We start from the raw sequence: 124,831 nt of genomic DNA, 5'->3' as shown, positions 1-124,831 counted from the left end.
AATCAATCATACAGGCTCAAGCATATCTTCTAAAATTTGTATTACCCGTTCAGATTGACCATCGACCGTGGATGAAAAGTCGTACTAAAATGAAGTCGAAAATCGAAAGATTCATGTAATTGCTTCCAAAACCTTGACGTAAACCTTGGATCTCTGTCGAAATTATTGATTTTGGAATACCATGTAATCTAATGATTTCCGAACATAAACCTCAAGAAGTTTCTTTAACGACCAATCGGTTCTTCTGACTAAGAAATGAGTGACTTCGTAAGTCGATCAACTATTACCCAAATAGCATTCTTTTTACTTGTAGACATCGGTAATCCCGTCACAAAGTCCATCGTTATTCGGTCCCATTTCCATTCAGGAATATTGATGGGTTGAAGTAATCCCGATGGAACTTGATGTTCTGCCTTCACTCGTTGACAAGTCAAACACTTTGCCACATATTCAGTTATATCCTTCTTCATTCCCGACCACCAATACAATTCACGCAAATCACGATACATTTTCATACCTCCAGGATGAAATGCAAATGGACTATTATGAGCTTCTCGAAGAATTAACTCTTTCAACTCAGAATTATTCGAAATGCAAAGTCGATTCGAAATCTTAGACGACCATTTCCATCAATGCTAAAATTTTCATTGTACCATTCGAATCATCTCTTTTCTTTAACAACTTATCATCTTCTAACTGTCTTGATCCGATTCGATCAAACATTACGGCTTTATTCTTAATTCGGTCAAAAGGCTTCCATCTTGATGATACTAAGTTGTGCAAACATTGCTCGTAATTCAATCGCGGCTTTTCTACTCAAAGGTCGGCTACTACATTAGCCTTCCACGGATGATAGTCTATGACACAATCATAGTCTTTTAGAAGCTCTATCCAACGACTTTGTCTCGATTCAATTCTTTTTGCGAAAGCGATACTTCAAACTTTTATGATCCGTATAAACATAGCACTTTTCACCATAAAGATAGTGCCTCCAAATCTTCAAGGCAAAATTACAATTGCTAATTCTAAATCATGAGTTGGATAGTTGCGTTCATGCGGTTTCGATTGCCGTGAAGCATAAGCAATGACTTTCCGTTCGCATCAAGACACATCCCGATCCACTCAATGAAGCATCACTTTGTACACTACAAAATCTCTTTCGATTCGGTAAAGTTAACACGGTGCCTCTGTTAACATTCGTTTTAATGCTTTAAAACTTTTTCGACATTGCTCATTCCAAACAAATGGAATATTCTTCGTAGTAGCTTGGTCATCGGTAAGGCTATCTTTGAAAATCCGTTGTGAATCTTCGATAGTAACCACCAATCCGAGAAAACTTCGTACCTCGATACATTCTTAGGAACTTTCCTTTGAATAATCGCTTCAATCTTCTTTGGATCCACTCTAATTCCATCCACGATACGACATGACCAAGAAACACAACTTCGATAACCGAATTCACACTTGCTCAATTTTCCGTACAATTGCTTTTCTCGTAGTATTTGCAAAACAATCGGAGATATTGCTCATGATCTGCTTTCGACTTGGAATACACCAAAATATCATCGATAAAAACTACTACGAACTGATCCAAGTATGGCTGAAAAATCCGATTCATAAGATCCATAAAAGCAGCAGAGGCATTTGTCAGTCCAAATGGCATCACTAAAAATTCATAATGCCCATACCTCGTACGGAATGCCGTCTTCAATATGTCGCACTCTTTTACTTTCAACCGATAGTATCCCGACCTTAGATCAATTTTTGAAAATACTAAGCTCCTTTCGTTGATCAAACAAATCATCTATTCGGGAAGTGGATACTTGTTCTTGACAGTCAATTTGTTGAGTTGTCGATAATCAATGCACAACCGCATCGACCCATCTTTCTTCTTAACAAATAACATTGGAGCTCCCCATGGTGATGTACTAGGTCGTATAAAACCTCTGTCCAATAAGTCTTGCAACCGTACTTTTAATTCCTTTAGCTCAAGAGGTGCCATACGATGCGGAGGTATCGATACGGATCAGACAGGTAGACTTCAATCACAAATTCTACCTCTCGATCGGGGGTAATCCGGTAATTCCTCGGGAATACATCGGAAAATTCACATCTGATCCAATTTTACTACACCGACTTTCAACCGAATCCGAATTAATCACATATGCTAAGAAAGCATTACAACCTCGATGAAGAAGCTTGCTAGCTTTAATGGTCAAACAATACGAATTGATCCACTAGTCCGAATACCATTTACTTCAATTCTATCTTCACTTTCATTCTGAACAATAAACTTCTTCTTATAACAGTCTAAAATCACTTCATGTTCTGATAACCAGTCCATTCCCAAAATAACATCAAAGTCGCCAAATAGCATAATCAACAGATCAACAGGGAATATTCTATCTTGAATCATTAACGAACATCTTCGACATATATGATTCACTAAAGTAGTTTGTCCCAGTGGACTAGACACTTCTATTATAACTTTAGACAATTCAAACTCTAATTTTTTGTCTCAACTACTTTCAGTATTAACATATGAATGTGATGACCGTGGTCTATTAAAGCATAAACGGGTGTTGAATTCAATAAGAATATACTGTCACCACATCGTGAGCATCTTTCTCTTCTCGAGTCCTCACAACATACGCCATTTGGAGCTCTAGCTTCAGATTGTTGTGTAGCACTCTCACTAGTTCTTCTAGTACCACCTCTAGCAAGCGAACTACTTGGCCGATCCCCGCCTCACGGAAGCAAATTCAGATCTTTGCACTACTATCGGTGTTGTTCCAGATATCTTTGGGCAATCTTTAATAAAGTGATCGGTAGCTCCACAACGGAAACAACCTCCAGTCAACTTTCTACACTCCTCTTTGTGTCGGTTTCCACAATGCTCACATATTGGAATTTCAGTATTCTGAACTGGACTTCGGATACTGCCAGTAGACACAGTAGTCTGTCTTTTCCGACCTCGATCACTCCTTTCCGATCGAGAACTAAATCTCCAATTACCTCGTGATTCCTTTAACCGCTTAGGCTGCGGACTTGAACTAACCATTCCGGGACGTTTTTCAGTCGAACGAGCAACTTCAGACTTTTTATCCCTTCCGAGAATTTGTTCAATCATCTTAGCTCTTTCCATTAAATCCGCAAACTCAGTGATTCTAAGAGGCATCAACTGTAGTCTAAATTCATCACGTAATCCTCTTAAAAATCTTTTACATCGGTCAGCTTCAGTCGGTACAAACTCAGTGGCATATCTGCTCAATCTCAGAAATTCTCGTTCATAATCCACTATGAGCATCTCACCTTGTTTCAGTGTTAAGAACTCTTGTTTTTTTTGTCCTCTATGTACATTTCTCCCAAATACTTATTTTGAAACTCTTTTTGAAAGAAGTCCCAACTTATCTGTTCCTCAAGTACATTCTGAATCACTGATTCCCACCATACTAAAGCTTCCTCTTGCAGTAATGAGACAACACACACTAAGCTTTCTTGTGGTGTACATTCAAGTTGCTTCAGAACTCTCTTTGTAGTCTTTAACCAATTTTCAGCAGTAGTCGAATCAATTCCCTTTGCACCCAAAAATTCTGTAGCTCCATATTTTCTCAATTCTTTAATTGGAGCTCTTCGGGTAGTAGGGATAGAGGACGTAGCAAGCATAGTTCCTACCGCTTTTTGAAGGGCATCGGCGATTATTCTAAAGACTTCAGTATTATCACTTCCAACATTCGGTTGATTTCCTACTGGATTCACACTTGGAGTTGCAGACTCCGATTCATTCACATTATCTTCACTATACATCTCTTGATCAGTATCCTCAATGCTTTTATCAGACATTTTTTAATGCTATAAAACAAAAATATTCAACAAACATATCAGCATCCAATCCCAACTCAAATTTGACTCAGTAATGGCATGTACCTCTAGATTCACATTGACATTCGATTTAGTCCTAGAACCGACTAAACCTAATTAGCTCTAATACCAATCAATATTGTAATGTCCCCCTACCCGAGACCGTTGCCGGAGTCAAGCAGGAGACATTACAAAACTTATCTTAGCACTTAAACAGTTTTCGTAGTAAACTATCCATCTGCGTCATGGTTGCTAAAAAAATCATATCTCAAGTTACGAAACTCGAAATCCAATTCCGTAAATTTTCCCTGAAACTAGACTCATATATCTACTTACTAATTTTTTTCTAGAATTTTTGGTCAGGCCAATTAGTACAGTTTATTAGAAGAAGTCTCCCTGTTTCAGGGTTCGCTACTCTGACCCTTGTGCACTACGAATCAAATTTCTTCCTTTACAGAAATCCAATGACTATGCCATTTGTTTCAATTAAAATAGACTCAATAAGGAATCCATAAAAATAAAGTTTGAGTCCTAATTCTTAATACACAATTTATGGTGAATTTCTAAATTCAGAACAGGGAATCCAGAAATTGTTCTAACCCTGTTTCACCAAAACGTAAATATCTCATAAAATACAACTCTTTTACCTATTTTGTTTCTTCCATATAAAAATAGATTCATTAAGCTTCAATTACATATTTTATTCATCATCTAATTCACTTTATAATATTTTTGGTATATTTTCAAATTTGGACTACTGTTACTGTCCAAATCTGTTTTAGTATAAAATGTTGATAACTAAGTTTATAACATCATCATTTCTTCTCTCTACAACATTTACCAACAATTTCTCTTATTACTCTTCACTAACATATCAAAACATACCATACTTAAGGTTTTGGTAACATTTACAAAATATACCAAAATATCACTTAACAACTTAGATACTTTCAAAATGACCAAAAGACATCCTAGGTAAAATGCCATTTTCTAAAAAGATAGAAACTTCACCAATTTGAGTTTGGGGATCGGCTTGTATCTTTGAGTCCTTATACTTTCATACCTAGCCTACAAGAAACAAACAAACCGTTGAGAATACTCTCGGTGGTATTTCTATAAACAATAGCTTAATCAACTTTAAGACATGGTAATTCAAACACATTATTGCTATTATTCAATATCAATCAAGACCTTAATAACCTTTACTTTATTTACCCTTATTAACATAACTCGGATACTAACGGATACGGATCCAACCCACACTCCGGGATAAGCACATAGTGCTTCATCGAACAAATCCGAACTTTAACATTATAGTACACAAAGTACTTCATCGGAACAAATCCGAACTTTAACGATGAGTCGACACATAGTGTCTCATCGACTCAATGTCGAAATATCCCAATACTTCCAATTCCTATGACATGTCAACTATATCCACTAGCCCGACATTGTTAATAGGGTATTCAAAATCACATTCATTTCAATATGGTAAAAATACTTACCTCATTCACATTTTCATACAATATAAATATCAAATATAGCAATAACGATTAAGCTCGGTTTATAGAAATACAAACCACTATTTATCGAATTTAAGCGATATCTTCGTTCACTTTCTCTTTTCCTTCTTTGATGACGTATCCGTGCTACGTTTGCTACTAACAATCATACAATTAAAATCATCAATATACTAATTCATAAAACACATTTTCACTTTCTATCAAACTTTTACAAAATTCGATTTCATCCTTTTTCCATTACTAATCTTTTTTCTTTAACTTAAGCTTCATATTCTCTTTTAATCAACTCATTAACAATTTCTAACTCATAAAATTCATTATAAAACATAAATTTTGAGCTCTATTCAACTTAATCCCTATTTAAACCTAACTTAGAATTCTTTTAATAAATCACTCAATTTTCACTTCTAACTTCAATTCCTATCAATTTAACCCATAAAACCTCAATTTATTCAACTAAATCAATATCTAAAAATTTTCTATTTTTCTTCATTTTAACCTCATACATGTAGAACTTTGAATTAGGCATCCATAAACATAAAAATCATAAGAAAATGAGCTAAAACAACTTACCAATTAATCTTTAGGGCCTTAATCCTCAAATTTTCCTTTTCTTTTCTTTCTTTCTTTCCTTCTTTCTTTCTCACGTTTGCTCTCTGTAACTCTTTCTATGTTTCTTTACTCATTATTGTTAACCTATAAAAATATAAATTAACATGTGTAATAGCTATAACATAAAATATCTTATAGCTATTACACATATATACCAACTATTACACATGTTATATCATACATTCACACACATGGCACTTAGGGTCTAATTGCTAGATTAGTCCCTTTTACTAATCTTTAATCTATAATTAAACTTTTATACCGTATGCAATTTAGTCATTATTCTAAATCCAAGCTACTTAACTTAATCAAACATTAAATAACCATTCAACTATAATTCATAAATATTTCTAATAAATATTCATGAATAAATTTCACGGAAACAGTACTCAAGCCTCAATTTCTGATGCCGTAACTTTCGGTTCATTACAATTCTCTCCCCCTTAATAAATTTCGTCCTCGAAATTTACCTGAAAAGAGATGGGGGTATTGAGATCTCATCGTTTCTTCCGGTTCCCACGTAGCTTCTTCAACACTGTGACTTCGCCATAGCACTTTTACTAAAGGAATACGTTTATTACGTAATTCTTTTACCTCTCGTGCTAGAATCTCAACTGGTTCTTCTTCATACGATAAGTCAAGTCGAATCTCTACATTCTCGGTAGTAATAACATGTGAAGGATCTGATCGATATCTTCTTAGCATAGAAACATGGAAGACATCGTGCATTTTCTGTAGTTCAGGAGGTAAGGCCAATCGATACGCTCTTGGTCCAATTCTCTCAATAACCCGTAAGGCCCAATAAAACGAGGACTTAATTTTCCTTTTGACCAAATCTTAGAATTTTCTTCCAAGGTGAAACTTTTAAAATACTTTATCCCCGATCGAGTATTCAATATCCGTCGTTTCAAATCTGCATACGATTTACGTCTATCAAAAGCGTTTTCAATCTTTCCGAATTTTCTTAATCGTACTTTCATTTCTTGAACCAATTCAGATCCAATCATCTTCTTCTCATTCATTCATCCAATATACGGGTGATCGGCATCTTCGCCCATACAAAGCCTCATACGGTGCCATCAGTATACTTGATCGAAACTATTATTATACACAAATTCGCTAATGACAAATAATATTCCCGATTAGGCTCAAAATCAATCATACAGCTCAAGCATATCTTCTAAAATTTGTATTACCCGCTCAGATTGACCATCGATGCGTGGATGAAAAGTCGTACTAAAATGAAGTCGAAAATCGAAAGATTCATGTAATTGCTTCCAAAACCTTGACGTAAACCTTGGATCTCGCCGAAATTATTGATTTTGGAATACCATGTAATCTAATGATTTCCGAACATAAACCTCAACAAGTTTCTTTAACGACCAATCGGTTCTCACGGCTAAGAAATGAGTGACTTCGTAAGTCGATCAACTATTACCCAAATAGCATTCTTTTTACTTGTAGACATCGGTAATCCCGTCACAAAGTCCATCGTTATTCGGTCCCATTTCCATTCAGGAATATTGATGGGTTGAAGTAATCCGATGGAACTTGATGTTCGCCTTCACTCGTTGACAAGTCAAACACTTTGCCACATATTCGATTATATCCTTCTTCATTCCGACCACCAATACAATTCACGCAAATCACGATACATTTTCATACCTCCGGGATGAAATGCAAATGGACTATTATGAGCTTCTCGAAGAATTAACTCTTTCAACTCGAATTATTCGAATGCAAAGTCGATTCGAAATCTTAGACGACCATTTCCATCAATGCTAAAATTTTCATTGTACCATTCGAATCATCTCTTTTCTTTAACAACTTATCATCTTCTAACGTGCTAATCTGATTCGATCAAACATTCTTGGCTTTATTCTTAATTGGTCAAAAGGCTTCCATCTTCAAGTGATACTAAGTTGTGCAAACATTGCTCGTAATTCAATCGCGGCTTTTCTACTCGGTCGTCGGCTACTATATTAGCCTTCCACGGATGATAGTCTATGACACAATCATAGTCTTTTAGAAGCTCTATCCAACGCCTTTGTCTCGATTCAATTCTTTTTAAAGCGATACTTCAAACTTTTATGATCCGTATAAACATAGCACTTTTCACCATAAAGATAGTGCCTCCAAATCTTCAAGGCAAAAATTACATTGCTAATTCTAAATCATGAGTTGGATAGTTGCGTTCATGCGGTTTCGATTGCCGTGAAGCATAAGCAATGACTTTCCCGCTCGCATCAAGACACATCCCAGTCCACTCAATGAAGCATCACTGTACACTACAAAATCTCTTTCTGATTCTGGTAAAGTTAACACCGGTGCCTCTGTTAACATTCGTTTTAATGCTTTAAAACTTTTCTGACATTGCTCATTCCAAACAAATAGAATATTCTTCTGTAGTAGCTTGGTCATCGGTAAGGCTATCTTTGAAAATCCGTTGACGAATCTTCGATAGTAACCAGCCAATCCGAGAAAACTTCGTACCTCTGATACATTCTTAGGAACTTTTCACTGAATAACTGCTTCAATCTTCTTTAGATCCACTCTAATTCCATCCGCTGATACGACATGACCAAGAAACACAACTTCTGATAACCAGAATTCACACTTGCTCAATTTTCCGTACAATTGCTTTTCTAGAATTTGTAAATTTTCCCTGAAACTACACTCATATATCTACTTACTAATTTTTTTCTAGAATTTTTGGTCAGGCCAATTAGTACAGTTTATTAGAAGAAGTCTCCCCTGTTTCAGGGTTCGGCTACTCTGACCCTTGTGCACTACGAATCAAATTTCTTCCTTTACAGAAATCCAATGACTATGCCATTTGTTTTAATTAAAAATATACTCAATAAGGAATCCATACAAATAAAGTTTGAGTCCTAATTCTTAATACACAATTTATGGTGAATTTCTAAAGTCAGAACAGGGAATCCAGAAATTGTTCTAACCCTGTTTCACCAAAACGTAAATATCTCATAAAATACAACTCTTTTACCTATTTTGTTTCTTCCATATAAAAATAGATTCATTAAGCTTCAATTACATATTTTATTCATCATCTAATTCACTTTATACTATTTTTGGTATATTTTTAAAGTTGGACTACTGTTACTGTCCAAATCTGTTTTAGTATAAAATGTTGATAACTAAGTTTATAACATCATCATTTCTTCTCTCTACAACATTTACCAACAATTTCTCTTATTACTCTTCACTAACATATCAAAACATACCATACTTAAGGTTTTGGTAACATTTACAAAATATACCAAAATATCACTTAACAACTTAGATACTTTCAAAATGACCAAAAGACATCCTAGGTAAAATGCCATTTTCTAAAAAGATAGAAACTTCACCAATTTGAGTTTGGGGATCGGCTTGTATGCTGAGTCCTTATACTTTCGTACCTAGCCTGCGCATGAGAAACAAACCGACACTTGAGAATACTCTCGGTGGTATTTCTATAAACAATAGCTTAATCAACTTTAAGACATGGTAATTCAAACACATTATTGCTATTATTCAATATCAATCAAGACCTTAATAACCTTTACTTTATTTACCCTTATTAACATAACTCGGATACTAACGGATACACGGATCCAACCCACACTCGGGATAAGCACATAGTGCTTCATCGAACAAATCCGAACTTTAACATTATAGTACACAAAGTACTTCATCGGAACAAATCCGAACTTTAACGAAGAGTCGACACATAGTGTCTCATCGACTCAATGTCGAAATATCCCAATACTTCCAATTCCTATGACATGTCAACTATATCCGACTAGCCCGACACATTAATAGGGTATTCAAAATCACATTCATTTCAATATGGTAAAAATACTTACCTCATTCACATTTTCATACAATATAAATATCAAATATAGCAATAACGATTAAGCTCGGTTTATAGAAATACAAACCACTATTTATCGAATTTAAGCGATATCTTCGTTCACTTTCTCTTTTCCTTCTTTGATGACGATCCGTGCTACGTTTGCTACTAACAATCATACAATTAAAATCATCAATATACTAATTCATAAAACACATTTTCACTTTCTATCAAACTTTTACAAAATTCCAATTTCATCCTTTTTCCATTACTAATCTTTTTTCTTTAACTTAAGCTTTATATTCTCTTTTAATCAACTCATTAACAATTTCTAACTCATAAAATTCATTATAAAACATAAATTTTGAGCTCTATTCAACTTAATCCCTATTTAAACCTAACTTAGAATTCTTTTAATAAATCACTCAATTTTCACTTCTAACTTCAATTCCTATCAATTTAACCCATAAAACCTCAATTTATTCAACTAAATCAATATCTAAAAATTTTCTATTTTTCTTCATTTTAACCTCATACATGTAGAACTTTGAATTAGGCATCCATAAACATAAAAATCATAAGAAAATGAGCTAAAACAACTTACCAATTAATCTTTAGGGCCTTAATCCTCAAATTTTCCTTTTCTTTTCTTTCTTTCTTTCCTTCTTTCTTTCTCACGTTTGCTCTCTGTAACTCTTTCTATGTTTCTTTACTCATTATTATTAACCTATAAAAAATATAAATTAACATGTGTAATAGCTATAACATAAAATATCTTATAGCTATTACACATATATACCAACTATTACACATGTTATATCATACATTCACACACATGGCACTTAGGGTCTAATTGCTAGATTAGTCCTTTTACTAATCTTTAATCTATAATTAAACTTTTATACCGTATGCAATTTAGTCATTATTCTAAATCCAAGCTACTTAACTTAATCAAACATTAAATAACCATTCAACTATAATTCATAAATATTTCTAATAAATATTCATGAATAAATTTCACCGAAACAATGCATAAATGCTAGAAATATGGAATCTTTATGGAGAAAGCAATTTTGCAGATACTTATGCAGCTATAAGGAGTAAAGACAACTTTCAAATTGGATAATAGCATTGAAGGCCAACTAGGCTAACAAAAATATAAAATTAAATAAATAATTGTAATTGTATTTATTAGGGTGTTTAAATTTTGGTTAAAATTGAATTAATCGACTGAATCGATTTAATTTGATTAATCGGCCGGTGGTCGAATTTAATTTTGTCAGAGATCAAGTAATGATTTTTTGAAATTTCAATTATCGATTAATTCAGCTTGAAATCTTAATCGAACTTAATAATTAATATTATGTGTTAATTTCAAGACTTATATAATGTTTCAAGACATAAAATTCTAGTTAATTTAGTTAATTTCCAAAACAAAAACATATATTTCAATTAATTTTAATGTATTTTTTATATGTTTATATTTATTTTATAACTAAAAGACAAAAATAAATAAATTTTGATCAATTCAATTAATCGATCAAATTAACCAAAATGTTTCAATTCGATTAAATTTTTTTGAAAAATTTTAATTCAATTAATAATTAAAAGATTATACAATTCAATTAATTCAATTTAATTAATAACCAAACCAACCACTTAAACACCATTATGTATTTGAATGGAATAAAATATATATATATTAAAATTTTAGTTGAGAAGCCAAATCCATCATCCCATCAAACGAGTTATAATAATTGGACCATATTAATTTTAAACTGTCAAAATCTATAATTAAAAAAAAACATTTCATACAAAACATAACACTTACAAGTTAAAAATCTATTTAATCATCAATAAAATTAATTTTTTATATTTTTAATAATTTATTATGTAATCAAATCAATTAAATTGATGACTTCATCAATTAAATTGATGACTTCATCAATTAAATTGATGACTTCATCAATTCAATTACCAATCTAATTCTAAAATCCTTACAAATTACCTAACATTACAGTCAAAGAAACCTAATTTCAAATCTTAAAAATAATATTAGTAGAAAACACAAGTATAAACTTCCAAAAATAGTAAACTATAAAAAAAATACCTTAACTATACCAAAATTGGCCAAGCTTTTTAAATTATTTACTTGGCCATCAAACCTTTCACTTAAAATTAACTAAACACATCTATATCACCTACTGTCACATTTATATAATTTAATCTCAAGAAATGCTTGCATGGTGAATATATGAAAGAAAATGAATGTCCATGCCATGCAGTAGGGTGCAACTAAACAAAAGAGCAAAGGCTGAAATGCAAATATTAGAACTTCACAGCCAGAAGGTGATAAAAGCATCTAAGGAAAACCACAGTTAAAAAGTATCCAACAAAACATCATCATCATCCCTACCCTAAACAAAGATCATAAGTTCAAAGACAAGAACCTAGAATGTTACTACAACTTATATAATGACCAGATGTACTAGACAGATAAAACAAAGCCTACAAATAACACACTGACATAACAGATAAAAAGTACACAACAGTCAATATCTAGTTTAAAATCAGACATTGCTACTACTCCTTGGTAGTTTTGTTGATTAGAGACTTGTGAATGTGAGGGATGACACCACCTCCAGCAATGGTACCCTTGATGAGGGTATCAAGCTCTTCATCCCCCCTAATAGCCAGCTGCAGATGCCTTGGGGTGATTCTTTTCACTTTCAGATCCTTGCTTGCGTTTCCAGCCAACTCAAGAACCTCAGCTGTCAGGTATTCGAGAATAGAGGCCAAGTAAACGGCGGCTGTGGCCCCAACTCTCCCATTTGCAGATGCCCTAGACTTGAGATGACGGTGGATACGACCCACTGGGAACTAATATCAACACAAATGAAGTGTATAAAGGGTTGGTGCTGTTGAGAGAAAAAAGCATACGGCTACAACCAAGACTTACATTGCAATTAACCAAGTACACATGAACATATTAGTCAAAGATAGTCAGCTACAAATATAAATACTTAGCTGACAGATTCATCACCAATGCACTAAAACACTTTAGAGACAAGAGAAATGAAACAAAGGACATAGGGCAAAACAAAAGATTAAAGACTCGCTCAAACTCAACCTAGCTTCTAAATTTTCTACAAACTAGACTTATATTTTTCTATACGACAAACAAGAACAACAAATCATTGAAAACCCATAAACGAAAATAAAACTAGATTATTCTTTGTTTTTGCATTTCAAACATTCTCATAAATAAAAAAAACACAAGTTTAATATAAACCTAGTAAATATGTACAAAATGTGAAAAAGTACCGTTGTAACACTGCTCTAATCTCAATAAGGACAAGTCTAGCATCTTCAAAGAAATTATTAAGATCTAAAATTTGGCCCTTTTAACAAAAAAAATGAGCAACTTGAAAATGTCTCGATCATCAACCACAAGTACTTTAAACTTTAAATGTTGTTTGTTTAGCCTTTAAGCTTATATAATACCTAAATATGGAGAGAAATTATCTCATAATATATTTCACGAAATAATAAAAAGATGTACAATTATCCAACCTACAAAAATAAAAATAAAAGCGTATATTTCCGATTTACTCCTTTTATTTTGATCTACAATTCATGAACCCAAAGGGACCAGACACGTATGATTTAAAACATACAATGGAAAGATATAGAAAAACGATGCTATATTTCTTAGCGTAAAACCAAGTAAATGATGATAAATTTTGAGAATCACCTGAATTCCGGCACGAGATGAACGAGAAACCGGACGCTTCTTGTCCTTATCCTTGTCCTTGTCCTTGTTAGCTGCGGTTGTTTTCGCCGCCAAAAGCCCCTTTCCACCTTTTCCTGCCATCTCCGTTCACCTATAAAAAAACAAACATTTAAATTTAAATTCGTACAAAACATCACTAAAACCCAGATCTGCTAAATACTAATCAGATCTAGTCAAAGAAATTCTCAAAAACGTTTATAAAATTGAATTGATAATGTATTAAAGGGAAATAAGAGATGGAGGAAAGCGAGACCTGAGAGACTTGGGCCAGTGAGTGAAGAAACTGAAAACAAGAAAGAATAGGATAAGAGTTTTTGAGGGATTTTTAATTAGCTTGAGATTTGGTCGTCATTTTAAATGCGGGAAAATGAAATGGCGGTTAATTTTAGGTGGGAAACTTCATCGATTTCGACATTTCAAAATTTTTCGATGGGATTTTCAACTTTAATAACCAAAATACCCTTCTCTTTTTCCAAAATCCCGACTTGGTCCAAACAAATGACCCATTAGATTGAACGGGCTGACCCACATAATGGAATGAACGGGCTTGGTCTTCTTTTCTTCTTCTTTTTTTTCCGTAGCCTATTAAAATAGTTATTTTTGTTTACCTCATGTTACATTTTAATTACTTATATTTAAAATATTACATTTTAATCATTTACGTTAACATGTTATAACATTTTAGTCATTGAGTCATTAGTTGCCGTTAATGGTGTAACGGTAAGTTGACGTGGCATGTTAAATCATCATTTCAAACAAAAATTTTAGGTTAAATTATACAATTGGCCCCCATATTTTTTCATTTTGAGCAATTTAATTTTTTCTTTTATGTTCTTTTAATTCTCTTTCTTTTCTTTATTTTTTATTGTCTTCTGCTTCTCCCTTTATCTTTCTCCCTTTTTCATCTCTTTTAACGTAATTTTTCTATGCTTTCCATTTGTTAAAACTAATCCCTATACTCTTATTTTTTTAACAATTTATAAACTAAAATTTTTGTTTGAAATGATGGTTTAACTTGCCACATTAACTTACTGTTACACTGTTAATAACAATTAACGACTCAGTGACTCAAAAGTTACAACATATTAACGTAAGTGACTAAAACGTAACATTTGAAACATAAATGACTAAAATATAACCTAATTTAAATAGAAGTGATTATTTTAATAGGACATTTTTTTTTCTTCTAAAGATTAAACTAGAGCGGGTCACGCGTCAAACAACAACTCAGAATCTTTGGTATAAATTTGCATTCAGTCCCTCTACTCTTAAGAATTTTAAATTTGTCTCATTTAGAATTAAATTAATAACACTATTAACTCATTGTTATTCCTTGCAACTAAAAGTTGAAAGTTACAAGCAGACTGTAAGTGGCAAATCGATGCATGTGTGGCGGCAATATAATTTTATTTTTCTATTGCCTATGTAAAACTCAATTTGTTGAAAATTTTGACTGCTTGTTTCACTTGATGTTCAAACAATAAATAGAACAATAATTATGGTGCAATCAAAGTTATGTAGTTGACATGTTTGACTATTACATGAGGCTTGATTGCATTTTATTAAATCGATGAATTTCGCGCTAGTGTCACGAGTCTAGAACTTTAGTCTGGTGAATCTTGTGGCTTTAGGTGATTTTTTAGGTTCAAATTCTCCTAAGTCAACCATACTCTCAAAAAATGAGAATTCTCGCATAAATTCTCTAAGGCACCGAAAACAATGCGGAAACAAAATCGAAAAGACTAAGGAACTTGAATTCGAACAAAAAAGTCATAAGGAAAAAAAATAGCATACTAAGTGTTTGAGTAAATGCTCTCAAAAGTATTATTTTAATTCAAAGAGTGGAATAATTACAAATGAGAGGGAAAGTCTCTATTTATAGTTGAATTCCCTCAGATCCAATAGTATAAATCGAATTACATCAACGATTGAGATTAGTGTCTATTTACAATATGAGAGTCGTAAAGGATTTAAACTTTATATAATCTTATCGCTTAGGATTTACAATAATTACCTTGGTAACTCTACTTTTATTGGAGTGTTTCACTAGGCCACTAAGGCTTCAAGTAGATGGGTTTCTCCATGTGTTTCACGAATCAGGTCAGTTCAAGTGGGTCAAATGAGCCTCATTTAATCAATTGCCCTCTATGGGACACTTTGTGTACATTCATCACAGGCTTTGATCTGCAGCCCATGACCCTAGAATATGGATTAATCATCCTCATCCATTCGACTAACTTGAATGAGAATAGAAGAGTTTGAGCTATTGAAGTTTCTTATTCTTATCATTATCCTTATCCTGATTAGAGTATTTGAAGCTATTCAGAGACTTGTTTACGAAGGATTTTGTGAGATAATTACTCAAGATAATTCAAAAGATAAATCCAACTTTCAAATGAGAGTTCAAAGTCTATCATAACATTGCTAAAGGGTGTAACGACCCAATTTTAGACAGTGTTAAAAAATGCAGTTTTGGAACCCTATTTTCATAAATAGAGTCTGTAAGGATAAAATATGAATATTTGAGGAGTTAGTATGAAAATATATTAAATACCGATTTAGCAATTTAACCAAGAAAAATCATTAATTAAAGTGTAGGGACTTAATTGTAAAAGTCCAATCACTATTGAATTTTACCTTAAAAAATGCTCGAGGACATAGTTAGCAATTATCCAAAGGTTTGATAATTAATTTGGAACATTAGGGACTAAATTAAATAAATTGAAAATTATCATAAAATTATGCTATGAATTAAAAGTACAAAGTCCCTAATGAAAGGATATGAAATCAGATTTTGATTTGATGCTAAATAACGAAAAATATGAGTATTTCATATATAAGGACTAAAATGAATAAAATGAAAAATATGTTTGATTATATATTTTCATGTGAATGATTGGAATTTAATATCATTTTTATGATTGAATTATTGAACGTAGTAAAGACAACGTCGAGTTGTCTCGAGAGAAAGGAAATGCAAGAGTCGTAGACGAGTATGAATACAATTTGTACTTTAATGATTTGAGTTCAATACATACATACATACACACATACATACATACACGATTTGTTACAAACTAGTTTATTTGAGGTAAGGATTCTACTTGTCTCATGATTTGGTTTATGTGAAATGTTATGAAATGTTGTGGATTGGATAGCAACGAGCATAGTAAAAATGAGTATTATATAAAATTATAATATTCGATCATGAATATATATATGTGTGTGTCTGTTAGAATCAATGGTTACCTTCTTAGTTGTCTCAGACAAAATCAAATATAGTTGGCATGCCATAAGATTAGTCTACCAAATTATACTTCGGTTTATATCGGCGAGGCACGGAGTGCAATTTTTCTTCAAGCATTCCAAAGAGACACTAAGTGCCGATATATTGGTGCAATGGTTGGATGATCTATCAAAATAATTAACATATAGTTTATTAGTTAAAAACATATTAAAATGTAATTATTAAAATATCAAATGAAAAAAATGATATTACAAGAATGGTATGAGAAGAATTAAAGTAATTTGAAAATTTATTAAAACAAAATTTTAAAATATAATTAAAAAGTGATAATAGAAATATAGTTTGAATTATTGTTTTCCTAGTGTTTCTTATTTTGTATGTGTAAGGTTAGAATTTATAGGTAGAAAAGACTATAAATATGAGATTATTACATCTAAGAGCCCATTAATTGCATCCATATTAACACAAATTACTATCCATTTCCTTGTTTCCTTTTTAATTGAAGGATTTGTTTTAAATCTTTGCTCTCTATTTTTCATGAACAGAAAATTATGTATTTTTCCTTTTTTAAATTATATTAAGTAATTAAATATTTAAATGTGACTTAAGTAATATGGAAAGTAAGTAATACACGTGTTAACTTATTAAAGTGTTAAATGGCAGTATATAAACTATGACACATTAAATTGTTTCCTAAATTATAACTTCATATTGCTAGAGTGTATATAATATTGCTAGAGTATATATATATATATCTTTGGGTTGATTCTCTTGATATTAACCCATAACATTACATTATGTCCAAATTACATATTTTTAACTAGAACTTTAGTTTTACAGACTTGCGGCCTTAGGCAATGTTTTAGTTTCAAATCCGCTTAAATTAATTTTACTTTTCAAAGTGAGAATTCTTAATGAAAATTCTCCAAGGCATTGAATGCAAAGCAGAAGCAAACTTAAAGCGAAGAAGCAACGAAATATTTAAAGAAGTCACAAGAAAGTAGCACACATAAGGTGTTTGAGTAAATGGTCTCAAATATATTTAATTACTATGAATAAAATATAATGGATGATTACAAAATGAAGGGAGAGGGTTCTATTTATAGTTAAGCTCCCTCAGATTCAATGGTATAGATGAAATCACAATAACAGTTGAGATTAGTGCCTATCTACAAAGCTAGAGTCCTAAGGGATTTAAAGTCTATATAATTTTATTCCTTAATATTTACATTAATCATGGTAACTATAGTTTTCAAGTAGATGAACTTTTACATATGTTTCACGAATCGGGCTAATTTAAATGAATTGCATGAACTACATTTAATCAGTTGACCACCATGAAACACTCTGTTTATATTCGTCATGAACTTTGATATACGACTTGTGACACTCGATTATTGAATTTCTTAAACCTAGTTTGTTTCTTTACTCCCAGCCATATAATTTGGCCCATGGATCATTCTCTTAACTATTAGTTCATAACATTACATCATGTACAAACTATATGTATTTGTTAACTAAAAGAATCAAATTTCAAATTTCAAAAGAGTCGAGCCTATGTGGGGGACCAAATAAAGTGATTTGATTAGCATTTTCTTTTTATTTCTCCTTTTCATTTTGTACTCGTGAAATGATGAATTTAATTAACTTCAATCAAAGAATTTAATCTCTCACAAGCAGACAAATTATCACAAACACATTTATACTCATATTTAGTATTCTTATTGAATTGGTGTCATCTATCAACCATGTATTAATTCAGTAAAGAATTTATGGAAAGAATCTTAATTTTACAAAATAATAAATATTATTTTAAGGATAATTTTATTTTTATATAATCTTTTAAAAATCATATAATAAAATTTGAAACCAAAATATTATAATTTTAATAGTTGAATTTATTAATCTAATATAGGATGATGGTGATTTGGTTTCGACACCATGGGGCTATCGACATCTTTACAAACAATAATAAAAAAAGGTTTAAAAGTCCTTAACTCGATTGGTACGAGCATTGTTGTTCATATAAGAGGCTGTGAGTTTGAGTGCTCTGAAACGGTTATACTCCTATTTACGGGTTGAAAAAAGAATATAAATAAATTTAGATATTTTATCAAAAACACAAATATAATTAGAATATATAATGAGATTACCGTAAAACTTGCAATGCCTATAAACTTTAACATATATGTGCTCATAAAAGGCAAAGAATTCTACATCTGTTCCATTAAAAGCAGACAAAGTTATGCTGAAATTTGAAAACAATTAAAAAGAAAAAGTAAAAGCCTAAGTAAAAGAGGAGTGCATTTATACCTTCACCTATGTGTGGGGTCTCACTTTTTTGACAATAAAATTATTAAAATATAATATTATAATTTCGACTAAATTTTAATTTGGTTGGCATCAAAATTATTATTAATATAAGATAATATAGATTCAAGTATGTTAATATACATTTTTTCTCTATTTAAAAATTAAAGAAGAGTTATAAATAATTTTAATTATTATATAAAAAAAACATTACAACTTTTGATATGCTAAAAATTCTTATTGCCGAAAAGGCTACATCGATGTGTTTGCTTGACTAATCACTTTTCTAAGAATATGATCATAAATTTAAAATTGCCCTTATCAAATAAAATATAATTTTGATTAATTTTAACATATTTCTAGTGATATTTATTATTAACAAAAGTTAAAACAAGAATCTGTTTATTTTAATAATATTTATTTATTTTAAATAAAATAAATTAATATATTTATCTCAATTGAAAATAAATTTAAAATATTTTATATGTATTAAATTATACTAAAATTTAAATTTAGTTCAATAATATTTAAATAAATTTAAAATTATATAATTATGATTTTGTGGTGATTTTTTTGCATAAAAATAAATGAGAAAAAAAGTATAAATTTGTCTCAAAGATATCATAGATAAAATTTAATTTTATATGGGAAAGTTACTTTCTCACAAATATTTAAAGGAATCAGTTCCCATAGTTGAAGGAATCACATTATTAGGAAAGTTGATAGTTTTAGCAGAGGAGAAATATCAAAAGTATATATGAACTTTGATCTAACATACAATCTTATATATGAATTTTGATTTTGTGTAATTTTATACATGAATATTTGATTTAATTCAGTTTTCAAAACCACTAACAACATTATCGAATTAGTACCATATTACGTTGTTATATAACATACACAAACAAATATATTAATAGAATATGAAAATAAATGTATGTATGTATGTATTCATTTATTTAAATTTGTACAATTGAATAAAATCAAAATTTCATGTATACATACGAACCGCAATTCAAGTTTAATGTATATAATCGTACAAAATTAAGGTTCATATATCAAATTGTACATTAGACCAAAATTCACGATAAATTTAATATTTATTACTTTTAATATATCAAACACGAGAATCACTCTTCTACCAATTAAATTCTCAATAAAAGGATCACTTTCCATAATAACAAATACCCTTACAAAGTTAATGAATAACATTTTTAGGAAAGTTAATGCATAAACTTACTATTGTATGTAGTTTGTAAAATTTGTGTGTATATATATTAAACTTTCTATTGTGGTAAAATAATATTTGAAGTATAGACATGTTTTTTAATATTAATTATTTATTTTATATAAATTTCAAGAAAATGTGTGTATTATTTTATAATTCTATTTTCAAGAATTTAATTCCTCTATTTTTCAAATTTAAAATTTTAAGTCCATTTGTTAATACCGTTATAATTTTTCAGTTAAATTTTCCGGTGTCATGTTTTGAAATTAAAAAAAATGCTCACTTGATATCCATGTAACAAAAAATTACATTGTAATGTATCTGAATTTAATAAATAATTTTAACGTTGTTAACTTTTTCGAAAAAGCTACATTAGCATTTTAGTTAGAATAAAATATTTAGACTAACTAATGACATTATAAGATTTGAGGTAGCAATTTATGCCAAAATTAAAGTATAAATATTAAATTTCTAATTTAAGCACAATACAAAGATCAAAACTGAAATTTAGCCATTCTTATATAATCTCGAAAGAATAGAGGGATTAAAACTGAAATTTATACATCATCTTTTTATATAAATTTAAAAGACAAAGGGTCGTGTAAGGTAAAACTTTTCCTTTACTAATTTTATTTACTGCTGAATTTTTACTTGGTGGGTAAAAATAGTAGCTGCCGAAGCATTTTTGCTGTTTTTCTTTGATGTAAAAGGCAAAAGGCAATATCACCACCTAGGGTTTTTATCATTTTTCGTTTATTACTTAATTTTTTTTTAAAAAATTTCTCAATATATCTACTTGAGCGAGCCTAATAATTGATTCTTCGTATTCGGTAAGTTCATTAATAAAGTAGGTATTGACCACGAGTTTTAAAATTACTTCATACTCAGGACAATGATCGAACTCTCGACTACTAATTAAAGTAAAAGATACCATTATCATCTTATCTAATTCCCGTAATTTTTACAAGACTTATTTGAAACTACTTATTTAAAGCCAGCTTTGAAAATAGGGGTTTATCACTCTTTACTGTCAATAGATAGAAAAAAAAACTATTGGTTTAAAAGGAAGTCGATATTATTTTTACGTTATCAGACGATATATTCTAATGAAAAATATAATTATTATGAAATAACTTATTTTTCTAAAAAATAATGGAACTATTGTTGGATTTGTTTTATAATCTTGTTATTCATCATTTTAATATAAAGTTTTATTCAAAGGTGGTCCACTAATATTAATACTTGGATGGTAACATGCACACAAAGGGACAGACATCTGGACTAATTTTAAAATTCAGAGTTATCAATAATTTTACTTAAAATCAGTTTAGTTAGAGAATAAATTATATTAAGATCATCTTAAAATGTACAGTTTTAGGTACCAATAAAATAGTGCCACGTTATTAAATTTGAAAGATAATAAAGTATTATTATACACTCATCTATATCTAATATCTTCTCTAACTTAATTTAACTTTAATTAAATTACTTAAAATAATTAATTTATTAAATTATAAACAAACATATTTTCTTCTTTTACAAATTTTAATCATTTTATTTTTTTCCATAAGTTAATATATATTTTATTTTATTTTTCTGCAACCAATTTAAAAAAAGAGTAATTTTGTGTAATTTTTTTTATGTCATTGATACATAATTTTGGTAATTATTTTATCCTAAACCCTAAACTTTAAACTTGAACCCTGAACCCTGAGGTTAAGGGTTTGGGTTCGAAATTTAAGATTCATGGTTCGAGTTTGAGGTTTAAGATTCGAGATTCATGGTTTTGAGTTACGAGTTACGAGTTCGGGGTTCAGTGTTTAAGTGTTTGAGGTTATGGGTTTAGGGTTTTAGATTTTGGTTGCAGGGTTCGAGATTTTAGATTCAAGGTTCAGGGTTTGGGGTTCAAAATAAAATAAATTACCAAAATTACGTGTTAATGACATGGAAAAAATTGTTGAAATGTCATTAAAATAATTAGAAATGAACCACGAATAATATAGCAAGAATGTTCCATAAAATAAATTCTCTGTGGATGAGTGTATAATAATAATTTCATGTGTTTAAAATTTGATAATGTTGCAAAATTTTATTGGTGCACAAATATCTTAATTTTAGGATCATCCTAATATAAATTATTCCTTTAAACTTAAACCGTAAAACACATGAAAAATATATAATTATATAAAAATACGGAAAATATTTAAACAAAATAACTAACAACAAATAGAAAACAAAACCCCCCTTTTCTAAATAAAAAATATATTACATAATCAATTTCATTGGTTGTGGCCAAAATTATATTTTATTGTCTACAATTAATTCTACTTAAAAAGAGATTGTAGTTCTCAACAACATCCCTAACATCAAGATAGGATAAAAGCAAAAGGTTTTGTATTACTACATGCCATTTCAAAGTTCCAGATCATATATTAAAAGAGTCTGAGGAACTTTGAGAGTTGATGTGATCTTTATGAAGAAATACTTCTCGTATCTTCAATCTACTTTTTTTCATTCACATGTTTAAACAAACGTGTTAAGCTATGTGAATAGCTTAGTAAGTACTCAATTGAATTTAATCTTACCATTTTATATATATATAATTTAATTAATTTTAATAACATTTATTCACATAATATACTTAAACTTTTAATTGTTTTCCAAAACATAAAATCGTTTAAATTAACTTTATAATTTATAGTTTTTACTTTAACATATATAGTCACTAAGCAACATTTACATTCACATATCAAGACCTTTTTTCTCATATCGCAAACATAACATAAACACTTAATTCACATACTTCATTTAACATTTAATTCACATGTCTTACTAAAACACATATCACTTTTACAGTCCTTAGTGAGTCTTAGAGGAGTTCAATAATTTCGATACATTGCAAATATTCAGGCCAAACATGAACCCCCAACCTATAACGAAACTTTGATAACGGAAACTCCAGAGAAATATATGAGAACTCAAGTAAACATATCACATAACTCAATACTTCCTCTCTTAATTCCCTTTGAACCGCCATATCACCAACCCAGTTCCTATCTGAACCCCCAACCCCACACAACTTCAAAATCATTTAATTATCATAAATCATATTCCCTTTGAGTTCATCAAGGCATTTATTCACATATCACTCTCATATAACATACTTGAAATATCACTTTGTATTATATTATTTTTCACTTTGAACTACATAAATGCATTCACGACATTTTTATTTCACTATTTAGCACGCTTAGTAATTTTAAAATATTTTATAGTTTAGTCCCTAAATTCACAAAAATTCAATATTTACTTTTGTAATACTTTAATATCACTATTCACTTATTGAAACCTTTAATTACAATATTTAATTCACTTATCAAGTTTTAAAATCTTTACAATTTAGTCATCTCTATAATAATTTCACTATTATACATCTATTCACTTATCAATCAATGACAAATAAATAACTTTGCACTCCTTATAATTTAATCCTTAGTTTTATAAAATTCACTAGTCCCTAATTATCACTTTATCATTTCTTACATTTTAACATACATTTAATTACATATTCACTACTAAATTCAATATACATATTCAAGAATTTTAATCATATCTTATTTATTTATTCATATTAAAATTTAAATACTCAAATATTCAAACTAAAATAAACTAACTTGAATTCAGTTATGTACTTACCTATTTCTTCACTTGAACTCAACCATTCTCTTTATTTTCCTACGCTTTCCTTCACTATCTTCTTCGACTAATTGATTTCTATGGTAAAAAAATGACCTCATAACACTCTAGGATATGAAATTAGGCTCTGGTTTTAAGGTAAAATATCAAGGAAAATTCATGGAAAATTTTATTTTTCTTTTCTTTCTTTCTTTCCTTCTTCTCTTTTATGTTTGTTGTCCAATTTGTTGCCATCCAGCTTTCCAATTGCATATAAAATTCTACACTCTTCTTTTTCTTTCAATTTCATCCTTTTATTTTCAATTTCCAATCAAATGTCAAACACTTTTCAACAATAATTTCCACCAATCTTTCCACCTTATTAGCTATGGGATTTTAATCTCATCATTATGTCCCTAAATACAAATTAAAAATGAAAAATAAATTTCATTTAGTTTCCTCACCCATAAAATGGAAAGATTCTACTTTAGCCCCTATAAATTTTCACTTTATTCAATTTAGCCCCTATCATGATTTTTCAACTCCCCATTTCAATACATATCCATATCACATTCATAAAAAATATTTTAGTCCTTTATCTTTCAAATTTTTGCAATTTAATACTTACTAAATTTCATTATTCATACTTTCTCTCCCAATACTTAATCCACCTTTTAAGTATTTATACTTTCTCAAAGACTAAAATTTTGGATATTACACAAGTCAAATTGAATCTTTAAAATGAGAATAAAGTTCTTACAACTTTTTTTATTCACAAAACTCAAACCTAAAATCTTACTCAATCATCTTAATATATATATATATATTACCATTCAAGCCTAGAGGCATTGATCTTATATTCTTATGTAGAGAGTAGGCTCTTAGGGTAAACTAGAAAAAAGGCTAGTCTCTTTCTTTCTTTTGGCTATAAAAATGACCATTCATCTAGTGTTTAGGTATAATGGATTGTCCTATGTATTTTTCCTTTTTACCTTTTACTAGGCAAGCATCCTAAGGTTTATTTTATATATGGTAGGGGATCATTATCATAACATAGTACAACCCAAAGGTTGTGGAGGGCATAATAATAGTTGGCACACAAATGTCAATTATAAATGATTACTTAACTTTTCTTGAGGGTAAATTACCTAAGTAGTCAATTTTTGTTGTGATCACTTAACTAAAAAAATTTACAATTTGGTCACTAAATTATTCAAAAATATTCGTTAAAGTTGCTGAACTATTCAAAAAATTTTATTTAAGTCACTAGACTATTAAGTTTTGTATTTTTAAAAAGTTCCGTCAATGAGCTCCAAGCGACGATTCGACGATCAGTACGGTGGATCAGTTACCTATTGACGAGTAAAAGAATATACATTAAATCCAAGTCGATTTGATGGTCAATGTTGGAGATCAGAGAAAAAACTATTTGAATTTCAGTTCGCAGATTTGTAATGTTAAAAGTTGTTTCATGAAAAAAAATTGAATTGTAAAAGAGAAGAAGAAAGAGAGTTCTCGATTGATATAGACTGTACGAATAGAGAAAACCATATAACATCGATTTTAACATCCCAATGATTTAAATGAAAACTACTAATTAAGTGACCAAAATAAAATTTTCCCAAACTTATTCACCATAAGATAAATATAGTATTGAAAATAAGTAACAAAAGGACCATTAATTGGTATCTATGATTAGAAAAATATAGATTAAATATACAAAAGTAAAATAATAATTAGTATTTCTTAGAAATGAGGACATGAATTGGGGAGACATCATTTGTGAAAAAGGCCCACCAGGAAAGATAAGGGTCCTTTGATATGGTGAGACACATGGTTGTCCTTTACCTCCATGGCCCAGCATACCTCCCAATATCATATCAAATATCAGATCAAGTAGGTTGGACCATTTTTTTCTTTCCTTTTCTCATGGGACCCTTAAAATAGTTAAATTCAATCAGTTTTGATATTTTTATTATAAAATTTTAAAATCATAATATAATCTATTGAAGCCTTAACTCGATTAGTATGAATATTATTACCAACATAAGAGGATGTAGATTTAAGTATGCTGAAACGTATTATTTTCATGTTTATGAGTTAAAAAGAGACTATGAATAATTCTAGATATTATGTCAAAAAACAAATATAATCCGATTGGATTAATCACATTAAGTGTAGGACCATCCCATAAATACAAGACTTGAAAGTTTTCAACTTTTTCTTTCTCTTTGTCACAAAAAGGGCAATCATAGCAAATTGAAAGCAAAGAGAGTGCAGCCCAGCCCAATCTTACCCCGAATAGTTTTATTTTATTTTATTTTTAAATGTCAGATGTCCTTGAAAAGGCAATCATAGGATGTTAAAACTATTGCTTTGGTGGAACTATAGTGTAAGTAAATTATTTTCATTTAACATATTTGGTATTTAAATGTAAGAAATAAGCTTTAATAGTTAAGATTTGTTTAGAGTAGCGACTAGAGTTTTCGTTTAACATTTGAATAATACGAGTTAAATGTTGCGATCCTATTCACATTAGATCTAATGTCTAACGACAGTTTTTAAAGAATACAAATAATTTCTATTTTTTTTTTAAATTTGTCGAGCATTTAAAATAATTAATGAATTACAATTCCATTATATTGGAATTAGTGTATTGACCTTTGCAACCTTAATGTATTTTACCGGTTGATTCTATTATCATAAAGCGATCCTAAATTTAATTTAATTCCAAGACGTAGAATCTATATTGAATTACCATCATTTTTATTCTTCCCTTAATATTATAATGATTTTAAAAAAATAAGTAATAATAAAACAAAGTTTGTTAGACCAACTAAACAATTGAAGAGGTGACTTAGACAAATTAGGCAATTGGGTAGTCTTTGGACAATCTCATGCACCACTATATATATATATATATATAAATACCCTCATAGGTATTCTTTAATGATATCATCTTGCCACTTTATACCCTTTGCTTCATTAATTTTGCAATTGTCTTTCATAAATTCCTTTATTGATCTTATTTGATAAATGTTCTATTTTCTAGAATTTTTTTTGAATTATAAGACTAGAATAAAACCTAAATAATAAATATAATTAACGTAATTTAAACCCATATTATACTTGAGATAATAAACATATTGATCATGATCATAAAATTCCTTCATTTAAAATCTTAAATATAAAAAAAAAAAAGCAAGCAAAGATCTTAACTTTTTTTAATAAAATGGAGAAATTATACTTTTAATCTTCCAATAATTAATATTTCAATTTAAATTAATTTAAATATTTCCATTTTAAACTCTCTTGAATTTCATTCTATTGGATTTGGCCATTGGTTTTGCTATCATAAAAAAGTTCCACTAATAAAAAAGTAATAATAAGATCATCAACTTTGCTTCAGATTTAAGAAACTCCTGCCAAAACAGATTTTGTTGCTGAAAAAATTAACCCAAAGTTTCATTCTAATTTTCTTTTAACAAATCATATATGCTTCCTTTCTCTTTCTCGTACAATACTTACATTCCAACACATTTAAACTCATATCATTTTATATTAACAACAATATCCATATTAATTGAATTAAAATAGATTTAAATAAATAACATATTTATCTATAATTAATATAAAAATAATAATAATAAAATTAAATATTATAACAATATAAAAATAAGTTAAACACGTATACCGTATCTTGCTGCCCATCAAAATCAGATTCAAACTACTCTTTTCAATAATTAACTTTAAAAGAAAAGAAAAGAAAAAAACATGACACGTGTGAGGAGTGAAGTCACAAGAAATTTGAATGGTTGGAATTTATGCAAAATTTATTTATAGAAATCATCACCATTTCACCGTCATTGCCAAACGACAACCTTGTTTCTTGGGACCTATGTTACTCGATTCAGGTGAGTCTTTGTTTCACATTTGCAATTTCTTTCCTTTTCATTTTGTTTTTCATAAATGTTATTTTTTAAAAATTTGAGTATATACATAAATAGATAATTATTTTAACTAATTAAATTAAATTAAAATTAATTTATTTTGTAAATGTATAATAATAAATTTAGTCTTTAATATTTACATATTTTATCAATATTTTTTAAGTTAAATTTCACCCTTAGTTTTGTAAAATACATTGAGTTGAATTTGACTATTAATATTTTGAAAACAACTTATTGTTTTCTATAGAATTATTGACTAAAATGTTAAATATTTAAACATCACAATCCACGTGTACTTAATGTGATTTTTAAATTTTTATAAACTTTTATAGTTTTTCTAATTTCTAATTTTTTGAATATTTTATAAAATTTTAAATTATTTGGTGACGTGGAATATAAGATAAATAGTATCATATTAGCATGAAATATACGTGGATTGTCACGCCGATATCGTTAAAAATTTAATGTTTTAGTTAACATTTTCATTAAAAATAATTTGAATTTTTAAAAGTTAATGGTTAAATTTATCTAAAAAATGCTAAATTGACAAAAATATATATAAACATTAATGGCTAAATTTGTTATTATACTTTTCTAAAATATATCAAAACTTTTTATTAAATCAAATGAGAAAATATTTTGACAAGCATAGCTTATTTTAGATTAAATTGTGGTTATGATTCTTCTACCATATTTAAATTTAGGATTTAATATTTCTACTTTAAATTGACATGATCTGGTTTTTATACTTCTATAGTATCATTACTTTATCGAAATAAATAATATCATTAATTAGTCTAATTAAAATGACGAGGTGAATTTTTCCTTAAAATATATATTCCAACTATTCAATCCAAAATATATTTTTTTACTAAAATTGTGTTTTTTAAAACAATTCTAGTCATCATTTTAAATAGAATAGCTAAGGATGTTAATTATTTTGACAAAATGATGTTATTGTATCGTATCGATGGACATATTGATTTTCTATTAGTATTGGTATGTATCGGTATCAGTTTGTTTCAGTGTACCATTTCAGGTTTATCATTATTTTAAAAAAAATACTTGATATATGTATATAAAAATATTTACAAATATCAAATAGTGAGATTAAATAAATATTAAAATATATAGATTGAGTCTTAACTCGATTTGCATTAACATTGTTACCAATGCAATAGGATATGAGTTTAAATGCGCTGAAGCGCATTATCTTTCTATTTATGGGTTGAGAAGGGGTTATGGATAGTTCTAAGCATTGTGTCAAAAAAGAGCAGATATAATTAGAACCTATGATGAGAATGGGCTATAGATAGTTATGAACATTATGTCCTGTGTTTTTATTTAATAAATTTATATATTTTTATTTTTTAAAGTAATTGTTTATTATTTAAAGTAATTTTAAAAATATAAAATAGTTAAAATATTTTAGTCTAATATGTAATTTTGTACATGAAATTTTGATTTGTTCTAATTCTCACAAATTATTAACAATAGCATCATTTAATGTTTATATATTGTATACACAAATAATTATATTTATCCAATATAAAAATAAATCGATGTATTTATTTCTTTAAATGTTTATAGCTGAATCAAAATGAAAGTATCAAAATTTCATGTGTATAATTACACCAAATCAAAATTAATGTATAATTTTGAGATTTATTCCTTTAAATTACAATAAAAATGTAATTTGAAAATAGCATAAATCATATATCAACATTTTTTTTCAGTATTTTATCTATTTAAAATATTAATTTACTTTTAATATAATAATTCAAAATAAATATAATAATATTAAAATACATTTAAAATTTTCAATCTTGATCTTCTTCACCAATCAATTCTCCTTATCATCATCTTGATCATTTCTTCAATCTATCATTCTCATCATCTTCGACCAAAATTGGTTCTTATTTATCGAACTTTTTAAATATTTTTGAATTTTATCGTAGCACCATTAAACACCATAACTTGTGTTGTAGTAATAGAATTATACAAGATGTTGAAGATGACTATAGTGGTGGTTTACACCATGTCGAAACCTATTTTTTAAAGGGTTGTTTTAAAAACGGGGATCGACTTTTGAAAAACGAAAACGGGAGTCGCCACTAATCTTTTTAGGTGTGATTGGATCACCTTATAAAATATTTTGTTTTAAAACATTAATTTTGGTCTACGAAATTATGAGAAAAATAGGTTCGGGAGTCGGTTACGTACGAGGAAGGATTAGCACCCTCGTAACGCCCAAAATTGGTACCAAATTGAATAATTTTTTGTGTTAATGTCAGAAAATTTGAAAAGATTTTAAAACTTGAACAATTTAAAGTTGAAACTTGAGATTCCTTTGTTCCGAAAGTATACAAACATCACATCCAGCATGTTAGGACACAATGTTTTAAATCCTCGTAACTAAAATTATCTCATGATTTTGAAAATTTATTAAAAGGATATTTGGTTATTTAGTCAAACGAAAAAAATCGCAACCCAGCATGTCAGGGCACTATTTTCCGAATTTCTAAACACCAAACATTGCCTTATTTAAGAAAAACTTTTCAATTAAATGAAATATATTTTTAAAATAATGAATAATATAGAATTTAAATAAAAATAATTTGATATAAATACTAAAGTTATTAAAAATAAAATATAAAAGAGAATTAAAAAAATTAAGGAGATAGGGATTAAATAAAAGGTTGAAAACGAAGATGAACAAAGAATAAATAAGAACAAACCGTAGAAAATAAGAACGTAAGAGAGAGAGAAATTTGAGTAAATGCTCTCAAGAATTCTTATTGCTTCCCAAAACTCAAGTGAAGTCAAGTTGTTTTACAATGAGGGGAGAGGCCTCTATTTATAGTTGAGCCTCCCCAAATCCAACGGTACAGATCAATTACATCAATGGTTAAGATTAAAGGATATCTACAAATTAAATCTCCAATATTACAAAATCATATCTTCTAAGATTGTATATCATATCTAAGATTGCAATCATATCTAAGATTGTATCATATCTAAGATTGCAATCATATCTAAGATTGTATCATATCTAAGATTGCATATCACATCTAAGATTGCATATCATTGAAGATTATATTTCCATATGAGTCAAACTTGTAGATGGACCTTAAATCTTTTCAAGTAATGGGCCATTCCGATCAGGCCAAATTATATTTGTAATTCTGGACTGAACTTGGACTTTTTTTTGGGGGGGTTTATTATTTTTGTTTTTGGACTTATTTCTGGGCCCGGGCAAAATTGAGTGTCTACAGCTGCCCCTCTTTGCTCATTGCTGTGTAACAGGAATAGAGCAAAGACTATAAAAAGACCAATTTTGCCCGGTCTTGCCGAGTCTTGAGTTCTTGATCTTCTTTAAATGGCCACTTGACATCTTCAATCTGCTTCTTGCAAACTCATGACTGTCATGTTGATATCTTCGATCTGCTCTCCATCGAACACAGAGACGCTAAATCTGCTTCTTCAATTTGTTCCCTGACAATACAGAGATGCCAAATCATCTTAGATTTGCTTCAGCGTAAACACGCGAAAGCCAAATCAGCTATGTCTTCGATTTGCTCCTTGTAAGCACAAGGATACCAAACCATATTGGATCTGCTTCAGTCTAATCATCTAAAGGTTAGATCTGTTATATCTCTGTCCTCCGTCGAATATGGAGACACCAAACTTCGATTTGTTCTCTGACAATACAGAGATGCCAAATCATCTTAGACTTGCTTCAACGTAAACACGTGAAAGCCAAATCAGCTATGTCTTCGATTTGTTCCTTGTAAGCACAATGATGCCAAACCATCTTGGATCTTGCTTCAGTATAAACATCTGAAGGCCAGATCTGCTATGTGTCTACCCTCCGTCGAATATGGAGACGCCAAACTTCGATTTGTTCTCTGACAATACAGAGATGTCAAATCATCTTAGACTTGCTTCAACGTAAACACGTGAAAGCCAAATCAGCTATGTCTTCGATTTGTTCCTTGTAAGCACAAGAATGCCAAACCATCTCGGATTTTACTTCAGTATAAACATCTGAAGGCCAGATCTGCTATGTGTCTGCCCTCCGTCGAATATGGAGACGCCAAACTTCAATTTGTTCTCTGACAATACAGAGATGCCAAATCATCTTAGATTTGCTTCATCATAAGCATGTGAAAGCCAAATCAGCTATGTCTTCGATCTGCTCTCCATCGAATATGGAGATGCCAAATCTGTTTCTTCGATTTGTTCTCTGACAATACAGATACGCCAAATCATCTTGGATCTGCTTCAGCGTGAACACCTGAAGGCTAGATCTGCTATACTTTAACCTGTTACCCTACTACTTAGGGGGTTAAGGCGCATCTTCGATCTGCTCCACTACTGCTTAGGGAGATAAGATCCACAATTTTGACCTGTTACCCTACTGCTTAGGGGATTAAGGCGAGTCGTCGTTGATCTATTCCGCTACTGCTTAGGGAGATAAGATCTGTAATTTTAGCCTGTTACCCTACTGCTTAGGGGGTTAAGGCGAGTCTTCGATCTGCTCCACTACTGCTTAGGGAGATAAGATCTGCAAATTTAACCTGTTACCTTACTGCTTAGGGGATTAAGGCGCCGAATTTTGTAATTTTCAATCAATATTGCTACATTGTCCATTGGGGAATCCACTTGTAGAATTGATTTCTTAAAATTTATGCTTATGCCAAATAATTAAGATGCCATGCTCCTAATTAGACATATTATGATGCAAAATGTTTATGAAAATAACTCCTATTTCGGACGTCATCACTTATTCATCTATCGAGCTTTCCACCTCGTTCTTCTCAACATATCAATCATACTCTGCTCGTATGCCTCGAATCTTCTCCATCAATTTGGTCTACCGTACCATTCCCCGAATGTTACGACCCACTGAAGATGATTATGAAATGATCCTTTCTTAATATCAATATTGCTTAAAACGTCCAACCACCTTTTGAACTGAAGAAGAAAATCTCTCGAGTATCTCCAACCCATACATATGAGAATTTCTTAAACAATTGTCTTGTTTCAGTTTCTTATATTATCTAGAAATTTCCAGAGTAATATGCAAAACTTCGTTTGTGAAGATATTTTAGTTCATTTATCATTATTTCAATGCAACATGCTTTATGAATAATGGGAGACAAATAAATGGATCCTGAGGATAATTAGATTTGGAAAAATTATTGGAAGGAATGCGAAAAGATTAACCTGAGAACATATCTTTGCGAAGAAAAATAATTCAAAGATAGTAAATAGGACAGAAATTAGATGCCCCAGATATCGCCACTTGAGCGTCTATACACCAACTCCATGAAGACTTTTTTTTTGAGTTCAACATTTGTTTAAAAGATCCAAAGTAATTCGTTGATGCCTCGATATGTAACATACTTCACTTCTCGTCGAATCCAGTATAGCAAGGTCACTGCATGACTTTCCAAATTTAAGCTGCCCTTTCGGGTTTTCAACTCAAAACCCATTTGGTCTCAAGGTGCCCTTTGCGGGTTTTCACCTTGGCCTCTCCATTTTTTTTTTTTCTTTTTTCTTTTTTTTTCTCTTTTTATTTTATTTTTTTCTTTTTTTTCTTCTTTTTTTTTTGAAATAGAAGTCCCAAAGTGCCCTTTGCGGGTTTTCACATTGGCTTTCCTTCTCCTTCAGACAAAGTACTCCTTGACCGAGTCTGAATTCACTGGATTAGATGGATTCTTATTATCCATTTCTTGTCAAAATCAGTGCACCTCTAGAGAAAGCCTTCTTTACAACGTATGGCCCTTCCCAATTCGGCATCCTTTTGCATGAGAAAGATCTCTTTCAGCACAATGTTTCCTTTATGAAATCTTTTTGGACGAACCTTCTTTGTCATAAGTCTGTGTCATCCATTCTTGGTACGTTTGCTTAGGATGAATACTTTCAAGTTAAGTTTACTAGAGGTATTCAATTCTTGACTCCATCAAAGCTTGAAAGAAAAATCTTGATTCATAAACCCATGAAAGGGATTGCCCCAGCAACAGTCCTGGCTGTTGTTTGTCAAACCCTACAAAAAGATGATTCAATGATTCTCAACAGACAAGAATGAAGTTGCTGACTTTATCCTTCAACCTGGAAAGCTGAGGTACAGAGATTACTCCCGGAGCATACATCCCACCATGACTCGATGATGTTTCTGAAGCATCCTTAATCTTCATAAATTGCCCCCAACTGTGAAGCTGCCAAATGAGTGTAGCAAATAGGAGCCACAAAAAATATGGCTGTGGTGTTTCTTTGATACATATAGGATAGAGAATGAACAAACTCTTGCAGATCATCAGCCTAAAACCCAGCTTGGTCTAAGAGAACATGATAGTAGGTCTGCCTCGTGATTCCAATCATTCCAGCATGGGTACCAAGGTAAAAATCATTGTTCTTTGGATGACATACTTTGTTGTCAATGACAGTACCATGTAGCACATTGTCAGGAGATCCCTGCTGAAAAAACTTGGTATGATGATTTTTCATACAATAATAATCACAATCTTTAGGGTTCCACTTCTCGTCAAGGAATTTGCAAGACTCAATAACTTGATCAAAACTTGATTGAATTGAGACTCGCTAACCCCATCCCTGAAAATAATGATTTGATTAGGTTTCCTCTTCCCTGAACTTATATAGAAGTCTAAGAGAGCTTCCTTCATGATACAGTCATCCACTTTGTCAGAAACTAATTTTGAAGAAAGAATCTATCATTTTAAGCTTCAGAGACTGTGTACAGCCTGATGCCCCATAGCTGGAAATCAATTGCCACCGCCTGGAGCTAACTATTGTAGCTATTGACGGCACATCAGACTGCTCAGGGAAGCCAAACAATACACCCATTCCAAGGATGATGGTTGGAACCTTTGAAACAACTGGAATTGAAGGTGTTTGCCCCAGCGTAAGCATAGAGAGTAGGCGGTAGTTTCTTATGCCAATTTTTGCCAGTCTCGGTCATCTTCTGTAATTTGTTTTTTTTCTTTTTCTTTTTTTTTGGCAACCTTTGTTGTACTGTGGTATGGCGCATTGTCTTTGAAAAGACTGCAAACTTTTGGCATTGTGCAGTTATATATAATTTTTTTTCTTTTTTTTTTAAGATGGATGACTTTTGACTTTGTAATATTGGCATATGAAGCTATCTCCCCTCCTAATGGAGCAGTTGACGTCCACAAAGATGAGTCATTGTCAGCTTGAAACTTTTGACGAGCTCGGGCCCATAACATACATGCCCCATAAGTCTTGACTCCCTTAAATTTCGCATTCATTGTACAACTAATGTGATCCCTTTTCATGGTGGACCAACAGTGCCCCAAACCTCATGTTTATTCTGGCAATTGCAAATCCTCCTGCATGCGTTTTCGGACCACATTTTTAAATTCCCATAATAGTCTCAACAAGGCCTTGTTTTGTCTCCTCAGCTAATTCCAATTTCACAATCTTTCCTTCATCTAAGGCTATATTTCCTATCACCACTTCATGGGGTAAAAACCATTTTCAACAAATTCAAAAACAAGTTACAATTTCTGTCACCTTCAAAGTACTGAGATTCCTCTAAACACATATCGCACTCAAAAGGAACTCTAAATCTGTAGTATCGTTGCTCGTGTCATTGATATCTAGGGATCTATGATAGGCACACAAAAGAATATACAAGGAATAAATAAATTAAAAAATGACTATTTACATGAAATGAAAATTTATAAAGAATGTCAAAGGTCAAAAGAATCAGAATGAAAGAATATTTACTCGGATGAATAATAAAAGTATGTTTTATTGAAAATAAAAATGTCTGAACATGAGCCTACTTCTCATAAGAAATCTCATTACTCCTAGGCTTTAGAGCAACAAGAGTGTTCTGAATATTACTCCGTAAAATTCCTAAAGATTACAGGAAGTTCTTCTGCAGTCCAATTGTTTAAAGAAATTCCCGGTTCGTAAGGGCGAATGCCCTCAAGGTTTCTTTGTTCAGTTCCTTCCTCATGTATGACATTGATGGGATGATTTTCATTTCCAAACACCCCCTTTTCCAGGTAAGCTATCCCTCTTGATACAAAAGTCTAGGATATGTAAAGGAGCGTCTTCTTTTCGCTCAGCCATGACCTTCTTTCTCTCTTTAACCTTAATTAGGGTCTTTTTATGGATTTAAATGCATGTAAAGTGATGCAATGCAAATGTATGAATGCAAAAGAAAATGAGATGTTGATCTTGAATTCAATTCCATTAGAATAACTTTTCTAGAAAACAGATTTCTTTACATGAAAATAGATTACATACGATCTTGCCCTTCATAGTCCAAGTAAACGCTGATCTTTTCTTCATGGTCGAATCCTGTAAATTCTCCAAAAGATGCATTTGCTAGCTCCTTGCTGCTTAATCTGAGCCTCGATCTCTTGCTCGCTTATCTTCATGATACTCATCAAAAAGTGCCGGCTCTTAGATAATCTTCGTTGACAATTAAATCAAGTCATGTATTCCTTCGTGGACTTCCGGCTTTCTCTCGTCATGCTCTTGGATAACCTTTGTTGGCTTGAATCTCTGGCAATTACATCATGTATTCCTCCTTGGACTACCAGCTTTCTCTCATCGTGTTTACTTGGACTATATTCAGACGACCGCACTATAATCTACTTTATCAAGAAATTCATTTCCTTATGACAAACTATTCTATTTAGGAATCTAATTTCGAATCAACACATTCTTTTCTTTGATGTAATGTAATGCAAAAGCATGACTGCAAAAAGGATATCGATTCTGATTTAGTTTCATTTTAGAAAACGTTATTTAAGGAACAAAAATCTTTTCATAAAACAGATTACAAATACGCTTTCGCTCGTAGGCCCAGAGTCTTAACCCTATCTAATAAGAAAGCTAACTTTTGACCACGATCTGACTGTAACTCATATTGGTGCTCAACGTGCTCGCCCTTTCTACCAGTATTTGTAAATGATCAGCTATCTTTTGAATTTGAATTACTGCTTCACCTATGAAGTAAGCTCTACAGCCAAAGACACCTCCTCCAATGTTTGTAAAGTTGCTCTGATTACCTTGAAAGAAATATTGGCGACCAAGTAGGCATTCCAGCTCCGCAGCATACTGCCTTAAAATGATATCAAACATCCTCAGTGCTTCTTGAGAGTTTTCAAATTTTTGCCCCCCACAGAACATTTTGAATTGCTTGCATGGGTATCTTCGCAGCATAGCTAATCTCCACTTTAAAAGTTTTTAAACAATACGATCTTCTTTAATCTCTTTCTTTCATGCTCATTTGGGCTGTCCCGGCTATTAGGTCTTGCATTTCTATTATTTCTAATAGGTACAACATCTTAAAGTACCAGAGTAAATTCTAGCTTGTTGTTTGGTAGCGGTCCTATAGTAAGTGAGCCTTTCTACCATCATAAGCAAAATTCTTTCCATCCAATTCAATTTGGTATGTCTTATACCCTTACCATCCACGAGGTAACTATCTTCATCTGTAATGGTAGAAGTGTCCCTCAGTACTCCCCACGCTCACCTTGAATTGTTCATTTATCTTCATGTCAAGCAAATACTGCAATTCCCCATAACTGTTGTAGAACAACTGCTTGGCTTCGTTACTCCATTAATCTAATATTTCCTTTAACTCTTGGAGGTTATTTTGTATCACACTAATGAGAGTGTAGTCCCATAATTCCGATGTGTATCCTTTGGTGACACTATTTCCTTTTTCTATGTGGGTTTTCTCTGACCAAGCACAAACGAAAGAGTTGTCCTCCACTTTATTAAGATATTCATTCCCCATTACAAAACTTTCTAACTCAGAAATCGAACCTTGAATCGACACCTTTTAATGATAAATGACATGCAATAATAGCAAAATAAGAAAAACAAGTTAGTGTCACATATATAAAAAAAAATATAATAAATAAGAACTTATAAAGGTAGGCACTAAAGGTCATCATCATACTACCTGGGGCAAGCACTTAAAGTTCACTATATGTAGTTCGGTTCTAAAGCAAGGGTACCTAAACCAACAGATTCCTCGATCCTCACCAATTATAGGCTCATATGGACCAAGTTCGGTTCAGGGGGACACATTTCCCTATGGCCATGCGGAGATGAAAATCTCACGAAGACATAGGTACGGATGTATCCCGGAAGTAATCCACTAGCCCATGCAGAGGTGAAAACCTCACGAAAGCATAACTTCTCACTCCCACTTAAGGGTGTGACCACAACGGTCATGCAAATGCAATGTGTGTGTAAACAATAACAAACATATGCAACTAACACATGTAAAAATGACATATTTTAAAAATTTTCCAAATTTCCGACATTAAGACAGAAAATAATCAATTTTCGGCTTGACTCTCTTATAAGTCCCCAGTGGAGTCGCCAAGCTGTCAAAACCTATTTTTTAAAGGGACGTTTTAAAAACGGGGATCGACTTTTGAAAAACGAAAACGGGAGTCGCCACCAATCTTTTTAGGTGTGATTGGATCACCTTATAAAATATTTTGTTTTAAAACATTAATTTTGGTCTACGAAATTATGAGAAAAATAGGTTCGGGAGTCCGTTACGTATGAGGAAGGATTAGCACCCTCGTAACGCCCAAAATTGGTACCAAATTGAATAATTTTTTGTGTTAATGTCAGAAAATTTGAAAAGATTTTAAAACTTGAACAATTTAAAGTTGAAACTTGAGATTCCTTTGTTCCGAAAGTATACAAACATCACATCCAGCATGTTAGGACATGATGTTTTAAATCCTTGTAACTAAAATTATCTCATGATTTTGAAAATTTATTAAAAGGATATTTGGTTATTTAGTCAAATGAAAAAAATCACAACCTAGCATGTTAGGGCACTATTTTTCGAATTTCTAAACACCAAATATTGCCTTATTTAAGAAAAAACTTTTTCAATTAAATGAAATATATTTTTAAAATAATGAATAATATAGAATTTAATTAAAAATAATTTGATATAAATACTAAAGTTATTAAAAATAAAATATAAAAGAGAATTAAAAAAAAAGGAGATAGAGATTAAATAAAAAGGTTGAAAACGAAGATGAACAAAGAATAAATAAGAACAAACTGTAGAAAATAAGAACGTAAGAGGGAGAGAAATTTGAATGAATGCTCTCAATAATTCTTATTGCTTCCCAAAACTCAAGTGAAGTCAAGTTGTTTTACAATGAGGGGAGAGGCCTCTATTTATAGTTGAGCCTCCCCAAATCCAACGGTACAGATCAATTACATCAACGGTTAAGATTAGAGGATATCTACAAATTAAATCTCCACGATTACAAAATCATATCTTCTAAGATTGTATATCATATCTAAGATTGCAATCATATCTAAGATTGTATCATATCTAAGATTGCAATCATATCTAAGATTGTATCATATCTAAGATTGCATATCACATCTAAGATTACATATCATTGAAGATTATATTTCCATATGAGTCAAACTTGTAGATGGACCTTAAATCTTTTCAAGTAATGGGCCATTCCGATCGTACCAAATTATATTTGTAATTCTGGACTGAACTTGGACTTTTTTTTTAGGGTTTATTATTTTTGTTTTTAGACTTATTTTTGGGCCCGAGCAAAATTGAGTGTCTATACACCATATGTCATATGTGTAAAGGGCCACAAAGAACAAGGATTTGGATGCCATTTTAGCAATATGATGGTTAATGGTTCTTGTCCGTTGTCCATTTTGGTTTTGGAATGAATGTTGTATTTATTGGAAAATGTAGGTCTGAAGTAGACTTGATCATGAGTAAGGTTATTCAAAAAATAGGAGGGTTTGGACAAAAATATAGGCCCGAAAAATGGGTTTAGACAAAAAGGAAGGCTCATCTTTTAAATTGACTCGGGCTCAACCCGAATTTGTAAAAAAAAAAAAGGCTGTTTTTAGTGTTTGGACATTGTTTTTCATTGTTTTACTATCATTTTACTATTATATTTCTACTATTTTTTTGTTATTGTTTTAATATTGTATAATTATTGTTTTCTTATTAATTCTATTACTATTTCAGATGTATTTGCTTGTTAAGTTTAATTTATTTTAGTGTTATTTAAGTATAATTTTTTCATTTGTTGGGAAACATTTATTTTAATGTTTTTAGTGTATTTGATGTATTATATTTTTAAAATTTATTTTATATAAAAATTTAATACTGAGCATGCCAAGTTGAACTTGGACAAAATTTTAGGCATATTTTTTAGGCCAGGCCAAGCCCATGTCTTGAAAACGAGTCTAAAATTTTGAGTTGACCCGACCAGACCTGACCCGACCCATGATCAACTTTAATTTGGAATTGGTCCCTCCTATTATCACTTCTCGCTTAGTATAGTCTAAAATTTAAAACCCAATCGGCATATATGTTTAATTCACTCGATAAGTAGCTCCTTATCTATTTATTATTTTCTAAAATTTTTATAGAAAAAAAATCGTTCCTTTGGTTTTTATGAATTATAAAAAATTTAAAAATTAAATCATTGAAAATATTAATTTTCCATTAACATAATTTTTTCAATCAGTTATCAAATAAGGCCTAATATAAAAGATTTTCATGAATAACAAAGGATAATTTTTATTAGTATTGTTGTCATTGTAGGAAAATGTGAGTTCGAATATCTTTGAAATACATTTATCCTCCTATTTATGAATCGAAAGATATGCATTGTGTATAAAAAAAGAATAGGATTTTTTTCGTATATTAACCCATAATAAATTTATGTATTTTAGTTTTGTACATTATATACGTTAAAGCTTTAAAAACTATTTTTTATTATAAAAATGATAATATATATATAACAATTATTTTGCATAATGCATACATTTATTCTTCTTTTCTTATTTAATAAATTTATTATTCTTTTCAAATTTGAAAATCATAAATATTATCTTTTGAAGTTTGATAATGTTACATATATTAAAAATGCGAAATTATTTTATGGATCATTCTTACCACATTAGTCATGGTTCTTTCTCAATTATATAATGATATTTCAACAATTTTTTTCATGTTATTGACACATAGTGTTTGTAACTTTTTTTACCTTGAACCTTAAACACTGAATCCTAAATCTTGAATTTTGAATCTTAAACCTCAAACTTCAAACATAGAACTCTAAACCCAAAACTCAAACCTTTAAACCACAAACCTTGAATACCCAACACTAAGGGTGAGATTGGGGCGGCAGTACGGTGTGTTTAGCTTACTTTTTGTCTCACGCTACAGTATCGCTACAGTATCTAATTTCACCGCCACCATTGTTTTTACACTAACCGCAGTAAATGCACTGCCCATCTAAACTCACCCTAAATCTAAATCTTCAACTCGAAACTTGAACCCAAACTGGGAATCTTGAGTCCAGAATAGGTTTGGGGTTCAAGATTCAAAATTTGGGATTCGAGGTAGATCTATCCATGAGTCGGGCTATTCAAAGAATGGGCTTGGACAAAAAAAAGACTCGTTTAGAAAACGAGTCGAGCCTCAAGCAAGACTTTTTTAGACTGAGCCCGGCCCGAATATGAAAACAAAAATTACTTTATTATTATTATTATTTTCTTGTTACTTTTTCACTATTTTACTACAATTTCACAATCATGTTACTACTATTATGTTGTTATTATTTGGATATTGTATAACTCTTATTTTATTATTAATTTTGTTACTATTTTCACATTTGCTTGTTAAAGTTATATTTATCTTAGTGTTATTTAAGTATACATATTATTTAAATTTATTTTCAATTTGTTGTGAAATATTTATTTTAATGTTTTTAATATATATATTTAAAAATATATTAAAAATTTAATACTGAGGAGGGCCGATCAAGGCTCGAGTTTTAATATTTTATTCAAATTGAGCCGGGCATAAATTTTTTTTGTTGAGCTCAACCTGAATCAGGCCCGGTCTATAGATACTTTTAGTTTAAGATTTATAGTTTAGGATAAAAATTATTAAAATTATATATTAATGATATAAAAAATATTAAAATTTTATTATATAATTGATAAAGGACTATAAATAATGTAATAGAAAGGTTTCATAAAATAATTTATCGTTAAAAAATAACAGGTTGCATATACATTGTATTAAAGATAATTGAAATTTCAGAATAAATGAAGAACTAGTGTACAAGTTTTCCGTAAGCGGAAGATTCGCCTCGTCCTTTTGGAAAATTAATCAATCCAACGGTTATTAGGAACCCATTAATGTGAGATGTGGCCACACCAGATCACATCAACCGTAGTGTGAGACGTAACATAACGTCCTTGTCGTTATACCGCCGCGTGCCTTAACTAAACGACATACATTAGCCGCTTTTAAGCTTCCACAGGTAAAAATTCCACCGCTTTCCCTATTTATCCCCCCACTGTGTCATCCTGTTTACCTTTACCGCATGTCCCCCGCGGTAAATTCACCATTTTGAATTAGATGAAACGGTCATTGATTTGTGGACCCCCTCTTTTCCTCATCCACTATGTCCTTTTTCGCCACTTTGCTACACTTTTTACTGAAATGACCATCCTACCCACACGCGTTTCTCATGATTCTAGACCCTTGTACAAGCAATTTTAATTCTAAAACCACAATTCATTCAAAGTTGAAAATTAAAATTATATTTTAGCCCTTCAAAATTTTAAAATTTAATTATGCCAACTCTAGTAATAAAAATTATAATTTAGTCACTTAGAAGTTTATAAAAGCTTATATTAATGTAAAAACGAAATTATATTTTAACTCTTTCAACAATTTATAATTTAAATTCACAATGAAAAATTAAATTATATCTTAGTATGCATTTATTTCACAAAAATGATTTATATAAAATATATTTTACATTTTCCTATGTTTGTTTAATGAGAAATAATTTGGCTCATGGAAAATAACTTATAAATTAATGAAAAATAAATAATTTTTTCGGTAAATTGAATTACCTTTTGAAAAGTATAAATTATCTTTCTGAAAAATAATTTCGTTTATGAGTAATTTTATTTTATATACAAACTAGCTTCAATAAAGCCTAATATTACATAATAAATTTATTATTTTAAATTTTAAAAATATTAAAATCAAATATTATAATGTTCGATATTATTAAATATACATATTTAATTACTTACATTTAATAATATGATAAATTATTAATATGTTTAATATAAATTATTATTTTAATAAAGTATTCAATATTAAAATTTTAATTTTAATATAAAATTTAACAATAATAATTTTAAATTCTAAATAATATTCTTAATGTGTTATTTAAAATTATATTAATATTTTAATAATACAAATACATTTGAATTTTTAAATATTTAATCATAAATGTTTTATAATATAAAATAAAAATATAAGTATTTACTTAAATCATGCTTAACTTTATTTATTCCTTCAAACTACATTGTGTCATTATCGATTACCATATATGAAATATGTTTAATTTAAATTAAGTTTTAATTGGGTGTTATTTATTATTAAATTTATGTATGATATTAATTATTAAGCATAATAACTTATTTAGGTCATTTTAGTCCTCTAATTAAAATTTCGTATCTTTTAGCTCTTGAATTTGTATCGTTTGTTAAATTAACCCAAGATTGATTGAAAAGTTAATGTTTACTAACTTTAATGACGTGACATATCGTGGACTATTAGTGGATGTTACGTCAATAATTAATTAAAATTTAAAATTTTAAAATAAAAATATTTTAAAATTAAAATTATTAAAAATATAAAAATAAGTGTTAAAAATAATTAATTACTAATGTGACATACAAGTGAATCGACATGATAAAAACTTAATAAATATTAGTTTTTTCACCCATTTTGAATTATATATATGGTGTAAGAAATTAAAATTGAGTTAAATGAAAATCAATAATTTAAATAAATTTATTCTATTATTATCATAAATCATTATCTACATATAAATTAATTCTTGATATTATTATCTTAAGATGGATTTTCACTGCGTCAGTCGAGTTGACTCGTTGCCTAATTGTAAAAGGGTAAACAAGTAATTTAGACTGGCATCTTATCTTCACGCTCTTTTGCGTGGCATCTTCTAACCCAGACTGAGAGCTGAACCGGGTCATTGTTTGACACGTACCCCCACTAATTCAACGGGTTAGATCTTCCGCCACCTAGGACATTAACGTGACCGCTCAAAATGGTTCAATTTTTAAATTTCATCCTTATACTTCATAAAAATTAACAAATTAACCCTTCTTGTTTAATTTCTCAAGTCCTTGCAGTTTACCAAAAGTGAGAATTTAGTTAAGTTGTTAGTCAATACATTAACTTGAATTCATGATTTTTTCTAATTTTTTAAACTACTGATTTTTAGCAATTACTTGCATATAAATTATTTAAATGTTTAGAAGGGCTGATTTTTTAATTATTATAAATTAGAGGGATTGTTTCAGAATTAGACCTCTAAAAATCGTCTGCAATCCTAACCGGCCTTTATAATGAATGACCCGAACCACTTAAGACTGCCAAACAAAAACAAAACTCTCATTTTCATTTTCACGCTTTCTCTGCCACTCTTTTAATTCATCGGTTTTCCTTGTTTTTTAAGTAGTACCGACTGCCGGCGATTGTTCGCCGGAGAACGAAAGAAGCTCGCAGGGGGAAAGAGAGATGAAGGCACTGGTGAGCGATGATGTTCGCGTGAATTCCCAAGGCAATCACGTTACGTCCTCGTGCCGTCGCGTATTTCGGGAACTTTAACCGTATCTGAAAAGAAATAAAAACCCTCAAGCAAAAGCGACTTAACTTAGAAGAGTTTTGAAGTTATTCTATACTTTGTCCGGCAAAACTGAGGCAGAATTAGTATATAATAATCAAAGCTTATGAGTCCCGAGTCTTGGTAAACCGCATTGAATTTTGGCCCTCCCCAGAAAAAATATTATGAATTTCTGTGTTGATGGCCTTTGGCTGACCTCATCGCTAAGCCATAATATTTCTTCCAGTTATCAAAGCGAAGAATCAGAAAGAGCTTGAAGAGCTGCCGTGAAAGCAAAAGGGGTTTTTGTTCTGTTTTGTTTTTATTTATTTATAATCAAAAGCTGTGAAAATTATCAATATGCCTTTCCCAATGAAGATCCAGCCTATCGATTTCAGCCCTTCGGAAGAGGTGGTGCCGCCTCGTTTGGAGACGGTGAAGCCGGTTGTGAAATCGCGGTTCAAGAGGCTGTTTGAGCGCCAGTTCCCTAGCATTCTGAGGAATTCCGCGGCGGAGAAGGTGGACGCTGATGAGCTGCCTTTTAGCAAAGAATGCACCACCACCGAGCTGGAACCGAGCTCATTTTGCTTGGCGAAGATGGTGCAAAATTTCATCGAAGATAACAACGAGAAACAACAATCTGGTGCCGTTAGGTGTAGCCGTAACCGCTCTAACTGCTTCAATAGTAACTGCAACGACAGCTCCGATGACGATATGGATGGTTTCGGTTTCAGCGACTCCAATCTCTCTTCTTCAGCTGAAGCATCTGAAATTCTAAAGGTATTACAAAAATTTCTGCCTCATTTTTGTTCGATTAAAACATTTTGTTGTTGTTGTAAGCCATAGCTTATAATTTTAATTTGTTCTTTCATGGTCTAGAGCTTGGTTCCTTGTGGGAGTGTGAATGAAAGGAATTTACTGGCGCATACAGCGAGAATCATGGAGAAGAACAAGATCTCTAAACGTAAAGATGATATCTGCAGGAAGATTGTTATTGATGGATTACTTGCCTTTGGATACGATGCTTCTATCTGCAAGTCTCGTTGGGAAAAATCTCCCTCTTATCCTGCCGGTAAATTCTCTCTCTCTCTCTCTCTCTCTCTCTCTCTCATCTTTTTCTAGAAATATCTCTATAATTCTGGAAAAGTTATGCTATCCATTTCCTCTGTTATGAGTTGATTTTTAATTTCCTTTTTAGTTACTGGAATGATAAATAGCTTGTTTTTGACAAGCAGGGGAATATGAATACATAGATGTGATAATCGACGGGGAGCGATTGCTGATCGACATCGATTTCAGATCAGAATTCGAAATCGCCCGATCAACGAAGACCTATAAATCAATCCTCCAAATGCTTCCCTTCATCTTCGTTGGTAAAGCCGATCGTCTCCAGAGGATAATTGCTATTGTTTCCGAGGCGGCAAAGCAGAGCCTGAAGAAGAAGGGAATGCATATTCCTCCATGGCGTAAAGCTGAGTATGTCAGCGCCAAATGGCTCTCTCCTTATAACCGAGCCACGCCGTCTCCTCCTCCACTTACTCCCACACCCACAACTGGTACACTTAGAGAATCTGAATTTGATTCCAAAGCTAAAGAGAAAGACCAGCAACCTTTTACTGAATTGAATTCCGAGGACAAATACTCGGTTGAAGATGTTGAGTTGGGTGAGTCCATATTTGCTTTGTCTGAGAGCTCTGAAGAAGAAGAGAAGGAAAAGGTGGAGAAAGAAGAGTGGAAGCCACCTGAAATAAAACCCAAGAGCTCACAGATTGGGATTACGTTCGTGACTGGTTTAGCTTCAGTAATCGAAGATGAACCAAGAAAATTTTGACTTTTGATATATATATATTTTTGGGTCTTCTCTTTCCCCATTTGGGTTATTAGAGAATCATAAAATTATAGTTAACTGTTTAAATCCCCTTCTGTTTTTTTCGTGTAAGGGTTGATCTCTGATTTTACTACTAATATGAAATCAGATTGTTATATTAAAATAGTTAAAGAAAAGATATAAAAATTTTGTTCTTAAAACTGATTCCCAATTATTGTTCTTCTTATTCTCACCCCCTTTTTTATTCTTGTTGGGGTTATTTTATTATCATCTTCTGCATTGAGGGATCTTTGAATTTTGGAATCAGGGCATAGAGGAAAAAGGTAGAGGAAAAAGGTAAAGAGTTACTGACCCATCTCTTGTGCTTTGCTCTTTTCTCTTTTTCAATCTTAATATTTTTTATTCAACTAGTTCATCAATTTCTGATATTCAAATGATGATGTTTTCATAGAGTTGAAGTGAATTATAATAGGATACGATGATGGGAAGGAGGTGGCTCGTGCGTTCTCGAGCGCTGTGTTTTTGAGGTTAGGATGCCTAAGCTATTCTTTAATTTGCTTCAATTGATACCCTGCTAATGCCCTATAATCATGTTACTTGTATTATCTATCGATGGCATTAAATAATTTTCTAATTATTTGGCCTGCTACAGGGTTTTGGGTTGATGGGTTAATTCCATTCCCAAATTACCTTTTGCTTAGCTACGGAGATGGGACCAAACCCACAAAGTTTAATTATAATTGTGGCTACATCAGTTAATGCCTTATGAGGTTTGAGAACTACTCTAAATGGTAGGTAGATTATTTTAATAGTAACATATTATTAGAACAAAAGCTTTTCTAATTCTAAATTTTAGTTGGTTCCTGTCAGTCCGAATACTGGGTTTGGTGAGGGGTTTTTTCTCCTTTTTGTATATGCAGTAGTTGGCTTTTCCATGTATTGTTTTGATATTATTCTGATTCTGATAATATTGCCTGATGAAATGTCAGTTTCTTCCTTGTGATGTATCTTCCAAATTGGAGAAAATGGAAGGTACATGCATGTGAAAACTGCACTCTTTTTACCAACACCCATTTTCTAAGTAAGATCTCGAGTTTGAATTGAGATCGGTGTCTTTTGGATATATATAAAAAAAAAAAAAACTCGAGGCATATTGTATTGAATGGTATAGGAAGGGGGAATTTAGCCTTGAGAGGGGAGGCACTGATGGTCCCCTCCTTTTGAGATTTTAGATTAGGACGGTATCCCCCATTTTATGGACATAATCTGTTTCACACTGGGTAGGTTGGTGGGTGGGGAAAATTGTCTTTTACTTGCTATAGGGGCAAAATTTACAAAAGGAGGAGCAATGGGTTGGAAATTTCCTGCACAAGCTTATGAAGGACTTTTTTTTTTTTTTTTAACTTGAATTGATGACAACATTGAAAGCTTGGAAAATACCTTTTTCTTTAATGGAATTATTAAGTTCTATTATTAGCCTATAATGTATCATATAATCTCTTCAAAATTCTATGCGTCTGTCAGCTCATTCGCCGAAACTTCAAAATTAAATGAACTCCCTTGTCCAGGTTTCAAACAAAGTTTTACCCCCTTCTTTTTTGTACCATGAACCTTTTATTCTTATCCTGCTTACATGTATTTACTGCTGCTACACTTGTCGTTTCTTTGCCTCATGCAGGGTTCTTTTGGATGTTTAGTTTTTTTTCTGTGTCTCGTACTGTTGTTTTTACACTTTTACACTACTCACAAATGCTGTCCATATAAATGCAATTTGATAATAATAATAATAAGCAATTCATCTTGATTATTTATATTGTTTTGCTTTGTGTTATAAAAAACTCCAAAATCAATCATTGTGGTTCTGAAAATTATTACTCTCTCTCATTTTAAGCCCCTCCAATTCTCTGTAATACTATGAAATTTCAGAATAAAGGTGTTTTTCCCTGAGATGAAAAAAATTGGGTCATTACTGGTTGCAATTTACTTTGTAAAAGCTTAAAAGACAAATCTGGGTTTTATTTTTTATAAAAAAATTCATTAGAAATGCACTTAGTGCTAAGAAAAAGGGTAGTTAAATAATTATATAATAATTAATGGTAAGAATTGAAGTTTTGGTATAAATTCATATACTAAATTTTTAAGTCGGAAGTCGATATATATGGTTTATTGTACTATCTCAAAATCTTTTGCCAAAATTGAAGTTTTGGTATGAATTTTTATACTTATAATATGTAGTAGGTTTCATTCATTAGCTTCAATAATAAGATATCATAGTTCTTTCTTTTGGGTTATATAAAAGAGCACATGTTTACAGCATGCTTCCATAAACTAAACACCCTATATTAAAAGATTAAAAAAAACAAGTTTTCCAATGTGTTAATTAACAAAAACAACATAAATATAAACACAAAAGTGATAAGCTACAATAGTCAACTTTATGGGGATAAAAAGAAAAACAGTAGAAGCATAGAATAAACGCTACTTTTAGTTATATTTATAAATTTTCTTTGTATTCCTCTGTGCCATTTTATGTAATATTTTTTAACCATAGTAATGATTAATTCTGTTACTGTGAAAATTCTTCACAAAGGTAAATGATAAATTACAAAAAGTACTTTATTTTTATGAGCGGGACTGAACTTCGATTTTTGGATTAAGTGATGAGGTGAGTGATGTTAGTAAAGAGACCTCTAGCAGATTCCTAAAGAAAAATCAGTAGTCGTCTGCTTGTATTACAGAGCACATACCCACATTTCCGTTATTCTCCACAATCCAATTGTCGCACCTGTCTCTAACACCAACTCCGATTGGGACTCTATCTTTATTATTCCTAGTAGCTTCGTACATATTGACTTTAACCCAACCACTATTCGCAGTCTGGTATTATTGTAAATACTGACAAATGTGTAATTGAGTGACAATAAAATATTGTTATTAGTATAAGATATCAAGTCACGTATTAGTGTGTGTATTGGTAGAACAGTGTGCTACGTTGATGTGTAGCTAGTTTAAAATTTGATGCAACATTCATGCTTGTTTAATGGAGAATTAATAATTAAGGTTAGATAGCAAGTATATTATGCTAAAACACGGGCCTTTTTCACTACCATTCAACAGGTACTGTCTTTTAGTTATAAAATCTTAATTCAAAACATCTTCTTGAATCAAAACAAGTTAGTATCGTGGATCTAAGTCTGAGTTCTGTTGTGCATGATTCAATAAATGGTAAGCACAAAGCATACTTTCAAGACTTAAGAATCATTCATGAAATTCATGATTCTTCTTATTATTGTTTAAACTCAGAAAAGAAAGGAAATAATTTAGAAAGCCATAGCATAAGAAAACACATTGAAAATTTTATCAGATGGAAACTCGGTGCTCTTACAAGATGAAATATATTGCCTCTTATAGGCAAAAGAGATACGAACAAACAAGCATAATTACATTACAAATTAGATAAGAACAGACAAACACAATTATAGTATAAACTAATAATACAATACATACTCATGACTTATAAAGGAAAAGTAATAAAGCAAAAGATTCTTTCTAGTTTTCTAGTGGCAAGATGCTTTAACTGTTAGCATTGGAATGAGGAAACTGTATACTGTTCATAGAGTTTTCACTGTTGCTGTTAATATCTTTACACATAACCTCATGTTTATCATCTTGAACTGAGCTGTTATGGAGTGTTATTCTTTCAATCTCAACTTGACTGCAGCACATATGATACTCTTGGAACCATCCGGTGAGATCTGGAATATCGTCTTTATATTCTTGAAGTGCTTGAAAAAGTTGTAGGGCCATTTGGCACAGTTTCCCATGGAGCATCAATATGTGGAGGAGGCCAAATTTCAAATGGGATAACTCTATTAAGCTGGCAAAGATATTACTGCAGGTTTTTGTATTCATTATCAAAGTGCATGGCTTCATCTGAATCCAAGTGGTTGGAAATGAACCTAGCTTTGTAGCTCGTCCACATTGCACGAAATATTGTGGTTTATAGAAAATGATTACAACTTCATGTCCAAGTGTTCTCATTTGTTCATTTGTAATCATGTTCAACCAATGGTCAAGAGGATGGAACCAGCTTAAGAATGTGAAAAAATTTTGATATTCAGGCTGGATATTTCCATAAACCACATTGCGCAGGAAATATTTGAAGTCTGAAACAGAGAATCGAATGGCTACATGGTAAAGATGAGTAAAATACCATAAAAACTATTTCAATTCTTCTGGAACTTCAGTGAAGTAAGTCCGCTGGATAGGATGAGTAAAAAGATAATCAAGGTGAACACTAAAGGGTTTGAGGACGAGTCTTCCAAAATTTCTGAAAACTTGGAGTTGATATTTAATCATCATGTCTCGAGTTTTTTGGTGAAAGGTTTTTTCTTCAACCAACCTCATAACTTCTGGAGGAAATTCTGGATATTCAAGCTCAATTTTCTCATACTATGGCTTTCTAAATTCTTTCCTTTCTTTTTTGGGTTTAAGCAAGGATAAGAAGAATCATGAATTTCAGGAATGATTCTTAAGTCTTGAAAGTATGCTTTGTGCTTGCCATTTATTGGATCCTGCACAACAGAACTCAGACTTTGATCCAAGATAGTAACTTGTTTTGATTTAAGAAGATGTTTTGAATTAAGGTTTTATAGCTAAAAGGTAGTGCTTGTTGAATGGCCGTGAAAAAGGCCCGTGTTTTGGCATAGCATACCTGCTATCTAACATTGATTCTTAATTCTCGTCTCGGGTCAATCTAAATTGCTTTCTATTTTCTAATTTTATTAGATAGAGTGTTTAATAAAAATTCACTAAAATGTATTTTATGAATTTTGAAAAAAAAAAAAATCTCATGTATTGTCTTGATAGCTAAGGTGTTTACTGTTTCAAGTATGACCTGAATTCGGATTGTGCTAGTTGCATAACTGTTAAGGCTTTGCCTTTTTCCGTCTCATTCTTTTATACAACTAAAATTTTTTTTGCTAGCATCAAGAGAATTTTTTGGATACTAATCAGCCGATACCTCATTAATGAGAGGAAATAATGATTTAATTACAAGCCTAGGAAAAGAAATGCTAACAGCTATACACCAACAGTTGGCCACCTAAACGGTACTTTCAAGAGAACTAATTAAAGCAAAATAAAATAAAACAGTAAAATAATCTCAGAACATAAAACGACAGAGAAACTAAAAAAATAGGCCTGAAATCCTTGACTCTGCTTTTGCATGAAGAACACCCATCGATACCAGTCGATGGAGAGACCAAGCTTCCCACAAAAATCAACCTTCAAAATCTCAGTCTCCGTTAAAATTAAGAGTTCTTCGGACCAACCCACTATCACCACGTTTGGACTCGACTTTGCCATTTCAACACCGTTAGCTTATTCTGCCTTTATCGTGGTCAATCAGTCCAACCATCGCGAGCGGAGCTTCCTCAATCCAGTATTGGGAGTTTTCGTGTTGTCTTCCTTCTAGCGCCATTCCATGAGCCATTTTGTTGGCCTCTCGAGGTACATACTCAAAACGTAACCTTCTGAACCTATTACCTCTCCCTTTGATTTCTTTAATCAGGCTACTAATGCTCGACTTATCATCCTCAGCAGAGTTTAGTTTGCGGATTATGGTCAACGCATCACCCTCTACAAGAATGTCCTGAAATCCCATTTCCTCCGCCATGGTAACTGCTTGCAAACACGCCATTGCCTCCGCCATCGTTGAATCTTGTTGTGCGGAAGCGTGTGAAAGAGTAAAATTATTGTACTGAAAAATCACATTAAGTTCAATTCCCAGGAAAGAGAGGTAGATCACGAAGATCACTTAAATACCAAGTCTTTCCTAGCCAGAATATCCCTCTATCGTAATTTAATAGCACAATAAATCACTACAATCACATTCACAAAATATGCAAAATAAATAATAAAGAACACCGAATTTTAACGAGGTTCAAACAAATTTTGCCTACGTCCCAAGCACTACCAAATATATTTCACTCCAAAAATTACAAGTGAAATTTACAAATAGAGAGAGAATAATGCCTTAAGTAGAGAATGACAATTATGGGATGAAGAAAGTAAGAAATGGTTAGGCCTATTTATAGTTGAGGTTCAAGGATCAACTTGCAATGTCCCTATACAATTAGGGACCAAAATTGCAATTATCCCATGCCAACTTTTAACCCAACTTGCCAACCAATATTACTTTCTACTTTCGGTGCCCACCCCATTTGACTTTTCAAAGAATGGTGGGTTCCAATAATCTCCACTGTGAAGATTTGATTAGGATAATCTTATCTTCACACAATTCTTTCTGCTTTTGACAACAATACTTGATAGTGCCTTCTTCAACTGTTAAACTTGCAGGATATTAATCAAGTTCAAACAATGTTTGAACTTGGTTGCTGTTACCACCTTGGTCATTATATCTGCGGGATTATCTGCAGTCTTGATCTTCTGAAGACAAATTTTCCCTTCTTCAATAATTTCCCGCACAAAATGGAATCGTGCGTCGATATGTTTTGTATGCGTGCATGATAGACTTGATTCTTTGCTAAATGAATAGCGGTTTGACTATCACAATACACGTTAATATGCTCTGAACCAACCCCAAGGTTTTAGCCATACCTTGTAACCAAATAGCCTCCTTTACTGACCTCTGTTACATGACCATGTACTAAACACGTGGTTGACAATGCAAGCTGTAGGTGTAGTGCAGACTTCCAACTTATTGGTCCTCCAGCAAGTGTAAACACATAACCGGTGGTTGATCTTCGCTTGTCCAAATCACCGGCATAGTCAGAATCAACGTACCCAATAACACCTTTACCAAGTGTATTATCCTGCTTGAACAGTAATCCAACATCCACGGTCTTCTGAATATACCGTAGAATCCATTTCATAGCTTGCCAATGTCCTTTTCCAGGATTATGCATATACCTGCTCACTATACTAACTGCCTGTGAAATGTCGGGTCTTGTACACACCATTGCATACATCAAGCTACCCACTGCATTAGAATATGGAACTTGCAACATGTATTCTCGTTCCGTATTCGTCGAAGGAGATAGTTGTGCAGAAAACTTGAAATGAGAAGCCAATGGGGTACTTACAGGTTTTGTCTGCTCGTTCATGCCAAACTGCTGTAGTACCTTTTTCAAATACTGCTTCTGAGACAAGCTAACTCTATTATGAGCTCTATCTCTCCATATTTCCATGCCGAGAATCTTTTTAGCTTCTCCTAGATCTTTCATCTCAAACTCGAGATTGAGTTGAGTCTTCAATCTTTCAATCTCAACTTTGCTCTTAGATGCTATTAGCATATCATCAACATATAAGAGCAAGTATATGAAAGTTTCTTCTTGTAGCTTCTGAAAATACACGCAATGATCAAATTTACTTCTTGTGTACCTTTGCCCTTTCATGAACTGATCAAATCGCTTGTACCTTTGCCTCGGAGATTGCTTCAATCCATAAAGCGACTTTGTCGGTTTGCAAACCCAATTTTCTTTTCCAAAGAACCTTGAATCCATCTGGTGAGTCATATATATTTCCTCTTCCAAATCACCGTAAAAACGCGGTCTTCACATCAAGTGAACTAGTTCAAGATCATATTAGCAACCAAGGCTAGCAAAATCCGAATAGACGAATGCTTCACAACTGGAGAAAACACTTCATTATAATCTATTCCTTCTTTCTGAGCGTAACCCTTTGCTACCAATCTAGCCTTGTATCGAATTTCAATTTTATCAGGAAATCCTTCCTTCTTTGCATATACCCATTTGCATCCAATTGCCTTCTTTCCATTGGGTAGTGTCACCAACTCCCAGGTCTTATTTTTATGAAGAGACTGCATTTCTTCATTCATTGCTTGCTTCCACTTTACACCATCAGGGTTACTTACTGCTTCTGTGTAAGTAGAAGGAACATCATCATCTGCAATTGGAAGTGCATAGGCCACTATATCATCAAAGCGAGCAGGCTTACGAATCTCTCTTCTTGGCCTTCTATATGCAATTGAATCTTGTTCTTTGTAGAGGTTCTTGGGTAGGAACCTCTTCATCATTTGTCCCTCCAATATTAGCGGATCATCGTTAACCTTTTCAAGCTCCACTGCCGCAAAGTACTCTTGGTTTTGTCATCCTTTTGTGAATCCTTGTACTTCAACATGGTTGATTCATCAAAAGTCACATCTCTCTGAAAACAATTTTCCTTGTATTAGGACACCGAGGCGGTATCCTTTTACTCCATCAGTTATACCCAAGAATAATGCTTTCTTTGCTCTTGGGTCTAACTTAGATTCTTTACATGATAATATGCGGTGGAACCAAATACATGTAAAGAATCATAATCGATAGTGATTTACCAGTCCACATCTCTATAGGAGTTTTTCCATTTATTGCGGTGATGGCAAGCGGTTAATTAGATGGCACGCATATGTAATCGCCTCATTAAAATTCTTTGTCCAATCCAACATTGGACAACATACATCGAACTTTCTCCGGATAGTTCGATTCATGCGTTCTGCCACCCCATTCTCATTGTGGTGTATCCCGAACAAGTGAAGTGTCGCACAATGCCCTCATCTTGGCATACTTGTAGAAATGGATCGTTTTGTACTCGGTACCATTATCGATCAAGTCGTTTGACCTTTCGACCGATCCGAGTCTCCACCATCTTCTTCCATTTCGAAATGCATCCAAAACTTCACTTTTTCTTTTCATTAGATACACCCATACTTTTCTTGAATAATCATCAACAAAAGTAACAAAATAGTTCATACCTCCTAAAGAAGCTTTGGTAGGTCCCCACATCCTTGTGAACGTAGTCCGAATTCCCTTCGTATTGTGAATTCTTTGGACCAAATTTTACCCTCTTCTGCTTGCCCAGAACACAATGTTCACAGAATTCCATTTTGCAAGAATTTGCACCTTTCAACAAGCCTTGCTTCGCCAATGTCTGCAAAGCTTTTTCACCAGCATGTCCCAATCGCATATGCCATAATCTGGTAGCCTCTGAATCTACATCTTTTGTAAAAACTGTTGATGTTGATCCAATAACTGTACTTCCATTTAAAAAGTACAAGTTATTTCTTCTTGCCTTTCATCACCGTCAATTGCCCAGTTACTACTTTTAGTAATCCATCTCTCAAAGTGATTGTGAGCCCTTTAGATTCTAGGGCCCCTAATGAGATGAGATTTTTCTTCAGGCTAGGTATGTAGCGAACATCTGTCAAGACTTGGATTGAGCCGTCGTGATTCTTCAATTGGACTGTACCTACTCCCATTGTCTTACAAGCACTATCATTGCCCATAAGAACAATTCCACCTGCTAGCTCTTTAAGACTAGAAAACCAGTCCTTATTAGGACACATATGGTAAGTACATCCTGAATCCAAAATCCACTCATCCGTTTGACATGCCATTGCCATGCCAACCAAGCTAAAGTCGACTCCTCATCATGCTCGCTACACATGCATTAGAAATAGCCTTGCCCTTTTGTAGCTTAGGACAATTCTTTTTCCAATGCCCTTTTCACGGAAAAGGCACATTCATCTTTAGCGGGTCTCCTTTGGACTTTCCCTTCTACCAGATTTCTTTCTTGTGTGAACGACCTCTTCTTGTTAAGACTTCGCAGTTGTATCTCTGTGATCTCTTTTATCTTTCTTTCGAGTCTCGAGATCTATACAACGACTACTGATCGCATCAAATATGATCGTGTCCTTCCCATGAAGCAATGTGGTCGTAAGATGATCATATTTATCGAAAGGAATTCAACAACAATAATGCCTTGTCTTCATCTTCAAATTTCTCATCCAAATTTAGCAAGTCTGCTAAAATTTTATTGAATGAGTTCACATGGTCATTCATCGACATACCGGTGCATACGTGAATCGATAAAGTTTCTTTTCATATAAAGCCTATTTTCAAGACTTTTCGTTAGAAACTTTTCTTTCAGTGTATCCCATAACTTCTTTCTGTGATGTCTCCCTCATGATGAGTACTTACGCTCTTTGGCCAAATATAGGCGGATTGTACCACACCTTTGTCTATTGATCTTGGCCCACTCCTTGTCATCCATCTTGTCGGGTTTTTCTTCAAGGGCTATATCTAGCTCTTGCGACATAAGACATCCAGATCTCACATTGCCACATACCAAAATTATTGGTACCGTCAAATTTCTCTACTTCAAATTTTGCATTTGTCACGGTGAGTCCTTGCGATGACGATGCTACGCCATTTTCTCCTCAATCCCAACTCATGATACGTGAGCAGATCTGAGTATCGTGAATAGTATCATATACGTGAATAGTGCCGTATACGTGAATAGTATCGTATACGTGAATAGTACTGTAAACGGTCGTATTCCCCAAGTACGAATCTGGCTCTGGTACCAATTGTTGCGCGGAAGCGTGTGAAAGAGTAAAATTATTGTACTGAAAAATCACATTAAGTTCAATTCCCAGGAAAGAGAGGTAGATCACGAAGATCACTTAAATACCAAGTCTTTCCTAGCCAGAATATCCCTTTTATCGTAATTTAATAGCACAATAAATCACTACAATCACATTCACAAAATATGCAAAATAAATAATAAAGAACACCAGAATTTTAACGAGGTTCAGCAAATTTTGCCTACGTCCTCGGGCACTACCAAATATATTTCACTCCAAAATTACAAGTGAAATTTACAAATAGAGAGAGAATAATGCCTTAAGTAGAGAATGGCAATTATGGGATGAAGAAAGTAAGAAATGGTTAGGCCTATTTATAGTTGAGGTTCAAGGATCAACTTGCAATGTCCCTATACAATTAGGGACCAAAATTGCAATTATCCCATGCCAACTTTTAACCCAACTTGCCAACCAATATTACTTTCTACTTTCGGTGCCCACCCCATTTGACTTTTCAAAGAATGGTGGGTTCCAATAAATCTGGAATGTTCTCCCAAGGAAAGGTACAAGCAGCCATTACAAGACCTTCTCTATTTCGTGCTAATACTCCGGAAATTGATTTTCCCGTGCCCTGGTTGAAAGATGCATCAAAATTAATTTTAATAATGTCACTCGTTGGAGGTTTCCAAAAAAATCCACCACATCATTTGCATTTCTTGATATTTGTGCCATAACATTAATTTCTGCATGATAGGCACCGATAAACGCTAATAACTTGTTCTCTGATTCCTTCATGATAAAGCTTGTTACGGTTATACCATATAGCCCAGTAACTGATCGATCTAATCGTATTACTTTCTGCATTCTGGCTTTCAACTGCTCTTGCTAACCACTGTTTTCAATTGGGTTCTCTATTGCATGTTGTGTCTGGCATTCCTAACCTTCGCAAAACCTGCTGTGTGAAAGAGCATCAAGAGAATTTTGAAACTATGTTTAAATGTCCTATTTCATTCAATTCGACTGAGTGAATATGGTAAAGGTTGAAATGAGAAAGTTATGGTTGCGACTTGTTTGTGCGTTGAATATACTCTATGAGACTCGATCTTGTCTATTCATATAGGAAAATTTTCGCACATAAATTCGTAGTGTGGGATTGAAAATCCAACAGAAGTGTCCATTGCTATCATGCTGAACAAGGTTAAAGCTCCTAGCTATTATTAGCACAATAATTCCCCAGACCAAGAAATGATACCAAACATAGTGCCCAACCCATCCATATTGGAGTTAACCATATCTAAAATATGAATCTTATCAACCCGAAAGCTGGAAAGAAAAGAACTTGATGGAAACAACTTTCTCCACGCCAACGAACCAACCGGACAGTCTCTTAGAACATGCAATGTACTTTCCCAACAACTACCACTTATTTGACACCATCCATCCTCTTACAGTCCATCAACATTTGTCAACAACTTCTCCCATAGAAACTGGCCAACATGCTAGGTAGAATTATCAAATTTTACAAAAGCAACAGGGACCAGACACTGAAATTTCAAATTTTTGAGTGATGTGAGGGAGCAGACCAAGTTGTAAGTTAGTTAATTTCCACTTATTCTATACTTTTAAGAAAAAGAAAATAAAAAAAAGATTCTTCCTCGTGACTTTCGTATTGAGAGTTTCAAAGGTTTTAATTTTGTTGGGCATAAGTTGATGTTGTGTAAGAGGAGACTGTGAGAAGAAGACAAAAACAAATGTATGGTTATGCCGGTGGGAAGGACACGAGAGTGATCATTCAATATTCCCTGTCTCATCATCCCAACACATGGATCCCTCTCTTCATCCATCCTTTACTCTTCTTATTATGTCACCCTTTATTTTATTTTTAATTTCATTGAAATATAGCAATGGATGGTATATCTTTACTGTTGTTTTTATTTGGCATGGGTTCTGACAGGATTTTTTAATGCTGGACTTAGAAATTATGATCACTTATCATGCAGACACTGCTAGAAATTCTAAACGTTTCACGTAATTTACAGTAACAATTTATGAACCCTGTTTGAAATTTGAAAAAAAAATTTGATATCTAAATTCCAAATATTCTTACAACATTAAATTCACAGGAGGTATCATTAGAGGGAAGTTTTGCTTGGTTCACTGCTCTCACAAACCTTTGTTCAACGATATCAACACTTTAAGACATCTGTTACAGAGTACCGAATGATCTAACGAAATATATGACTCTTTAGAGCGGACGAAGAAAAAGAGCCAAGGTCATATTAGACAACCATACGAAGAAGACATGGCGTGGCATGAGAAAGTTAAGGGGATGTTGTTTAACACTTCTCAAAGGGGTAGTGGGAATAAATGTTTATGCTTGGTTTTAATCTTAGGGTTTTGGGGTTCTAATTTTAAAAAGAGTTAAAAAGGGTTCATCTAGTTTATTGGAAGAGCCTAGGTCCATAACCCATGCCCTTAAACGATCTTAGTAGGTAGAACACTATCAAGGCCAAATGATATACTATTTCATTGGTGGATCTTAGGCGCTTTTGATAAACTCTATGAACTCCTTTTAAGCTTTCCTCGGAGTTGAGAGATAAAACCCTCATACTAAAATAGAACATAGACACTTTGGGTACAATACTTCCATTATTCAAGGTCCAAATCGACGCTAAAAAAATGATACTTCAAAGACTTCTCCCAATTAGAAAGTCGATTCGCTCTCAACAGGTCCAAGAAGATCCTTATTAACGGTTAAGATTGAAAACCATAGTGTAAAGCAAGGAAATACATGGGCTTTTTTTACATACATAATACAAAAAAATAAATATTTAAATGGTATGCTGGCAATAGTACCAAGGGTTGGAGGGAAAGAGATGGGCGGCACCTTTTTTTTTTTTTGACATGACCATTGATACATCATTACAAAAAGATGTGTTTTTTTAAAATATATATATATTTTTTAAGGGTGGAGGAAGAGAGATGGGCAACACCTATATTAAAAAAATATTTATTAAAAATAGAGGGAGAGAGATAGGTGTCACTAGTATTTTCTGGTGTAGAAATATTGTTTAATTGGTGGAGGGTCTGAGAGAGATGGCATTGGTGAGAGAAAGGCGGCATTGGTGGCAGTGGATGGTGAGACTTAATGTTTTTGAAGGAAGAGTAGAAGGGGAAAAAATTGGTTGTAGAGGAAGAGAAAACAACGAAGAATTTAAGGTTAGTATATATGATTTTTTTTTAGCATATATATTTTTGAAATAAAATATCTAAAAATTTAATTATTGTTACAAATTTATTATTTAGATAGATAATTAATTTTTCGTATGCGTTTATTTCGATGGAGTAACTCCCCTCACCTTTGGTACTGTTGCCAACATACCATTTTAGTAAATAATGATATCGACATACATTTAAGTATTAAAATTTTTTTTTTATATTATGTACATAAGGAAACCAAATATATGGAAAGGGAGGAGAGAGAGTTTTACTTGACATTACTCTAAAACTCGAATACATTAAGATATAGTCTATTAACACTTAAATCGAAAATAATCTTAAAAATAACTCACATATAACATTTGTGTATGATAAAATCGAAAATTTTAAAAATTCAACCATTACCCACACCCTCAAAACCTCAGCTATATTTATTTCCTTTAATGTTACCAGAGATGTTTAAGTTAGAAAAGATTGGGTGGGTCTGAAGGATTTGGGGTGATTTGGATGAAGCAAACCAAGTTTGAAGGAGTAAATGGGCTTTGTTCAGCCACTATTAAAACCCTTCTAGTTCCAATTCTTATGTTATAGTATCGTTATTTTTACATTAATTATAGATAAACACACCAACCATTCAAAAGGACATTTAGTGTGCTGCGAAATTGACAAGTGGAGGAAGCTCTACTAGTCATTAAACAAAGACAAAGTCAAAAAGTTAATGTCTTGTAATAGAAGATGTAAGCTAATATTATTGTGTTGACTCAAAGCAGTTAAAAGAGTATGATGATCATGTCTTGTACTTTATTAAATCAGTTGACATTTCTTTCTTTTAACATCGAAGGCCAGAAGCTGAATTTAGCTCAATTTCTAGGTTACATCTCTTGCTTATATATATATATATATATATATATCATGTTCAAACCAACTCAAATGTTTATTATTTGAGATAAACACATACTCCCAAGGAAAACATAAGGAAATTTCCTTTGTGATGAAGTGTTGATTATCCCTCGTTTTTGACTATTATTTATATAATTTGTTTTCATGTCCTTAGCAATTTAGTCAACTAGATACAATTTCCATAGAGATTGATGACTAAACCACGCAAATTATCTTCTCAATGGATTATAATATGCTATATATCTTTGTAGTTTTCGTAAATTTAAAGTTTAGTCCCTATATTTTTACTATTCATTTTATTAAATTTAGGTTTATTACTGTGTTGTCCTTTTAGTTACATGGTTTTAAGAATGGGTTTAGATGCCTGGTGTGGTGCGTTTAGCTTATTTTTTGTCTCATGCTATAGTATCCAATCTCAACGCTACCACTGTTTTTACACAAACCGCAGTTCAACTCACCCTATGTGAGTTATTTTTATTATTATATATATTTCAAAATTTCATATCAACTAGTTATGCCTCCAATCTTCTACTCCTTGTACTTTTGAAATTTAATCCTTCTACTACTCTTAATTATAGGAATTTAATCCTCTACTTATTTAATAATAATGATATCTAACTTCTATTTAATTAATTTCATTTAAATTTATAAATCAGACCTTTGAACATGTTTAGTTTAACAAAAATTATAAAAATTTTATCATTTGGACTTTAATTTTCACATCGAACAAGTAGAAGGGCTAAATTTTAAAATGTCTAAAAATATAGACTTGGAAACAAAATTAAACCAAAAGAAAAAAAAAAGTGTTCAATGGTTCATGGTTGACCAATAATTTCTAGTGGAAAATGCCGTAGGAAAAACTGCTAAAGGTCATAAGAAAACTTCCAACCAATTCCATGGTAGTTGCCAAATTATTTTCTAGATTGACTATCAATATTTCAGGTCTTCTTTATTAGGTTGATTTGTTTTAGCATAATTACTTATTTCATCCTTCAATTTTATAAAAAAATATTTTAATCCTTTATTTAATTTTTTTGCCTCTTTTAATTTTTAAACTTACATTTTTTTGTCGAATCACCCAAAATGAATGGAGAAGTTAAGGTTTTGATAACTTTGTTGGCGTGATATATACATGGAATGTCATGTGGATGATATATCAACATTTAATTAATTACGTAAATTTTAAAATTAAAAAATATAAGAACTATTTTTAAAATTAAGAATCATTAAAATTATTAAAAATGATAAAGAAAAATTTAATAATTTTATTTTAAAAAATAATTAAAAAGCAAATTTAAAGACTAAAAAAGACCAAAAATTAAATGGAATGGTAAAATAAGTTTTTTGAAAATTTAGAGGGCTAAAAACGTCATTATGCCATTGGTTTTATATATATATATATATATATATATTTAAGACCGCAATAAGCACTTCAATTCAAGCTCCTTTAATGGCACCACCATCCCCAAAGGAATTCATAGAAGCAGCTCTTGTTGCCACCACCACCCCTTATGCTTTATCCTACACAGACTCTAAACAGAAATGGGTTATATTAAGACACCTCCTTTCGTTGCTTCAAGAATTCCCTGGTTTCAAGCCCTCAACTGGTAGATTCATGCACAACGATGGCACCGAAGTTAACCTTCTACGAGCTACCGGCTGCGTCCATGTCGCCAATAGTACAACACCCACCATTCCTCTCGTCATTTGGCTCCATGAAAACTACCCTCAAAAGGCACCTTTGGTCTTTGTTTCACTCCGCCCCATGACCCCAATTCATCGCCATCATCCTTTTGTGGATAACACCACCGGTGCCACTTCCCCACCTTATATCCTTACCTGGAAATACCCACCGTGCAACCTCTCTGAACTTTTGCGAAACCTCGTCCAACTTTTTACCATCGATCATCCTTTCTCGTACACGCCGACGACTCCGGCGTGTCTCACTCACCCTTGGCTCGTTTCTACAAAGGAAGCTCTGGATAGACTCGTGGGTATGCTTCACTACGACATGGTTGCTTTGCGGGCAAGCACGTCTGATGAAATAGAGAAGCTGTCGTTATTGCAAGAAGAACTTAAGAGGCGTGATCGTTTCATCACCAGCATGGTTGCCGAGTTGGGTGAGGAAAGGATGAGGCTGGAAGAGAGAGTCAAGAATTGGGCGGAAGAAACTGATAGGGTGGAGAATTGGTTGAGAGTTAATGATGGAAGGTCCTTAAATGCAAGGGATGTTGAAATTGAGGATGCATTTGAAATGGACGAAACGACAAGAGCCAGATTAGAATCCTCGGCTGCGGATTTGGCTATTGAAGAAGTAATGTATAAATTGGACAAGGCACTTGAACATGAAGCAGTAAGTTTCGATTCATATATTAAACAAGTGAGGAGCTTAGCCAGACAACAGTTCTTTCATAGATGTAATGAAATGGCCTCAACCTCATCCCCCACCTCTGTATAAACCAAGGGACTATATTCATGGAATTTGCAGACTTTTTAAGTTCCAAGCAATAATGTGTTTGTTTCGTTTTATTATAGGTTACTTGTATTAACAGATGCTAACACTAATTTTGTAATTTTGTAATCAGAAAACTCGATACTATATATTTATATTAATTAAAAGAGAAATGAATGTATGAAACTGTTAATTTTGTAATTAGAGAATTCGATAGTAGATATCTATTAATTAAAAGAGAAAGAATTGTATGAAACTATGATTCCACGTCATTTATATGTCTTTCCAATAATCAGATTTTTCTTCCTAATTTTTAGTTTTACTGAAAATACTAAAAATCAGGAGAAAAAATTTGATTTGTCATTTTCCTGTTGGAAAGAGACGTGGAATTACAGTTTCATACGATCCATTCTCTTAATTAAAATATGTTAAAATTGTTGATATTATAAAGAAATTTTAAAATTCTTATCTAAAATTAGGACAATTTTTTTCAAAATAAATTATTCGGGAAGTTTTAATATTTAAATATATTTTTATTAAATATTTGATTATTCAGATTTATTGTTTTTCAGATAATATAAATATATATAAAAATATTTTTAAATTAATGATGCAATCTAATGAATAGATAAAATATGTAATAAAAATTATTTCTTCTAAAAATGTGATAATATTTTTAAAATTTTTATTTTAAATTAAAATTTAAATTAAATAATAATATAGATAATATAAAAATAAATAATGTAACGACTCGATTTTCAGTGGTGTCAAAAAATGCGATTTCGGATCCCGTTTTCGTAAATCAAGTTTGTAATTATTAAATTAAAATATTTACGGAGTTATTATATAGTGAATTAAATTTTGGATAGTTAATTGATTCGAAGTTATGATTAATTAGGGCCCAGAGATTAAATTGTAAAGTCTAATCGTTATACATTTTTTAATTAGAGAATGGCTTGAGGATCTATATAGCAATTAGAACCTATTATAATGAGATTTAGTAGACAGTGTGTGGTTGGATGATTAATTAAACAAATAATTATAATTAACTTAATTAAGGTTAATTCTAAAATAAACCGAGTATAAAAGATAAAATGAATAGAATGTTGTCATCTTTCTCATTTAGCAAAACCAAACAAGAAAGAAAGAAAATGTAATGCCCCCGTACCCGAGACCATCGTCGGAGTTGAGCACGAGATGTTAACGGACTTAATTTATTAATTAAACAGCTCAAACAATTTATTTTAAAATTTCCAGACAAGCTGGCTAACTGCGTCACAGTCGCTAAAAAATCCATATCTCGAGTTACAAAACTCGAAATCCAATTCTGTAAATTTTCTCTAAAAATAGACTCATATATCTACTTACTAATTTTTTTTTAGAATTTTTGGTTTGGCCAATTAGTACAGTTTATTAGTTAAAGTCTCCCCTATTTCAGGGTTTGGCTACTCTGACCCCTGTGTATTACGGATCAGATAAATCCCTGTCCAGAGTTTCAATGACTATTCCGTTTGTTTCTCACAAAACTAGACTCAATAGGACTTCATACATGTAAGGTAAAACTCCTAATTGTTTTTTTACAATTTATGGTTAATTTTTAAATTTAGAACAGGGGATTTAAAAATTGCTCTAACCTTGTTTCACCAAAACGTAAATATTTCATAAAATACAATTATTTTACCTATTTTGTTTCTTCCACATGAAAATAGATTAATTAAGGTTCAGTTACATATTTTATTCATCATCTAATTCTATCTCTACTATTTTTAGTGATTTTTCAAACTCACGTCACTGCTGCTGTGTGATTCTGTTTTATAGCCAATTTCACCATTTTACGGATTTCCATAGATTAGTTAGCACATAAAGCATACGTGTTATCAAATATAATCTCGATTAGCCACTCCAATAGTTAATCATTCTCAAACATTTTCATGCCATCCATGAGCTATATCATAAGATTATATACACAAAAGTATTATAATGCTATACATGCCATATTCCCAAAATATGCAAGCCACCATACCGAGATGGTCCGTTGATAGTGTGAGCGTGCCTCCGACCGTCTTGATCTCCAAGCCGGCTTGTGAAAACTACAAGGAATGGAAGGGAGGGAGTAAGCATAAATGCTTAGTAAGTTCACATGCAAATAACAAATAACTTAACAAAGCAATTATACCAACCAACATTAGCATAATATCACCAAAACATATATCACATTTCTATTCACTATTCATCGTCTTACTACATTATTGTTGTCGTATCAAGTCACAACCCGAGGGTTAAGTACATACCTGTCCAAAGTGCCCATTCCACAACACTTACCAATACGTCACTTGCATCTTGAGTATTCTTCCATTTCACTAGAATTTTACCCGTTGAACACATCGGAATATAACTTGAATACATGGAAAGTTTGCACATAAGTGCCACATATGTAGCCAAGCTACCATGTAACCCGCCCATAAGCGAACTCGGACTCAACTCAACGAGGTCGGGCGTTCGCATCCATAAATGAACTCGGACTCAACTCACCGAGCTCGGATGCCTGGTTACATCTCACGAACTCGGACTCAACTCAACGAGTTCGGAACTCAAATATCCTAGTGACATGTCACTTGTATCCTAATCTATTCCCAAGGTTCAAACGGGCTTTTTCCTTGATTACACATCTTTGCCCTCTTCCACGGAATGTCGAAACCGATACTCGGTAGCAATTCATATTTAACAAGTAGCACACATAATTTGCATATTACTCAATAATAACCACAAAGCATAATATTTCATGATATTAATCATCATATCATATAAATAACATTAAATTACTTAAAATGACAATTATGTTACTATATTTACACATGAACTTACCTCGTATGCGAAAATGGTCATTTTTACCATTTTGTCCACAACTTGATATTTTGCCGGTTTTAGCCCGAATTTCGATTTTCCTTGCTCTATCATTTCAAATATAGCCTAATTAGGACTCATATTATTCAAATCAACCCAAACTCATATTTTGGAAAAATTACAATTTTGCCCCAGATCTCGTAAATTAAACTTCACCCTATTTTCTTATGTTTTGTGACATGCTGATCATTTTTCCCTTCTATAGCAATATCCAATTCTCACTCTAACATGTATTTATGAACATTAGGTATTTTTACTGATTATGTCATTTTAGTCGTTTTTACGTAAAATCACTTAGCAAAAGTTGTTTAACACAATCTCAAGCTTCATATTCTACCATAAAACATCAAAATTAATGCATATCATTCATGGGTAAATTTTTAAATATAAACCCTAGCTCAAAATATTAGTAGAAATAGGTAAACCGAGCTACGAGGATTTCAAAAATATAAAGAACATTAAAAACGGGCATAGAAATCACTTACAATCAAGGCTTAAAAGTGTTGAAACCCTAGCTATGGTGGAGAGCAAAATTCAGCAGCAACTTATGGAGAAGATGATCATTTTTTTTGTTATTTTTCCCATTTTATTTCATTTAATATTCAAATGACCAAAATGCCCTTCCTTACTAAACTTTCAAAAATTTCATCCATGTCCAATTTTTGTCCATAAATTTAGAAATTGGTCAAATTGCTATTTAAGACCTCCTAATTAATATTTCAAAGCACTTTCATACTAGAAACTTCTAGAATACAAGTTTTGCAACTTATTCAATTTAGTCCCTAACTTCAAATTAAGCACTTTTGCATAGAATTTCTTCACGAAATTTTCGCACAATCATGCAATCATATCATAGACCTCAAAATAATCATAAAATAATTATTTCTATCTCGGATTTGTGGTCCCAAAATCACTATTCTGATTAGGCCGTAATTCAGGATATCACAACTCTCCCTCCCTTTAGGGATTTTCGTCCCCGAAAATCTTACCGGAAAAGTGGTCTTCACTTAAATTCCTCAATTTCATATTCGATGCTGAAGAACTTTCACTTAGGCAGTGCCTCCAATATATATCTTTAATTTCTCATATATTCTGAAAGCTTACGGACTCATCTCTCAATTGTTCTTAAATTTTCAACCCTTCTCAGTTTCTCTTGTCATCTTGACATAAAACCATATCTCAATTTGGTTAATGGAGACTAGAATTCCAAGAAATCCAACAATTAAAGGGACCTGCACTCTTCCAAAATAATCATACAAATTTTCATCATCGATAAATCACAATCCAATAATATCTGAATCAAATTACAGTACACGTCATTACTCTCTGAATGAATAGGCAAGTTTTCACTGTGAGCTTCATACAATTCTTTCTGTATAAGCCTCGGAATAATAATACCATGAATCAGATCCAATCTGAAATTCAACATCAGAAGTCAATCCTCACTGTACTCTTTTAGTTTACTACTCACTATCACATTTTCCTCTTTCCGCTAAGGAAATAATTCTGATATAGCCCCGAAAATAATCCTTTTCATTCTCATCCTAATATCAATACTGGCAAAGATAATTCTGGTAGATCTTGATACTCGGCTTTAACCCCATCAACAACTTAAATTTTCTGTGACATCAAATGCTCCAAACTATCACATTACCTTATTTTCATGAAAACATCACCATTCATACAACAGTGCATTACTGAAAATTAGGAAATCTTTACTCATTAGCGATATTCTCATCTGTCCAAACCTTGCTAACATGTAATAAACTTTTCAGCTTTCGTAAGATAAAAACTTTATCATTCTTAGTAGCTTCAACTCATATCAAAATTTTCTAAGAGGTATACACTTCTCGTTCAGACTATTTGCCTTTTACTCGTAAAGAAATGAAATTCTATTATTAGACTTGAAAAAAATAGACACTTCTCGTTCAGACTATTTGCCTTTTACTCGTAAAGAAATGAAATTCTATTATTAGACTTGAAAAAAATGATCCTGACATAATTGTCATATGAAATCTTTCAAATAAATAATTCACACAAATTAAACACCCAAGCCGATCTAAACACCGTTGAATGACATTTCAAGTAATCCTTTCTTCTAGTTACTAAACAATTCATCATGCAGCCCTTTACTATTCATTTCTTACGCTAATCAAAACCATCTCAATTGCATTAGCTCAAGTAACCAAAATATCTCAATTGAAGTCATTAATTATAATTGACTTACTTGAGAGAAGTAATCTACCATACCGATTGAAACTCGCACTTTTATCACTTATGCCTTTACTGTTGTCAAATCCTTACACGAAAATTTGAGAAATTCCAATATTAAAATCACCACATTACCAAGATCAAATCAGAAGTATAGTCATGCTTGTCATGATTATCACAAGCTAAAGAACACACTTCGAACATAAGTCATAATTGACAAATTATAGAGTAAAGATAACAAGAAAACCAAATCAAGAAATCCAGAATAAAGAAACCCAAGATACGATACTATGTCAGAAAATCAAAAACCAAACTCATAGGAAAATATAGAAGATCTCGAAAATTCCTCAGAGAAAAGAAGTCTAGAAGAAAACATCATTTAATCTCACTAGAATCAAATATAACAAGAACAATGTATCTTCCCATACATATATATCAAATGGAGCATTAAGTAGAAGAAACAGTATCATAATATCATACATATCCTCTTATCAATTCTTATCAGACGAAACGTAATAAAATGCCCGAGGAAATACAGTAATACAAATTATAAACTAGTCGGACTACCAATGCATCCATCTAACACCAAGATTAGAAAACATTCCCATATAACAAGAATTTCTTCAAAAGATTAACAACCATAAAATTTTTTCCTAAGAACGGATAAATACATAGAACATCTCAGAAGAAACTATTATATCTGTCTAGCCGTAACTGTCACACTCAGATATTACACATTTCAAATATCATTTCCCACAACTAGTTCTGCCATCACAAATTTCATGTTAGACCTTTCACTGAAGAAGACCAGTTCTGAATAAATTTTGATTTACACTTTTCTCGACCTTGTGACTGAGTAATTCAATTTACCAAAGTAAATTCATTCTTTAACTGGGACAGTGCATAGCTCGAATAATCTTTATATCAATCTAATACTTTTCTAGCTCTAACTTTATTTACCAACTCATTCTCAGTCTCTAATCATGTTTATGATTATTCTATTATTGAACTCTTTGGTTTCTCTTATTCAGTACAAATCTCATGAAATTCCATTATAAGCTCCACTTCGGTAAGAGGGAGGGGTTGTAGGGCCTCTGACTCGACTTTCTCATACATATACATATGATACAATTTCCATCATCATAACAGCATCATCAAAATCATATCATTCATTCAGGCAATGCATCATTCATGTTGGTTTACACAAATTTTCTAGTTATCCCATTTAAACAAGTATACTTATGCATGCATCCTATGTTTTCTGGATAGCTTGACTTATCCATTCATTTATTCAAACAAATCATACTCATGACATCATATAAGGGCTAAACAAACATAGATATTTGCATCACAATCGCAACTTTCATTTCGTGTATCATCATATACATATCATGACAATAATATAATTCAGTCCAAACAATTTAACATAGATAAATTCATTTCATTATAATCATTTATCTCATAAAAAATAATTTCGTTATAATCATTTATCTCATAAAAAATATCATTGACATTCATCAACATTCAACGTTCAATCAAGGCAATGACATTTTCATTCATATAATGATATTAGGAACCTTTACTCATACCTTACGAATTTCTCGTTATTCCGTTCATCTTATCAAGTAAGCCAAGTGCACTACATCATATGAGCATTAAGCAAGTATGGATATTTATCACAACATGAACTTTCATCTCACGTGTTATCACATATATAAATCATAAACTTTTATTCATACTTTTCTGAATCGAGACTCATCATAATCGTAATTTTATTCAAACACCTTCGCATCACATTGAACATGGTTAGTGCAGCTCGGTTGGAGAGTACCTCTATCTAAACAAGACAGTGCTCATACGCTTCGGGAGGCATCACACTATCACGGATCCGTGGCATGTATAGCTAGACTCTTACACATGCTAGGTTAGTCCGAGAACCGACTAAACCATAGCTCTGATACCACCAAATGTAATGCCCCCGTACTCGAGACTTTCGCTGGAGTTGAGCACGAGGTGTTAACGGACTTAATTCATTAATTAAACAGCTTAAACAATTTATTTTAGAATTTCCAGACAAGCTGGCTAACTGCGTCACAGTCGCTAAAAAATCCATATCCTGAGTTACAAAACTCAAAATCCAATTCCGTAAATTTTCTATAAAAATAGACTCATATATATACTTACTAATTTTTTTTTAGAATTTTTGGTTGGGCCAATTAGTACAGTTTATTAGTTAAAGTCTCCCCTATTTCAGGGTTTGGCTACTCTGACCCCTGTGTATTACGGATCAGATATATCCCTGTACAAAGTTTCAATGACCATGCCGTTTGTTTCTTACAAAACTATACTCAATAAAGATTCCATACATGTAAGTTACAACTCCTAATTGTTTTTGTACAATTTATGGTTAATTTTTAAATTTAGAACAGGGGATTCAGAAATTGCTTTGGCCCTGTTTCACCAAAACGTAAATATTTCATAAACTACAACTCTTTTACCTATTTTGTTTCTTCCAAATGAAAATAGATTAATTAATCTTGAATTAATTATTTTATTCATCATCTAATTCTATCTTTACTATTTTTAGTGATTTTTCAAACTCACGTCACTACTGCTGTGTGATTCTGTTTTATAGCCAATTTCACCATTTTATGAATTTCCATAGATTAGTTGGCACATAAAGCATACGTGTTATCAAATATAATCTCGATTAGCCACTCTAATAGTTAATCATTCTTAAACATTTCCATGCCATCCATGAGCTATATCATAAGATTATATACACAAAAGTATTATAATGCTATACATGCCATATTCCCAAAATATGCAAGCCACCATACCGAGATGGTCCGTTGATAGTGTGAGCGTGCCTCCGACCGTCTTGATCTCTAAGTCGGCTTGTCAAAACTACAAGGGATGGAAGGGAGGGAGTAAGCATAAATGCTTAGTAAGTTCACATGCAAATAACAAATAACTTAACAAAGCAATTATGCCAACCAACATTAGCATAATATCACCAAAACATATATCACATTTCTATTCATCATTCATCGTCTTACTACATTATTGTTGTCGTATCAAGTCACAACCCGAGGGTTAAGTACATACCTGTCCAAAGTGCCCATTCCACAACACTTACCAATATGTCACTTGCATCTTGAGCATTCTTCCATTTCACTAGAATTTTACCCGTTGAACACATCGGAATATAACTCGAATACATGGAAAGTTTGCACATAAGTGCCACATATGTAGCCAAGCTACCATGTAACCCGCCCATAAGTGAACTCAGACTCAACTCAATGAGCTCGGGCGTTCGCATCCATAAGTGAACTCGGACTCAACTCAACGAGCTCAGATGCCTAGTTGCATCTCACGAACTCAAACTCAACTCAACAAGTTCGGAACTCAAATATCCTAGTGACATGCCACTTGTATCCTAATCTATTCCCAAGGTTCAAACGGGATTTTTCATCAATTACACATCTTTGCCCTCTTCCACGGAATGTCGAAACCGATACTCGGTAGCAATTTATATTTAACAAGTAGCACACATAATTTGCATATTACTCAATAATAACCACAAAGCATAATATTTCATGATATTAATCATCATATCATATAAATAACATTAAATTACTTAAAATGAAAATTATGTTACTACATTTACACATGACCTTACCTCATATGCGAAAATGGTCATTTTTACCATTTTGCCCATAACTTGGTATTTTACCGATTATAGCCCGAATTTTGATTTTCCTTGCTCTATCATTTCAAATATAGCCTAATTAGGACTCATATTATTCAAATCAACCCAAAATCATATTTTGGCAAAATTACAATTTTGCCCTAAATCTCGTAAATTAAACTTCACCCTATTTTCTTATGTTTTGTGACATGCTGATCATTTTTTCCTTCTATAGCAATATCCAATTCTCACTCTAACATGTATTTATGAACATTAGGTATTTTTACCGATTATGTCATTTTAGTCATTTTTACGTAAAATCACTTAGCAAAAGTTGTTTAACACAATCTCAAGCTTTATATTCTACCATAAAACATCAAAATTCATGCATATCATTCATGGGTAAATTTTTAAATATAAACTCTAGCTCAAAATATTGGTAGAAATAGGTAAATCGAGCTATGAGGATTTCAAAAATATAAAGAACATTAAAAACAGGCATAGAAATCACTTACAATCAAGGCTTAAAAGTGTTGAAACCCTAGCTATGGTGGAGAGCAAAATTCAGCAGCAACTTATGGAGAAGATGATAATTTTTTTTGTTATTTTTCCCATTTTATTTCATTTAATATTCAAATGACCAAAATGCCCTTCTTTACTAAACTTTCAAAAATTCCATCCATGTCCAATTTTTGTCCATAAACTTAGAAATTGGTCAAATTGCTATTTAAGACCTCCTAATTAATATTTCAAAGCAATTTCATACTAGAAACTTCTAGAATGCAAGTTTTGCAACTTATTCAATTTAGTCCCTAACTTCAAATTAAGCATTTTATGCATAGAATTTCTTCACGAAATTTTCACACAATCATGCAATCATATCATACACCTCAAAATAACCATAAAATAATTATTTCTATCTCGGATTTGTGATCCCAAAACCACTATTCTGATTAGGCTGTAATTCGGGATATCACAGAAAAGAAGGGACGCCATATTTTCATGAAGTTTAAGCTTTTAGCTTAAAATTTCAAGTAAGTCCTTAATTATTTTCATGGGAGCTTGATTTAGCTAGCCCATGTACCAATATGTAAAACTATTAAAATTTTGAAAGTTGCCTTAGTTGAGAATCGAAAGTTTTAGGTGTTAAAATGATAGATTTTAAGCTTAGATGTAAAAAAGGACTAAATTGTAAAGCTAATTGATAGTTTCATGCAATAGGGGCTAAACTGCATAAAATGTAAAATCTATAGTAGGAATAAGAAATAAGAGGTTCCTAATGGATAATAGTGAAATTGTATTTCAATTTGGAGCTTTAAATTGAAAGTTATGTTAGTCTCGGTTCTAGGGACTAAATTGAATAAATTGTAAAATTTTTATAAATTGAAAATTAATTGTGAATTGGTTGGTTTTTTATAGTGCCATATGTTTTATGTTAATCCGTAGCTAACATGGACCTGGATTTGTCGAGACGTAAAGGAAAATCCAAAGTTGTCAACGAGTAGCTCGAAATTTCAGTTTGTATTTCTATAATTCGAGACCTATTTAATTTTTGCATAATCATGTTATTTTACATCATATATTGTCGAGGTGAGTCATTACTAAATTATTGAATCGAATTTCTATGGTTTAGATTGAATATTGAGACAGAGACTAAATTGAATAGAATAGAAAGTGATATGAACTGATTGGTATGTGATAATTGGTTTGAAATTGAGTTGATATATATTGTTTAGACGGTGTTTTATAATGAATTCGATTGTGGTTGTGAATGTGATTGAGAACATGTATTGAATTAAATGGTGACGGTATTGAATGTTGAAACCATGTATCGATTAAGTATAAGAAAATTGAGTACAATATGTGTAACACCTTCACCCGTCTCTGTCATCAGATTAGGGTTACGAGATACTACAGTAAATAACAGAACAAGAGTAAACAATTTTAAACATTCATTAAAACCCAAGTATTCAAATAAAACATATAATACGTACGAGTTCAAGCTTAAATTGAGCTTACGAAAACTATAAAAACAATTTGGAACTAACCAAGGACTAATTTGAAACTTTACACAAAGTGAGGTAAAAACACAAAACATGGGTCATACGGATGTGGTGTTAGGTTGTGTGATAGATTGAAGCCGTGTGGCATTGAAATCACATGGTCGTGTCTTCAAATCGTGAACAAGATTGATGTCGTGTCGCCAGGCCTTGTAACAAACTAAGACCGTGTACAATCTACCACACAGGTGTGTGACCAACCAGTGTAACCTACTGAACCCATGTTACCCTGAAGTCACATAATTCATTCAGAACACACGACCGTGTCATCTGCCCGGGTATGACACATGGTCATGTGTTAGACCGCGTGAGCAACAAAATGAACATTTACACTCGGAATGGCATAGTGAATATATGTAGTGAACGTCATTATTATCGGGTCACCCGAGATGATAAAAAAAGTATAAGATGATATGGAATGTTGATGAATTTCTATATGAATCAGTTGATAATGAGCCCTGGGGATCGAATGAATACGAAAGAGTCACAAACTCTAGGAAACGATTGAATGGTGGGTTAGGCTATATATATAAATAGAATTAAATGAAAATAGAATTAAATGTATTGAACTTTGTAAATGATTTAAAGATAGGTTGCTAATACATAAATTGAATTGTTTTATCATTGGCATTATATACCTCGTGACAATTTACTAATGCATATGTTATTATGTCTTAATTCATGGATTTACCACGGAGCGACTTCACTTAGCGCATGGTTTGTTTTCTTCGTGCGCTGGTACAGTTGATCCGCGAGAGTGCTAGCAGTAAGTCCAGCATCCAGGCGATGATCCCCACTCAACAAAGTTCGTACAATTTCGATTATGTTCAAATTTTAGCATGTACCTAAGTTGAGTCATTTGGGTATTTAACTATGTTTATATGCACTTACAGTTGTAAAGGTTAATGTATAAGCTTGGTTAATTGAATGTCTTGTAAAGAGAATTAAATTTGGTTTTGTGTGATATGTTATAATACTAATGATCTTAATGGAACAGTTAGAAATGTGCATGATTTGGCATGAAATGCAATAGGTAGTTAGCTTATAGTTTATAAGGTGTAAGCTTAGTTTTGGTTGAGGTTTTGATGTGTATAACCTGATGCTAGTTATTGAATATATTGGCTGAACGTAATATGAATTTATTTAGAATCGATTTGGAAAACTATATGTTGTTAAATAAGGAGAAATTGTAGAAACAATATGTGATGTTGTGAAGACAAACGTACCACGTCGCGACAGGAAATAACCTATAATGTCACAGCAAGAAGAGGAACCTTGTCATCTCAACAATGCCAAAATAATTAGTAACTTGACGTCGTGACGTGACAAATTGTTTGGCGACATCACAACGTCGAAGTGATGATGTCGCGATGTCAACCATGTATTGTATTCTATCTAGGGTTAGCTTTAAGGCTTTCGTAAGCTCATATAAAACCTGAGAATAATTATGTATTGTATTGTTTGCATATAATTCTTATGGTTGCATGCTTTTTAATGAGAATTCATATTGAATTTGATTGTAGTTACTCTGGCAACAAATGTGACACATTTTAATTTGGACTTGACGATTGGGTCAAGTATGGGGTATTATAAATAATGTAAGTTAAATCAAATGGATAAATTATATAATTAATTTTATTTAATTAAATATATTAATTATTTTAGAAATATTTTAAAATAATGATTAGATAAATTACATAATTTAAAAATTATTTTTAAAAATGTGGTAAATAATTTTAATATTTGTGTCTCGTGTCATACATGCAATCAGATTTATCACATTATGACTATACTCTCTAATTGGCCCCTGATTGATATCCTAATTAATTTTGGTGACTACTAACAATATTTCTTTTAATAATTATTTATTGTACTATATTTTATAATAAAATTTATAATAATAGTATTTTTATGGGATAGATTTATATTTTGTAGATGAACATAATATTAAATAAATAAATTTTAGTTTTATCAAAATAAATAAATAAATTAATTTTGATATTAATTTTTTTAAAATTTTAGTACATTTTATGCAATCTAACTATTATTCATTCAAATATACAAAAATAATTTATCGAATTGACTTTAAGAAATTTAAAATTAAAAAAAACAGAAAAAAGAAACGTGCCACTTATCGCACATTTAATTTATGTACGTTGTTATATTATATATATATATATAATATATAATATTTACATTATAATATTATGTATTTAAATTCCATATAATATAAAATACATAATGTATAAAATGAAAATAAAAATATTTTAAAAATAGAAAATATTCAAGTAGGTTGGGTAAGACCTTAAATATTGAAATTCAAGCCCACTCATTATTGAATGAGTTTTTTTTTACACAAAACTATTTTTTCATTTATATAACGATTCTTAGTCTTTGTTTTTTTAATATAATGCTTAGAATTACCTATAATTTTTCTCAACTCTTAAATAAAAGCATAATGCACTTCAGCGCACTTAAACTCACGTCCTCTTCTACTAGCAACAATACTGATACCAACTGAACTAAGATTCAGTCGACTACTCAAATCTATTTTTTAGATATTATATTTTTAAAATTTTTCTAAACAAACTTTCGAAACTTGAATAAATAATCCAACCCATCATCGGATTCAATTTATCATAGTTCAAGGATAATTGACAATGGTAATGGTAAAGTTTTAATATACAGTAATCTTATCAAGTATTTCTTTTAATTAAAATCTTAAATTTTTTTATTATTTTATCGTTGTCAAGTTTAGTGACTAATTTGAATAAAGATTTAGATTATAATGTCGAATCAATTGTCAAATTTAGGATTTAACTTGGATAAAAAATGTTCAAGTCCCAATATAAAATTAGTTGACAAATGCAGATCCAAAAGTGATTTAACCTTATTCGTTTTATCATTATTCAAAAATATTATATTTATTTAAACCTTTAAGATAACATTATTAATAAGAATAATTACAAACCGAACAGTAAAATTTATATGAAAATAATAAAATAAAAAAAGTATTTCCAATATAAATATAAGATAGGTTGATTATGTAACGTCCCCCTACCCGAGACCGTTGCCGGAGTCAAGCAGGAGACATTACAAAACTTATCATAGCACTTAAACAGTTTTCGTAGTAAACTATCCATCTGCGTCACGGTCGCTAAAAAAATCATATCTCGAGTTACGAAACTCGAAATCCAATTCCGTAAATTTTCCCTGAAACTAGACTCATATATCTACTTACTAATTTTTTTCTAGAATTTTTGGTCAGGCCAATTAGTACAGTTTATTAGAAGAAGTCTCCTCTGTTTCAGGGTTCGGCTACTCTGACCCTTGTACACTACGAATCAAATTTCTTCCTGTACAGAAATCCAATGACTATGCCATTTGTTTCAATTAAAAATAGACTCAATAAGGAATCCATACAAATAAAGTTTGAGTCCTAATTCTTAATACACAATTTATGGTGAATTTCTAAAGTCAAAACAGGGAATCCATAAATTGTTCTAACCCTGTTTCACCAAAACGTAAATATCTCATAAAATACAACTCTTTTACCTATTTTGTTTCTTCCATATAAAAATAGATTCATTAAGCTTCAATTAAAAATTTTATTCATTATCTAATTCACTTTATACTATTTTTGGTATATTTTCAAAGTTGGACTACTGTTACTGTCCAAATCTGTTTTAGTATAAAATGTTGATAACTAAGTTTATAACATCTTCATTTCTTCTCTCTACAACATTTACCAACAATTCCTCTTATTACTCTTCACTAACATATCAAAACATACCATACTTAAGGTTTTTGGTAACATTTACAAAACATACCAAAATATCACTTAACAACTTAGATACTTTCAAAATGACCAAAAGACATCTTAGGTACAATGCCATTTTCCAAAAGATAGAAACTTCACCAATTTGAGTTTGGGGATCGGCTTGTATCTTTGAGTCCTTATACTTTCGTACCTAGCTGCGCCGACGAAACAAACCGTCTGCTGAGAATACTCTCGATGGTATTTTTATAAACAATAGCTTAATCAACTTTAAGACATGGTAATTCAAACACATTATTGCTATTATTCAATATCAATCATTACTTTAATAACCTTTACTTTATTTACCCTTATTAACATAACTCGGATACTAACGGATACACGGATCCAACCCACACTCCGGGATAAGCACATAGTGCTTCATCGAACAAATCCGAACTTTAACATTATAGTACACAAAGTACTTCATCGGAACAAATCCGAACTTTAACGATGAGTCGACACATAGTGTCTCATCGACTCAATGTCGGAATATCCCAATACTTCCAATTCCTATGACATGTCAACTATATCCGACTAGCCCGACACTCGCTAATAGGGTATTCAAAATCACATTCATTTTAATATGGTAAAAATACTTACCTCATTCACATTTTCATACAATATAAATATCAAATATAGCAATAACGATTAAGCTCGGTTTATAGAAATACAAACCACTATTTATCGAATTTAATCGATATCTTCGTTCACTTTCTCTTTTCCTTCTTTGATAACGTATCCGATTGCTACGTTTGCTACTAACAATCATACAATTAAAATCATCAATATACTAATTCATAAAACACATTTTCACTTTCTATCAAACTTTTACAAAAATTCCAATTTAGTCCTTTTTCCATTACTAATCTTTTTTCTTTAACTTAAGCTTCATATTCTCTTTTAATCAACTCATTAACAATTTCTAACTCATAAAATTCATTATAAAACATAAATTTTGAGCTCTATTCAACTTAATCCCTATTTAAACCTAACTTAGAATTCTTTTAATAAATCACTCAATTTTCACTTCTAACTTCAATTCCTATCAATTTAACTCATAAAACCTCAATTTATTCAACTAAATCAATATCTAAAATTTTCTATTTTTCTTCATTTTAACCTCATACATGTAGAACTTTGAATTAGGCATCCATAAACATAAAAATCATAAGAAAATGAGCTAAAACAACTTACCAATTAAACTTTAGGGCCTTAATCCTCAAATTTCCCTTTTCTATTTCTTTCTTTCTTTCCTTCTTTCTTTCTCACGTTTGCTCGCTGTAACTCTTTCTATGTTTCTTTACTCATTATTCTTTATTTATTATACTATATTATATTATTATTAACCTATAATAAATATAAAATTAACATGTGTAATAGCTATAACATAAAATATCTTATAGCTATTACACATATATACCAACTATTACACATGTTATATCATACATTCACACACATGGCACTTAGGGTCTAATTGCTAGATTAGTCCCTTTTACTAATCTTTAATCTATAATTAAACTTTTATACCGTATGCAATTTAGTCATTATTCTAAATTCAAGCTACTTAACTTAATCAAACATTAAATAACCATTCAACTATAATTCATAAATATTTCTAATAAATATTCATGAATAAATTTCACGGAAACAGTACTCAAGACTCAATTTCCGATACCGTAACTTTCAGTTCATTACAGATTATGTTTTTCAAATTATTGTTTTGTGAGGTTATTTTTTTTTAAATTTAATCGTTAACTAAGCCACGTCAAAAATTAAAAATGTGGTGATAATTTAAATTTTGTTAAATTGACTATTAAATATGTCGATTTTTTTAAATAAATTTTTTTCTTTTAATGTTAAAATTAGTTAAATTGATTGAACGGTCAACTCACATCCCTAAATACAAATCTTGAATTAATATTTTTTATTTTAATTATTCATTTAAAAATCTCATCATAATAAAATATTTAAATTTATATTTAAAAATAATCACACCATGGTTGAACTTTTCTCAATTGACTTTGCAAGTCACTGTCATATTATTATTATTTTTTTTTTTGCTTGATGAAATCTAAACATATGAGTATTCAATTCTCACTAAAATGATATAAAATAGAGACACCACATTTTGTTATTAAGTACCCTTTAACAAACAGTTTACTTGTGACCAAATCAATTATAAACCAAGCAAAATAATAAGGAAAGTGATTTTGTAATTCGATTTCGAATAAAAGATTTTATTCATTGAATTAGAAAAAAATTAAAAATATTAACTCTGTTAAACAGTAAATGATATTTTTTAAACAGTAAAAGTTAACATTATTCCTAATTGACTTAATTTGATTCCTTTTAATAATAGGACTAAATTGATCCAATTAATAATAGAGGGACCAATTTGACAGGTTCCTATAATAAAAGGACCTCTTAAGTACATTCACCTTACAAAAGTGTCGAACTTTATAGAGGTGCCTTCTCGAAAAACACTTTCAGGTCAAAAGTGGTGTTTTTTCACCATCGAAGTAATGAAGAACACTTGATTTTTGGAGTCAAAAGTGCAGTCAAAAATTGATTTAAGTGTTTTTGGCTTTTGTATTTATAAGTGAAAATGATTAAAATACCTATATTTATATTAAATATTTAAAAGATATAAAAAATTAGATTAATTTATATTCTATATATCATTATATTAAATTATTTTTATCTTATTTATTATTATATTATTTTTAAAATATTTTATATATCATTAGTTTTATGTTTTATATTAATTATTTAAAAGATATTTAAATTTTATATTTCATATATCACTATATTAAATTATTTAAATATCATATATCTTAACTAATTTTTACTCTCTACCATCATGTCTGAAAATGAGCTTTTAGCTTTCAACCGTAATTTTTTACAGCAATGAAGAACACTAAAAATTAACAAACCACACTTTTTCAAAGTACTTCTCCACCATACTTTTCAAAAATACTTCTTCTAAAATCACTTTTCGACTGCAACTATAGTGTTTTTGTCCTAGACGGTAGAGTCGTAATGTAGAGAAGTGTCAAGCAAGGTTGTACTGTCAACTCCACTATTGAGACCGAATACGTGGTTGCTTTTGAGGCAACAAAAGAAGCAATATCGCTTCGAAAGTTCCTTACAAATCTTGAACTTGTTCTTGGTATAGAAAAACTATCCCACTATATTGTGATAATTGTGCAACAATAGCCAACACCAAAGAGACCAGAACCACAAATGGACAAAACACATGGATAAAAAATATCGTAAGATACGGAAGGCGTAGCAAATGGAATAGTGGAAGTAGTCAAAGTTGCATGAGAGCGCAACCTTGCGGATTCGTTTACCAAGACTCTAGTGGTTAGGAGTTTTGAGAAACATGTAGAGGCCATGAGAATGTGAAATATGAATAATCTACTTCACTAAAACAAGTGAGAGACTATTGGGATCTGGTGTCTTTAGTGTAGTTACATTGTCCGTATACTTGTAATTTTTTCAACAAATTGGTCTAATAAAATTCCATCATTATCATTAAATATCTTTTCAATAATGTCTTAAACGGTTTTTGTATACAAAGCAAAATGAAAGAAAAATTGACTCATTGATTATCTAACGTTTAAGTAATACTAAATTGCATTACATGGTTGAGTTATTGTTGAATCTAGTACCCTAAGTGTAGTATTTTCGTCTATGTACACTTGTATTTTTTGAAAAAATTGGTTTAATAATAATATTCATTATTTACATTAATATTCTTTATATATTATCCTCAATGTTTTTGCACACAAAGCAAAATTGAAGCAAATTTTGTCTCACCAGTTATCTAATGTTTAACTAATACTAAGCGGTATTACGTAGCTGGATCGTAATTGTAGAAGCCCAAATTACCCGGGCCCAACTAAACCTACCCAATCAGCCCACATCCACCAAATTACCAACCCCATACCCCAAGTACCCAAAGCCCAATTTTAGCCTAAACCCAAAAACCCAATCAACAAAACCTAAAACTACCCAAACCCACATGTGAGCCCAAATTATTAGACCCAACTAGCCAGATTTAAGGTTTCAAAAAAGCTAAAACCCTAAAACACCTGCCTCCACCAACTGCCCTCTGCACCTGCAAGGAATTAAAATGGAAAAGACAGTAAATAATAGAAAAAGACTTGTACAATGGCTATAAAAGCCGATTTAGAACCTTGTAAATGGATTTTTTTCGAAAAAGGGAGAAATAAAAAGGCACTCGTTTTCAATACACAAAGAACAAAAAAACAGTGAATCTACCAAACATCAAAGCAGGAGAACAATCCCCAAATCGAAAAACCAAAATATCAAAAGCTTGAGGCGATTTTAATCCTTTTTTATTTATTTATTTTCGAATCATATATATATATATATATATATTTATAAATAGTATAATAAAAAGGGAAAAAAAAGAAATTTTTACCTTTTTCGGCCACCGTGCATGGTGGCCTGCGGCGGCGGCCGACGGTGGTCCGGCGACCGGACGGTGATCGACCCTGTGGCCAAAAATCGCCCCCAGCTCCCTCTCCCCTATCTCTCTTTTTTTTTTCCTTCTGCTGTTGCAAATGAATTTTTGAAAAAAATTAGCCTTTTATAGCCTCCCAAAACGATGTCGTTTTGGGGGCTGCCTTTTAATCCCAAAACGACGTCGTTTTGATGCGACCCGCGTGTTGACCCGACCGCTCCAAGGATCCGCGTGTTTTTTCATTGGAGGGGCTAATTGCACTTTTAGCCCCTCCGCTTTTTTATGGTTTCGCAATCAGATTTATGGTGCTTTTAATTTGGCCCTACAATTTGTTGCGCTTTTTAATTTGGTCCCCAATGCTGCTGTGCGTTATGGGTGGGGGGTTTATTTTGTTTTTAGTCCCCCCACTATCTGTGCACGTTGAAATAGGTCATTTTCTCTTCTTTTTTATTTCAGATTTCCCCCCAAACTCTATATTTAATTCGATTTTAGTCCTTTTTGTTTATTTTCATTACTTTATTATTATTATTATTATTATTATTATTATTATTATTATTATTATTATATGTTTTATTATATATGTATATATCTTTAATATATATATGTACATATTTATGTAGTATTATTAATAGTCGTTTTTTATTTCTAATCATTATATATTATGTAAATATTTTAAAACTATGTTATGAATATATATTTTTATATATGTTATATACATATATTTTTTAATATTATATTTTTATATATTATTATGTATATATTTTAATATCATTAGTTATATATTTTTATACTATTTTATGTATATATTTCTAATATTATATATTAAATATTTCTAATACCATTATTATTTATATATATATATATATATACGTGCGTATTTATGTAGCGTATTAATAGGTTTTTTTTACATTATTATCATTTCTAATGTATATATATATCGTATATGTTTTATATATATTATGTATATATTTTAATATTATTAGTTATATATTTTTTATACTATTTCATGTATATATTTTTATATTATCCTTATTATTAGTATTAATATTAGTATGCGTTTTATTATATGTATATATCTTTAATATATATGTATATATTTATGTAATATTATTAATAGTTGTTTTTAACATTATTATTATTTCTAATATGTATATACTATGTAAATATTTTAATACTATATCATGTATGTATTTTTAACGCCATATTATGTACATATTTTTAATACTATGTATATACTTTGTAATACTATTATTATGTTTATATTTTAATATATATACGTATGTATATAGGTAACATTATTAGTGTTTTTAATATCATGTTTCCATCATTTTACTAACTATTATTATATGTATATATATTCATTGTTTTTATTTCGTGTTTAATACTATTATTACGTTTAATATCGCATGTATTGTTATTTTTAATATTATTGTCGTATTTATTATTTGCTTGATGTATTTCTAATTCTTTTATTTGTGTTCTTACCCATTCTGTACCAGTTTGCTTTTCTTATTATATTATTAGCATATCATTATTTTTATTATTATTTTCTTTTTATTGTAAATATTGTTTTTATTTTTATTATAATGCTCTTATATTATATGTTAATATTTTTCATTCATTATATCATTGTTTGCACCGTTTATTTATTTATTTATGAATTTTTATTTTAAAAAATATTTTATTTATTTTTTTAATTTCAATAAATAAAACAACGTGCCGATTTAACATTAAGTCGTTGATTTCATCGCTATGATGGGTGAATATCATCGGCTCGTGTTAAAAACGAAACTTCCTTCTCAAAAGAAATCGAAATTATAAAAATTTTCGTGTTTTGATCGGATCATGATTAAATGTTACATTGTACTCGCATTTTCGAAAATTAAGACAATACATGTTTAACGAGATACCAATTTTGGGCGTCGCGAGGGTGTTAATACCTTCCTCGTGCGTAAACAACTCCCGAACCCTTTTTTTTCTCTGGCTTTTAACGTAGACCTAAATTTGGCCTTCATTTTTTTTTAAGAATGAATTTTCTTTTCTAAAAAGATGATTTATTAGGTGTCCGATCACATCTAGGAAAAGATCAGTGGCGACTCCTTTTTTTAATAAAATCAAAAATCGGTTTTCAAATTTTCAAGAAATCGCCTCAATTAGCGACCAAAGCAAAATTTTTACGATGCTACAGTAATACAAAAAATACAACTTGTATTAATAGATAAACCTAAATATGTCTTTAGTCTAATTGGAAATGAGCAAATTAATTGAAAGACTAATATGCTGTCTATCAAGTCAAATATTTTAGGTATCAGAGCGGATGACTCCCAGAAAATATAGATATAGATGTAATTGACTGAACTGACTATACAACTAACATGACACAAGTAGAATTGATCCTAGATATTTTTATAAATTTATTCACTTGTGACGTTCACAATGTGGCATGCCTTAATCCTGAGTGAATAATAGACTATGTATGTGTAACTTGTATACTTTGATGTAAGTAAAAGTTTGAGTTCAAATAGATAAGAAATTGAAAACTGGTGCGTTGGGTATGCGACTTTTGCAGTATATAGCATCATTAACAATAATGTAATTCATAGCTTAATTAATGGGTAAAATGATATCCTATTGTCGACATTACATGGTAGATGAAAAATAAACATGGTCACGGGTCATTTGTCTTTATGATAAATGACTCAATTACTATTTGATAGTAATTGACTTTTCATGAAGGAAGATATAATAGTTACCATGAGATAAAATAGGATCATATTGGAAGAACGAATTTATCTCAAAGAGATTAATGATAGCCTATGAGGGTGACACTCTGATGACAAGGTCATTGGACAATCATTGATTGAGCAGCTTTTGTAATGGTATGTAATTAAGGAGAGCTCCCACAAGATACTATATGACTAAATAAGTTTATAATTAATAGGTGAAAAGTTGAAACTTGATTATAAATTATTTGAGTCCTAATTATATATATTCAATTGGTCCCTCTGCTAGCTTGTTGAAACTGGAAATGGATTGCATATATAATCAAATGAATAAAAATGAATAAAATGAAGTTAGAAAAATGGGCCAAATTCACAAATGAATATGTTTTCTCATTGAGTATAGAAATGACTTGAGAATTACTTTAAGTTTTTGAATTATTATTTAATTAAATAATTGAAGTTTGAAAATGGAATTAAATTAATTAGTGATTGTGAATCCGTTGACTATGGAAATTAAATTTATTTCCTCATATATTCTTTTACGGTAAAGTTGTCATGACTTTAACGGTATTAAAATTGAGTTGAGAAAATTATTTAATTGAAAAATTAATTTATCTAATTAAATCAATTAATTAAATAATATTTATCTTAAGAAATAGAAAACATGTATTTTGTTGGATTAAATTATAAAGTGTTGGATTAAAATTTAGAAAACATATAATCTTTGGGTGTGTCGCCCACCCATTCTATTTAGAGTAAAATATTGTTCTCTATTAAATAAATATTATTTATATTTTACTAATTCAATCAAGATTCTTCTATCTTTTATATTTTACTAATTCAATCAAGATTCTTCTATCTTTCCCTATAAAAAATGACCTTGGTTGAGCTATTTACATAAACTTTTTACACACAAGTTTCAAATATTGTTATTCGATAGAAAGTAGTGAGTATTTATTTTCTTAGAACATATTATTTTTTTTGGGAATGATAATTTTATCATTTCAATTGAGAGAAAATTACTTTCCTACTAAAAGTAATAAATCATTTTTGGTTCTATATTTGGTTCGTAATTGTTTGATCCCACACTTGAAGCAATTCATGATACGAGAATAGCAGAGAAGGCCGTTCAGTTGAAAGTCATGAACGTTTAGGATCCGTCTCGCACAAAGCACAAGTATTTTTCAGAAAAAAAAGTTTATTACTATAAATATCACAAATCGACTTGATTTTTAAAATTTTAATTTTCCACTGTGACTATTATGTTGATAATCTAAATAGTCCATGGTCTAATTTGAAATTGAGCAAGTTGATTAAAAGACTATTATGTTGTTTTTTAAATTCAATTAGGGAAATACCTTCTCTTGGGCATTGGAACGGATGAGTCCTAGAAGATAAAAATATAGATGTGATTATTTGGATTGACAGTACATTAGACAGAACCCAAGTAAAATGAATCCTGGATCGATTTATGAATTTATTCACTTGTGACATTCATAGTGTGGCTTATATCAATTCTGAGTAAGTGACAGACTATATTTGCGTGACTTATATACTTTGATTTATTAAAAGCTTAAGTCCAATTGATAATAGAGCTGAGAGTTGGTACGTTGGGTATACGACTTTTGAATGACATGACTTCACTAACAATAGTGAAATTCATAGCCTAAATAAGGGTAAATGATATACCTTGATCGACGTTAGATGATATATGGAAAAGTAACATGGTCATGGGTCATTTGTCTTAAGACGAATAATTTAATTACGATGTGTTTGTAATTAAATTTTTTATAAAAAAGATGTAATAGTTACCATGAGATAAAATAGAATCATATTGGAAAAAAAAGATTTCATTCTAAAGAGATTAATGATATCTTATGAGGGTAGAACATATATGGCAAGGTCATTGGACGAGCACTTGATAAGTAGCTCTCGTAATGATATATAATGGGGAGAGCTCAATTATGGTACTTTAGTGGAATGACTACATGACTAACTAATTTTGTAATTAATAGATAAAGAATCAAATTTTAATTTGCAAATTATTTAAGCCCTAATTATATTTGTCCAATCAGCCCTCCATTAGCTAAGTATAACATTGATGGTTTGCATTAAATTAATTAATTAATAATTAAATAATTAGAGTTCGATGTGAAAATTAAATTAATTCAAATCATCAAAGTTCCATAAAAACAAGTTAATTAAATTAATTTTCTCATAGATTCTAGTATGTTAAAGTCATTATGACTTTAATGAGATTAGAATTAGTTTAAAAAATAATTTAATTAATTAAATGAATAATTAATATTTTAGGCATAAGAAAAATATTTATTGAGTTGGGTAAATTATATAAGTTGGTTTAAAAGACCAGATAACATATAATTGAATTGAATTTAATACATGACAAAGCCTAAGGCTCGGTATGGAACAAGAGGCAGCAAATCTAAGTCCCAGAACAAGGAGTTGCTATTTGTTGCCACCTCTATAAGCACTCCTAGTGGGAGTGTGTTTTTTTTATTTAAATATTATTATTCGGTTATACCTTCTTCGATTGAGACTCTTACCATTTTTTCTATAAATAGAGACTAAGGGCTTGAGCAAAATAGAGATCACTTTTGCATTGATGTTCTATCAAAATATAGTTGAGTTATTTTTTAAAAAATAAATTCCATATTTTGATAGAGTTCGCTTTTGGTTTTCAACCCTTGAAAGTTCACATATTGGTTTCATCAATTTGTGAATAGAACATAACTCTAGCAAACCAATGTCAAGATTAGTGGAGAAGATTGAGTGGTTAAAAGTCGAGAATGAATAAATTTGTCTATTCCGAAAACACAGGTATAATTTGAGTAAGTAAAAAAGTTTATTACTATAAACGGCTAGGTTTCAAAAAAAAAAATTAAACTTTCAATGTGCCTAATAAACATTGTTTTCAAATTGATTTTTCTAACAAACACATGGCATCTAGGGATAATGGACTAAGGTTATATAAGGCCCGAAATAAGTGGACAGTGGAGAGAGATCTTTCTTTGACCACTCACTCCCACTTCTTCTTTCCCTCTCCTCTACCTCACTCTCACCTCCAATCACCTTATTCGACGACTCTCTGCATTATATCAAACAAGGTGAACCGCACATCCCCACTACTTTACTTTGATTATAACAATATTATGAACTATGCAAAACAATCCATCTTTAAGTGCAAACCTATTTAGATAACATGCACCCATATAAAAATAATAGACTTAAACAATAAAACTATACTACTTATTTCAATTTACTACCTAAATTATATTAATCTTTTCAGATTAGTACTTAATTTTTTTTGTCGGTATTTAAACTATTAAATAATGCCCCCTTCTATCCAATCTTTAATCCTGTTAGTAAAAAATCTTACGTGGCAAGTTGTGATTTGCCACAATAACTTTAAGTCCCAAAAACCATGATAGTAACATCAACATAAATTTGCCATAAAGGAGAGTGACCTAGTTTTTTTATGCTTGAAAAACTCAAGAGGGTGATTGAGAAATTCCATTCACGCCAATTGATTCGTGCTAAACAAAGCCAAAAATATCATTGCCATATGATCCCAAAAAATCACCTTCCTTATATATTATGAGATAATGAGGTTGGAAATAATTATATGGAAATAGTTGAATTTACTGAATAATCAATAGTATAAAAGTTATGTTTAGAATCAGTTTAATTTTACCAATTGAGTTTTAGTTCAATTAATATTTGTATTGTTGATAATGTAGGAAGACGTGAGTTTTAGTGTACTAAAACGCATTTATTCTCCTATTTAAGGGTTGAAATGGATTATGAGTAGCTCTAAACATTGTATCAATTCAAAAAATCAATATATATTAAATATATACCAATCATCTTAATACATAAGGTAACTACACCCAATGTCATCAAACTATTAGTATCTTTATGTTTTGATCACTTAACTTTAAAAAGTGACAAAATCAAAAATTTTTATTTAAGTCATTGAATTGTTGAAATCATTGCTATATGACCTTATTTGTTTGCACCACTCGCACCAATTGAGAGCTCTCCTCCCCTTTTCTTCTATAGTTTAATTTTTTTTTCATGAAGCATTTTTCTTCTTTGATCTCCGACTCTAACCGTCAAATTAACTTGAGTATAAGATATGTTTTTCTACTTATCGTTGAATCTTGATTCACTATTAATTTATTAATAATTTTATGATATTGAGTGTATTTTACCTTAATATATACATACAAAAATCTTATTAGTATATACTAAATATATCTACATCAGCTTCAAAGATGAAACAATCCACAAACAATTTAACTGTTGGAACCATTTTAATGGCATTCAACATGCAGTATTATAGAATTAAGCAATGTTACTAGCTAATTATCAATATTATAATTTATTAGAATAATATTAGATTGTAGCATATTTACTAAGCATGCAATAAATATATTTGTTAAAAATTAATATATAAATTTTAATATTTTTAATAATTATTAAATTAAATCATGGCAAATTGAATTGTGTTCAATAAAAAATTTTATTTTAGAAATTTGTAAAAATAAAATAAAATAAATTAAGAGAAGTACTTTAGTCAACTTACCAAAAAAAAAACAAGACACGTATACATTTGACCTCCGAGTGTTCTCAACTTGACGGTTAACATCACCGTTAAATTATAGATTCCACCCTTCTTCTTTCATTTTTAACCCTATTTACCACACCCTTCCACTTCCCCAGCATAGAAAATAACAAGAAAATTTGAAAAAAAAAAAAAAAGAGGAAAAAAAAGCTCTGATCCGTGAAGGCACGGATCCCCTGCTCTACACTCCAAATTTCATGTCCTGTTTCTTCATTTTTGTTTCTTTTGGGTTTCATATGTAGTTTTTCTCTCTGAAATTTCCTCTCATGCGGGTTTACGATGCTTAACGTACACTCTTCTACAGGGTCTCGTTAGATCCCATTCTTGCCGTTACCTTTTTATTTCTTTCCTTTTATTTTTTATTTCTTTCTTTTCATGTTTGCCTTATTCGTATAGTTCTTCTATCTGCATTGGGAAAATAGCGATCTTTGCTAACAATGGAGATTTCTTATTGGATCTTTGTTTTTTTGATTCTTCTCGTCTTTTTGGTATCTGGGTCTTCCTCAATTGATAATTTTCATCAACCGTAAGTTCCCTTTGTTTCTGTTTATTTTGTTTGTATTTAAACTTCGATGCTGTATTGAATTTGATTTTATTGCTGGGAGTAGTTAAGGAGTTGACTAGGATATGTTTTGTTTATTTATTAGCTTTAAAACGAGACACTTTAGTTTGCATTTTTTTAAAGATCTCGTTGGCACATTGTTGATTTATTTGTAGCTATTGCCGCCAATTAGTTTTTTTTTTTTTAATTCTTGGATGTGTTCCTGATTTTGTCTAATACCATTAGGATTGAACACGAAATAATATTCTGAGAGGCAATCTGTTGACTTTCTGTTTAGGTTTGATTGTATATGGGATGTTAAGTATTGGCAACTTCATGTTAAATGACAAAAACAAATCTTGAAAAGGTTAAAGCTTGATTCAAATTTGATATGCAATTGCTTTGTCAGATAGATCATGGTATTAATCCTTCAATGAAGCGATTCTTTTAGTATTGAGATTCTGGAATTCTTGTTACAGTTAAGGGTTCCTGCTCTACGTGATGTTCTTGAGAGTGCCAGTTGTTTGATGGAACTAATGAGCAGTTAGTTCTTTGAGTCTTTAGATCACCTATTGCTTGTAAGTTCTTATAAATGATTAATGCTGGTTTATGCCGACACTCCAAAGCTTATTTTAATGTTTTGCTGCTATATACGGGAAGCATAAGGAATTAAGAGGCAAATTTATTTTGGAAACTAATGCAGCTTTTGTTGATTATAGAATTTGTGCTGTAGTAGTGCAACTAAAGAGGTGAAGCTATAGAATGAAATCCATATGATCTTGCTTGGTTTGCGTCATGTCTAAATAGTGTGTTTTGCTGCTTTAATATAGAGGAGCGTTTGTAATCCATTCTGCTGAATGAAAAATATCGTCATTAGATGCTTGGTTTCTAGCTCTTTCGAAAAGCATTCTGCTTATGCATAAGAAGTTGCTTTTTTCCATAAAACTTACTGTGGACTTGCGGCCCTTTTTTTGGGCATATGCTGAATATTAGCTAAAAATATTTGTGCTTTTGTAGGAATTTTTTTTCAGTTGTAAATTAAACGCAACAGCTAGCTGTTTGATTTGAATTTAGCTTTTGCCTGCTAGTTGTTTATGCCTTTCTAATAACTTCACATATTCCCAATTTGTCTTTACTTAATCTGATGCTGGTCTCTCTCTCTCTCTCTCTTTTACATAAATTAATACATACAGATTTCCTATTGTGGAGCCTGATCCTGGTCATACAAAGCTTCGGCTTTCAAGGGAAGGCTTGGAAGCCATCAGCAGAATAACTACCCCTATTTCAGCTGTTGCTGTAAGTTTTTGATTCCGTTCCCGGACATCTAGTATGGATTTGCAGTTTATTTGGTTTATTCCGGTCACCTTACTCCAGATATCAGTTAGGCTTAAATTATGAATTGCTAAGCATGTTCCAACAAAGAAATAAGAAAGGCTCTTAATATCATTTGGACTCAAAAAGTGAAGTGCTAAAGTTGGTGCATTTCCCTTTGCCAACTCAAGAAAGTAAGAAAAGAATGAAAAAAATGGTTTGCTATTGTTATGGAAATACTAGCATGAGTGTTGGGAAATTTATCCTTGGTATGAGTGTTGAAATCTTGATGGGAGGTAAATTTGAGAAATTTGATGCAGCAAATCATTAGTTTTGATAATTTATGGCTATCATAGTGGAAATATTTGCTGCATATAAGATACAAACCATACAATATGTACCGATTTCTTCAATGGTCTTGAATGCTTTATTCTGGGTGAAAACTAGTTGACAGTAATTAGTTTGTTCCTGTTACATGACACATCTAACTTGAAATTCTACCTAATTTGTTTTTCTAGAATAATTCCTTTGGTCTTTTTTCCCCCACACATTTTCAATCTTTTTTGGATTTATATATTCAGGTCATTGGTCCCTACCGTTCTGGCAAATCTTTTCTGCTAAATCAACTTCTTTCACTGTCTTGTGATGAAGGTGGATTCTCACTACCATGTGCTACTTTGTTGTTTCATAGACCTTGTTGTGACTTTCAACATTTCTTATATTTTTGAATGGGATCTATTTGATGACTTGTTCTGGATGTTTTTTCCTGTTTATCCCTCAGGATTTGGTGTTGGACACATGCGTGACACAAAAACAAAGGGTAAGAGACAGCAGTGATGTTACAATTATGCATAATGGTTACACAGTTGATGTTTACACTCATCCGTATTAGGAATTTGGGTTTGGGGAACCCCGCTAGAAGTGGATATTGATGGAGTAAGAACTTCTGTTTTCTACCTTGACACCGAGGGTTTTGAAAGTGTTGGGAAGTCAAATGTATACGACGATAGGTAAATCCAACATATGTACTTCAACTTTCTTTATTGTGTATACATTTAGTTATATTACCTTTCTGGTTCCTGTTGATGCAGGATTTTTGCATTGGCAACTGTTATGAGCTCTGTACTAATTTACAACCTGCCTGAGACGGTTAGTTAATTTTCTATAATTTTCCTTGTTTTCAAATGCTCTTATTTGGAAAGTTGAGATATTAGAAGCTGAAATGATAGTGTTTTAACCCTTATAATTCAAGTTAAATTCCATGAGGCTAAATGTTTTCAAAAAACAGTTTTCATAAGAAATTCTGCAAATCTGCACCTCGGCTGAAATTAAAGTGCTATCCTGGTATTTTCCAAGTGCTTCTCATACTATACACTTATAAAAGTGATGCTGCGAATTTTAGCATTTAAAGTCTTCATATAGAATTGCAGTCTATGCCTTAGGTTGTGGACTTGAGGTTAAAAAGTGTTGAAACACAGAATTGGCAGCAGCCTTCAACGGGTTGATTCTTTATTGATGCTCTTGTTTGTGCATTCTGTCATTAGATTCGTGAAGCTGACATATCTCGGCTGTCATTTGCTGTTGAGCTTGCTGAAGAATTTTATGGAAGGTTTGTGCTTCTTCCATGTACTAAATTGAAAGTAATATCAATTTATTATATGCACTGAGCAAGCTTGGTGTATTTTACTTTTTAGTTCCTGTTAATATAGACACTAACCTTTCTTGTGGTTTGCTTGACTAATATTACATGGAGAACAGAGTGAAGGTATTTTATTGCTCCCTAAAATATTTTTCATATTTATGCTTGTGCAATGAAGCTATTTTGTTGTGGAAGTTAACAAATAACTGCATTCTTTTAGGGGCAAGACATTGCTTTTGAACCTGCAAAACTTTTGTGGCTTATCCAGCGTGATTTTCTGCGTAAGCTCATAATTGTCTTCCAGCATATGTTTTTTGAGGTGTCATAAGGGCCTGCTACTTTAAATGTCAATGGACCTTGGACATGATAGCACTGCCACTGCATGTAATATTATATCTGCATCGGAGTTATCCCTTTCTAGCTTCTGTTCTATATCAGATTCCTATTGATTTTAGGTGCTTGTATACATTTCTGGTTAAACTTTCATTGTGATCCATTCTTATACTCCTAATCTTTTTTTAGAATGCTGTGGTTTGAGGGACATTCCTTTCTTGGCGCATCTCTTTCCTCTTTTTTTTTCTCTATTTAGTTTGAATTTTTTGTTTGTTAAGGAGAGCAAATTTGAACTCAATGCTTTCATTTTGGAGTTGAAGCGTGTTGCTCCAATTAGGCTATTGCTTCTGCCACACTATATAGAGGCAATTCACTGACATTTTTATGGGTTTTATACAGAAGGAAAATCAGTGAAAGAAATGGTGGATGAGGCACTTAGGCATGTCCCTAACAGTGATGGTTAGTTTCTCAGTCTTGCTTCATTGTTGGACCGATGCTTATTTATGTTAATCTTGCTTTACTTTTCTGATGATCTTGTGATGGTGTGTCTTTTTTATTTTCAGGGGACAAAAATATTGATCAGGTATTCCTTCTATGACTGTTCTTGTAGGCTCTATCTAGACTAACATTTTCTTGGATTAGAATTTCACAGTTCCTGGAACTTTTTCAGGTGAACCAGATTCGGGACTCATTAGCTGTAATGGGGGATAACAGCACGGCATTTAGCTTACCGCAAGTATGAGTTTCAAATATGTTTGTTTTGTTCAAATATTACCTTGGCTCTTTCCCTTTTCTCTCATTTCCACTTGCTGTCGTCATTCTGAACAGAAAAATAAATGGATTTGATGCGTATGATGTAAATGTTTTTTAGCATTTATATTTTGTTTCATGTGGTGGTATACGAAAAGCAAAGTCATTTGTGTGTGCTTACAGTGAGATTTATGATAATGGAACACATATACACCTTTTCCCGTAGGTCTATGTTATTTGTTGGCAAATGGATGATTATTATTTATTTATTTTTGCAAAGCAGATAAAATTATTGTAAAATGTAAACATTTAGTATCTAATTGCTTGAAATTCGAATTACAGCCTCATCTCATGCGAACAAAGCTTTGTGACCTGAAGGATGACGACCTTGATCCCATGTATGTTAAGAAAAGAGGGCAATTGAAAGAGCTTGTGGCTAGTATTATACGCCCAAAAATCGTGCAGGGAAAGTATTTAAACGGAAAGGAATTTGTTTCTTTCCTCGAGCAGGTTAGTTTATGTTCAAATTCTGAGAATTCTTAAATTAGTCATTGTTAGAGATCATGTTTAATTGATGTCCGACTTAGTGTTATTAATATGCATTTTTATTTTTAATCTTATAGATACTTGATGCTTTGAATAAAGGGGAGATCCCATCAACGGGCTCTCTCGTAGAGGTTTTCAATAAAGGGATTCTTGAGCGATGTTTGAAGCTATACAGTGAAAGGATGGGAAAATTAAGATTACCCATGCCAGAGCAATCCTTACAAGATGCACATGAAAGGTCCCGAGAGGAAGCAATGAAGGCTTTTGAGGAACAACATTTTGGCCGTCACCATGCAAAGAAATCTGCTGACCAACTGGATGAAGAAATGAAGGAGGTACTGACTACTTTGAGGGGGCATTCACCTTTTCTTTTCATTTTTATCAATGATAATTTATCAATTCATACATTCACATTTTTTCTTACCTGGGGTATTCAATTTCTTGGTTTCATAACATTTCAAAATCTTGCTTAGTGGTAGGGCAAGGAAATTTTTTATAAGAAAATTAGTGGGAAACTTAAATTGGCAGTCGTATTAGAAGTTTGTCTAGTTCTTATCACATTTACCTTCTATGAAGTTTCTTGAGTTTTCCAAGGTTCCGTTTTGGATGGGAAATCGACGTAGGGGTTTATCGGATTTCAGCTGTTTGATCAGTTGCCTACTCTTCAAGCAGGCAGAAATTTTATGAAGGCATTTTTGTGGTTAACTATTTATCATGCCAGCCGTATTCTTTTTTATCTTATATAAATGTCCATCTGGATTTAAAAGTAATACGTCCTACTACAAGCTTTTGTAATTCTCATGTTGTTAATGCTAAAAATTTTGTTTAGGTATTTAAGAATGTCATTATGACGAATGAATATCAGTCCACAAGGCTGTGTGAGGCACTATATACCCAATGTGAGGACAGAATGGACCAGCTTCAAGTTCTTAGACTTCCTACTATGGCAAAATTTGATGCAGGTTTACAGCAATGTAACCAAAGCTTTGAGCAGGAGTGTGTTGGGCCTTCGAAAGCCAATTACGAGCAACGGATAATGAAGGTAAAGAGGACACCTTGCAGTTTTATTTTCAGTTTCCTTTTTCTGTTGCAATATTTAATGGGAAAGATGGAAGGGTCATTCAATATTATTGACTAGGAGTGTTACGAGAACATTTCAAAATGAGCTCGAGTCAGTTTAATGCTTGGATCAGTAATGTCATGTTCTTTGTCCCTGTTGAAGAATGGGGACCAAAATAATATCAATTAAACTCAACACCCTGATTTTGAAGGAATTGTATGGGTGAGAAGGGTAACAGATAATTTGAAATTGCCTATTAAGATGGAAAAGATACATTTATGGTGCTTTGTAATGAAATTGCAACAATTTGTATTCTCTTGTATCTTTGCTACTTAATATGTTTTCCTCGAATGTACCATAATATTGCAGATGCTGGGAAAGTCGCGTTCTCTGTTTATCAAGGAATACAATCAAAGGCTCTTCAATTGGTTGGTGGCCTTCTCCCTTGTCATGGTGGTGATTGGTCGGTTCATCATAAAATTCATTTTGGTCGAAATGGCGGCATGGATACTATTTATTTTCTTAGAGACATATACGAGGATGTTCTGGTCAGCGGAGTCTCTTTACTACAATCCTGTGTGGCACTTCATCGTATCCGCTTGGGAAACTATTGTTTACAGCCCCATCCTTGATTTGGACAGGTAAAATATAACATAAACACTTTGCACTTGCTTGTTCTCGTATAGCAGTCGCCCGTTCATTCTTAATAGAGTGTGACCGATTTTTGCTTCGTAATCATTTTGAAGTTGCATATGTTTATTTTTGGCAGGTGGGCAATTCCCATTGCTTGTATGGCAGCATTAGGGATACTTTATTGCCGGTGTTATGGAAGACGGAAACACGGGTCACAGTGGCTTTTACCCCTGTACAACCATCAGAAAGGTGGTTCAAATAGACCAAGATCAGATTAATAGAGAGATGTCTATGCCATTTGGTTTGGTATGCTTTTGAACAATCATCTTCGGCGAGCTTTTTACATATCTTTCATTAACGTAAGAAAGGCCGCCAATCGGTTTTTTGTTCTGGATAGGTTCCGGCCGGCTAGGCTGACCTGCGATTTGTCAAATCAAAGTCTGGGAAAGAATGAGAAGATGATAAGGCAGGCAGGCAAACTTTATAGTATCTTTTTACTGTAACATTTTTAACACAAAATCATTTGTTTTAATATATAATCTTTTAATTTGATTAAAATGTCAATTATTTAATAGCTTCAGTTTCCCCTCTTGGTTTGCACAGAACAATCTTCTTTGCTGTATGGGGTTAAATTTCATTACCATATATATACAAACACACGAGAAATCGTTTAGATTTTACAAAAAAAAAAAAAAAAAAATCAATTCAGTATAATATATTTTTAGGGAATGAGAGGCTGCATGGGGATTTTATTTTTATTTTTATTACATATTTAAAATAAGTTTTATTTTTATAAGGGTACTTTTGTATTTTTACATTTTAAATAAATCAATAAAATAGAAAATAATGAGGCTTGAATCCAAGCTATTAATATGCATAAAACTCAACTTTATCAGTTTTCACCCACATTCTTAGTATTTTTATTGTTTATCAGTTTTCACCCCCATTCTTAGTATTTTTATTGTAAATTGAGTTAGTTTCATGAATTAATTAAATACCAACTCGATTAAAAAAATTTTAAATTAGCCTTATTTAAAATAAGTTATATTCTTATAAATGTCCTTTTGCATTTTAAATATATAGTTTTTCTCTCCACGGATGGAGCTGTGGCCAGAGCCTTTGGATGTGCTGCTTCAAGGGGCGTGGCTAGAGATCATGACGGAAATTGGATAGTGGGATTCTCTCGTTTTCTTGGATATTGCTCTCCATTTGAAGCTGAAGTCTGGGGCATCCTTGATGAAATTCTTATTTTGCTTAATAAGGGATACAAAAAAATCTCTCTTTTGACTGATAATCTCGAGATAGTGCAAGTCTTGTCTGATTTAAACTTGGAGGATTCTGGGATTGCTGTTCTTAGAAGGGTGCGGTGTATCATGAGAGCGGAAGGACAGTGGAAGATTAACCATATTTCTAGAAATCGGAATTTGGTGGCTGATCGAGTCGCCAAACTCAGTCTGAGTTGGAAATCAAGTCTACAAGTTTTTAATGAGGCTCCCGAGGAAGTTATTGAGTTACTACATGGGGAGAAAGGATACGATTGTTTTATATAGTTGATTTTTTTCATTTTCTCTTTACCAAATATATATATATATATATATATATATATAGTTTTCATATGCATATGCGTGTGATAAAATTACCAGTATATATTAAAATAATAGTTAATACAAGCAAAGCAAAATAGTTGCCATGCATCTTATTTCTTTTTTAATATTTTATAGGACACTTGCCACCCTCTTAACCCTGCTTGTAGAGTCTAAAAGTTTCACCTGTAGTGTACTAATTATTTCCCCATAAACTAATAGATATATGATATGTTGTATATATTTGGTCAAATTCTTCGATTAGTCCTTATATTATGCGTAAATTATGGATTTAATCTTTGTACTTCAATTTAGTTTATTTTAATTATGTATTTTTCAACTTTTGAATGTTTGTTTTGACTTAAGCAATAAAAATTAAATTCGTTTGGTACGTATACTATGCGTAAGATTACAATTTAGTTCATATGAAATTTATGTCTTGATACAAATGATGATAGTTAAATTCATTAACTGAATTTTTTGGGTGATATATATAAATAAATAACTAATATAACATTATACATGTGATAATATATTTGCAGCGTTAGATTTTGAAAATAGTAGAACTTAAATTTGACAACTATCGTTTGGTCAGAATTGAAATTTTAAATTTTAAAAAAAATATAAAGACTAAAAATAACAATATTAAAGTATAACGATTAAATCCACCACTTATGGATCCAAAACGAACATTTGCAGCTCAAGTTATGGCTAAAATATTGAATCTACAATGTGTTGAAAATCCGAACCGTAAAAACTTTTCAAAGATAAACTTTAAATTCACTTTTCTCTAATTATTCCCTAAATACATAATAAATAACATAATTAAGAACAAAACAACATAATTCAAGGAAAAAATTATAAATAATTAAAAATTTAAGCACTTATCAAACTGAATCAATTGTCACAATCTCAATTCACTTACTAAAACTATTCCCGTCCTATGTACCAAAATAACATAAAATTTATTATTTATTTACCATTTAACTCAAACAAAATATTTTATTTATAAAATCATTAAAAAAACTTTTAAAATGTATTCATTTAAAAACTAATTTTAAAAAATTATTGAATTAAAACTAATTTAATACCACTACCTACCAAAAGTATCATACCTAAAGAATGTATACAAAAATATTAAAATATTTTTAAAGAAATTTCATAAATATAAAATTTAAATGCAAATGGATAGCCAAGAAAGCAAGCAAAGCAGAGTCTTGTTTCCCACTCATCAGACAACGCACGAATCACAACGGTAATTAGTTGGCCGGAATTTATTAATATTACAAAATTTAAAAAGAATCGCCGCCGTTTTCTGACCACTGACTATAAAAACATGGACATGGTGACAAATCACAAAAAGGAGACCAAAAATATAAAAGAAATGGTTTCCCACGTAATTCTGATCCAACTCCATCCCCTTTTACGTAAAGAGTTGCATTTTCATCCACCATAAAACCCCTCTCTGTCTTTCTCTCTCTCTCTCTCTCTGTCTCGCATGTATGTAGGTGTGGTAGCACTAACTCGCCAGTTCGACTCATTTTTCAACTCACTTACTTTGCTATCTCTTCCACTTCCTTATGGCTAGTAACCCCAACGAGGCTCCCGCTGATGGTTTCCTCGACCAAATCCTTGGGCTGCCACACTTTGCGCATACTGACACGGGCTTAGCGGGATCAGACGGTGGCTTGGCTGGAGCGCCAATGTTTCTGCACCTCAACTCCGCTGATGGAGCAGGCCATCTCGGACGAATTGGCGTCGGTGGAGGCGGTGCCTTTCACGGACAGGTTTTTCCGTTGGGATTAAGCTTGGAGCAAGGCAAAGGCGGGTTTTTGAAGCAAGAGGAAGCTTCCGGTAGCGGCAAGCGCTTCCGCGAGGGGGTGGTTGATGGCAGAACTGCTTCTGTAAAAAACGTAAGAAACAATGGTAATTTATATTGTTAACTTATTCTACTAATAACCATCATACTCATCATCTAAACTACAGATTGTGGTCTCAAATAATTATGATCCATAGTCCATAGTGCTATCATATATTCTTTAAATTTTATCATTGGTGGTGGTGACATGTACATACATAATATATATATATAACTTTCCAGGTTTTCCATGGGCAGCCAATGGCAGGAGCAGTTGCTGCAGCAGCACCACATCCACCGCCCATGCGTCCAAGAGTGCGCGCTAGAAGAGGACAGGCCACGGATCCACACAGCATTGCTGAACGGGTAAAGATTAAATTTATTATAAACTATCATAGCAAACACTGGAATAACAAAAAATATCAAAGGGCATTAAAGTTAGGAGTATCATGAATGTTAGCCGAGATAAAGTCATATATAGCAATATAATGATATGATGTAAAGCCTCGTTCATTTATATCACCTTTTAGTAGGAGGGAATCTAATAGGTGGTGAAGTTGCATTTGATTGCCTACTTCTTATGCCATGAAATTGCAAAAGTAAAGTGAATCTGCTCAACAAATGGTTGCAATTGTGACTAACCATGCTGAACTAAACCACAGTTGCGCAGGGAGAGAATTGCTGAAAGAATCAGGGCGTTGCAGGAACTTGTTCCTACTGTTAACAAGGTCAGTTCCTTATGCTTATTGCGTCGTAAATTTACTTCTGTTACTCTAACTGTGTGCAATTGAATGGGTTAATGTCCTAATTCCTCGTATTGTAATAACTTTACAGTTGACTATTGTTGTTTAACTTGGCTAAGTTGCAATCTTTTTGAAACATGGGTGACTTTAATGGTAGATTTTATGTCTTCGGAAGAAAACCATGTATAATATATCTTACTCCATTTAAGGTCATGTATGCTTCTTTTGTAGACTGATAGAGCAGCCATGCTTGATGAAATTGTAGATTATGTGAAGTTCCTGAGGCTTCAAGTCAAGGTATCATTAACTCTTTTACCTGTTTTCTCTCACATTTCCTATTCATATTTCTGCTTTACTGAATATTGTGTTGCTGCTCATGTTTATGGGATCAGTCTTTGATATCCTTACCAGTTGAATGTGCCTTGTATTTTCAGAAGTTTTCCTCTGTCAATATATTCGGATCCGTGTTGGTGGATTTGAATTCGCATACTCCTTTTTTCTCTTTAGCTAAAGACTGCTAAAGCGTCACTGAAATTTTCCTGTGGAGGTCTTTTACTAATTCTTCAAGGGATTCGAGTCATGAATGTTATCCCTTTTAAGGAAGTGAAGAGAAATAAATGGCCATTCTCATTTGAAGAACTTATCTATGTGATTATTGAACAGGTTTTGACCATGAGTAGGTTGGGGGGAGCTGCTGCAGTGGCACCCTTTGTGATAGACATCCCACTATCCTCAATTGAGGTAATGAATTGTATGTGTATGAACATATTTTCTTCTATATTTTGGTATTCGTTTAGGCAATTGAGGTTCCTGTATTGTACACCAGGATGAAAGAGGTGAGAGTGGAAGAAGCCAACCAGCATGGGAGAAGTGGTCGAATGATGGCACAGATCGACATGTAGCTAAACTCATGGAAGAAAATGTTGGAGCTGCCATGCAATTCCTTCAATCAAAGGCTCTTTGTATCATGCCTATCTCACTGGCCAAGGCCATTTACGACACACAACCACCAGATACTTCTTCCTCTATTGTTAAGCCTGAAACAGATCCCACTTCATAAACCTGAGAAAAAAACAAAAGAAAAAAAAGGTAAGCATAGGGATCCCCACATTTTATTTGTCCGATTCTAACTCCCCAAACAAAAATAAGTTGTGTTGTGGGTTCAAATTGCAATCAAAGTCAGATGCCAATAGCTCTTGCCTTTTTGCCTTTCTTTTCAACTTTTCTTTTTTGGGGGGTTCAAAACAGTGTCTAATGTCAATCCCTTAAAAAATACAAGCAGGCCCTTATATGGTCAAATCACTGGCTATGTCTTCTTTTTTGTATCAAAATGGTGAGGGGTAGTGGATGATGATGGCAGCACTTTCCTAGTGTGGCTCTGATTTTTGGTTGGCCATTTCAAAAATGCTTCTTACAATGGTCCAACTGATACTTGATGGTGCTTTTCCAGAATGTAATTTGACTTCCTTTTTAATTTCTACATAACCATAATTGGACGTGGGGAAAAATAGACCGGGGGTGGGTGACGGTGACGACTCGGTTTTAGCATTGTGTTTGCTGTCAAACAGTTTGTGTTCAAATTTATCACACAACATGCTGGCATTTTGTGAGCTTAAAAGAAGATTAAGGTATTTCCAATGCCACAATTATGGCTTTGCTTCCATCAAAGAATTTTTATGCAAAACAGTGACATCAATCATCCGGTACAGAGACATTTTCGTGATCTAATAATTTATACCAAGTTGAAATTCCATGGAAAATCCACCAGATGTTATATTGGCAGATAAAAAAAAAAAAGGCTGCTTGAGCTTAAAAAATTCAACAGGAACATGAAAACTCCATACTTTAGCAGGCATCAAGATCTCGGCAAGGCGGAGGTTTTGGATCACTTAGCAAAGTGGTATTTCCTCCTTCAGGTCCACTCATGATACGTTTAGGATTTTGGGTGCCAACCTGATATATAGAAGTCAGATTAGAACAAACATTAGTGGCATGAGCATCATTATGCAAACAAAAAAAAAATGATAAACTCGAAACATCCCAAAGTACTGTGAGGAAAACCAAGCAATTTTCTGATCTAGTTGCTTACCGGTGGCTTCTCTCCTTTTCTTAACATCTCAACTATCTCAACAACTCGTTGCGTAGTAACATCTTCCTGCATTGTTTAAATATGGCAATGCACATATTAAAATTCCAGTAGGTTATCAATTGAGCACACTGCCTAGTTATGGTTAATCAGGCAAGTTGAAAAGAACTCTACAGAAACCCACATAGTAATTATACGTATATCCTTCAGATCCATTGGTGTAATCAGCAACTGCAATCATAGGAGCATTTACACAACATCCCTGAGAAAACATTTACAAAGCTGTTAAATTTGTGAGAGTGATTAAGGAAAAAAAAAAGGTTAGCATAAATAGATTTTCTAATAAAATTTGGCATTTTGGAGTAAAAAAGAAGTAAACATGTAAAGGGAAAGACTTACCATACATTCCATTTCTCCAACCGAGAATAAACCGTCCTTTGTTACCTCTGAATGATAAAAACAATAGATACTTCATATTCAATACTATCTAAAACTTCAAACTCTGACATGAGTTTTACATGATGTGTGTATAAACTGCAAGCACTATGTCTACAACACTTACCATTGCGCTCAACCCCCAAGTGTTTCAATAAGGCTCCTTCAATTTCTCGTGAACCACATATCATACATGGTGTTGTGCCACAAACCAATAGATGATACTTGCCAACCTGAAAAGCCATTGAATAAATTCATATAGGTTTTGCAACTTTGATCATTGAAAAGAGGTCCCAAGATGCAAAACATACACATAAATTCTAACCTTTGACCTGTTGAACATTGAATAAAAAGTTGCAACCTCATACACGCGAATAGGAGCAACTCCCACAACCTTTGCCACCTGCACAATTCATTACATGTTTCATTATAAGTATAATTTATTTAGCTTCTGCTTTATAAAAGGACTGCACCATTCAATATTAGCTAAATGAAAATTTCATGGATTTCAATTATCGTAACAAAAGCTTCATTTCAGGCAGAGACTAACAACTGAGTGATGCATAATGAAGAAATATCCTTTAATATTACATGAATTACCCAAGTACTAAGTAAATTGTTTCAGGGGTAAACAGATCTAGCCACCTCTCTTATGTGATTTCAGATAAAGGAAAAATAGCTATTGACAAGGCCATTATTACAATTGCATAATTCTGCATTTCATTCTTTCAATCAAATTGAGCACCGGATCAAATAGTTCTAGAAGTAATTATCAGGCTTCCAGTCCTTTAGTTGCTAAGGCTTTTCCTCTTTTGTAAGTCCTATATGTAAATCAACTACAGTGTGATACATTTCATAGAGTCCCTAGCATGGAATTTGTCTGAAACAATGATAAGAGTAGCCAAGCATAAGGTAACATTGTGGGACAAACATAAGGAACTTGCGGGCGTGGTGAACGCTCTAATAAACCCTTTTTAGATATTAGTTGCATGTCAGCCATGTCCTACAAACCAAAATGCAACATACATCACAAAATACGAGTTGGTGATGCAATTTGGATTAAAAACAGCATTTTACTGAAACCAGAAACCAAATAGCAAGGAAAACATTTAATGTCACTTGAATTTGCCTCCAAATTTGGTTAGTTTCCATATCTAACAAAACTATAGGTCTCTTCATATAAACTATATATCACTAGATCTCTAAGCATTTGAAAATTACCAGTTCAGGAATATTAATGCATGTCATCAAATGAATTCAAGTTAATAGCATTCATGCCACATACTGCATTCATGGCTGATACAGGAAGCCACCCTCCATGCTGCTGATGTGCAAGATCTAACAGAGGTATTACTGCAGATTGCTTGTAGTTAGATGGATAATGAGACAATATCCCCTTGACCTATGAATAATAAATTAGGATTAGGTTTAGAATTAAATTTGGATTAAAAACCGTTACAATTTACAAAGCTACTAAAAGTAAAATTAAAAACTGATTCAGATTACATAAAATCCAGAAAAGCAATGATGTTACAAACCAATTTTCAACAACAGTACATGAAATGTGAATCTTTAAGATTATCTAAGTAGAGAAAGTAAATTAATGGCATTTGACGTCACTATATTACACTTATTGGAAAATATAGGAATTCCTCAAATTTTAAGAATCTAGTCATACATTTACTAACCTTTGCTTTGTTTGCCTCTGAAAATTCCCATGGAAGGTCGGGATTGTTATCTGGGCCATCAATGTGCTACAGCAAAAAAGATCGCGCCAAATTCATTCAATCAACCGTCTTTTCTAGTAGTATTACTTATGGAGGAAAATACCAGGAATTTGCGGTACATTATGCAACTTAAATATATATATTGCAGGGAGGATTAGAACATACATAGTTCAAGGCAGTGGAGAAGGATCGATACACCTGTGGAACAGGGAAATAAATAAAATAAAATAAAAGAGCGAAAAAATGAGATGGAGAAGTGTTTGGTTGAGAGCGGGAAAATGGAAGAGAAAAGTTAGATGAATACCTGAGCAGATAGACGGGAAGCTTGACGGACCTCGATAAGACGCTGTGACGCAAGTCGAGAAAGCATTTCAAAGGCAGGAGTTTTTAAGACCCTTCCTTGGTTAAACTCGATAATGAGAGATTTTGGGAAGAAGAAGATGATAAAAGACGGAAAGAACAAACATTTAAACCAATAGCTTATATAGCTTACAAGTGCGCTTTTCTGGGTGTACGAGGAGCGTGATTTGCTCGTACCCGTTGACTGCGCCCACTTATTGGGCCTCAGTTTGGTCTTGGATTGGGCCTGCTTCAAATTTCTCCACGTAGTTCTTAACTTTATTTTGCGTAACCTACACTTAGTAAATTTATATTTTAATAATTTAATTTTAAAAAATTACAATTTTAATCACTAGCCCATTACGTTGCTAACGGAGGTCAAATATAGGGCATGTAAATTTATAATTTGAACACTCAATTATTAATAAGTTTATATTTTAGTCATTTAATTTTAAAAAGTTACAATTTAATCATTAAACTATTATTAAGTTCACAGTATGGTCACTCAAACTTTGCACTATTATTCTTTAACCTGATAATCTAAACAATGTCAAAAAATCAAACCCAAAACCTTAGCAAAGCCACTATCAACCCATGTTTCACCTCTGGTCCAACCAACTTGACCACCCTTTATTTTTAACACACTCATCGTTTCCTTTTAAGCTAAAACCAAGGCCCACTAAAATTCACAATTAAGCTATTCACACACCTTACCTTAAACCAATAATTAAATTGCACCAAAACCATGATCAAAGTAAACAAAAAGAACCCAACAAAGCAAATAAAAATTTGAAAAAAGTCACATGTTTCAAAAAGACCCAAACAAGTCTTATATGAGCAACGGGACAAAATAAAATGAGTGAAAAGAGAATCAAAATATTTAAAAAAGAAAACTCAAGTGTACTAGATTCAATTAGAAGTTAGTTGAAGAGTTTCAAGAGACAAATGCTCAATCTAAAAGGTTAAAGAGAAAGTATCGGTAAGAAGAGGAACATGTTAGAGTTAGACAACCATCCGATGACGGTGGATGGAAATCAAAGAGCTTATTAATTAAGGCTTTGTGTTTAAATCAACGAAGTTTCTAGATATTTCAAAGAAAATTAAACCATAAAGTTGAAAGATAAGGGAAAAACTTTGGTCTAATGTGTTTCTTTGTTAGAGCGTGATTTGTTATGCCCTATTGATCGCGCCCATTTATTGGACCTTTGAAAAAATAGGTTCAATTTGGGCTTGCTTCAAATTTCTCCACTCAATTCTTGACTTTATTTGAGTAAGTGACAATCAATATCACTCAATGACTAGTAAGTTTACACTTTGGTCACTCAATTTTAAAAAGTTACAAATTGGTCACTAAACTATTCGAAAGTTACAAGTTGATTACTAGCCTACTAAGTGGCTAGTGAATGTCTAATGTGGGTACAAATAAATTTATCATTTGGTCACTTAATTATTGTAAGTTTAAAATTTGGTCACTCATTTCCAAAAAGTTACAAGTTGGTCATTGAACTATTATTAAGTTCACACCATGGCCTCTCAATCTTTGCACCATTACTCTCTAGCACAATAATCTAAACAACATCAATAACTGAAGCCCTAAGCACTAGCAAAGCCATTGTCAACCCATGTTTCACCTTTAACCCAACCAACTCCAACCACCCTTCATTCTTAATGCACTTACCATCTTCGTTAAGCCAAAACCAAAACCTAATAAAATCCACAGTTAAGTTGTTCACACACTCTTACCTTAAACCAATAACCAAATAGCACCGAAACCACAAACAAAATAAACAAAAAAGTTTGAAAAAAACAAATAAAAAAAGAAGAAAGTCTAAGTTTCAAAAAACTCGAAACATGACTTACAGTAGCAAAAAGATAGAATAAAATGAGAGAAAAAAGAATCAAAATACTAAAAAGGAAACTCACATGTACTAGATTCGTATATGAGTTAGTCAAAGAGTTTTAGGCGATGAAGGTTTAATCCAAAAGGTCAAGGAGAAAATATCGTTGAAAATAGGAACATAATAGAGTTAGACGTCCATCTTATGACGCTAATAGATATCAGAGAGCTTCTTTGTTAGGGCTTGGAGTTTAAATGTAACACCTTGTTACGCAACTCGGCCGCTGAAGCAACCACATTCAAATCGTGTTTGAAATATGCAATTTATTGATAATAAATCAACCAATTATACAATCAACATGAAATACAATCATTTTGGGCCTTAGTACGAGCTTACAGGAACTCTAAAGCTAATTCAAATTCGAAGAAGGACTAAAATGAAAAGATTCAAAATGCAAGGCCGACAACGTGATGTGAGGGAGTTCCTCGTCACGATATGACTCATTGTCCAATTCCATCCCGACGACCTAAGATTGGCGTCACAACGTGGTTTCCTCGTCATAACGACATTTGAACGACATTACGATGTCATATACTATTTTGGCCAAAAATGTACTAAAATGCATTCAATGTTGTCCCAACATTCAATTTCTTATTTCATGCCTAAGTAAACATAAATTACATGTATTAGACATTTCAAAACACTACTAAAACATACATATATGATTCACATTCATTCTCCAATACTTACCAATTCAAATACCATTCAAACCTTTTTATGGCATGACACAACATATTCAACCAAACCATTAAAAAAAAAAATCAACAATACATACATGTCTCAATGCTAACTTGCGCACACCTAATAATTTTTCCAACCATTACTCAAATCATACTTACATTATCAATGTATTAACTATTATCACATATATTCATACCAATTCACCTATTCATAGCGTACCATCTAACAATTCACATATATCCAAATTTGATCAAGATACCGTTAACTTTTCAACTATCAACCATTCAAGCCATTATGCATACTTATCTAATTCACACTTCAAGAACTTCATTATGCATGCATATGATTTATACCATTATCAAGATTACACTAAACATATATATAAAATGCATCAAACACCAATTCATCCTCCAAGTTTAGTAGAATATAAACAAATGACTCTCTTATGCACATGTCATTAAACTACAAGGAACATCACCAACTCGCTGAATCTGGGATTACGGTTGAATGTTGATATTAACAAGCATACACATTCAAAACCTAACCTGCGCATGGAAAACAAAATCATCCTCTAAGTACAATTCAGCTGTATTGCTATATTCAAAGATTAGAACATAATATAAATCATATAATACAATGAACCAACAAACCAAAAATTCGAATGCAAGTTAACATGTCAATCTAGAAATCCAAATACATCACTTGGTTATATAATGAATTTTTTATTATCTTAAATCGAGCTATCACAGTTGCAACATATACATTTTTCATATATCAATCGAATCGATTAAATTGTGCAATATCAAATTCACATTTCGGACTTATAATCCGATATCCGCCATCCACCTTTATTTCAATTTCATTTATAATAAATTTCTTAATTCCACATATGTAGTAACTTATTTCATCACAATACAGATTCAATTGCACATTTATAATAATATACAATATTTTCAAAACTATTCATTTTAGTCCTTATAGCTAGCAATCAATCCAAATCAATTCAAATAAGCTCGTTTTATCATTTACAACGTACCTTATGATCTTACCATGCAACACAGTTCATAAATGCAGCAATTGAAATGGTTTAGATTATAGAAATACAAATCATAAACTCCGAGTTATTCATTGACGGCTTTATCTTTTCCTTTTTTTTTGAGGAATTCGAGTCAACGTTAGCTATAGATTAACACAAACATACCAAATCAACCATATACAAATAATTTCACATTCAATTTCTACTTTAAGAAACTTTTTCATTTTATTCAATTTAGTCTCTAAAATCGGGACTAACATAACTTTAAATCTAGAACTCAAGTTTGCAGGCTGATTTCACTATAGTCCTAAATAGACCTCCCATTTCTCATTTCTACCCAAAATTTCAAAATTTGTGCATTTTAGTCCCTATTGCACAAAACTGTAAATTAACTTTACAATTTAGTCCTTTTCACTCTTAAGCTTACAATCTATCAATTTAGTACCTAAAACTTCAAGAATTCATCAATGGCATCTTTCAAAAACTTCAAAAGTTATGAAAATTAACAAACGAGTCAGCTAGGTTAAGCTCTCTAGATTTAAAAAACATAAAAATTATATGAAAAAGACTAAATTGCACTAATCAATTGAAGATTTATACTTTAAAACAGCTTGGCGGTGGGTTAAGAGTTTCTCCTTCTCCAATTTCGGTTGAAAAGATGAAAACATTCATGTTTTCTCTTTTTCCCACTTTCATACTTATGTTTTGTTTTAATAATTTAATTTTAATCTTTTTTTATATTATAACTTATACATATATATACATTAATCATTTACCACCCACTAATTCCATTATGGTATAATTATCACATTGGTCCTTAATCTAAGTTTCCACTTTAAAATGTATAGTAATTTAACCTTTACCACTTTTCACTAATTTGATAAAATTACTTATCCAAAATTCAATTCATTTCTAATATAATTTCATAAATATTTAATAAAATTATTTACAGTCTCGGTTTACGAAAATAGAGTCTTGAAATCAAATTTTTTGATACCACTGACTTTCGAATCGTTATATTAAATCAACAGAGTTTTTGGATATTTCAAAGAAAATTAAATGATAAAGTTGAAAGATTAAGTAAAACTCCATTTCAATGTGTTTCTTTGTAGGAGGAGGAGGCCAAATGATGACAAGATTATTGGAATACAATTGTGAAGGAGGTCCCTAAAACTTTAAAACATTTAAATAGTACAAGGACCAACTTGTAACTTTTCTAAAGTTAAATGACGAAATTTTAAAATTTCTAATAATTGAGTGATTTTGAGTATAGTTTACCCCACGATGAATAGTAAGTTAACCACCATCAAGCATCCATTAGCAACTTTAACTGCCCAATAACTTAAATGAGAAATTTCGAATAATTTAGTAACCAACTTATAATTTTTTTGAAATTTAGCATGGTAGTTGGTACCGTACCTATACTGGTCGTATCGGTCAGTATGTACTGTTTCAGTCTTAAAACAATACCAAGTAGTTTATGTACTGTTTTGGTCAAAATTTTGGTGTGTTTCGACTCATTTTGATTAATATTGGCTTGTATCTGTGCGCACCAACCCATAATGGTTGGTACAAAATTTTGATATTTTAAAACAGATTTAAAATTTTTTATTTTAACCATTTTAACTTTTCTATAATCATATTTAAAATCTGAACCTATTAAATTAAATTAAATTATTCAACCTATTTAATACTGTTAAAATTTATATTTATATGGATGTAATTGAGATATATTTGCATGTATATATAATATTTTTGTAAAATTAATATATAATTTAATAAGAATCTAAAAATAAGTATATATATATATATATATGAAAAAATTTAAATATATAATTTATCAAAAATAAAAATAAAAATATAAAAATATAAACGTAAAAACATCTTAAAACATTTATAAACGTGAAACGGTACATTGAAATATATCAGTGTCTCAATATCAAGATAAGAATGGTATATCCAATGGTACGATATTGAATTATTGATTACTTTAAAATTAAGTGATCAAAGTGTAAACCTAATAATAGTTGAATGACCTTGCCGTCAATTTACCGCTTTATTTCAAGTGCCGCTTTTAACATTCTGAAAATCCAGATAACTTGGCCGGCAAAGAAGCCGAATACATTTCTCTTTTCTTCCCTTTCTGCTTGCTTTTAGCCTTCTTGGCGCCACAAAGGAGAAAGAGCCACTATGGCCTTTGGGCAAACCCTAGTATCAAGCCGAAACATGTTGTTCACCGTCGTCCCGCAAAACCCTAAACCAAACACCAAGACCCTGGCTTCCTTCCAATCTCCGACTCCCCTGAACTCATCTTCTGTTTTCGCTAAACGACAGCGTCTTCCCTTCCGAACGCTAAAATGCTCCGTCGATTACAGAGACCAAACCCACCTTCAAGTATCGTACCCAAAACCCTCTGAAATCCCGTGGAGCAAGGACCTCTGTAATACGGTGAACCTAATCGGCAATGTTGGCTCCCCCGTTGAAATCAAGCACTTGCCTTCTGGTAAAGTCCTCGCCTGGACACGACTCGCCGTCAAAAAATCCCCCACCGACACTACTTGGTAAATTTTCTTTTCTTTCCTTTCTAGGGTAATATGAATATTTAGCCCCAAAATTGTACCTTTTGTTACCCAAATTTTCACTTTTATTGTTAGGATTAATTTGACATTCTGGGACGAGCTGGCCAATACTGCGTATCAGCATGTGGAGAAAGGGCAACAGATATATGTATGCGGTCGTCTGGTTTCGGATACGGTTGAAAGTGATGATGGCAAACAGCAGACTTATTACAAGGTAACTTAAAATCACTATACCCCCCTTTTTTTTTTCCTTGGCTCATTGAAGAATTGAACCATATATTCTTATTGTTTTACTTATATTTGGTTTGACATTATAGATAGTTGTCCAACAAATAAATTTCGTCGAAAGGAACTCGCCTTCAATGGCTTCTAATGACCGTGGCTTTAGTGGGATGTCAAGTAGTAAGTCATATTTCTTGAATGACTGAAATGCATTTTTGGGTAAATAGCAATTTGACTTTGTTTTCTTATATTCGTAGTCTCTAACTTGGATTTATTGTTGCAGATAGGAAAGTTGGCTATAATGGTGAGAATAATGTGGGTTCTGCTATGGAATTATGGCAAGCTTTTTTCGCCAATCCTACTGAATGGTGGGATAATAGGAAAAATAAGGTAGCTGTTTAATCTCATTGTTGAAATTGGAAGTGCTTTGCAATCATATTTGATGTGGTTGTATGCGTTTGTATTTACTTGTTTGACCTTTAAAATTGAAGGAGATTTAAGAGTTAGCTTTAGTCATTGAATTGCCAATGCTTTACATGCATCAAGAAGATCATATTAGATTTTGCTTTTGAATCAGAACAAGAGTTTGCTTTCCTGGCTGAAAAATATTATATTTCTATTGGGATAGGTAGGTGAGTTACTACTTTTATGCTTGTGGCATGATTGAGCAGCAGAATTAAATGATTTACTATTGAAAATTTTTGAGCACTTTGTGTTAGCTGTTTAACTTGATGTTGTTTCCTCCATGTACAGAGGAACCCAAGATATCCAGATTTTAAGCACAAGGATACTGGAGAAGCTCTATGGATTGAAGGTAGGAATACTCCCCATTGGGTGAGATCCCAGTTGGAGATACTAGATTCTAGAATGAGCTCTCTGCAAGATGAGGATGAAAGGATGTTTTCTTCGATGGCCAGTGACAATCTCCTGCCTTTTTAATGGTTTAAACCAGTGTGTTTATGATGTTTCTATAAGTTGATTGCACTTGGCAAGGTCCCTGCATTTTGTATGCAAAAGTTTTTGTAAGTCTCAGTATGCTTCAGATGTATAGCACTTCGTCTGTTCTGTAAAATATTGCTTCTTCTACAAGTTTTAGTTTTATAAGCTTTGTTTGACCTTTTTTGAACATCTGAAATATCATTAATTACCATGAAGATATTGATGATTCACAAATCAATTTGAATGCTTTAACCTGGTTTATTATTCTGATAATGTGGCAAGCATGTTATGAATGAACACCAGTACATATCAAAATAGTTTTATCTAAATTGAATAGTATAAAAAATAACTTAACCTTTTGTCCTCTCCTCATATCTGGATGATAGATCTCAGAACTCGACTGGATTCTGTTGCCATTTTTTGTCCATTTGATCTCAACTGCGATCTGTGATTAAATCTTGTGTTCTTTCATCCAATTTGTATGTAGGCGACTGACCTAATGAGCGTTGACCATTGCTTCATGAGTTTTATCTTAGTTTTCTTTTCGATTTTGAAAAATTGAATGCTGTTTGGTGTAAGTCAAGTTAAATTAGAGTTACCATTACATAGAGAAGAGAATTTCTGGGTTGCTCTAGCCACTTGTCCTGCCCGTGTTATTAGTTTAGTTACTTTTTCTGAAGCTCCCATTGCAAATGGAAAACAACACCTCATTTTTCCACTTGTCTCTCAGCATCTTCAAGTTCTTTGTTGGTGTTTATTGCATGAAAATTCAAATCCCATATCATCTAGCTAGGATTTGTTTACTCTAGTGGGAGCATCTGTATTGTGTGATCTTTGAAAATTCTATGCTTAACACAGAATTCCAATCCTTGTGTTGGCAAGTGTTCTAGAAATATTCTCTTCTTTTGACTAATCAATGGGTTTCTCTTTTTGTTTGGGGTGAAAGAAGGGGTTGCCTTTCTTTCTTCCCTTCTCCAAAGTCCAAAATAACTGGATCTCTTGCTGCTGTAAAATCTTGTAATAACAGAAGAAACAAAATTTTCAAATGAAACACAACTGTTTAGAAAACCAATTAAACCTTAATAGTTTATTTCATTTCATTTAATCATCTTGTACATATATGCTTAACCAGGGGAAAGAATTGTAAAGCAAATAGTATTTCCTTTGTACAGTTGGGTCTCTCAAGAATTTCTACATTGTTTTTCTGCCTTTTGGTTTTGTGGTATATGCTATTTATAAAGAAGTACATGTATTTGAAATAATGGAGGCTAAAAGCCAGCCAAGGTTGGATTGAAAAGGATGCAGTCTTTTTAATCTCTGAATCTTTCCTCTAGCAAATGGCATCTCTCACTTCTCAGGAAGAGCAGACTTCATCTTCCTTGTGGAATTTGGATTATCCAAGCCAAAGAAAATCTCCTTGTTTTGTTCTATTTTTGGGCGTCTCATACGCACCCCAACCCTCTGGCTTCTGACCCTTTCATGATTCTCAGTCTCTTGCAAGAGGAGATGAACATTCTGTAAACACAAGGAAATTAACAAAATTAATGACTTTACTTTGGAAAGAACAAAGGGCATATGTATAAATAGTTCAAGAGAAATAGGTTTGAAGGAGGAACTTACTCCCAGGGAACATCTCCAACAAGCATCCAGTCACCATCTCTGTCTTCATATGTGGGAGCATAGTCAGATCCATTGTAGCCTTCCCTCTCTGAGTATGCACCTTTAAAATTGCAGATAAAAAAAACCAATCAGAACTACAGCTTTTTATCATGGGGTTGATTTCATTTGATTTGTCAAGGGAAAACAACAGTTGGGGATGTTTTGAAATCTTACCAATGGTAAGCTTGAACATGTTTTCCAAAGCCAAGAGGAGTTGAGGGTAGCTTCTATAAACCTTGAGATCAATCTTTCTGAGATAAGGAGCTCCGTCAACGCTTACTTTGACATACATTCCTGTCCCCCCTTCAACCTCATCTTTCTTGCCTTGTAAACAATTTTTCCGGTATGATCTGACTGGTGGCCATCCTACAATTTGCAACCTGCATTCATTCATATACATTCACCCAACCATTACAATCTAAACTTTTGTTTTGGCTAAACGTTTCTAGAACACAATTATATATATATGCAGACATACTTGGCAGGAGGAGCAGTGTCTTGATGATCTTCCTCTGTGGTTGACCTTGATCCCTCAGAAACAATGTCAGATAAGGTTCTCTTGTTAGGCCTAGGGATCATTTGTCTCTCGGGCTCATCACTGCCAGGTAATCCCAATCTCAGTTCTGTTGCCTTGAGGTTGAGATCATTCTCCATTGCTAACTTAAAATGATATAATTGCTTGAAAGGAAGAAGGCTTGGGGATATTGGTTACAGTGGGATTCCTTTATATTTCTTTGTTTGCCAAAACCGTGAGTTGGAGTTGTTGATGATGAGAGATATGCGAAGGCAGCTAACTAGTTTTATAGGGACGATAATCTAAGCTCCTCTTGCATGCATTTCATTGATGAGAAATAATAGAGCCCCACGCACGCGGTGTCGTACGCGCTTCATCGATGACCAATCAAAAGGGGTTTTTGCTCCGTTAAGAGGCGCGTGGGTTGGATGGATGGATCCTAGACAGCAACAGATATGGCTGTCTTTCACATGTTGGGACAGCGTTGAGTTTGGGTGCCCTGATTAAAGGGGACAAAGGAAGGACAAGCACAGCCGATGGTATTGAAGACTGTGGACCAAAATGGACGGTGTAGATGGGGTGGTTTTGAGAGTGAATCCTGGAGCGTTGGATCACGAGAACATCCCCATGTGAATAAAAAAGGGGTCCCACGTGGATATCCATGATTGCTGTGGCTAGAATTACATGTGGGACCCTTTCTTTTTAATTTGCTTGCGACACATGGCATGTGGCAAATGGGGTACCTCTTTGTTTCTGTTTCATCATCTTTTTGTGTAAATATATTCTTTGCTACTTCAAGTTGGCTTCATATTTTAATTTAGTATAGAAGCTTTTTTCCTGTCCAATTAGATACTTGAACTTGGCCAAATGGGTACCAAATTGAACATTGAAGCCAAGTTTAGGTACTAAAATGCATATTACCCATCCTATTTTCACTTTCTTGCTAGCTTCCCCTTCTCTTAGTGGGAAAGGGTTTCACAAATTCAGCCATGGGACTGGGCATTGCCAGCCAAGCTTTGTTGGGTAATGGAGGCAGCTTTATTTGGCGGTGCCAATGTAAACCGAGACACAGTTGCTTTAACCTAACCAAACCATACCCACAAACACCCATCAAAATACAACTCACATTTGTGAGCCGCAATGGACAAGTGGAGGTGTCACGTTTTGAATTTGGAGCAAACCATAATTTCAATTTGCAGTTTGAGACACTTACTATCTTAGAATTGCACTTCAAAAGGACCAAAGAAAAATGGGTCCACAGCCATTTCCACCCCAACCATGCAGCTTTTTATGCAATAAAAATGGTTAATGGGAGGAAACACACGTGTGGTGTTTTAAATGCTGATGCTGATAGTAAAAAGCCTGTGGGCCTACGTCCACACGTGGTGGCCGGAAAGTAAAGCTCTGAAAAGAAAAAATTGGACTCTCAGATGGAATAGAAGCCCAATAACCCCATCAAGATCAACTACCCCACCTATTGTTCCCTTGTAATTAATGGGTTCGGCCTTTGCTTCCCATGCCCATCAACCATCTCATGCCATCATTTACATGTATGATGATGAACTTGGAATAGCTCAATGGATTTTGAACCGGTCTCTTTTAAAGCATGGTAGGATCGCCTTTTTTTTTTTTTTTTAAATAGGTATGAAGTAATTATAGCATTTACTCATCTCGATATTTTAAATTTATTGTTTTATTATATATTTAACTTTTTTAAAAATCAAAGATGTTATAATATTATTACCCAACAAACCTTAAAATATTCATAAATTATTATTCCATGTTTATATGTTAAATGTATATTAAAATTATAAAAATAACTAATAAATATTTAACGGGCATATTTAATATTTATAGAGGTGATAGCAATGAGGTCTTGATACACTTAGCAAAAACGAAGTTTTTATGTTAAAAATATCCAGAATCAAGGTTCATTATGTATAGTTATATGAATGGGTTTTCAAGTCCATGTACGGTTGCCATGTATAAGTTTTAGTTCAAATAACTTAATTCGTCAGCTTCAGTATGAAAATACTTCGTAATTAATCGGATATATATACAAACTTAACCAGTAACCCATAGAAATTAGCCCATAGGAAAAGCTAAAAACCTTTTCTTATCAACTTGTCAATTTATGACTAATCATTCAAGAAGAGAATTGGGTTCAAATAAAAGTTTAGAATATGATCATTTTAAAAGCAAAAAGTACAAATTTATGGCTAATCAAACCAAACCATTAATCATCTTTTCTATAATAAAAAAGAACCCTTAGCTGTTAGCACCCATTCAAATTCAATTATAGGACACTAAAGTCATCAAAAAACAAAACCCAAAATGTAGATTCAAATTCAAAACCTTGACTTGGTATCAAACACACGTGAATGTGGGTGCTAATTTTATTAATTGTCATGAGTACAACCCCCTCCCCAACACCCCTAATAATAGAATAAACTGGGCCATTTTCTGGCTAATATTGGGCCCAATCTTGCACTTTCACAGCTCTTCCATCCATGGGGTTTTATGGTTTTGGCCCCTTATCGACGAGTTTAATCTGCATGGTCCCTTTCGGCTACCTAAAGGTGAGACAGGATATCCGCCACTACCCATTCCCATATCCATCTCATTACTACTTTCTTGGTGTTTTCCTCTTACATATCTCAATCCCTCAAAAATTTTTGGTATTCAATAATTATATTAGTTTGGATTAAATTTATAATCGAGTTGAATCAAACATTTAAACACGAAAGGTATAACTTTCCTGACATTGTTTTATCTTTTTATATTATTTAAACCCGAAACTTTATTTAAAAAACCCGTTTTACAAATAGTTGGTCTTTTTTTTCATTCTCTCCCTCTCACCAAGAGAATAAAAATTGGATTACTTGGCCATAAGCATTGCCACAAATTTCAGCATCCATTGTTTTTCTTTTTTCTTGAAACCCTTCCTTATTTCTGCTGTTTCCCATTATGACTCTAAATTCTAAGAAATTAAGATTTAGTCAAATATTGGATTTATTGATTAATTAATTAATGGTAACATAACTTTAGGGTTTTGTCCCCAAAGCACCAATCGCATTAAATTGGACGGTTACATGCAAATAATAATAATGATAATAAAAAGCATGTCTAATTAGTTTGCAAACAAGGAATCATAATTTTTCGACGTTAGCACTAGTCAGACATATTCATCAATTGCTAGTTAAAGGATAACGAGTATTGGGTAGTAACATATGTTATTAGAAAAACTAATCAGGTTGTAGATCGAATTGCCAAGATGATACATAATACTTCAGAGGGTATCAATGTCATAGCGAAAGTCCCCCAACTTGATTGAGGACCTTGCTAATGATAAGTCTAAGGGCTTGTTTAAATTAGTCAGTGTAATTTAATATTAAAGTTTGAATATCTAATCTAGTCTCACATGATTGCTTTTTTCTTTTATTTTCTTTCGATAAATTGTGTTATTTGAAGAGAAAGAGAAAAAAAAAAAAGAGTTGTTAGATGTTCATTGATCCAAACAAAACTTTCTATTGTTGTTGTTGGGAGACTAAGCATGGTTAATCTTAAAATAGTGAAAGTGACACTTGATGTTGTGAGTGGAAATACATTGCATTTGAAAGAATTTCCCCATAACTTCAATATCAAAACCCCAAACCTTATCATATAGCATCTAGCCCATTGTAATCATTTGATTCTACCTATATACATAGCTATATATTAAACACTATACTTATTTTAATCTACTTTGCTAAATCAAACCACAACTTTTATTAGAGGGTTACAATCAACAAGTATTGAGTACACTTATATTTATTAAGTAATATAAAAATTAATATGGGTGGGCCGGGTTGGGTCCGGGTTTTAGCATTTTTATTCAGGTTGAGTTTGGACAAAATCTTAGGCTCATATTTAGGGTCGGGCCTACCAAACGGGTCTAAATTTTTAGTTGAGCCCAGCCTATGCGCACCTCTAGTTATAAGTTACATTATATTCTTAAAGAAAGAATAGGGTTCGAATTTTGAAGACAACATTGTTGAGAGGAGCAATCATGAACTTCGACATGAACTGTAAAACGAACATTAAAAATTCAAAAAAAAAAAAGAAAAAGAAAAAGAAAGAGCGCACTACAAATAGAAAATGCCCAATAAAAGTTAAAAAACCTAAACCGAGCCAAAAAGGTAGGAGCAATTCCACTCAGGGATGAAGTGAGAAATTTTTTTTGAGGTTACGATAGCAAAAATATAATTTCACCATTTTACTAGCTTATATTTTTATAATTTTCAAAGGACTAAATCATTTTTTTTATCAATTTGAGAGACCAAAGTATAATTGTAACGTCCCCCTACCCGAGACCGTCGCCGAAGTCGAGCAGGAGACATTACAAAACTTATCTTTAGCACTTAAACAGTTTTCGTAGTAAACTATCCATCTGTGTCATGGTCGCTAAAAAAATCATATCTCGAGTTACGAAACTCGAAATCTAATTCCGTAAATTTTCCCTGAAACTAGACTCATATATCTAGTTACTAATTTTTTCCTAGAATTTTTGGTTAGGCCAATTAGTACAGTTTATTAGAAAAATCTCCCCTGTTTCAGGGTTCAGCTACTCTGACTCTTGTGCACTACGAATCAAATTTCTTCCTGTACAAAAATCCAATGACTATGCCATTTGTTTCAATTAAAAATAGACTCAATAAGGAATCCATAAAAATAAATTTTGAGTCCTAATTCTTAATACACAATTTATGGTGAATTTATAAAGTCAGAACAGGGAATCCAGAAATTGTTCTAACTCTGTTTCACCAAAACGTAAATATCTCACAAAATACAACTCTTTTACCTATTTTATTTCTTCCATATAAAAATAGATTCATTAATCTTCAATTAAAATTTTATTCATTATCTAATTCACTTTATACTATTTTTGGTATATTTTCAAAGTTGGACTATCGCTACTGTCCAAATTTGTTTTAGTATAAAATGTTGATAACTAAGTTTATAACATCTTCATTTCTTCTCTCTACAATATTTACCAACACTTCCTCTTATTACTCTTCACTAACATATCAAAACATACCAAAATATCACTTAACAACTTAGATACTTTCAAAATGACCAAAAGACATCTTAGGTACAATGCCATTTTCCAAAAAGATAGAAACTTCACCAATTTGAGTTTGGGGATCGGCTTGTATGCTGAGTCTTTATACTTTCGTACCTAGCTCATGACGAAACAAACCATACTGAGAATACTCTCAGTGGTATTTCTATAAACAATAGCTTAATCAACTTTAAAACATGGTAATTCAAACACATTATTGCTATTATTCAATATCAATCAGTACTTTAATAACATTTACTTTATTTACCCTTATTAACATAACTCGCCAACGGCGGATACACGGATCCAACCCACACTTCGGGATAAGCACATAGTGCTTCATCGGAATAAATCCGAACTTTAACATTATAGTACACAAAGTACTTCATCGGAACAAATCCAAACTTTAACAAGAGTCGGCACATAGTGTCTCATCGACTCAATGTCGAATATCGCAATACTTCCAATTCCTATGACATGTCAACTATATCCGACTAGCCCGATAACGTTAATAGGGTATTCAAAATCACATTCATTTCAATATGGTAAAAATACTTACCTCATTCACATTTTCATACAATATAAATATCAAATATAGCAATAACGATTAAGCTCGGTTTATAGAAATACAAACCACTATTTATCGAATTTAATCGATATCTTCGTTCACTTTCTCTTTTCCTTCTTTGATGACGATCCGATGCTACGCTTGCTACTAACAATCATACAATTAAAAATCATCAATATATTAATTCATAAAACACATTTTCACTTTCTACCAAACTTTTACAAAATTCCAATTTCATCCTTTTCCATTACTAATCTTTTTTCTTTAACTTAAGCTTCATATTCTCTTTTAATCAACTCATTAACAATTTCTAACTCATAAAATTCATTATAAAACATAAATTTTGAGCTCTATTCAACTTAGTCCCTATTTAAACCTAACTTAGAAATTCCTTTAACTAATCACTTCTAACTTCAATTTCTATCAATTTAACCCATAAAACCTCAATTTATTCAACTAAATCAATATCTAAAAATTCTCTATTTTTCTTCATTTTAACCTCATATATGTAGAACTTTGAATTAGGCATCCATAAACATAAAAATCATAAGAAAATGAGCTAAAACAACTTACCAATCAAACTTTAGGGCCTTAATCCTCAAATTTCCTTTTTCTTTCTTTCTTTCTTTCTTCTTTCTTTCATGTTTTCTATTTTATAAATTTTACTTATTATACTATTATTAACCTATAATAAATATAAAACTAACATGTGTAATAGCTATAACATAAAATATCTTATAGCTATTACACATATATACCAACTATTACACACGTTATTCAATATTAACACACACATGTCACTTAGGGTCTAATTACTAGATTAGTCCCTTTTACTTCTTTAATCTATAATTAAACTTTTATTCCTTATGCAATTTAGCCCTTTAAACTAAATTCAAACTACTTCACTTAATTAAACACTAAATAACCATTCAACTATAATTCATAAATATTTCTAATAAATATTCATGAATAAATTTCACTGAAACAAGACTCAAGACTCAATTTCCGATACCGTAACTTTCGGTTCATTACAATAATTTTACCATATAGTAATTTAAAATATTATAAATTATAAATAAACTAAAAGTTAAACTTTTCATTTTCCTTACTCCACCCTTGAAGTGGTGAAGCCGAGGAGTTGGCAAGGGCCCTGCCCCCTTTAAAATAGAAAACTTACCATTTAGTCTATTTTATAATTTATAAAATTTTAAATTAGTATAATGGTAAAATTGCACTTTAGCCTTTCTAAAAATGATAAAAAAATAGTTTAATCTTTTAAAATTATAAATATATAAGATATTAAAATGATGAAATTGTATTTTACTATTATAAAATATACAATTTAATTCCGCCTCAAAAATTTTTCTAACTTTGCCCCTACACTTTTGATTCCATATAATCATATTACCACCATCAAATAACACGAAAACAATGAAAAACTCACACCAATAATCTTGATTATTATGTTAAAGAATATCAAGTATAATATATTTTTAACAATCTTATTATAAGTTCTGATTATATCTATTTTTTTTTTACACAATACCTAGAACTACCCATAGCTCTTTCCTAACCCATAAATATATAGGATGAAAATGCACCCATATCTTATTGTATTAACAACAACACCTACACTAATCGAATTAATACTCAATCCTTAAAATAATTTAATGTTTTAAATCTTCATTAAAAGTAGCATCTTAAGATGTGAAGATGAGATGATTGCATGGGTCATAAGTGCAACCACAATGACACACACTTTAGTTTTTCCTTTTATATAAAAAGATTCACATATTATTAAAAAAATAATAATATGGAATGGATCTGTTCTTAAAAGCATTGAACTGAGATTACATTAATTAAGGGTAATAAAATATAGATATTAAAAGCATAAAATTTCCGGCATAGAAGGGTATGGAGGAGCAATAAGATTCTTTCATGTACCAGTTTTTGACCATTTTTCAGTTCTTTCTGAACCCTCAACCCTTACCATTTGACCCCATTTTTTTTTTTTTTTTATCATTTTTAAAATCTCGATGAACATAACCACCGCCAATAGGGAATAAAATAACAGTATCTTTGGTCAATAATGATGGAATTATTATTTTATCCAGAAAAAAAAAGAAAAAGAAATGATCATTGGATTATAATGATGATGATCAATCATGATCTATATTTTATATTCTTTTAAAAAATTACATGAAGTATGTTATGGAAGTATCTTATTTTTTTAATATTGATTTAATTTTACATTATAATTGTGTAAATTTATATTTGTATTTAAAAATTAAAGAAGTCGATTGAGTTTTAATATGATTGTTATCGGTATTGTTGTCAGTGTAGGAGGATATACGTTCGAGTAAGGGTGAGCATTCGACCTAATCGAGTGAAAAAATTTCGAGTTAATCAAGTTCACGAGTCCTATTTTATCATCCTAATTCAATTTGAATTTTTTTTAATTGAGTCGAGTGAAATTATTCGAGTTAAATTTAAAAAATTGAACATGTCAAATAAAAATATTGTTACAATTATAACTAATTCCATGTTAGAGCATATAAATTTAAAAATTTATATATTTGAAATTCTTTTAAAAGCAAAATAATAAAAAAAGATACTTGAGTATGATAAATTTGAATCATTAATTAGGTCCAAAATTATTATTTTAAAAAAATTAAAACTTTAACTTTTTTATATATATTTTATAATTTTATATATTTTTAAAAATTATATAATTTGAAATTTTATAAATATTTTAAATTTTTGTTGAGAGAGACTAATTTGTTTTTTTTAAAGTTGATGAGACCTAAAGGGTATTTATACCAATCTGTTATTCGAATTGTGAAATTCAACTTGACTCGAAATTCGAACCGAGTTTTGCTCAACCTTAAGTTCAAGTACGCAAAAGTGTATTATCCTCCTATTTAAGAGTTAAAGACACTATAAACAATTTTAAGTATCGTATCAAAAAAACAAATTTACTTAATACTATTTTTAGATGGACACAAAGCTAGAACCTACCTTTGATTCTTTGTAGGCAAACCTAGTGTCAAATTTTCATACCTAAAATCTTCATGTACTCAAAAACTAGATTTAGTCATTTAGATATTCTTAATTTGGATAAACAATATGATCATTTTCAATAGGGAGGGGGACAACAAATTTTGTGAAATCCATGATTAAATATGTTAATATTAAAATTTAGGTTTAATTCTGTTTCTAATCTCTTTATATTTTTTGCATATTTGAAATTTGTTCTCTTTATATTATTTTTAGAAATTCATTTATTTTATTTTTTAATTTAACCGATTAGTTCAATTAATAAGACTACTAATTATTTACTATTATTAAAATAAATAAAAATATTGAAAACCTTATTACCCCAAACTCAATATTCTTTTATTTACTTATTTGTCCTTCCACGCGTGTAATATTAGCTATGTGAATGTCTTTTTTTTAGTAAATTACAAGATGAGGGCAAAATCCTAACAATAACACAACTAGCGCGACTCGAACTCAGGCTACAACTGGGATGATGAACACCTTGACCATCAGGCCAACACATGGGATTCAATATCTTCCTTTTTTTTTTTTAATGGCACATGATCTAAATGGAAATCATATTTACAGTTTAAAGAACAAACTAGTAAAGGAGGTAAATTATTGGGATTAAAAGAGAGATTTAATTTCAAAATATAAAATTAAAATAAAAATTAAGATTTTTTAAAATTTCTCATATTCAAACTACGAGTTAAGTTAATTAATCGAGTTGTTTGAGTTGAATTAATTGATTTAAAAATGAATTGTTAATATAAATAGCTATTAAAAATGGAAAAGAAAAGATAATTGGTATTTATTATGCAATATATGTATATAATTACTTACTAATTAAGATTTGATTTGGGT

General features: G+C 31.7%; 7 protein-coding genes, 1 long non-coding RNA gene and 2 pseudogenes across 9 annotated transcripts; 6 read left to right on the top strand and 4 right to left on the bottom strand.

Annotated features, from left to right (window-relative positions):
• Positions 1–12,202: 12,202 nt before the first annotated feature.
• LOC108469419 (histone H2A variant 1) lies at positions 12,203–14,045 on the bottom strand. Its single transcript, XM_017770307.2, has 3 exons — positions 13,899–14,045; positions 13,607–13,736; positions 12,203–12,732 (listed from the first exon to the last, which is right to left on the bottom strand). The coding sequence occupies exons 2-3, from the start codon at positions 13,724–13,726 to the stop codon at positions 12,436–12,438; spliced, it is 417 nt and encodes a 138-aa protein (XP_017625796.1). The 5' UTR covers positions 13,727–13,736; positions 13,899–14,045; the 3' UTR covers positions 12,203–12,435.
• Positions 14,046–34,132: 20,087 nt separating this feature from the next.
• LOC128295206 (protein argonaute 4-like) lies at positions 34,133–34,991 on the bottom strand (annotated as a pseudogene).
• Positions 34,992–44,570: 9,579 nt separating this feature from the next.
• On the top strand, positions 44,571–46,843 carry LOC108456485 (uncharacterized). The gene is made up of 3 exons (XM_017755053.2): positions 44,571–45,595; positions 45,695–45,887; positions 46,051–46,843. The coding sequence occupies exons 1-3, from the start codon at positions 45,176–45,178 to the stop codon at positions 46,644–46,646; spliced, it is 1,209 nt and encodes a 402-aa protein (XP_017610542.1). The 5' UTR covers positions 44,571–45,175; the 3' UTR covers positions 46,647–46,843.
• Positions 46,844–46,986: 143 nt separating this feature from the next.
• On the top strand, positions 46,987–48,454 carry LOC128295356 (uncharacterized). The gene is made up of 2 exons (XR_008285745.1): positions 46,987–47,170; positions 47,296–48,454. It is a non-coding gene; the product is annotated as an uncharacterized LOC128295356 (long non-coding RNA).
• Positions 48,455–62,571: 14,117 nt separating this feature from the next.
• LOC108487734 (protein ELC) lies at positions 62,572–63,787 on the top strand. The gene has a single exon (XM_017792103.2). The coding sequence runs from the start codon at positions 62,600–62,602 to the stop codon at positions 63,605–63,607; it is 1,008 nt and encodes a 335-aa protein (XP_017647592.1). The 5' UTR covers positions 62,572–62,599; the 3' UTR covers positions 63,608–63,787.
• Positions 63,788–90,191: 26,404 nt separating this feature from the next.
• On the top strand, positions 90,192–97,518 carry LOC108458157 (uncharacterized; annotated as a pseudogene).
• Positions 97,519–99,891: 2,373 nt separating this feature from the next.
• Positions 99,892–102,765, top strand: LOC108484793 (transcription factor UNE12-like). 2 transcript variants are annotated; one of them, XM_053030914.1, is made up of 6 exons: positions 99,892–100,456; positions 100,660–100,767; positions 101,064–101,129; positions 101,376–101,441; positions 101,808–101,885; positions 101,971–102,765. In XM_053030914.1, exons 1-6 carry the CDS (start codon positions 100,124–100,126, stop codon positions 102,202–102,204), a joined length of 885 nt encoding a protein of 294 aa, XP_052886874.1. In that variant the 5' UTR covers positions 99,892–100,123; the 3' UTR covers positions 102,205–102,765. The 2 variants fall into 2 exon arrangements, with proteins under 2 accessions (XP_052886874.1, XP_017644184.1); XM_017788695.2 differs by having other exon boundaries at positions 99,895–100,456; positions 100,645–100,767.
• LOC108487156 (NADH dehydrogenase [ubiquinone] flavoprotein 2, mitochondrial-like) lies at positions 102,615–105,841 on the bottom strand. The gene is made up of 10 exons (XM_017791421.2): positions 105,697–105,841; positions 105,558–105,590; positions 105,354–105,419; positions 104,951–105,067; positions 103,991–104,068; positions 103,793–103,898; positions 103,630–103,676; positions 103,415–103,492; positions 103,234–103,299; positions 102,615–103,097 (listed from the first exon to the last, which is right to left on the bottom strand). The coding sequence occupies exons 1-10, from the start codon at positions 105,760–105,762 to the stop codon at positions 102,990–102,992; spliced, it is 765 nt and encodes a 254-aa protein (XP_017646910.1). The 5' UTR covers positions 105,763–105,841; the 3' UTR covers positions 102,615–102,989.
• A 5,518-nt stretch (positions 105,842–111,359) lies between these two features.
• Positions 111,360–113,324, top strand: LOC108466580 (protein OSB2, chloroplastic-like). Its single transcript, XM_017766965.2, has 5 exons — positions 111,360–111,907; positions 112,001–112,139; positions 112,243–112,327; positions 112,431–112,537; positions 112,901–113,324. The coding sequence occupies exons 1-5, from the start codon at positions 111,537–111,539 to the stop codon at positions 113,084–113,086; spliced, it is 888 nt and encodes a 295-aa protein (XP_017622454.1). The 5' UTR covers positions 111,360–111,536; the 3' UTR covers positions 113,087–113,324.
• An 821-nt stretch (positions 113,325–114,145) lies between these two features.
• LOC108482368 (auxin-induced protein 22D-like) lies at positions 114,146–115,761 on the bottom strand. The gene is made up of 4 exons (XM_017785500.2): positions 115,224–115,761; positions 114,920–115,125; positions 114,707–114,806; positions 114,146–114,601 (listed from the first exon to the last, which is right to left on the bottom strand). Exons 1-4 carry the CDS (start codon positions 115,397–115,399, stop codon positions 114,529–114,531), a joined length of 555 nt encoding a protein of 184 aa, XP_017640989.1. The 5' UTR covers positions 115,400–115,761; the 3' UTR covers positions 114,146–114,528.
• Positions 115,762–124,831: the final 9,070 nt, after the last annotated feature.

The sequence above is a fragment of the Gossypium arboreum genome, chromosome 7 (assembly GCF_025698485.1).
Source record: "Gossypium arboreum isolate Shixiya-1 chromosome 7, ASM2569848v2, whole genome shotgun sequence".
Lineage (NCBI taxonomy): Eukaryota > Viridiplantae > Streptophyta > Magnoliopsida > Malvales > Malvaceae > Gossypium > Gossypium arboreum.
This window is presented reverse-complemented; position numbering and strand designations above follow the sequence as displayed.

Coding starts and splice junctions, on each gene's coding strand:
- LOC108469419 (XM_017770307.2), bottom strand. CDS start 13,726: ATGGCAGGAAAAGGTGGAAAGGGGCTTTTGGCGGCGAAAACAACCGCA. Junction 12,733..13,606: donor CATCTCGTGCCGGAATTCAG/GTGATTCTCAAA, acceptor TGTTGATATTAG/TTCCCAGTGGGTCGTATCCA.
- LOC108484793 (XM_017788695.2), top strand. CDS start 100,124: ATGGCTAGTAACCCCAACGAGGCTCCCGCTGATGGTTTCCTCGACCAA. Junction 100,457..100,644: donor GAACTGCTTCTGTAAAAAAC/GTAAGAAACAAT, acceptor ATAACTTTCCAG/GTTTTCCATGGGCAGCCAAT. Junction 101,130..101,375: donor TTGTTCCTACTGTTAACAAG/GTCAGTTCCTTA, acceptor CTTCTTTTGTAG/ACTGATAGAGCAGCCATGCT.
- LOC108482368 (XM_017785500.2), bottom strand. CDS start 115,399: ATGGAGAATGATCTCAACCTCAAGGCAACAGAACTGAGATTGGGATTA. Junction 114,807..114,919: donor CATGTTCAAGCTTACCATTG/GTAAGATTTCAA, acceptor GCAATTTTAAAG/GTGCATACTCAGAGAGGGAA. Junction 114,602..114,706: donor GTTGGAGATGTTCCCTGGGA/GTAAGTTCCTCC, acceptor TTGTGTTTACAG/AATGTTCATCTCCTCTTGCA.
- LOC108466580 (XM_017766965.2), top strand. CDS start 111,537: ATGGCCTTTGGGCAAACCCTAGTATCAAGCCGAAACATGTTGTTCACC. Junction 111,908..112,000: donor TCCCCCACCGACACTACTTG/GTAAATTTTCTT, acceptor TTTTATTGTTAG/GATTAATTTGACATTCTGGG. Junction 112,538..112,900: donor GGGATAATAGGAAAAATAAG/GTAGCTGTTTAA, acceptor CTCCATGTACAG/AGGAACCCAAGATATCCAGA.
- LOC108456485 (XM_017755053.2), top strand. CDS start 45,176: ATGCCTTTCCCAATGAAGATCCAGCCTATCGATTTCAGCCCTTCGGAA. Junction 45,596..45,694: donor AAGCATCTGAAATTCTAAAG/GTATTACAAAAA, acceptor TTCATGGTCTAG/AGCTTGGTTCCTTGTGGGAG. Junction 45,888..46,050: donor ATCTCCCTCTTATCCTGCCG/GTAAATTCTCTC, acceptor TTTGACAAGCAG/GGGAATATGAATACATAGAT.
- LOC108487156 (XM_017791421.2), bottom strand. CDS start 105,762: ATGCTTTCTCGACTTGCGTCACAGCGTCTTATCGAGGTCCGTCAAGCT. Junction 104,069..104,950: donor CTGTATCAGCCATGAATGCA/GTATGTGGCATG, acceptor TGAATTGTGCAG/GTGGCAAAGGTTGTGGGAGT. Junction 103,899..103,990: donor CAATGTTCAACAGGTCAAAG/GTTAGAATTTAT, acceptor ATGGCTTTTCAG/GTTGGCAAGTATCATCTATT.
- LOC108487734 (XM_017792103.2), top strand. CDS start 62,600: ATGGCACCACCATCCCCAAAGGAATTCATAGAAGCAGCTCTTGTTGCC.